Source organism: Erinaceus europaeus, chromosome 3, assembly GCF_950295315.1.
Source record: "Erinaceus europaeus chromosome 3, mEriEur2.1, whole genome shotgun sequence".
In the NCBI taxonomy this organism is placed as follows: Eukaryota; Metazoa; Chordata; class Mammalia; order Eulipotyphla; family Erinaceidae; genus Erinaceus; species Erinaceus europaeus.
The window spans coordinates 160,199,135-160,343,313 of NC_080164.1; positions in this window are offsets into that span (position 1 = coordinate 160,199,135).

The window sequence follows — 144,179 nt, forward strand, 5'->3', positions numbered from 1 at the left end:
ATCGCCCCATCCCTCCTAGACACCTATCAAGAGGAGATGAGAACATGTGCCTATATGTCAGTCTGTTGCAAACCATTAACCCCCCAATTAAAAAAAAAACAGTAATGACAAAGCAAATGTGATCATACCTATCTTTGTGAAAATAAAATGTACTATCACCCTCCCCTGTCCTAAATAGTATTTTATCATTGCATTCAAATTAGGAGTATGGGTGGCCAGTGCAATAGTTAACCTTCACAGACACCAACTTTGCCATGCAGACTTGTGGTCCTGGTAAACCAGGTGAGATGTGGTCTGGCAATAGAGGAGCTTTGCTGAAAGATCATCTTTCCTGGGGTGATAGGTGGGTGGGTGGGGAGAATACAGGTTCATGAAAAATGATGAATGAAATAGTGGGGGTTGTATTGTTAAATGGGAATCTGGGGAATGTTATGCATGTAAAAAAAAAAGTAGAAACGCAAAGCAGAAATTGACTGAGTTTGGAGTATGGCACCAAAGTAAGAAAGCAGAAGTATACTAGAGTTTGCAGTGAGTACCCTACCTAACACTTCCTCTCCACTATTCCAAACTTTGGGTCCATGTTTGCTCAACAATTTGTTTGGCTTTGTATGTTAACTCTATTTTCAGTCACCAGGTTCCAGATGCCATCAGGATGCTATCCAGGCTTCCCTGGATTGAAGACCCCACCAATGTGTCCTGGAGCTCAGCTTCCCCAGAGACCCACCCTATTAGGGAAAGAGAGAGGCAGACTGGGAGTATGGACCGACCAGTCAACGCCCATGTTCAGCGGGGAAGCAATTACAGAAGCAACCCTACCTTCTGCAACCCTCAATGACCCTGGGTCCATGCTCCCAGAGGGATAGAGAATGGGAAAGCTACTGGGGAGGGGGTGGGATATAGAGATTGGGCAGTGGGAATTGTGTGGAGTTGTACCCCTCCTACCCTATGGTTTTGTTAATTAATCCTTTCTTAAATAAAAAAAAATAAAAAAAATAAAGATCATCTTTCCTCTTTCTGTTGGAATGAAAAAGTGACCAGAGGTCTCACATTTCTAAGGCCCCAGATCCAAATAAGTTATCAGTAAATAACTGTATATATACATTCAATAAAGGTAACAATATATAGTCTACTGAAGTTTTTGCTAGTGTTGACAGGCTAGCATAGTAATTAAACAGTTGCTTACTGAGACAATGCAGGACAACTGTAAAGTGAGAAAGAAATTAGGGAAAGAAAATATAAAGGCTGTGATTCTAAGAGGAGAAGAATCTCTGCCTCAATTAAAATATCTGATTGAGAAAAAACAACTTAAATTCTTTTTACCAGTGTTGCAAAGTCAGAACTATATGCAAGATTCTATAAGCCTAAATAACTGGTAACTTTCAAGATTCTAAAATATTATAAATTTTTATAAGCATAAAGCTTATTTTAGTTTCAACTATGCTCAAGCTTTTCAACTTAATTTCATCTAAGTACTAAATAAACCAAAATTATAAAACACAGTTTTGAAATTCAGTTTGTGCAAGCTTGCTTTAAATAATGCAAACACAAGAATTTCCTGAAAAGTTTTTATGTTCCCATCTGTCCTCATTTAATTCTATTTATGTTGTAGGATTCAGTGATGCCTTTACCATGAAGGCAAAGCTCTAATCCATCTGCATGAAGCAGATGACTATTTGTATTGAAGAGTCAACAACTATTTTAGTGTAATTCTCTAAGAAAATAATATCTGAATATTTAGAATTTTTGAATTTGCACTCACACTCAATAAATTTTATTAAGAAAACTAATGGGAGATAAAATTTTCATATCTATTTTTATCATATTAATATTATTTAATTAATACGCTTTGTGGAAATTTATTTTTAATAACTACTATTTTGCATGAATTTTCTTTAAGATGTTTGGACTGCAAATTAAAAATGTCCAAATATACTTAGTGAACATTAAATATCAATAAAGATTATTTTTTAATATTTCTTTTTATATTTATTTATATATTTACTTATTCCCTTTTGTTGCCCTTGTTGTTTTGTTGTAGTAGTCATTATTAAAGACTCGTCACCCGACCTGTGCTGGATTAGCACAGTCAACGGCCAAGCCTTTCCCGCTACAAGACAAGTTCTCAAGATCTTCCCGCTCAGTCATCACCGCCCAGCTATCATCCACATTGGTCTCCAGTTCCCACTGATCCTGTGCTCGGAGAAACTAAGATGGAACTTTCAGAAAGCAAACTGGCGTCTGTTCAGTGATCTTACCAACAAATCTATTCCTGCAATTCCAATTAACTCTATCCCCTCTGAAGATTCCTACAGGCGCTTCCGCAAAGCCATCTTCAAAGCAGCTTCCCAAGCCATTCCTCGTGGGAGACGTGCTAACTATACTTGTCTTGATGCTGAATGCAAGCAACTACTAAAGCAGTATGATGAGTCAGGCGACCCAGATGTGGCTGACCATCTCATTGCCTCCCTGGATGCAGCACACCAAGCCTGCTGGCAACAACTCACAGAAAGTCTGAACTTCACCCACTCAAGTAGGAAGGCCTGGAAGTTTCTTCACAGACTGGGTGCCAGTAGCCAACCCCCTCCCGTCTCCCATCCTCCCGTATCTCCAAACTCAGTGGCCTGTTCCGGAGGTCTCGAAACTTTACATCAGGCTCAACCTGATGCTGTTGACTGGCTACGGAAGAAAGGCAAATGCTAGAAGAAGAAGAAGTCATTATTGTTGTTGTTGGATAAGACAGAGAGAAATGGAGAGAGGAGGGGCAGACAGAAAAGAGGAGAGAAAGACACCTGAAAACCTACTTCACCTCTTGTGAAGTGACTCCCCTGTAGGTGAGGAGCCAGAGGCTCAAAATGGAAACCTTATGCCTGTCCTTGTGCTTTGCACCATATGTGCTTAACCTGCTGTGCTACCACCGGACTCCCTAATAAGGATTAATTTAAAGTAAAAATAGTCCACCAGCAAGTCAGTCAACCTAAACAATTTAGATTAAAAAAATTTATATGATTGTTTATTCACTACCAATTCTCTTAAGTTTACCAAATTATATCTGATTTTATCTGGAAGGATAAAAATGAAACAGAACACTTAGTAACTTTTCTGATTATTTTAAATTTAATAATTATTGGCAAGACCATAGGATACATTTCTGATTTTTTTATCCTTAACTGAGGATAATGTTGAAGAATGATCTACACTGATTTGCATTTATTGAAACAGACTTTTTTCTACACAACATGCATTTATAATACATTTCCAACTATTATTATCTTTCCACATAGTGACGAATACCATCTCTTGGGTTTAAGTGTATTAACTAGATTGTTTCCTCTCTGTTTCCACCACAGAATGTCATTCTGGTTGTCAGTTTCAGTATGTTTCATGCTCATATGTACTTAAGATGTTACCTGAATTGTATAAGGTCTTCATAAAAATCAATGTTTATTGATTTAACATAGTAATCTTAAAGAATATATTTTTTAAAAAAATCTACTGATCTTTACCATTGACTTGATGAGTGTAAATAAGATGTCACATTTTTTCTCCAATTGGAGAGTACAGAATACAAATCAAAATAGAAATAAGCAAACATGCACTTTTGAGAAATATTAGTATTAGAATTATCTTACTTTCCTTACATCCTCTTTCTTATGTTTCATTTTGTTTTGTTTTATTATTTTTCCATTAGGTACTACCTCTAAACTAAGGTAGTGGGACTCATGTTGCTATTACTAAGCATTTAAAACTATGCATGAAATATGGTCTGGAGGCAGTGAGTGCTACAGTAAACTGCAGGACTAATCAATGTGAGGTCTCAGGTATTATCATCAACACCAATATACCAGACTGATGATATAGTTCTCTCTTACTCTTTCATAAGTAAATGAATAACTAAATCTTAAAAAAAAAGCCTAGGTGAAAATTACAGCAAGAAAATACCTTAAACTACCATATATTTGCTTTCTTATACAATGGGTCTTATTAATCCTTATTTATTATTATTTATACTGTCCATAATGGGAAGATATATTGATAGATGTTATGAAGTAAGCCAGGGAGGAAGAGAAGAAGAAGAGAAAGAGAGAATAAGAAAAGAAAGGGCAGGGAGTCGGGCTGTAGCGCAGCGGGTTAAGCGCAGGTGGCGCAAAGCACAAGGACCTGCGTAAGGATCCTGGTTTGAACCCCAGCTCCCCACCTGCAGGGGAGTCGCTTCACAGGCGGTGAAGCAGGTCTGCAGGTGTCTATCTTTCTCTCCTCCTCTCTGTCTTCCCCTCCTCTCTCCATTTCTCTCTGTCCTATCCAACAACTACAACAACAATAATAACTATAACAATAAAACAACAAGGGCAACAAAAGGGAATAAATAAATAAAATAAATATTAAAAAAAATTAAAAAAAAAAAAAGAAAGGGCTAAAAAAAGCAGGGCTAATGAAATACTTTATTGGATACTTTTTTCCATAGTGTTCTGCTTTTTCTTGGAAATGACCCAAGTTTGGGCTTGGCTTCCACCTTATTGAAATAAGTTTTGATTTGATGTTTCTTTTCCTTTTCTTTCTCTCTATGCTTATCTAGTTCACTCATTATTAACTAATCAATTGATTGTATAGAGACAGAAATAAATTGAGAGGGGAAGAGGAGATAGAGGAGAATGACAGAGACACAGCACTGCTTTACCTCTTGCAAAGCTTTCCCTCTACATTCAGGGACCAGGGCTTGAACCTGGGACCTTGTACATTGCTAAATGTGCACTCAATTAGTTGTTTATCTCTCCACCCCTCTGTCGCACTCTTTCTAGATGAAAAAAGTAAGAAAAAAAGTGATAAGAGGAATTTGAAAAAGTGCAGGAAGAGAAAAAAGAGGTGAAGGAAAAAGGGGAAAAGTAAACCAAAGATAGGAGGAACGAAAATATCCTCAAGGTAGACATGCAGCTTCCTGGGAAAGTGGGGGGTGGGAGTGGGTGGGAGGGATGGGTCACAGTCTTTTGGTGGTGGGAATAGTGTTTATATACACTCCTAGTAAAATGTAGTCATATACATCACTAGTTAATTAATACGAGAGGGGGAAAATTAATTGTATGTCTCGAAGTTTTTCAAAACACAAACTGAATCTTTTCTCAATATATGCAGTGTAATTGATATGCAGACTCTCTCAAAAGCCTAGACCAAGTAGATCAGAAGCAACCAATAGCACAGCTATATACAAGATACTGGGTACTGTACAGCAAACCCTAACAAAAGGACTTTTCAAAGTTAACCCAATAACCAAATAATGTGATGATAACATTAACTATCGATTGTCTTTTTGAACCCTAAGACAGCAGGAACCTCACATCTCCACTATAGAGCCTCTACTTCCCCCAGTCCTGGAACCATTGGATAGGGCCCACTTTCCCATATGCCTCTCCCAATCCATATCAAATAATATTGCATCTGCGGATCACAACCTAACCAACACGATTGCCACCTCAACATGCTTCACTTCAGACTGTGTCCAGAGACTACACATGTGGAATGACAACCCTTCAGCTCCATTACTCAGTCACCAGGTTCCAGATGTCATCAGGATGCCGGCCAGGCTTCCCTGGACTGAAGACCCCACCAATGTGTCCTGGAGCTCCGCTTCCCCAAAGACCCACCCTACTAGGGAAAGAGAGAGGCAGACTGGGAGTATGGACTGACCAGTCAACGCCCATGTTCAGCGGGGGGAAAGCAATTACAGAAGCCAGACCTTATACCTTCTGCAACCCACAATGACCCTGGGTCCATGCTCCCAGAGGGATAGAGAATGGGAAAGCTATCAGGGGAGGGGGTGGGATATGGAGAATGGGTGGTGGGAATTGTGTGGAATTTTACCCCTCCTACCCTATGGCTTTGTTAATTAATACTTTCTTAAATAAAAAACAATAAAAAAAATAAAAAATAAAATATCCTCAAATAATCCCCTGAGAAAATGCAGATCTTTACCACTTCTTTTTTTAATATTTATTTATTTTCCTTTTTGTTGCCCTTGCTTTATTGTTGTAGTTATTATTATTGGTCTTGATGCCATCCTTGTTGGATAGGATAGAGAGAAATGGAGAAAGGAGGGGAAGACAGAGATCGGGAAAGATAGACACCTGCAGACCTGCTTCACCGCCTGTGAAGCGACTCCCCTGCAAGTGGGGAGCTGGGGACTCTAACCAGGATATCTAGAGGTCCTTGGGCTTTGCACCCGCTGTGCTATTGCCGGACTCCCCCTCTTTATCACTTCTTGAGGTCAAAATGTATTATTATTAGTACTTTAATGATAGATACTATTTGAAATGTAGCAGAGAAATCAACATTTGGCACATGTCAAATTAACAGAGTATCAGTGAAGATGAAATCAAAACACACCATTATCCAAGGAAAACTATTGTAGATTAGCATCTTTCATAGCTGTTGGGTAACTGTCAACACTACAAAGATTGTGTTAATAATTAATTTATTGTTAGAGGCTGCATTATATTAAGCATGCTAACTGTCCCATGACTAAGTAATAAATCTGTGAAATACATATCTATAAAGAGTGAATTAAGAATGGGAGTCAGGTGGTAGCACAGCGAGTTAAGTGCAAGGACTGGTGTAAGGATCCCTGTTCGAGCCCCTGGCTCCCCATCTGCTGGGGAGTCGCTTCACAAGTGGTGAAACAGGTCTGCAGGTGTCTATTTTTCTCTCCCCCTCTCTGTCTTCCCCTCCTCTCTCCATTTCTCTTTATCCAACAACAATGACATCTATCATAACTTACAACAATAAAACAAGGGCAACAAAAGGGAATAAATAAATAAATAAATATTTTTTAAAAAGAGTGAATTAAGTAAGAGCTTATTTTAAAAAGATGAGTAAAAAGAAAAAAATATGTTCATGTTTTATTTTGCATATATGCTATCATACAAACACTGCTAATATCTTGAATTTTATTTTATCAAATGAATGAGACCATAGCACTTCTCATGTCTGGCTTATGGAGGTGCCAGGGACTCAGCGTGGTACCTCCAGGTCTCATCTATGTAAAACTTATACATTATTGCTATGCTCTCTCCTCATTTATATATCTCTCTCTATATGTATATATATATATATATATATATATATATATATATATATATATATATTTTTTTTTTTTAATGAAGCGAAGATCTGATTTGGCATTATAAAACAGTTTTCTTTAGTCATCACCTATAGAGTGTCTTTATGAACAATTTTATATTTTATAACATTAATTTAATACTATATCATCTATCCCAATTATGTGTCAATAATCCAGTTTTTCTTTTGTGCAATGGAACCATGATATCTAAAGAAAGGAGAATAAATAACATTCTTAAATATCTAAATCAGAAAATCAATACCTAAGCTAATTTTTTCTAATCCTTTCATTCTCAAAAATATAATAAATCTTTGAAATTGAGTCTGTAGTGTGAAATTTTTGGTTTGAGGACATTTTGCTTTACATTATTATTGTATGTGTGTGTGAGAGTGTTTTACAAAAGATGTAATTTCTATCAGTTTAAGCTTCTTATGTCAGTATGCCATCTTACACTTTTTTTAATTTAATTTAATTTTTTATTAAAAATTTTTTTTTATTTAAGAAAGGATTAACAAAACCATAGGGTAGGAGGGGTACAACTCCACACAATTCCCACCACCCAATCTCCATATCCCACCCCCTCCCCTGATAGCTTTCCCATTCTCTATCCCTCTGGGAGCATGGACCCAGGGTCATTGAGGGTTGCAGAAGGTAGAAGGTCTGGCTTCTGTAATTGCTTCCCCGCTGAACATGGGCGTTGACTGGTCAGTCCATACTCCCAGTCTGCCTCTCTCTTTCCCTAGTAGGGTTTGTCTCTGGGGACATCTTACACTTTTTTAAAAGTATTTTTTTAGTTTTATTTATTTATTTTCCCTTTTGTTCTCCTTGGTTTTTTATTGTAATTATTATTGTTGTTGTTGTTGTTGATGATGTCATAATTGTTAGGTAGGACAGAGAGAAATGGGGAGATGAGGGGAAGATAGGGTGAGAGAAAGATAGACACTTGCAGACCTACTTCACAGCCTGTGAAGTGACCCCCCCTGCAGGTGGGGAACCAAGGGCTTGAACCAGGATCTTTTGGCCAGTCCTTACACTTTGTACCACATGTGTTTAAGCCACTGCGCTACCGCCTGACTCCCCACCTTACATGTTTATTGTGATCTGATTTGTATTATTTTTATTATCATTATTTATTTATTGGATAGAAATAGCCAGAGACCAAGAGGAATGGGGAGAGAGAGAGAGAGAAAGAGAGAAAGAGAGAGAGAGACCTGCAGACCTGCTTCATCAATCATGATGCTTTCCCCCTGCAGGTGGGGACCAGGGGCTTGAACCCAGGTCCTCAAGCACTGTAACATGCGTGCTCAACCAGTTTCACCACCACCTGGCCCCTGATTTGTAATTTTTACTCATATATTCTAAATAGATTGCTTTGTATTACTTGCCTGTATCTTTTAATACAACACATTTAATAAATAAATTTCTAGAATAAATAATAATTAACTAAATTTTCTCTTTTGAATAAAAAGTTTATTATTATTATTATTTTACCTCCAGGGTTATTAGTGGGGCTGGGTGCCTGCACTAGGAATCCACTGCTCCTGGAGGCTATTTTTTTCCTTTTGTTTTGTCCTTGTTGTTTATTTTTGTTGTTATTGTTGTTATTGGTGTCATTGTTGTTGGATCCGACAGAGAGAAATCATGAGAGGATGGGAAGACAGACAGGGGAGAGAAAGATAGACACCTGCAGATTTGCTTCACTGCCAGTGAAGTGACCCCCCCCCCCCCCCCGCAGGTGGGGAGCTGGGGGCTCAAACCCGGATTGTTACTCTGGTCTGTGAGCTTTCTGCCATGTGTGCTTAACCCGCTGAGGTACCACCTGGATCCCTTTATTATTATTTTTTAATTATCTGTATTTATTTATTGGATATAGGTAGCCTGAAATAAAGAGAAGGGGTTGATAGGGAGAGAGACAGAGAGACACCTGCAACACTGCTTCACTGCTGGCAAAGCTTTCTCCCTGCAGATGGGAATCAGAAGCTTGTGAACCTAGGTCCTTGAGCATTGTAACATGTGTACTCGACTAGGTGCACCATCACCTGGCCCCTTAAGTAAAATTTTTATATTGCAGTTTTCACTCTTCGCAGGAACAACTTCATAGTAAGAGATTTTATATTTGGCTTTGTTTTATTTAATTCATTGCTAAACCAATCAATACATTTTAAAACAAAAAAATATTCCTATTTGAGAATTACAAACTTGATCTCTACTATTAATTTATAGATTAATTGATTAAAATATAGTAAAAATACAGCTTACTATTTTAGATTTACTAAAATTTTCTATATATTCTGTTATAATGTCACTATTTTTAAAGTGACTGTTATTTGCAAAACTTTCCTATAGCATTTGAAAGAAGATTCAACCTCTATTTGTAGAGGTTGTAAACTGTGTTTGTATTTTTAGTTTCTTGAAACAGTTAATAAGAGAGTATGCAAGTATATAATTAATCTGTATTGTGTAAATTTGACAATAGGAAAAAAAGCAATAGCATTGAGAACATTTTAGTAGAATGACTAGAAATTTGAACTAACAATTAATTCAAGGCAATGTTGAGGTTCAATTATTGGATTTTTGTTGTAAATGTGTCATTTACTTATGCTCATTTGTAAGAAAATGATGCCACTAAGTAAGCATAAGAAAGCTCTTTCCTAAGTAGGAGGACATTGTAGTGGGAACTCAGTTTTAGGGTCTAAATAGCTCACTCTTCCATTTTCCAATATCTTAATCATAAATTGTATATTGTGGTGTATGGATAAGTACTTTGAAAGAAATTTAAAATACAGAATTAGGCATGGATTTTATTTTATTTTTATTTATAAAATGGAAATATTCACATGATCATAGGGTAACAGGGATACATTTCCACAAAATTCCCACCTGCAGAACTCCGTATCTCAACCCCTCCCTTAATACCTTCCCTATTCTTTATCCCTTTGGTAGTATGGATCCAAGATCATTATGGGGAGCAGAAGGTGGAAGGTTTGTCTTCTGTAATTGCTTTTCCAATGAACATGGGCATTGACAGGTCGATCCATATTCCTAGCCTGTCTCTCTCTTTCCCTAGTGGGGCATGGAACATGGATTTTATTAATCATAAGTGATATTGACAGATGCAGAATTGTATTTCAGTGCTACAGCTGTACTCAACTTAAAGACTTTAAATTTTTCTGGTGTTATTTTATTATCCATAAGTAGATTTGACTTTTACTAACTCAAAAAATAACAATTGATTAAACTACTTTAAAAGAAATTATCAATATATACATCATTTCTTAAAGAATTTAGCATTATACAAAAACCAAAATTTCACATATACCTGTTTTTTCTTCACAAAATTATATTGTGAACTGTATTCCAAAGTGAAATACGTTGTGAGCAGGGAGATTGGCAAGTGACATTTTCCTCTATTAATTCTGCATTCTTTATTTCTTTCTGTGTTACCCCCTCGGGCTGGAGTCCCAATATGAGACTTGTCACTATCTGTATCTGTTACCTCTAGTGAATGAAAAACTTTTCAATATGTTACTGACAGCAAGATTTCTACCATGTGGGAGGATTTAGAAATTGTCCCTTGACTGACAATGTAAATATCCCTAATAAGTTCCATGGTGGTTTCAATTTTGTTGAAGGTATTACAATATGAATGAAATTATCTATTTTAAGGTGACATTTCTTAATCATTACAAATATTTGAGAAAGACACTATTTTTCACACCATATAATGCAACCTTAAAATGGATGAAAATTGAAATTTCATTTTAATTTGGTAGTATAATATGTTGCTTTAATGAGAAATAACACAAACTTGATGACTCAAACATATTTGTAATTAGACTTTTAGTTTATAAAATTATAAATGTGTATTTAGAGCAGAAAAGATAAGGAGTTTATTTTATAAAATGTACATATACTTTCTTACTTTATTGTTCTAGATATTAATAACCCTATCTGTGAAACAATTTTAAAATAACTAAACAATAAGTATTGTCCTTAAGGTGAAAAATTTTATTTACCTTTGAATCATTTCATTGATTTATGCTATTTCAATATTTCCCTTATAAGTAAGGAAGGGATTGCAAATTAATAGCATACTGACAGACCCCTAAGGCCAGTATAAATGATCTTGATAATATAAATGTATAAAATGTAAAATGTATAAAAGTATAAATGATCTTGAAAATCATTTATACCATTTTGACTTGCTTAGCAGTGTGGATTTATTTAAGAGTAATTCACACCTGTAGAATACAGGTTTTGCGGTGGGCGCTGACTGGCACACCTGATTAATCTCACATATCACAAAGCGCAAGGACAGGTTTGAACCCCTGCTCTCCACCTGTAGGGGGACCCTTCACAAGTGCTTAAACAAATCTGAACATGACTATCTTTCTCTCTCCCTCTCTATCTTCCCTGGCCTTTCAATTTCTTTCTGTCCTGTCAAATAAAATAGAAAGAAAAGGAAATAAATATAAAAGAAAAAAAAAGATAGAAAAAAATGAACCCTGAAATCTGTGGATTCATAATGCCACCAGTGAACTTTAGCAATAAACTTGACGGCAATACATATATTACAAGTTCTATGTTTTTTTTTTTTTTATAGTAGTGTTTACTTTTTTTTTCCCCTCCAGGGTTATTTCTGGGGCTCAGTGCCTGCACCAGGAATCCTCTGCTCCTGGAGGCCATTTTTACCCCTTTTGTTGCCTTTGTTGTTTATCTTTGTGGTGGTTATTATTGTTGTTATTGATGTCATTGATGTTGGATAAAACAGAGAGGAATGGATAGAAGAGGGGCAGACAGAAAGAGGGAGAGAAAGATAGACACCTGCAGACCTGCTTCATCGCTCGTGAAGCGACTCCCTGCAAGTGGGAAGCTGGAGGCTGGAATGCTTGTACTTGGTTTTGCCGCATGTGCGCTTAACCCGCTGTACTACTGCCCGGGCCCTCAGGTACTATGCTTTTCAAATAATTAATTCATTTGATAGAGATATTGAGAGGGAAGTGGGGAAGTGGGAGATTGAAAGGGGGAGAGGGAAAGAGGAATACCTACAGCACTTCTTCACTGAGCTTGAAGCTTCCACCCTGCAGGTGGGGACTAAGGGCTTGAACTGCTTTTCTTGTACACTGTAATGTGTGGGCTCCACCAGGTGTGCCACAGCCCAGCTCCAAGTTGTATGATTTTTGTAAAGCCATCCCAAAGCATTTGGTCACTATGGAAAGCCACCAATATTGTAATAGTGGAGCATTGCTGCATGTGTCTCTCCTCTTTATTCCTTCCCCTCCCTCTCTATATCTCTCTGTCTCACCTTCTATCAAAAGTATAGTTTTCTTTTTCTTTTTTATTTTATTTAAGGAGACATTGACAAAACCGTAGGATAGGAGGGGTACAGTTCCACACAATTCCCACCACCTGATCTTCATAGCCCATCCCCTCCCCTGATAGCTTTCCCATTCTCTATCTCTCTGGGAGCATGGACCCAAGGTCATTGTGGGTTACAGAAGGTCTGGCTTCTGTAATTGCTTCCCCATTGAACATGGGCATTGACTGGTCAATACATACTCCCAGTCTGCTTCTCTCTTTCCCTAGTAGGTTGGGTCTCTGGGGAAGCTGAGCTCCAGGACACATTGGTGAGGTAGTCTGTCCAGGAAATTCAGGCATGCTGGAACCTGGTGGCTGAAAAGAGAGTTAACATACAAAGCCAAACCAATAAACAACCATAGACCTAAAGACTGGAATAGTGCAGATGAGGTGTTGGGGGGTATTCCCTTCAGGATCTTGTGTACTTCTGCTTTCAGGTATATATTTTTCCCTAGCTTATGTGCATGTGTGAACACATGCTCTATCTCAGGGGACCTGGACTATATCTAGGTTTGGGGACTTTATTGGGGAGTGGAACACCTGGAATGGAATTAGAGAATACTATGAAAGGAATAGTCTAACCCAAGTGATGAAGCTGAAGGGTTGTCATTCCACACCTGAAGTCTCTGGACACAGTCTGAGGTGAAACATGTTGGGGTGGCACTCATTGAGTTGATTGGGTTGTGATCTGCGGATGCAATATTATTTGATTTGAATTGAGAGAAACATGCAGGAAAGTGAGCCCCACCCTAAGGTTCCAGGACTGGGGGAAATATAGGCTCTATACTGGAAATGTGAGGTTCCTGCTGTCTTAGGGTTCAAGAAGACAATGGATAGTTATTGTTATCATTACATATTTGGTGACTGTGTTAACTTTGAAAAGTCCCTTTGTTAAAGTTTGGGGTATAATACCCAGCATCCTGTACATGGCTGTGCTTCCTGTTGTTTCTGTTCTCCCTGGTCTAGGCTTTTGAGGGAGTCAAAATATGATATGTTGACTTTCTCAAAAGTATAGTTTTCTAATCTATATTACTATTCATTTATAATAAGACCACTAAATGTAGTTACATACCAAGCATTAAAACACATATTATATTCAAAATAGCAACTATTGATATGGTTAATATATGCCAACTGATAAGATATATTCAATAGTATGCAAGGTAATATGTTTCCTTGGTTACTTGTAGCACAGTAAAACATTGAAGAAAGTCTGTCCCTGATGTATCTATTTTTTTTAAATAATTTATTATATTTTTAAATTTCTTTTACCTTTTGTTGCCCTTGTTTTTTTATTGTTGTTGTAGTTATTATTGTTGTTGTTGTTAGATAGGACAGATAGAAATGGAAAGAGGAGGGGAAGACAGAGAGGGGGAGAGAAAGATAGACACCTGCAGACCTGCTTCACTGCTTGTGAAGCAACTCCCCTGCAGGTGAGGATCCCAGGCTCAAAACCGGGTCCTTAAGCAGGTCCTTGAGCTTTGCGCCACATGTGTTTAACCTGCTGCGCTACTGCCTGACTCCCTCCTGATGTATCTCTTAAGATAAATCACATAGGTAAGACTGAAATATTTATTTAAAAGCAAAATAATGATGCTACATAAAGGTTACTAAACATATAGTTCAATAACAATGAATTTATTACATTGAAAGTTTCATGTATGTGCTATATATATTGACATTTTAATAAACTCATTGAGTATTTTGCTAACATTTGAGGAAGTGACGAAGGAGAAGCAAAAAAGGAATTATGATTTCCTCTATAAAATTAAAGGTGACTTAGAAAAGATAGGATAGTATACACAGAATTTTCAATATCAGTGAAAGTATAATTTGACATGAACACCACTTTTTTCACCTGTATTCCTATGACCTTCGAGAAATTGAAAGCAGGAACCAAGAGACTTCTCAAGATTCCTTCCATACAGTTGGTCAGATAATGTACTAATGAACATATATTAATTATTGTAATATATTACTATTGAAATTTATGTAAGAAAATAGTCCTCCTCTTCTTTGATATGTCGTCTTCTTGTAACAGTAAGAATGGATCCTCTATAGTTTTGTCTTTTATAGTATGAACTAACTTGGACTAAAGTACAGTTTTCAAAATTTTAACAGGATGTTCTCTTTTGTTGCACATTTGTGTTGTGCTTACAGTTTTATCTCCTTAGATTTATAAAGACTTATCTATTGTTTAAAATCAATTTAGAGTGGATAAGGCAATGGTGGTCCTGGTAGAGTCCACTTGTTAGTATGCATAAGAGCCTTAGTTCAAGTCTCTGGTCCCCACCTTCAGAGAGGAACTTCACAAGTAATGAAGCAATGCTTCAGGTGTGTGACCCCCCAATTTCTCTCTGTCTTTATCCAATAAATAAGTCAATAAATGAATAAATAAATATAAAAATACATTCACTAGAAATAATTTGTCCCATCAATGTGTATATAAACATAATTCTGATAAATAACATAAGTTATTTAATAGTATAACAGTTAAATGATGTGTGTAACACAAAGGACACACAAATTTATACTATGTCAGTATTATAAATTAGCATTTTCCACCTCTGACACCATCTCCCCAGCCAATATATCTGGGCCACCTACATGCTAGTTGTCAGGCTCAGGAAACATTAGTAAAGTCATGGGCCCCTTGGAATATACCTAAAATAGACCTACTAAGTTTTTTTCAAAATGGAGATCTCAAAACTCATCTGCTATATTCTTACCTTTAGGTTCCTGATTATTTAACAAGTTGTTCTGCTTTATATCTTAAGGCTTTTTCAGCCACCAAGCTGCAGATGCTACCATGAAGCCAGTAAGACTTTCCTGGGCAGATGATCTCACCAATGTGTCCTGGAGCCCCACTTCCCCAGAGCCCTGCCCCACTAGGGAAAGAGAGATATAGTCTGGGAGTATGGATCAACTTTCCAATGCCCATGTTCAGCAGAGAAGCAATTACAGAAGCCAGACCTTCCACTTTCTACACCCCATAAGGATCCTGGGTCCTTGCTCCCAGAGGAATAAAGAATAGGAAAGCTAGGGGGTGGGGGTTGGGTAGCTCAGTGGCTTAAGTACACATGGTGCTAAATGCAAGGACTAGAGTAAGGATCTGGGTTTGAGCCCCAGCTCCCCACCTGCAGGGGGGGTTGCTTCACAAGTGGTGAAGCAGGTCGGCAGATGTCTTTCTCTCCCCTTCTATCTTTCCCTCCTCTCTTGATTTCTCTCTATCCTAACAACAATAATAACAACAATGATGAACAACAAGGGCAACAAAAAAGTTGGGCGCCAGGAAAAATGGATTCATGGTGCAGGCACCAAACTCCCGCAGCAATAACCCTGGAGACATAAAAAGAAAAAAAAAAAAAAAAAGGAAAAACTTTGATGGGATGGAATAAGGAGTTATGGTGTATGACAGTGGAAATTTTGTGGGACTGTACCCCTCTTATCCTATGGTCTTGTTAATATTTCCATTTTATAAATGAATTTTTAAAAAGAGGAAAGGTAACAAAATGAAAAAAAAAAGGAAAGGAAAAATAAGAACAGAAGGTCAAAACACAAAGCAGAACTTGGACTGGAGTTGGTGTATTGTACCAAGTAAAAGACTCTGGGGTGAGTGGGAGGCTTCAGGTCCTGGAACATGATAGAAGAGAAGGACCTAGTAGGGTTTGAATGGAAATGTGGAAAACTGAAATGTTATACATGTACAAACCATTATATTTTAAAGGTGTCTGTAAACCATTTGTCCCCCAATAAAGAAATTAAGAAGAATGGATGATTGCTAAACCTTCTCTAATAAAACAAGGTTGTTTATTTTTAATAGGTCAGCATAAACTAAACTCTAAATAATTCAGAAGTAAATACTTGCTGAGAGACTTCACATATTTAATCATATAACTGTTATTTTGATGGACTGCAGAGCAAGAAAAAAATACAGTACTTAACTACTTTTATGCTATTATTTTTAAAACTTTTATTTTATATTTATATTTATATTTATTATTTATTGGATAGAGATAGACAGAAATCAAGGGAAAAGGGAGGGAGATAGATAGATAGATGATAGATAGATAGATAGATAGATAGATAGATAGATAGATAGATAGATATAGATGATAGATAGATAGATAGATAGATAGATATCTGTTTCATCACTCACAAAGCTTTCCCTATGCAGGTGAAGACTGGGGGCTTCAACTCCAGTCCTTGTGCACTGTACTGTGTTAACTCAAACAAGTGCACCACCACCTGACCCCTCTTTTGTGCTATTCTCATTTAATAAATGAAAAATATGATCACTTTAGTATGCTTTACAAATATAATAAAGCATATTCAGTTTTGAATCTTTTGATGGCAACCCCCCCCCCCCCCACACACACACACTTTTGGCATTACTTCACTAGGCAACCTAGAATGTTGGTTTAAATGGATTAAAACTCTGTTAGACCTGGTATATTTTGGATTAGGCTTCCTTAGAGCACAGATCAGCATCTTAATGAACTATGGTAGCTTCATGAAAGTCTTCGAAGCTCTGGGGAAGCAGCTTCTTTTGTGACTAATTATAACAGTACCACCTTCATTTAATTAATCGGACATCTATGGAGTCTTGACAATAATTTATGGAATGAATCAAGGCTACATGTGTTGATCTCTGGCTACCAGAAGTAATAAGGAATTGAGGAAGTGCTATACGGTGGCAACTGGAAAGAAATAAAAGATCTGGCTGTTTCCAACACAACAGATCTTTTTAGTGATAAACAAAAATAGAAAAAGGATCCAGTGCTGTAGCATAAAGGATACCCAAAGAGACTACACATATCAACAGAAAGCATAGTGCAGTATTCTCATCCCTTTAAGCTAGTGAAAAAAAATAAATAAAAGTAAGTGAACTGGATGTTTCAGTCTTTCAGACTTCTACTGTATTTTCATTTCATAAGACTTCAAATTATATCATAAAAGTAGGGACAAAGAGTAAAAATGGAAGGTACTAAAGTAATTTATTGACCATATTCACTGCATTTTGATATGGGTCCTAGGTTCTGTTCTTTGTATCTGTTTGGAGCCAGGACTTATTTAAACAGCTTGTAAAGTTGATATCTCAGCTGCTGAATGATTTTGGTAGACAGTACCTTTCTTTTTATTGAGTGCTCAGTAAAGAAAAAAATGAGAAGATTTGGCTCACATTTTTAAAGTGGGAGAAAAAGGTAAGAAAGAAAAGAATAAGGGAAGAAAGAAAGAAAGATAAATGAGCTCTTCTATGTAAAAGAAACAAGCCTCCCATATTTTTGGTACATAGTGAAATGTATACATTCAAACAGAAATACAAAATTATATCATTAGCTATACCAGAAAAAGTAAACATTCTAACCAATATTCTATTGGTTTTCCTAAAATACTTGTATATTTTTCTTAATTGTGTAGTTGCATATGTTATGTGTATGCTGATAATATAAGGATAAGATAACATCATACTGAAAGAAGCTTTAGTTCTATTCTCATTCTCACTGTTTCTTTTCCTCCCTGTCACTATTTGAGAAGGAGAAAGAAAGATAGAAAGAAAGAAAGAAAGGAAGGAAGAAAGAAAAGGAAAATCAAGAAATGAAGACAAAATTGCCTTAACCTAAATTTTTGTAAGAGGAATTCCAGATAGTTTACCTATGTATTAACTGGAATTAGAAAATTCATTCTAGTATTAAAAGTTTACAGTTTTATGGAATGTATATGCCTAAAAATAATCCTCATTTTTTTTTCTGTGGTGTGGTGATGCAGTATACTGGCAACCATGAATGGAAGTCCGACACAGTGCTGATGTCAGTCTTGACAAGCGTATGCAGTGGTCTGCACAGGTGCATGGTGGATGGTGGGCAGATCCAGTCTGCGCTGGTGTACAAAGCATTGTGGGTGGGATGGATATTTAAAGGTACAGCCAGCTGGACGTCAGTCTCTGGCTACTGCTGCTTCTCCTGGTCAGACGCATCTCCAAGGAGGTGCTTCAGGTATCCACCAGGGCTACTTCTCCTGGGAACGGAATATGTGCGACTCTGCTAGCCTGCAAACTTTTAGACCCCTCTATATCCATGAGCAACCTTTACCAGAACTGATAATTGTTTATCTTATGGGACTAAACTTTTGATAACTAAATTCAGACTTTATGGATCTAGCATACTCTTAACCTTTGATAATAAATGCTTCTTTTGCCTTTTACCTGTTTCACCCTAATGAACCTTGTATTGTTTAAACCAGTTCCCAGCTCCCTGCTGTGAATCCTTTTAAGTACTGCAGCAGTCCCCACCACCCAACCTCTTTTTAAGTTAAATTACAACACTCTGGGTATTTTTTTTTTAATTTTTTATTTAAGAAAGGATTAGTGAACAAAAACATAAGGTAGGAGGGGTACAACTCCACACAATTCCCACCACCCAATCCCCATAACCCACCCCCTCCCATGGTAGCTTTCCCATTCTCTAGCCCTCTGGGAGCATGGACCCAGGGTCATTGAGGGTTGCAGAAGGTAGAAGGTCTGGCTTCTGTAATTGCTTCCCCGCTGAACATGGGCGTTGACTGGTCGGTCCATACTCCCAGTCTGCCTCTCTCTTTCCCTAGTAAGGTGTGTCTCTGGGGAAGCTGAGCTCCAGGACACATTGGTGGGGTCTTCAATCCAGGGAAGCCTAGCCAGCATCCTGGTGGCATCTGGAACCTGGTGATTGAAAAGAGAGCTAACATATGAAGCCAAACAATTTGTTGAGCAATCATGGATCCCAAGTTTGGAATAGTGGAGAGGAAGTGTTAGGGAGGTACTCACTGCAAACTCTAGTGTACTTCTCCTTTCAGGTATATATTTTGCAGTAGTTTATGGATACGTGTGCACATAAGCTCTCTCTCACAGAAACTGGTGTATATCTAGGTTATGGGACTTTGTTAGAAAGTGAACTACCTGAGATGAAATTAGAGTGTACTATAAAAGGAAAGGTCTCACCCGAGTAATGAAGCTGAAGGGTTGTCATTCCACACGTGAAATCTCTGGATACAGTCTGAGGTGAAGCATGTTGAGGTGGCAATCGTTGCTTTGGTTAGGTTGTGATCGGCGGATGCAATATTATTTGGTTTGGATTGGGAGATGCATACGGGAAAGTGGGCCCTATCCAAGGGTTCCAGGACTGGGGGAAGTAGGGGCTCTATAGTGCAGATGTGAGGTTCCTGCTGTCTTAGGGTTCAAAAAGACAATTGATAGTTAATATTATCATCACATTATTTGTTAATTGGGTTAACTTTGAAAAGTCCCTTTGTTATGGTTTGCTGTACAGTACCCAGTATCTTGTATATAGCTGTGCTATTGGATGCTTCTACACTCTGGGTATTTTTATACATTTTTCTGTACTTTATTTTATATAAGATGATCTGGAAACATTTGATTGCAAGTAGTGACTAGGTATAGCATTTAAAGCAAACTACACAGTCAAAACTTTCTTAAATAATTAAAGAATATATTATCTTAATGTATTTGAGCAACAAATTGAGATTAAGTGATATATATATATATATATAGAGAGAGAGAGAGAGAGAGAGAGAGACCTGAAGTGATGCTTCACTACTTGTGAAGCTTTCCCCCTGCAGAAGAGGTCCTGGGGCTTGAACCTGATGCTTGAACATTGTACCATATGCACTCAATCGGGTGAACCACCACTTGGTCCCTCAGTCTTACGCTTATGATGATGGGTTCTCTGTGAATCTCTGTCTCAGTCATAATTTTATTTCTTTCCTTCTAGTAATTGACTTCTTAGCTTACATCAACAAACAGCATCATCTCACTATTAATTTCATTCCATTACACTGATTGAGCTAATTTTACTAAGTTTCATCCTGGAATTTAGACATATTTGTAATCATCTCATGTTCTTTGGATTGGTGTGAATAGCATTCTGGAGTAAGTGGAATATTTGAAGACTCTCTTCATTCCCTATCGTACTTTATATGATATAGGATTCATATAGTAGGCCTCAGTAACTCTCCGTTGACAAAACTGAAACAATATTTTAAGTAAAGACCTCACTTGGATAAGGAGACTAAGTTTCATATTTTGATCAGTGTATGGCTATCTCTTGCACAGGCAATTGTTATTTTGACGACTCCAGATATTTACAACTTGGCTGATTAGAAAAGTTGACTCTATGCTGTCAGAAAACTACGTCAAAAAGCAATTGATGGTTGTATTTAGAGTTAACAAGAGATTGTTTGGAATCCTTTACAAAGAATGAATTAACTCTGGCACATGGCCTGGGTTAGAGACTCTACACCACATGAGAGTATCACAGCATGGTAAGGAGGGAGAGGTTCTCTCATATTCCTCTCTCTGTTTCCTTCTCTCTTTGTGTTTCCCTATCCTATCTCTTTCTTTCTCAATCTAAATGAAAATTTCAACCCAAGAGCAGTGAGATTATGTGTGTTTGAATTCCTGGTTCTGCAACAGAAAGAAAGGGAGGGAGAGAGATAGAAAGAATGGACAATTTACCTCAGTCTATGTAAATTATGTCTTGAGTATTGGTTTTTAATATTATCTCAGAGATGAAACTTTTTATTATACAAAGGAGAATAAAATATGGTAATTACATTGAAATAAATAAATGCCATGGTACCAGGTAGTGTACACATGCTACAGTGTGCAAGGACTAGTATTCAAGCCTCTAAAACCTCATTCAGGGAGTAAGTTTCACAAGAATTAAAGCAGACCTGCAGATGTATCTATTTTTATCTCACTTTCTTTTTTTAAAATTTATTTTCCCTTTTGTTGCCCTTGTTGTTGCAGTTACTATTGTTGTTATTGATGTCTTCGTTGTTGGATAGGACAGAGAAAAATGGAGAGAGGAGGGAAAGATGGAGAGAGGGAGAGAAAGATAGACACCTGCAGACCTGTTTCACTGCTTGTGAAGTGGCTCCCCTGCTGGTGGGGAGCCTGGGGCTAAAATGGTATTTTTTTAAAATATTTATTTAATTTATTTATTCCCTTTTTGTTGCCCTTGTTGTTTTATTGTTGTAGTTATTATTGTTGTTGTCGTTGTTGGATAGGACAGAGAGAAATGGAGAGAGGAGGGGAAGACAGAGAGGAGGAGAGAAAGATAGACACCTGCAGACCTGCTTCACCTGCCTGTGAAGCGACTCCCCTGCAGGTGAGGAGCCAGGGTTCGAACCGGGATCCTTATGCCGGTCCTTGTGCTTTGCGCCACCTGCGCTTAACCCGCTGCGCTACAGCCCGACTCCCTAAAATGGTATTTTTACAAGGATCCTTGCTCTTTGTGCCACATGCACTTAACATGCTGTGCTACCGCTGGACTCCCATTCTCTCTCTTTCTATGCCCTCTTCCCTCTCAATTTCTCTCTGTCTCTATCCAAAATAAGATAAGAATATTTTAAAAATTGGGGCCAGGCAATTTTATACCTGATTGAATGTGCATGTTACTACAGGTAAGGACACAATTTCAAGGCCCCACTTTCCCACCTTGAAGGGAAATGCTTCATGAGCTATTTACTAGGTCTGAAGGTGTTAGGGTATGAAAAAAATTAACATCAATTCAAGAGCTTAAGATACTCCTAGGCAAACCCACAAGGGGTTGTGGGTATATAGCAAGTTATTTAAACAAGTCTCTCCAACAACAGCAACAGCAATCATAACAACAATAATAATAAAAACGATAAACAACAAGGGCAACAAAAAGGGAAAAATAGCCTCCAGGCACAGTTGATTTATGGCGCAGGCACCGAGCCCCAGCAATAACCCTGGCAGCAAAAAATAAAAGTGTCTAGCAGAAATTGTCCTCTTTTTCCTGCTTGTCCCTTTTGGTTCTTCTGTTTGTCTCTGTTCCTGCTGCTCTTCACTGGCTTGCCTTCTCCTGGAACTAGACCATGCCACTTCTCCTAGCATCTGAAGACATATCTAAACATTGGTAACTAAGCTTAAGGACTCCTGGTTCCAGCCACATGCTAATGGGTCTTTCCACCTTTGCTTATTCTGCTACCAGGGTTTTATTTACCTAAGTGACTCGTGTTGTAATAAAGCTACTGTTTGTTGAATACCAGCCAAAACTGTCAAAAGTTTTTTTCTTATTATTTCTAACTACTATGTGAAGGTATCTACCTTTTTCTTTCCCTATTTCCTCACCCCCTAGCATTACAAAATTTTGATTTTTATTACAGAGATAGTGTTTTGTTAGTAAGGTAGGTCTGCAGGTGTTATTTTTTATTTTTTATCTTCCTCATTATATCTCCTTATCCCTCTTAATTTTCTCCCTCTCTGTCTCCTCATCCCTGTTAATTTCCTTCTATCCAAAACAGAAGAGAGAGAATCTAAAAATTGGCAATATATAACTAGAAAAGATAAACTTTTATGTCTTTTAAAATCCACGTAAATTATGTTTTCTGGCTAATATAACTGAATACCTCGTCTTGAAATCAATTAGTAGCTTGAGGCTGAATCTGAAGTAGAGTTTTCAATGTAAGCAAATGGTTATTAAAACTCTAAATATACATAAAATAACATTACATTTTACATCAGTTAAATTTTACTGTGTTTATCAGAATAAATTATCATCTCAACTTGAAATTATGTAGACACTTCTATTTTACTCAATCTTTAAAACAATTTTATTTTTATTTTTAGTGAGAGGGATACAGAGAGAAAGAAAGAGAGAACAGAATACACTTTGCTCTGGTTTATGGTGGACTGGAAACTGAACCTAAGACCTCAGAACCTCAAGCATGAAAGTTTTTTGCACAACTATTTTGCTATCTCTCCAGCCCAGCACTTTTATTCTATAGTTCTGGTTGGTTAGCTCAAAAGTTAGAACATCACTAGACTACACAACAGTTAAAATTTATAATAATCATATAGACTATACACAGCTCCTAAGGTTCTTGTAACAAACTGCTAAGATAATGTGCAGTGTCTTAAAGCAACATAATTTACTATTTGCAATTAGAAAAGTCAGAAATCCAAGCTGGGTCTCACTAGCTAACTTTAAGGTATTGATGGGGTTGTATTCTTTTTTTGAGGGCTCTCAGGAGAATCTATTTCCTTGCATAGTCCATTTTTCAGAAACTGGAAGAAGTTAAAGGTTGCTTTCAGACTCCATATACTGTGATGGAGGAAGATTACAGGTTGGTGGAGGGTGTGATATGATAACACCGATTATAGGAAGGTGTGAAACTACACATATGACAACAGTTTTGTAATACATCAGATTCCTCAGTAAAGTAATGAAGAAAGAAAAAAAAGAAAATAGAAATAGATTTAGAGCCAAAAGAAAAGAAGAAAAGAAAAATAGTAACAATATTAATATCCTTAACATGAGTTAAGTAACATCCAGTAACAATATTAATATCCAGTAACATGAGTTTCACTCCTTTTTCAGATACATGGATGTGATCTTTAAATGGTAAAAATTCTTGCATTTAGAAACCGTAAATGCATGTACAGTTCTATATTTCTTAGTAGCAGTCCACACTGCTGACCCCCCTACACACACACACACACACACACACACACACACACACACACAAACCTTTTTTCAATTTGTTTTACTGTCCTTTTCATTTGAATTGTAAAGGCATTTAGGTCTTAGTTATTAGGTTATTAGGATACACTGAATGTACTTCTATTCACATTAATTTTCCTTGGAACAGTGTGACGCTCAAGATGGTACTCTTTCTTACTACTCTCTGTTATGATGATCAATCTCTTTTTTTTCTCTGCTGCCATTCTTGCCTGTATTGTTGTTTCTCAGTGTGATTTTTATTTCTGCTGACCATCAATTCTAATACTGATGTTACAACCTAGACTTGCTTTCAGTCTCTCTGCCCATTTGCTGTAATTTCTCCCTTAATTTTCGTTCTGTACTGCTTCTATTTTGTGTGTATGTGTGTGTGTGTGTGTGTTCTACATTTATGCTTTCACACCCAGTTAGGACTGGCTAATATGATCATAACTCCATTTAGTGACTAAATATTCTATCTGCAATATTAACATTTTCTGCTCATAAATGCTATTCATTCACTAAATATTGATGAAATGCTTACAGTTTAATATGAAGAGCAGTTTTATTATTAATTTAGGGGGAATAAAAATAAACAAGACATAATTGCTATCCCCAAGGACTTTATAATTTATTTGTAGAGATGAAATGAGAAACACATAAGAATAACACACAAATGCACAAAATAACCACAATTAAAATATGAAAATAATGGTTTTGTAAAATGACAAAACAACTAATTATGATGATTATTTTTATGTTATGTTATTAAAGATAGGTTTTGGAAGGTCATTGTTAATTGGGCCTGGTTATAAATATTTAAAGTTTTTAGGTCTTAGTCAGAGAACACAAAGTAAGTACTAGAACTTATTGTTACATGACAAGTTGCTAAAATAAATTAAATCTAGACTAAAAAGCACATCAGTCTGATTATTTTTTTGTCATTTTTCAAAATTGTCAGGCTTATTTTCATTCTGATCCAGCTATACTGAAATGTGTTCACAACTACATTATAAGGAACATGTCTAAATGAGAAACAAGTTAGCTCATCAAGTTTCCTTACATACCATAAAGCAAGTCTGTTGGGTGAATGAAATGATTTTTTTTCAAATTATTTATTTATTTCCATTTACTACTGGATAGAGACAGAGAGAAATTGAGAAGGGAGGGGGAAGTAGAGAGGGAGAGAGACAGAGAGACACCTGCAGCCCTGTTTCACCACTCATGAAGCTTTCCCCTGCAGATGGGGACCAGGGGCTTGAACCTGGGTCCTTGCACAATGCAATGTGAGTGCTTAACCAGGTTCACCATTGCCTGGCTCTGAGATGAATTGTTTTCCAATTGCCATTTTAGGAAATTACCTGGAGATATCAGTTCAGTGCTTAAATATAAGAAAACACTATTAAATCTGCAACTTATAACTTTTAATCAGTGCGTACTTTCAAAATTTTTGTCATCACTGGTGTTTCACTGCTTGGAGTAGACATTTTCAGATGCATACAGACAAAGATAAGAGAAGACCCCACAACCCCAAAGCTTCCACCAATGAGGTGGTAGTCTGAACTAGAACCTGTGTCATGCACATGACTAAGTGCCGGGCTAGCTTCGCAGGCGGGAGACAGATGACCAGGGACTCATGGCTGAGCTGGGAAAGCAGTTCAATCTTTATTGATGAGCGGGAATGCAGTGCAATCAATCTAATCTCTATTCATTAGAAAATCCTGTCCTTTATATCTCCGAGGCAGAAGTGTCAGGTCAGAAGAGGAAGTACATAGGGTAGGGGGTGGGGAGAAGGAAAAAACACTCACTCTTAGAAGTATCAAGCACTCTGAGGTATCAAGCTTGCATCTAACCAGTGGGGATTAAACCAATGCCCTGTAGGCAGGGCGGGTCTCAGGTAAAGCAGTGATTATGTAAATAGACCACAGCATTAAGCAATGCAAGAGAACCTAACGTGATGATCAAAACAGAAGGGGTCTTAAAAGTAGAATTAGAAGCAGACCAACAACTAAGCAGGAGTGCTGTCATGGTGGGACATTTTGCCACTCCTTATTAAGCATTCTTAAATGCAAAAAAACTTAGATGTTTGTAATAGAAGATGTTGATTACATGGGTCCCTTGGAATAGACCTAAAATAGACCTATTAACTTTTTCCAAAATGGAGATCCCAAATCTTCATCTGTAATATTTTTGGCTTAGGTTCATTATTAATCACCAATTTGTTCTACTTTATATATTAACTCTTTTTCAGCCACCAGGTTCCAGATGATACCATGATGGCAACCTAAATTCCCTGGGCAGATGACCCTACCATGAGTCCTGGAGCCTCACCTCCCCAGATCGCTGCCCTACTAGGGAAGGAGAGAGACAGGCTGGGAGTATGGATTGACCTGTCAACACCCATGTTCAGTGGGGAAACAATTACAGAAGCCAGACCTTCCACCTCTGTACCCCATAATGATCCTAGGTCCATACTCACAGAGAGATAAAAAAAAATAGGGAAGCTATCAAGGGGAGGGATGGGATACGTAGTTCTGGGGGGTGGAAATTGTGTGGAAATATACCCTTCTTATCATATAGTCTAGTTAATATTTCCATTTTATAAATAAAAAAATATATAATGCCTATATATAAGCAAACTCATAGTATGACATCATCATATATGTCAGGTGCATGCACTTTCTGAGGTAATAAACTGACTAAACAGTCTGACTCAGTGAGTTAAAGGAGCAATCTACTTCCTCTATCCAAAATAATTGAATTTTATCTTTCTAAGACAAGGAGGATTTTTATGTACAGTTCATCTTCTCCTGTCTCCATCTGTAACCTCACTCTAAATATCAGATCCAACATGAATGACGTTAAACATGATATTAGGAATAAAATAGTTATTTTCAGGACCTCACCTGTGTTTCTTTTTTTTTTAACTTTTTAAAATATATTTATTTATTTTCCCTTTTGTTGCCCATGTTGTTTAACATTTTTGTGGTTATTGATGCTGTTGTTGCCGGATAGGACAGAGAGAAATGGAGAGAGGAAGGGAAGAAAGAGAGGGGGAGAGAAAGACAGATACCTGCAGACCTGCTTCACCACCTGTGAAGTGACTCCCCTGCAGGTGGGGAGCCAATCGCTAGAACCTTAGAACCAGGATCCTTATGTTGGTCCTTGCGTTTTGCGCCACCTGCGCTTAACTTGCTGCGCTACCGTCCAACTCCCCTCACCTGTGTTTCTATCTGCTTCTATTTGTTGAAATGTAATGGAAAGCATTTTCAGAGAGAAATTATTTTGTGAAGGCATCTCTCTGCCTTTGCATTTACATGAGGAAGGTGAATGGGCAGTAAAAGATGCCCTTGCATCCTACTTATTGCAAGAGTGCCACATTAAAAGGAGGAGGAGGAGGAGAAGGAGGAGGAGGAGGAGGAGGAGGAGGAGGAGGAGAAGTTTTTCCCTAAAATTGACAGTCATAGCAGACTATTACTTTGCTTCAGCTTGACCACCATTACACTCAAAATAAATATTCTTGAGTGACCTTCAACTTTTGGGCCATAACTAGGATAAAAACTGTGTGTGAGATAGGAAATAACTATGCTTGGACTTAGAAAGAAATAAAAAATAAACCTCACTTATTATTCATTATATAATCTGTGTTTACAGTCAAACATTGACATGCATTTCTTACAGGAAAATAATTGAAATACAAGAATTTATTACAAACTGACTTGATTATTTTAATGTTTTTTAAATAACGTACAGAGGTCAGTAATTGCCATGCACTTCCCCTTTTACTAAAGTAAGTATTTAGCAGAAAAAAAAATTGGAAAAGCATTTACTCGTTAATATAGAAAAATAACTGAAAATAAAAATCTGTGATTCCTTTAATGAATTCAGCTTCACACTCCCTGTGTACACAAAATCATCACATTGCTCCCTTATATTGTCAACAAGCTTATCAGCTTGACAATACATCAGAATAGAAATTATGTTTTTTTTGTTTTTTTTTAACAAGAACATGTGAGGCATTGTTGTGTCTCTTATGGAAATAATACAACTAGGTATTTTACTTACAAATAAAATTTTAATGGTACAAATGAAAGCTCTGTCAACATGAGTCTAAACAGACATAACATATTTGAATTTTATGGTTAAATAAATTTCTTGGCCAGGCACATTCATGGTCTGCCTGCCAGGATCACTTTACATAGTGATTGGTATAACATTGGGTATGGGTACTTATTTTTATAATTATTTTAATTATGAATTGTTTTATTGGATAGAGACAGAAAGAGAACAAAAGAGAAGGGGGTGATGAGAGAGAGATACCTGCAACACTGCTTAGTCCTTGCAATGTGAGTGTGTGCTCAACTGAGTGCACTACCAACCAGGACCTGGTAAGAACACATCTATTATCTGTCATTTCATTTTTATCTAGTTGTTAAAATAGGTGTTCTTATTCATAATGGTATGTATATTGCTAACGAAATGAGGCAGGTAGAGAGATTTATAGATGTAATTATGAGTTGACCAGGTATCAGTAAACTGAAAGGCAAATGGATAGATACCCTATTCAATCTTACAATATTGGTCTCTTCATTTGGCTTTTAATCAACGTTTAAAATATGTTCATATATAATACTATGCTGTGAGAAATGATTTGGCATATGTTTAAAATAAATGAGATGATGCTATTGAGAGCTGACTAGTGAAAGTAGTAATTTTGCTATAATCTCAGAAGATTAAATTTCAGCAATATTTAATGGAGGTAGGCTGGTGGTGCATGCAGTAAAGTACATACCTTACCTTTGATGGTTCAAGACCCCAGTCCCTTGCAGGGGAATGGTTTCAAGAGCAGTAGAGGAGTATTGCAAGTGTCTGTCTTTTCCTCTCTCTGTTTTCCACTTTATCTCTCTCTGTCTCACTCTCAATCAAAAGAAAAATGAGAAAAACTACTGCTGAGGAAGGTAGAGTCATCGTGCAGTTACCAAATTCCAAAGACAACCCTGGTGGCAAGATAGAAAACATTGTAAAAAGTCATATTTAAGCACTTGGCTGTGTTTGGTGTGTTCCTCTAAAGCAAAGGATTCTTGGAAAAGAGGGCGATAGAATGGGCTACAGAGCTGGGCGGTGGAAAAGGAATTAAGTTGGGGGTGAGATTTCTCTGCAGATACCTCTCATTAGGAGATGAGGGATGAAATCCATATCTGAACAACAGTACTCAAAAAATGTAAAAGTAAATAAATAAACTGAATATAACAAATTAAAAATGTCTGATTTAATGTTTATAATTCTCATAAGGGTAGTTAGATACATTTTTGTCCAGAACTTATAATGTGATTTCTAAAATATTGATTCTGTTTTTTTTTTTTAATTTCTATTTTGAAGATATTGGGGATATTATGTATTAGACTATATCTTCCCTTAAGTTTTTATGTTGAATTTATAATACCCACTACCTCAGATTGACATTATATTTTCAGTTAGGGTCTTAAGTAAAAATAGTAAAAATAAGGTCCTTGGAATGAATTCTAAGCCATTCTGACAGGTTGTTTCACTGAGAGGCAATCAGGAGACAAAGAGAGATAGCCAGGGCAAGTGTACAAAGGAAAGACTACGGGGGAACACAGTGAGAAAGTTGCCATGGAGAGAGTTCTCAAAAGATTAAGCCTCAATGTCATCTTGACTTTGATTTTCAGCCTCCAGAATTCTGAGAATATTAATTTCTTTTGATTAAGCATTCTAAACTGTGGTGTTGAGTTAATTCAGCTCTCGCTGCATTTGTATCTACTCTGTGCTGAATCAGAAAAGTGAAATAGCTTGCATAAATACATATTACTAGAAAGAAAGAAGTTGGGAGTCAGGCGGTAGTGCAGTAGGTTATGCACAGGTGGCACAAAGCACAAGGACCTCTAAAGGATCCCGGTTTGAGCCCCAGGCTCCCCACCTGCAGGGGAGTCTCTTCACAGACAGGTGATGCAGGTCTACAGGTGTCTATCTTTCTCTCCCCTCTCTGTCTTCCCCTCCTCTCTCCATTTCTCTCTGTCCTATCCAACAACAATGACAACAGCAATAGAAGTAATTACAACAATTAAAAAAATAGAAAAATAAAGAGAGATAATTCTTGGATGCTGAGAAAGATATGTCATACTCTAATACTTCACTGAACCACACCATCTGATTGACTAAAATTCATTTCATATCACAATGTTAGTTTGTCTTCCTTGTGTTTAAAATACACTCATTTTTTTTTCATTCAGTAAACTGATTCACAATAGAGTATCTACAAATGCAAACTTTTTTACTATTAGAATTTGAGTTTTAACACTTGAAAAACTGGAGATTTTTTTAAATTGCTGTTCTTTATTTTAACATATTTATAGCCCTAAGGAGATTCTTACTTTTAGCTGAAAATGTAACATTTATCTCAGAAATGTTGACCTTTTTAAACCTAAACAAGTTTTTCTCAGTAACAAAACAAATTTTTCCCTGGGGAAAAAAAAAAAACATGTTTCTTTGAGCTCATGAAATATTCAAAGCGATAATGAAGCATGTTTTGCTTTCTTGTAAACCTGTTAAAATATTATTTTTCTCTTAGGTTGACAGTGGTGAAAATTTTATCACACAGCATGAAATGTGTTATTTTGATACATCGACACCATATCAAAACTTATCTTTGCACATTCAACATTGCGACAAAGAACATGTTCCTATGAATTTCACAGGCAATTTCTGTGGGATTAAAGACAAGTATTAGTTTCAGTTGCTTTTACACTTTTTAACTGATAATGAAAAGTTATGAATATATCAATGATGGATTGACATCAAATTACAACTTTAAAAACAGATCTATAGTATACTTTCCCAATATTCATGAAGAATACAGGTTATTTTCTGTTTATTATAAACAGGAAAAAAATCTTTGCTCATTATTTTCCACCTCTTCCTGTAGAATTCTCAGTAGTGCTTGTACATTTTGATATTTTGTTTTGTTTTCTGTCATCAGGGTTATTTCTTGGGTTCAGTGCCTATACAATGAATTCACTGATCCTGGTGGCTATTTTTTTTCCACTTTTATTATTTCAAAAATAGTGTAATTTTTAAATTCATCATTATGTAAACAAACAGCTTTTAAAAATATTTCTTTTATAATTTTTTAACATTTTATTTACTTAATTTGTTTGTTTATTATTACATAGAGACAGAGAGAAATTGAGAGGGGCAGGGTACTTCTGAAGCTTGCCCCCTTCAAATGGGGACTAGGGGCTTGAAGAGGATTATTGAACACTATAATGTGTGAGCTTAACCAGGTGCACCACCATCTGGTCCCTTTTATTTATTTATTTGTTGGATAGTGATGGAGAGAAACTGAGAGGGAAAGGGAAGATAGGAAGGCAGAGAGACAGAGAGACATCTGCAGTACAGCTTCACCACTCATGAAGCTTCCCCCCTTCAGATGGGAACAGAAGATTTGAACCAAAAAAAAAAAAAAAAAGAAGATTTGAACTTGGATCTTTGTTTACTATAACATATGGGCTCACCAGATGCACCACTGCCCAGCCACATTTTTTTTTTATTATGATAGAGACAGAAATAGAGTAAGAGATGAGAGAGAGAGAGAGAGAGAGAGAGAGAGAACTGTAGCCTGCTCCACCACTCTGTGAAGTTTCCTCCTTGCAGACTGGGACCAGAGAATTAAGCCTAGGTCTTCTTTCATTGTAGTTTCTCCACTTTACTTTTGGTCTTCTGTCTGGTCCCCACACTAGTGTCAATTAGGGCAGATTATTTTTATGGTATAAGAACAGAGATTAAAACATCTATTTCTACACTCTAAGTTCCAAGAAAATCCTCTTACTGTATTTTTTATCTCCCTTAGTTTCTGATTTTTTTTTCATCAGAGCACTGCTTACCTCTGGTTTATGGTGGTGCTGGGGATTGAACCTGGGACCTTTAGTACCTCAGACATGAAAGGCTTTTTGCCTAACCACTATGCTATATTCCCAGCCCTCCAATTTGTTTTTATGCTTAAGAAAATTTCCATTTCATAAACATAAAACTAGTGATGTTTCAGAAGGCACAAAGAACTCCATGCAAGACATAAAAAAAACTATAACAAATAACAGCATATTAAGTCAGAATTGTATTGTAGGTTGCCTATAACTCAAAGCCCTACCTTTCTAATTTTCTTCTGATTTTTCAGTACTTATTTGACAATCAATTCCTATTGGTATTATTTATATCAAGTTACCTTAATTTTAATATATATATATATATATATATATATATATATATATATATATGGCACTAAAATTCAAGTTCATCTTCAGTATTTGCTTTCATCTTTCTCTCATATATCCTATAAACTGCAGTCACTAAAATGGGATCATGCCACTATAAAATCCATCTCTTTCAAAGGGTTTGATTCTCTTTTCTCAATAAATCCAGAGTAGGTAGGCCTATTTCATAGAGTACTGTCTTTATATGGGGAACTAAAATAAATAGAGGCCCTGTGTGTCTTGGGAGATCAGTTATCATTACTTGAAGAGTAATGGAAATTCCAAAGACTGGATAAGGAAGTTATGGACTATATACTCAAAGGAAAATTATTCTGTAATTTAAAAAGAATGATATGTTCTTCAGGACAAAATGGGTATGAATGGAGGTAATTAAATCTAAATGAAATAAGTATGGAGGTGAAAGACAGCAACCAGATGGTTTCACTCACCTGTGGAATATAGATAACTGAAACATAGGAGGCAGCAAGTAGAAGAAGGAGGAGTCAAAGTGCCTCAAAGATTCTAATAGAGCTCTGGTGTTTATGGGGTGGAGAGTAGAGGAACAAGTTGACACTGAACTTTGATGGTTGGTGTAGAAGTATATCCCCATAATCTTGTATTCTTATAAATTATTGTTATATTTTATATTTTTATTTTAATCCCCATCCCATCCTTTTTAAACCAGAGCTCTACACAGCTCTTGTGTATGGAGAAACTGTTGATTGAACCTAGGACCTTTCATGCCTAAGGCATGAAAGTTTCTTGCATAACCATTATGTAATCTCCTCAGACCAAGAATCATATTAAATTTAAAAACAATGAATGGTTATTTTGAATTAAGAACAAGGAAGGTCCCAGATGGTGAAGAAAATATCTTGTTCTTATCTCAATGACTTGATCTTACAAAATCTGGCAAGAGATCTTGATTCCTTAAGCATGTTTTCTATTTTAATTTATTTTATTTTAGAAATAAAGAGAGGAGAGGAGAGGAGAGAGAGAGACAGAGAGAGAGAGAAACAGAGAGAGAGAGGGAGAGAGAGAGAGAGAGAGAGAGGACATTGCTTTAGTTTAGGGTGGTGTAATAAACCAGGGACTTCATAACCTCAGGCATGAAAGACTTTTGCATAACAACTTTATCTCCCCAGCCCTTTCCTTAAACTTTTGACCTTTCCCTAATTGAAGAAGCAACCATACCCCTTGCATTTATAATCTACAAAAATGCATTTATAGGATAGCACTCATATGAAAAGTATATCATTGAAAAAGTTATCTTTATTTGGAAACCACCTCCCTTTTTTTTCTGACTTCCAAAGTATAATCTGGAATCATCTCCTGTTTGACAAAAGATAATCTCATATCTCATGACCTGCATTTCTTTTCATTTCATTTCATTTCATTTTTTTTTTGCCTCCAGGGTTATTGCTGGGCTCCAGTGCCTGCACCAAGAATCCACTGCTCCTGGAGGCTATTTACCCCCTTTTGTTGCCTTTTTATCATTGTTGCTGTTTTTAATGTCTTTGTTGCATACGACAGAGAGAAGTGGAGAGAGGAGGGGATGACAGCGAGGGGGAGAGAACGATAGACACCTGCAGACCTGTTTTACTGCTTGTGAAGTGACCTCCCTGCAGGTGGGATGCCAGGATAGCTTTGCGGGCTGGAGAGAGGATCCAGGGACTCGTGGCAGCATGGTAATACAATTCTTTATTCATATGGGAACACCCCAGAGTCAGGCATGAGCATAGCAGGTTAAGCCACATGGTCCACAGTGGCTGCATCCTGCTTTGCACACCAGCCCTTCTCCAGGTCAGGACACAGGAAAAAAAAAAAAAAAAAAGAGGAAGAAAGAGAGCGAAACCAGGAACAGAAGTGGGTTTTATAGGGTAAAAACTGGAAGTGGTAAGTTGGAAATAGAAATGGCTAGGAAAGGGGGTGAAGAGAGGCAAAAGGCATGCTGGGAAGGTAGAAGCATCCTTAGCAACTGTTGGGATGGTTTAACTGGTGGGAATTAGCAATACCCTGAGGGGATAACAACATGGTGGGGATCTTTCAGACAAAACAATGATTATGTAAATAGACCATAATGTCAGCAATGAAGCATGGAGCAGACTGGGGGTGGGGGGCTGGCTGTAAGGCCTGACAGTGGGGAGCTGGGGGACTGGAACAAGGATACTCATGCTGGTCCTTGCACTTAGCACCACCTGCACTTAACCTACTGTGCTACCACCCCACCCCCACCCCACATTTCTTTTTTTTATATTTATTCCTTTTTGTTGCCCTTGTTTTAGTTATTATTATTTTTGTTATTGATGTTATCATTGTTGGAATGGACTGAGAGAAATGGAGAGAGGAAGGGAAGACAGATGGAGAGAGAAAGATATATACCTGGAGACCTGCTTCACAACTTGTGAAGCACCTGCCCTCCAGGATCCTTACACTGGTTCTTGCGCCACCTATACTTATCCCACTGCACTACTGCCTGACTTGTTTGCAGGTAGATCTTCCTGGGCGGAAACCAGCTTGGGCGGGTGATAGGAATTTCCCTGTAAGATGAGAAATACATGACAGAAGCAGCCTCTCAAGGAGTTTGTAACACACAGAAAGGAGAGAAATTGGTCTATAGCTGGCGCTATCACCCGCCCAAGCTGGTTTCTGCCCAGGAAGATCTACCTGCAAACAAGCCCTGGCCCTCTCAACTTACATTGAAAATGGATTCCAGAAGAATTTAAAGATGGGTGCTGTCTTTGTTGATCTCACAGCAGCCTATGACACGGTCTGGCACCGTGGTCTCCTAGTCAAGATCTCAAGATGCCTGCCTCCATGGGTGGCCAACACTATATCGTTTCTTCTCCAAAACAGAAGATTACAGGTGCATCTGGGTGACAAGTCTAGCAGATGGAGACTTGTCTCAAGTGGCCTCCCCCAGGGCTCTGTTCTGGCTCCTACGCTATTTAATATTTACATCAATGACCTCCCAGAAACTTCTTCAAGGAAGTTCATCTACGCCGATGACATCTGCTGTGCAACTCAGGCATCCAAGTTCGACATCCTCGAGGAAACACTCACGAAAGACATGTCTCTGATATCTGATTACTGTAAAAAATGGCGACTAATCCCTAGCACTGCAAAAACGGTAACATCTGTTTTCCATCTACACCATGCCTCGGCCTCGCGTGAGCTTAATGTGCAGCTTGGCGGTATGAGAATCCGGCATGAAGCCCAGCCAGTCTATCTTGGCGTTACTCTCGATCTCACCCTGTCATTTCACGAACATCTCATAAAAACTGCAGCAAAGGTGGGCGCGAGGAATAACATCATTGCAAGACTGGCCAGCTCCTCATGGGGCGCAAGCGCTTCCACACTATGATCATCATCTCTGGCATTATGCTATTCCACTGCAGAATACTGTGCCCCAGTATGGTTCCGTAGCCCCCATGTCCACTTGGTCGATTCCAAATTGTATTCCTCCATGAGGATAATTTCTGGAACCATCCGTTCCACCCCAGTTCCATGGCTGTCAGTTCTTAGCAACATCGCCCCGCCAGATATTCGTCGGGATAAGGCATCATCTAAGTTCATTTCCCACGTCTATGCTCGACCGGACCTGCCAATATACGCGGATATCTTCGCCCACCCTGTCCAACGCTTGACGTCTCCTCACTCAATCTGGTCTCCTACGCCTACACTGAACTCTGTTCCAGACTCTTGGAAACAGAGTTGGCAGTCAGCTGAGGTAAAGAACAAACACCTCATCACAGACCCCTGAAAGCGTCAACCCGGCTTTGACCTAGCACGTTATGATTGGGCCCTCCTCAATCGCTATCGAACAGGCCATGGCCAGTGCGCCGCTATGTTCCATCGCTGGGGAGCCAGAGACGACCCGAACTGCCCCTGCGGCTACAGACAGACTATGATCCACATAGTCAACGACTGCCACCTCTTCAGATTCAAAGGAGGTCTCGAAACTTTACATCAGGCTCAACCTGATGCTGTTGACTGGCTACAGAAGAAGGGCAAACGCTAGAAGAAGAACTGCCTGACTCCTTTGCCCAATATTTCTTAACATAGGATACTATCCATAGTCTGTCCCAAATTACTTTGAAACTTAAGTTGATGTGAAATCTCTACCTTTAGGTTATCAGATTTACTTTCCTTTTGCTAAACAATCTGTTGGCGTTTTGATAATAGATTCAGTTAGAAAAGGTCCCAATAGAGTAAGGCAATTTCTCCTGTATTCTGGTGTCACTCAAAGCTTAAAATAGCTTAAGATTTCCTAATAACAACAGCAACAAAATATTATATATGAGTTATTAAAATTTTGTTGTCTTCTTGTTGAAATGCTATCTCCGTTCCACCTTACACTAGGTTTTACTTTTCCCTGTTTCTAAAATACAGTGATTCAGCAATGTGCTGGTGATTTACAAAGGACTTCCACACACATTTAGTTAAATAAATCTGCTGTCAAATGTAGTTTTATAGAAAGGCTATTTTATGAGTAATACAAAAACCGTTTCTTCTAAATTTCATTGAACTCTTGACTCCAACATTCCTGGCTACTTAACAAGATCCAGTTTTGTTTATAGCCAAATGCACCTCTCCAGTCTTTCTGTTTACCTGTATGAGTATTCTCTAAAACAAAGAAGTAGGCAAATTGATTTGAGCAATGCTTGATCCCATCTGCCATTGCAGCTTTAAGAGTCAATTAAGCATACTCTGCCTGCTTTATGTAAAAGTCATGATGACAGTCTGGCTTTGTGTGATACAGATCTGTGGGACCCATGCTTAACTTCTCCAATAGTAATTTTTTGCTAATTTTATGAGTTCAATTTAGATACTGTCCTCTTTATAAATGGTGACCTCAACATCTATGCCTCCTAAACAAAAAATTAGCTATTAATCTGACTGTAGCTCTCCAAAAAAAAATTATCACCAAAATAAGGCATCGTACTCCATTTAACTTTATTTAACATATATGAATGAGTGAGTTGGGCGGTAGCTCAGTGGGTTAAGTGCAGGTGGCGCAAAGGGCAAGGCCAGCATGAGGATCCTGGTTCAAGCCCCCAGCTCCCCACCTGTAGGAGGGTTGCTTCACAGGCGGTGAAGCAGGTCTGCAGGTATCTATCTTTCTCTCCCCCTCTCTGTCTTCCCCTCCTCTCTCCATTTCTCTCTATTCTACCCAACAACAACGACATCAATAACAACAACAATAAGAACTACAACAATAAAACAACAAGGGCAACAGAAGGGAATAAATAAATATTTAAAATATATATATATATGAATGAGTGCTGAATAAACAACTACCTTTAATATCTATTTTTAATATATATGTTTGTGGATGCTTCGGGCTTCAGTCTAATGGTTTTCATACAACAAAAATAAAGCCATTTATTTAACTTGGATGAATTGTATCACTGAAAAGTATAAGAACTGAGGGATACTGACAAAAATAGTTTGAGTTAGGAAGCATGATTAACAAGCATAGGGATAGATCAAACTTCAAAATGAGTAAGTGGGTGTCAGATGGTTTTGAGGAGTGGAGTTAAGATGATATAATTGAACAGTCTATACATACTAAGGAGTTTCTCCAGGCATGTATATTTGGAGAAAAGGTAGCATTAGCTAAGCAAGGTACCTGGCAGGGGCCCATATTAGAGCTTTCTAAGATGATTTGTTAGTAATAAATTAATACTTGGGGGTTCCTCTAGGTATATTTAAGTTGGTGAAAATGTATCATAACCCATGTTTACCTCTAAGGAAAAATTTAACTACAAGGATTGCTTTACGGAATAAAATAGTTTGCATCAAAGGACACTAGGGCAGGAACTAGTAAAATGTAAAAACTGTAACCATCAACTTCAGATTCTTTATTCCTCTGAAGGTCTTGACAAAAGTAACCTTATTGGACAAGATAAGACCCAGTAGCCAGAAAGCTATACAATCCCCACTTCAGTACTGACTGAAGTCCTGACTGCTCTATTCTAGCATCTTCCCTCCTGGCTTGGAGAAATCCACCTTATCATAATGGCTACTCCCAAGGAAGTGTTCACACACCATCCAAACAAGACTCAGGTCAGTTTTTTCTTTTTCTTTTTTTAACTTTCATTAGAATCTATGTCCATTTGTGGATTTTTAGAGAGAGGGTGGAACAGGTTCTTCTTCTAGCGTTTGCCCTTCTTCCGTAGCCAGTCAACAGCATCAGGTTGAGCCTGATGTAAAGTTTCGAGACCTCCGGAACAGGTAAACTACTGCAAAATATATACCTGAAAGCAGGATTACACTAGAGTTTGCAGTGAGTACCTCCCTAACACTTCCTCTCCTCTATTCCAAACTTGGGATCCATGATTGCTCAACAAATTGTTTGGCTTTGTATGTTAACTCTCTTTTCAATCACCAGGTTCCAGATGCCACCAGGATGCTGGCTAGGCTTCCCTGGATTGAAGACCCCACCAATGTGTCCTGGAGCTCAGCTTCCCCAGAGACACACCTTACTAGGGAAAGAGAGAGGCAGACTGGGAGTATGGACCGACCAGTCAACGCCCATGTTCAGCGGGGAAGCAATTACAGAAGCCAGACCCTCTACCTTCTGCAACCCTCAACGACCCTGGGTCCATGCTCCCAGAGGGCTAGAGAATGGGAAGGCTATCATGGGAGAGGGTGGGTTATGGGGATTGGGTGGTGGGAATTGTGTGGAGTTGTACCCCTCCTACCTTATGCTTTTGTTCACTAATCCTTTCTTAAATAAAAAATTTAAAAATAAAAAAAATAAAAAAAAAGTTCAGACAATAACACCTGCATATCAGATTTCAGGCTCACAGAAAAAATAAATAAATAACTAGTACAGTCACAGGACCTTTGGAATATAACTAAAATAGGCCTACTAGCTATCTACAAAACGGAGACTCCCTCCCCAACTCTTTATCTGCACTATTCCAGCCGTTAGGTTCATGATTAGTCAACAACTTGTTTGGCTTTATATGTTAACTCTCTTTCTAGCCACCAGGTTGCAGATGCTACCATGATGCCAACCAGACTTCCCTGGGCAGACAACCTCACCAATGTGTCCTTGAGCCTTGCTTCCCCAGAGCCCTACCTCACTAGGGAAAGAGAGAGGCAGGCTGGGAGTATGGATCGACTTGTCAGTGCCCATGTTCAGCAGGGAGGCAATTACAGAAGCCAGACCTCCACCTTCTGCACCCCATAATGACCCTGGGTTCATAAGCCCAGAGGGATAAAGAATAGGAAAATATCAGGGGAGGGGATGGGTTAGGGAGTTCTGATGGTGGAAACTGTGTGGAGTTGTAACCCTCCTATCCTATGGTTTTGACAATGTTTCCTTTTTATAAATAATTTTTTTTAAAGTTTTCTTTTATCACTGCTGAATTTTTACTTATCCATAGTGAGTAAACTTACATATATGTATATTTTCCTTAACTATTATCTCCTTTTGATAAATGTTAAATGTGGATCTATTAACTTGCTTCGGATTTAAGATTCTTAAAGTTTTACAGTTGCTTGTTTCATAATATTTAGAATGTCTATAAGTGACATAAATTAACTAATTCACTGTGAAGTGGCTGATGTGTACATTTACAAAAATAACAAAATCTATTTTGAAATATAGGTTTTCTGCTACATCATGCAATATGATTTTTTTTACTGGTTGCAATTAGACATTAGACCTTTCAAACATTATACAAAGAATTTAAAACTATATTCAAAGACATGAAATATCATTGCTAAAATCATCTTACAATAGGTTGTGCTTTAATTTATTTTCAATAATTGAAACCATCAAAGTCTAATGCTTAAAAGTTAAATCTAATAGTGAGTTTGACTTTCCCTCCAACATTCCCAGTGCCTTCTGGGTTTTGGACTCAAAAAGATAGATGACATCAGGCCACTTTTTCAATCAGGTATATTTCTAGCTTCTCCGATTTTTCATTCTGATAATCTACCTCGGTAATTTTATTTAAACTTGATTAAGCAGTGCTTTCCATCAATTTAACATGGTGACTGCTAATGAAAGTTGGGGACAATTATGGAGTCATGATTAATATCCTTTGACCTTTAGCTAAGAATTATAGGTGCTTAAATCCAAGGAGCATATAGGTCTTTGGTAAATGAAAATGGCCCTGAGGAATGTAGTTTGGTGACAAGACAGAAAAATCTAAGCAGAATGGCACTTTCTTGTTTCTGTTTCTTGTGAAACAGATGAATCAAAGAATATAAAGCTGTACTTGAACAACTGTCAGGGGAATTTCCTGAGTTAAGAGTCTTTAAGGACCTAAATGATTCACTTGAGTTTTATTCAAGCATAACCCCCAAACCTAAACAAAATCCTTATATGAATGTAACCAAATCCTTATACTTTTAATGTAACCAAATCAAGTGGAATTTTAGTAGACTGAATTTAATAAGAATATACATCTATTTTTAATGCAGAGTGTTAAAGAAACTGCTTCATAGCAATCATGCACTTGATATGAATCATGGAAATTATTTCTGGGAATTTGAGTGGTAAATTCTTATCTTCTTGGCTTCAAAACAGAGAGTTGTAAGTACCTATCAATAGCTTCCAGATCTTTTATGTACTCATTCGAAAAGTTAGTCACATTTCTGTTGTAGAGTTGTATTTTTAAATAAGCAAAAATGATATCTCTAATCTAAATAATTTTCATTTTTATTGTAATAGTAAATATTATTGATGTTAAAAATCAGTTAATAAGTGGTCCAGGAGGTGGCGCAGTGATAAAGCTTTGAACTCTCAAGCATGAGGTCCCGAGTTCAATCCCCAGCAGCATATGTGCCAGAGTGATGTCTGGTTCTTTCTCTTTCCTCCTGTCTTTCTCATAAATAAACAAAAAATCTTCCAAAAAAATCAGTTAACTCCTCAAGAAAATTGTGATATATTATACTTATTTTTTATAATATGAAGCATGCACACAAGGCTTTATTTTTAATTTACTATAATAATATTAATTATTATTTATTAATACTAATAAATAATATTATTATTATTATTATTATTAATCACTAGGACTTGGTGCCTGCACCACCAATCCACTTCTTTTGGAGACCATTTTCCCCATTTTGTTGTCCTTGTTGTTACCCTTGTTATTGTTGCTATTATTGTTGTTGTCATTACTGTTGTTGTTGGATAGGACAGGGTTGAAAGTTACTTATACATTTTCTTATAAGGGACTTAGAGCCAGTTATCTCTCAAAAGCTTGTTATGGATGGAAAAATAAAACACCCAATCACAGCTTTCTTTTATCTAACAGGCATCATTAACAGAAGAGAATTAACACCAGTAGAACTGAGGCAATAGCTCAGAGGTTGAGTTGGTAAGCCTGAGGCTCTAGGGTTGAATCCCCTCTTCCCTAGCATGATGTGGTTTGAGCTTGGGTCCAGGATTTTGAGAGTGAAGAGATTCTAACTATCTGGTATATTTCCTAGCTTTTCACATGAAAATCCCTTAGTTGTTTGCTATATTTCTACCTTTGGGTTCCTGTTTATGGAATCATTCGCTTTATATCTTACCACCTTTAAGCCATCTAGACCTCCCTGGTCAGATGACCTTACCAATGTGTCCTGTAACTATACCTCTCCAAAGCCCTAACCCCACTAAGGAGCAAGATCAACCTGCCAATGTCCATGTTAAGCTCACATGGCGTGAAGAGCAGGACTGGCTCAAGGATCCTGGTTCGAGCCCCCAGCTTTCCACCTGCAGGGTAGTCGTTTCACAGGTGGTGAAGCAGGTCTGTAGGTGTCTATTTTTCTCCCCTATCTCCCCTCTATCTTTCCCTTTTCTCTCCATTTCTGTTTATCCTATCCAACAACAATGACATCAATAACAACAATAAAACAATAAGGGCAACAAAAGATAAAAACAAAATGAAACAAAAAAAGTCTAGTATTTTATTAATTTATTTATTAGGTAGAGACAGAGGTAAACTGAGATTGAAGGGGGAGATAGACAGAGAGACACCTATAGCACTACTTCACTACTTATGAAGCTTCCTGGTTTTGAACTCAGTTCCTTGTGCATGGTAAAGTGTGTGCTCAGCTGAGTGTACCACCATCTAGCTGCTTAATTATTTAATCTTTTAAAAATGTAACTTGGCTCACAATATATTGGAATTTTGTTACATTTTTATTATTTTGTGTACTGTGTATGATTTTTAATTCTTTCAAAACATTTTAAGTCACAATATCAATGCATATATTTTACAAAAAGTGACAAAACCAAAGCAATATAAACACCTAAAAAGTCACTTATAGTATATTTTTTCCAACTTTTTAAGATAAAGACTACTTTGTTCGTGGCCTTATGAATTGATGAAAATTTCTCTCTAATTTTAGGCAACTAGTATTTATATACATTACCAATCTGATCATTAAATACCAATGCATCATATGTCAGTTTTTTTCTTTTTATTAAGTGAAATTGAATTTATTTTCATGTATAGAGTTTATATATTTTTTTCTATTGTCCTATTTCTATCTTTCTAAGAAATTCCCTTTTAAATTTTTAGACACCATTTTAAAATATTTTATGTATTTTATAGAAAAGAGAGAACTGGAGCATTGGGGTAGTTAGAGAAGTACAGAGACAGCGAGGGACATCTGTAGTACTTCACTGCTCACGAATATGAATTCTCATACACTGTAATGCATGCACTCAACCAGGTGCACCACCACACAGCCTGCTTAAGGAATCTTTTTATCAAAGCATCATATATACTTATTGGACTTTGTTTTTTTTTTTTTTTTTTACAAAATTTAAGGTACAAAATCTGGATCACCATATTTAGATAGTATTAAAGTTCATAGAAACAAATGAACAATAGCTGAACTATGTCCCAATCTGTGAAGACAGATTACAAAAACATATACTGACCAGTAGACCTCCTAACACTAGAGGTCTTTTATTATCAGAAATAGATCTGAGACTAATCACAGTTGTGACAAAGACAGTAATACATGCTAGTATTAGATTTGAATGTGAATATGTTTCTCCCCCTTTGGACACACATGAAGGTGTTAATAATGTAAGGCTTTTACAAGTAAAATTCTACTTTGAACACAAACACATGCACATATGGTCCAGTGCACACAAGATTATCCTTGTGTTTTATTTGTTGTGAAAGGAAGAAGACAATTTTGGGACCTGGGGAAATTTAAATTCACAAGAAATGGAGTAAGAATGGCAGGTGCCTTCAACCCTGAGTTCATAACCTTAGGAAAGACAGCTGTTTGGGAGTTTTGATTGGGACTCCTGCCCTCAGCAAACGCATTTGATGTTCATTCATGGTCTCTTGGCAGAAAATATCCCCAGCCATCTGTTCAGATGGCATGTTGCCTGCTGGGGAGCCTGTTCCACTAGGAAATGGGTGCCAAGTAAATAAGTGTTCAGTTGGGTAGCCATGTAGACTTGCATTGAAATTTCTATATCTAGATCATTCTCTTTGACAAGTATATCTAATTTGTGTAAAATTTTCATTTTTACTGTTATTGTTTTTTGGTTCTCACTATGGATTCATCAGTTCAAGACAATTTTATCAGATAAAGACAGAGATAGTGAGAAAGAGGGAAAGACACCACAGCACCAAATCTTTTATGTAGAGTTATTTACTTATTTATTATTTGTTTATTTTGGAAGCCTATTTTGCAGGCTGTCAACTTTTCTTTTATAGAAAGAAAATATATTCAGCTTAGTTGCTTTTTTACAGATGCTATTAATTTTTTGACATTGCATATTAATAGTAGACTGGTACTATCTATAAAATAATTATGATGTGTGCATTGAGTAATTTTCCCAGTACCAGTATGCATTAATATATTATTGTAGCTTTGCACTATTATTCATTGCAGAGTCCTATCTAATATCTTAGAAATGCATTTACTCTCAAGCTACCTTTAAGAATAATCCTTCAATAAGGACACACCCTTAGGAGTTGGTTTTATATTTTAACACTTGAGACTGTGTAGAGATAGAGTGCTATAAGAATGAGAAATCTCAGTGAGCTCTAGACTGTCCTAGTGATGTAATCACTATACAGGTAAGACACAATGTAATAATTTTCTCCTATTTACTAGAGTGCTATCATTCTCTTTCATTTAACTTTGGAAATAGTTTTTCTATTAGAAATTAAATTCTCAGTTGTGTAATCTTATAACTGTGAAGAGGAATTTCTTAAATTCAGCTCCATTGCTTTTGTATGCACTAAAATTATGTTTAGCAAAAAAAAAAACATATCTAAAGAGATCCAACCTCCCGAGTTTATGTTCTTCTATGATCATAAATGCATTTATCAATTTAGAAACCCAAGATAAAAATGGAAGGAAATCAATACCACCACTTCTTGCCACATATTTCATCATTGAGAAATTACTAAGTGAACTAAGCAGGACACTGGAGAAATTCAGTGAACCCATACTAAAGTTTTATATCTCAATACCATCTGTTAACAATGTCCCTATGATGAGAAATAAATGAAAATGACCATGATCCCAACAGCACATATCCGCTATCAGTTTTCTACAGTTGTTAAAGATTCCAATTGCATGTCTGCCAGATTTCTAGGCAAACATACTAGTTATGATCAGCAAGAGATCTGGCTTCAAATCCTTATGCATTGTCTTGCTGTGTGAAACAGGATTTGTAAGAAATGAACATCCCATTGCCCTGGTCAGGAGATAGTCTCAAACGATCAGCTTGTTTGATGATTTACCTTAATGCTACCTATTTATTTTTTACTACTCTCTGATGACTGAGATGATTATCCTGCAAATGATTTCCCACATGTTCCTACCAAGAGACAAAGTCTAAAATGCTATCTAATGTGGCTTCAGAAAAAATCCAGCACAAAATAGCTTCATTTTTTTTTCCTTTCTACTTACAAACTCCTCAAACCTGTGGTATAATTATATTTCTGAATGTCATTGTGCTCTTTACTCTTTTAAAACATTTTTACACCTCCTTTGAAAGATAGAGGAAAATCAGAACAAAGTATTCAGTCCTTCCTAAAATTAGAAATATAAAGAAAAATATTCAGAAGGCATTATTCCGAAGCTCAAGTCTCTTGGAAAATGAAAATTCATATTCACTGAAGTGGGACAATAAAAAGGTTTAATCAATGAGAAGATACAGAAGTGTCAGGGCATTTGTCACAGAAGTTTACACAGAAAATCAGATATAGGGAATTGTATTGAAGGTAATATCTCAGGGAGGAATTATTTTAAAACATGATTTCCATGCAAAAAAATTTTTTTAAAAAAGTTCAGTTGAAGCTAATGTGAAAAGGAGAATAGATTCATGTCTATAAAACCAAAATAGAAACAAAATTTCGTTTGTAGGTTTGAAAGAGCTAGGGCATTTTAAGGTACCTACTTAAATATTGATTTATTTATTTTTCTATGTCTCAAGTTATTAGTACTCTACTTTTGTCTAATCATTTCTAATTCATTCCCCGGCCCCTTGTAACAATTCTCTGATTAACTTCAGCTGAGGAAATTCCTCTGCTTTTCTCTTTTCCTTTTGTTGAAATCTGTTTGACACCCAATATTGCCTTAGTTTAAGAGGTACAGGTTGAGTGATACACTAATATACAGTTACATTATTACTTTTATAACATCTATATAGAGATATCAATATACCTATAACTTACAATTAGTATTTTTTGTAGTAGAGACAATTAAAGTTTAATCTATTAGCAAATTTAGTGAATGAGCACAACGTTGTTTCCTAAATTTCTTTTTTATTTCTCCTCCTCATGCTCCTCCTCTTCCTTCCTCTCCTCCTTCTCCTCCTCTTCCTCCTCCTTTTTTTTTTTTTTTATCAATATCCGAACTTCATTGCAACAGCCGTACTTTTTCAGCCACAAATAGAAAGAGAAGAGAGTGAGTGAAGAAATGCCACAGTACCAGTGCTCTCCCCAGTGCTATAGTATTCCTATGGGCTAAAGGGTGGATGGCCATAGCTAGGGCAACATGGCAAAGCACATGCCCTCCTATGGGAGCTTTCGTACTATCACCAGTTTTGTGAATTTCTATGCCTTTAGGCATCCCCAAAAGATCATAGTAGACCCATCTAGATCATTTTAGATAATCTACCTAGAATATTCATTGCCCTAATTCCATTTGAATGTCTCTCTCGTCTCATAATTTAACATTTGTACAGACATTGCAACAGAGGCAAAATTGTGAAGACCAAAATTCTGACAAATAAAATATTTCAATCTAACCTTGTGAATTTATTGTTTTTCTAAACTAAGTTAATGGTAATCTACAGTAAATAAAACTCAATACTCCTGATCAAATTTATGTAATGTTAAGTATGTTTAATGGACATTAAATATAAAAAGAAAATAATGGCATGCATATTTTTATTATTTTATTTAATAGTGTTTGCCTTAACTAGAGTTTTGGCAGATTAAATATTTAGTGGACAATTGACACCACACTATGTTGTTTCACAAGCTATTTTTCTTTTTTGAAATATCTCCAAACACTTCTAAAAGTTATCCCATCAACTCAAACCACAATAAATAATTGGTGGCTTTTGTTGTTGTTCTTGGCATCCTTAACTTATTTATTCTATTATTTATTTGTTCATTTCATTGGTACTATGTCTGATTTGGGGACCTGGTTAGAGTTAGAGGATGGAGTTATACAAAGATCAGGGAGAAGGGGGTTGGACAATGGCACACATAGTACTAAGTGCCAAGGACCCCAGCAAGGATCTGGGTTCAAACTCTCATCTCCCAACCTGCAGGGTCTACACTTCACAAGAAGTAAAGTAGGTCTGCCTGTGTCTATCATTCTCTATGTCCTAGACAATAACATGCAAAAAAAAAGGCCATTAAGAGCATTGGATTTGCAGTGCTGGCACTAAGTCTCAGTGATAACCTAGGAGGCAAAAATAAAATAAAAAATAAATAAATAAATATCAGTGAGATGAAAAAGAACTTCTAATATGTAAAAGAGAACAGAAATATCAGTTTACTATAGCTGTTTGAACTGAGTATCAAACTTTCAAATTTAACAGTATACATATATTATCTCCCAGTCTGAAGATTGGGAGCCCATAATCAGGATAGGGAAGGTCTGGCTCTTATTGTTGCTTATGAGTAAAAAAATTAAAAAAAAAAAAAACAACTATGTCATGTCTCTTTTAAACTGGTCTGCTATGCATCTTTGAGACATTTTGACAGCTTGTTGTATCACTTAATTCCTGCATACATAAGAATATGATGTTCTTTTTGTGCATGCGCCTTTTCAGATTTCTTCTTTTTATAAGGATATCAACAACTGAAAGATGTTCATCTTTTTTTTATTTTTTGAATCAATCTCTCTCTCTCTCTCTCTCTCTCTCACCAGAGCAGTACAGGGGATTGGACCTGGGACTTCATAGCCTCAGGCATAATGTTTTAAATTTTAAAAAATGTTTTATTTATTTTATTTTTGACAGAGATACAGAGAGAGAAAGACATAGAGAGAAACACCAGAAAACTGCACATCTCTGGCTTATTGTGGTGCGGGGGAATTGAACCTTGGGATTTAGGAGCCTCAAGCATGCGAGAGTCTCTTTGCATAACCGTTATGCTATCTACCCCTGCCCAAGATGTTCATCTTATGGTCATATGACCTACTCTTAACTGAATTCAAATAAAGCCATATTAAAAGGTATTAAGGCCCAGAAATTTAAGCCTATAGATTTGAGGGGTATAATTTAGCCCATATTAAAATGAACCATTATATCGCATAATTATCTTGATAGCAAATTGTCAATTCTATAGTAGACTGACAAAGAAACTAAACAAGGTCATTTAAGAACTGTATAGCTGAGAAAGTACTGAATCATAAATAGGCAATCAACACTTAGTTAAGAAGAATTACATGGATTCCAGTTAGTAGGATTAGAATTTGAAAATATACAACAATGACAAAAGAATGATTTCCAAAAGGAAACAAGGACACATTCAGAGTCCTTGGATAAGAGGTGGGTGTACATAGAATACTAAAAGGGAAATTAACAAATCATGATGGACATAATTAAGAATTATATCAGAAATTGCCCTTTAAGCACATACTGTAGATTGCACCTGTCAGGGAAGTCTTGCCTTCATTTATACTTTAATTTTAAAATCTCTGGACATTGCATCATATTAAATTTACAGACTAACATAGAAAAAGTTGTCATCTCTACTATGCTATATCTTTCAATCCAAAGTGTAATAGGTGATCCCATCTATTTCAAGTTCACATAGATATCCATATGTAAATGTGTATAAATAATTTGCAACTTTGAAATAATGCAATGAGGCAATTAGGTAAAACTTAACTAAATAAATAGGTTAGATAATTATACTATATTATTTCAAAATTAAATAAAATTAAAATTTCAATAATTAAAATTATGTGGGAAATATAGACATATAGTTGATAATTTCACATATGAAAAAGAGAATTTCCTTTTATATATTTCTTGCCTAAGCAATTAAGACAAAGTAGTTATTATTTGAGGTATTTTTAGTGGTACTTATATAAATTTGAAAACTTAAGCCCAGGGGGGTGGTAGCATATGGGGGTTAAGGGCACGTGGTGCTAAGTGAAGGGGTTGGAGCCCCCCAGGCTCCCCACCTGCAGGGGAATAGCTTCACAGTGAAGCAGGTCTGTTGGTGTCTTTCTCTGTGCCCCTCTGTCTCCCTTTGTCTCTCCATTTCTCTCTGTCCAGTTCAACAACAACAACATCAATAACAACAACAATAATAACCACAACAACAATCAAACAGCAAGGGCAGCAAAAGGGAAAAACAAAGAAAACACCTCAAGCCCAAACTTACATTTTACCAGTTATGAGGAATAATCATATGGTAAAACACGTTGAAGTCATCCTCTGAAAGTTTTGGGTAAAATTCTAAATATTGCATAAAAATGCAAAACTAATACAATGTTCTAGAGGCATGAAAACAGCTTTGTTCTATAAACTGGAACAAGTCTTCAAGGCTCAGAGACCAGGCATCTTTAGTATGATTTAGAATATGAACTAATTCATAAAACGCAACAAACTATAAAGTCATAAACATTAATCTTCAGAATGAAAGCTTAGAGCACACCAAACCAAGGATAAATATCTAGTCGCAAAATATAAAAGTTTAGAATTGTAAAGTTTAAAGAGAGCTTATATACTGCATTATATAATATTTAAGGGAAAGACCTGTATTCCTTTAATTTTAACATTAAATAAGAAATGCAATGCACTCCTTATAGTTTAAATTCCAAATATAAACTGCCACAAACTGTATTATATATTAAGGGTCTCAGTACAGTCTTTTATTTAATCATTCATGTTTGTTATTCCAGGTATTCAGCATTTTACACATTTACAAGGGAAATATTGACAAAATGATTGTCTTCCACTATAAAACATGTAGATTTTTAGGCTTCATTTCTCTTCATAAACACACCACTTTTTTTTTTTTTTACTATGCCCATATTTTTACACCTGTAAGTCTCAGTGGGGATGCATTGGATCGACCTTCTCGTGGTGCATCCCGTGAGTACCCATTCATTGGGGAAACTGACGATCCTTCCTAGCCGACTGAATCCACATGGATCCCAGTCACTTTCAAAGCCAGCAACAAGCAGCTCCTGACAGCTTTCAACCTGACGCTGTTGAGTGGCTACGGAAGAAGGGCAAACGCTAGAAGAAGAAGTCTCAGTGGATGATAAATATTGTTATGATTGAGGTATTCAGTTGTTACTGAAAAGACTGTGATCAAAAATTCTCACTGTGAGATTTATTGGAAATGAGATTTTGTTTTGAAATAGCAGCTATTTCTTTCAAGATCCGTTAGGTTCTGTAATGCTGATAAGTTTTATTGCTTGACCTTTCAATAAGAAAATCAATTTTTCTTTCCTTAACAATAGCCACTTAGTCTACAATTGCTATTCAAAACAATCTTATTTATGCTCCGACATAGTGATCAGTCAATAAGGAAATTTAATATATACAGGGTACCAAATATCACCTCTGACACACTTTGTATCTCTCTTTCTCTCTCTCCATTCACATAAATCTCACTTCCCTCTCCCTTTCTGTACACATAATGATTGAAATGTCCAGTTACTTGCATCTTTACACTAAGGCATTTGTTTAAAAGCAAATATTACTAGAAAATACATTTTACATATTTCCTTTCAGTCACGCTACTCCAGTACTATGGCTGAGCCTAAAGCAGTTATCAAATGATTTGTATTTGTATTTCTCTTTCTGTGAAGGGTAACTACATTTATGTGAAGATATTCTTTTTCAAGGGAGGGCAGGAGAAAAGAAAAAAATAAAATTAGACATCTTTATTGTGTTAATTTTCTTATGACATGATTTTCAACAATAGGGTATTAATATGCCTATGCACCAAAACTTCAAAAACCATTATTTTTATTTCTACTTTATCTTGTAAATTACTTGATTTTTCTGATTTCAAATTCACATTCACTATACAATTTTAAGGCTCCCAGTAAACAACCTATTTTTTTTATTTATCTTTGTTTATTTATTGGATAGACACAACCAGAAATTGAGAGGGAAGGGGGTGATATAAAGGGAGAGAGACAGAGAGAAACCTGCAGCACTGCTTCACTACTTGTGAATTTTTCCCCCTGTAGATGGGGACAAGGACTTGAACATGGGCCCTTGCAAACTGTAACATGTACATTCAACCAGGTGCACCACCACCCGGCCTCTAAACAACCAATTTTTGTTCACTACTTTGTCATCTACAAAACATGATTTACACATATAGATTATATTAAATTTCCTTGCTTATTTCTTTAAGCTATGTTGAGAAAAGAAATAATATTTGTTTGAATTAAGAGTCAATTCCCTGCTGATGGTAGATAGTATGTCTTAACTGGAGAAATGAGTTAGCCACTTGGGTCAAAAAGCAGTTAAGAAGAGTAAATTAGATGGAAATTGGAATCTAGATTAGGGGAGATCTTGTATAAAATGTAAGGAAACTGTGACAGTGAGAAATAAAATTAAGAAACATAAAATAAATCACAAAGAGCTGGGTTGTGGCTCACCAAGTTGAGCACACATGTTAGTATGTTCAAAGGCCAGGGTGACGAGCTTTGGGGGAGGCTTCATCAGTGGTGCAGCTGTACTTCAGGTGTTTTTCTCTCTCAATCTCTCTCTCTCTCTCTATTGCTCTATCTCTCTCTGTCTGTCTTTCTTGCCCTTCTATTTTGATTTCTGTCTCCATCAACAAATAAGCTAAAATGAACAAACAATGTAAATAAAAAAGAAGTCAGGACACATTTTAAAACTGCTTTTAAGATAACACAAAACAGAATAGGGACTAACATACAAATGTTAACTTCTTTGCAAGGAAATATAAGATCAATTCTGCTTAGATGGATTTGCCATCAAAAACATCTGAGAGCAATAACTTCACCATTGAAGACTATATTCTTTATCAAATTTCCAAGTACACTCATATTCTTACTTCAAAAATGTATCTAAACTTATTGCCAGAGATTAAAAGGGAAGACAAGTCAATGATATCCTTGCCCGTGTTCCCAAAGCAAATAAAGATTCATTTTCACATGAATTAAATATTAATAAGGTGGGAATTGTATTTTTGAAAAGGGCATTGTGTAATAACGGGTTTCAAAATCAGTGATGGTGAAGTTTCTTCTTTCTAACACTCAATTTAATTTAGTAATTTCATAGGAAACTTGTGCCTTCTACCTGAATTACATACAGTAGGATAAACTCACCTGTAACTTATGAAGAGTTTGCTTCCAATAGACAAGATTAATATTCCAGACTGATGGATGTTTGTTTCCTTTAGTTGTAAAGAAATAGCTTCCTCCAAAAATTTCTTGATCTTTTCCTACTTTTATTATTACTTATTTGTTTTTATTTTTATTCTATTTTATATTATTTATTTATGATTAATATTATTTTACATCTTGCCTCTGAGAGATAGGAAACCAATACCTTTTCTGCTTGACTTCTAGATTACTTACTAAGGAACATATCAAAAGTCAAAATTAGTGCAGGAAAACATAGAATTTTGTCAATCTGAACCTTCATTCATATATAAAAGCTAAAGTATTGTACAAACTCCAACTGCTTCTAGTACTTTATGATACAAGAGCAAAAGTGGTACATTGACTGACATTCAGAATGAATTAATTTGTATCAGATTTCTTATGTTTATTATCATACCTTTGTACAAAAGAAATTTTATTCTTTTGTGCTTTAGAATGATTTTATTTATTATAGGTAGATACAGAGAGAAATTGAGAGGGGGAGAGAGATAGAAACCTGCAGACCTGCTTTACCTCTTGTGAAGCTTCCCTGCAGGTGGGGACCTGGGGCTCGAACCTGGGTCCTTAAGTGTTATAACATGAGCACTAAACTAGGTGTGCCACCACCTGGCCTCCTCTTTTGTGCTTCGCAGTTAAAATTAATAATAAACAAGAGAGCATGGACATACAAAAACAAACAAAAGCAACAAAAAGAAAAACAGACAAAATCAGCAAATACCACTCTTCTTTAGATTGAAAAAAAAATTATTGTGAATTGAATTCATAGAAGGCAGTGACTATTTTAACTTTTAACTTTCAAACCTCTAGTCACTTGCATGACTTGAAATGATGACTGATATTCATGAAGAATAACCTCAATTAGTTGGGTTTAGAGAACTGCTTCATTTTCACAATAACATATTAGAAAGAATCTTGTCTGTAATTGTGAATGTCAGAATGTAGAAACATTCATCTATATTTAATCTATCTTACTCAGAAAATGTGTCCCATTTCAGTGAAGATTTTTTTAAACTATTCTACTCATTGCTGAATAACCAATAATAATTAAAATTTTAAGGAAAACCATTCAGTGCTAAATAGTAGAGAGTTATTGATTAAGGACAACAAGTCACCAATGATTAGATCTTATCAAAATAATGGACAATAATTATCATAAACACACTTAGAATATCAATTTCTTTTGGAAGATTTTTTTTTGCATTGAACATAGCTTTCCAGTTCTCTGAGACATCTAGTTAGCTATGTTTATTTATAATCAATCTCTAATTTTCCCCATGGTGTTTTTAAATAGTCTATTAAATGTAAATATTGGGATGCCCTTTGCTCCTCAATGATTTCCAGGTGACCAAGATTAAGTTTTCCCTTGAATTCCAGAGCAATATAGTCAATAGATAAGGTAGATTGCCAAGAAGTCTAACAAGCACCTCAAGATTGCATTCGTTAATTGCTTCACTTCCCATTCAACTCAAACTTTACCCTCAAAAGGTCACTTTGTTTTGCTTATTTTATTTTGCATTCCTCATCCAACATATAAGACCTATTTATGAAATACTTTTTGTTTGTGTCCTATCTTTATTTATTGGATAGTCACAGCTTGAAATTCAGAGATTAGGTAGAGAGAGAGAGAAAGAGAGAGAGAGAGAGAGAGAGAGAGAGAGAGAGAGAGAGGTACCTGCAGCACTGTTTCACCACTTGCAAAACTTTCACTTTGCAGGTGGGAACAGGGGCTCAAACCCTAGTCCTTGTGTACTATAACATGTGCACTCAGCCAGGTGCCCCACCACCTCCCCCACCTTAAATTATTTTTTTCTAAATGTCTAAATTCCATTCTGAATTAGACTCCTTGACTTCTTAAATGTTACCATATCAGCTCTTAACTATGCTGCAAATTTCTGTATATAACTCTCTTAATGTCACATTTGCCATCATATATTCCATTAACTAGTATAAATCACTATGATATTTAGTGATGTTCACATTTGTAAAAATCCAGTGGTTCTTTTATAAGCTCAATTAAGTTGAAATTATCTGACATATTTAAGAAGATCTTCACTACTCTGTTGCTCTCTGACCAAGAATATTTTCATATTATAGTTTTGGTTTATATAGAAAGTTCTGGGGCTGGGCAGTAAAGCACCTGGTTAAGCGCACATACTGCAGTGTGCAAGAACCCAGGTTCAAGTTCCCAGCCTTCACCTGCAGGGAGAAAGCTCCACAAGTAGTGAAGCAGTGCTGCAGGTATCTCCCTGTCTCCCCCACCCCCAATTTTTCCTTCCTTCTCAATTTATATCTCTATCCAATAACTAAATTAAAGAAGACGAAGAAGAAAAAGAAGGAGAAGGAGAAGGAGAAGGAGAAGGAGAAGGAGAAGGAGAAGGAGAAGAAGAAGAAAGAGTTGTTACACTCGTCCCCAGGTCATTGGTCTCAAGCCAATATCAAGAAATATTTCCTTGACAATCCAGTCAAAGTCAACCTCAGATATCCTCTATTTTACATGTTTCACACTATTACTACTTATTATTTTTTGCCTCTATGCTTTTGAGGATTTCCTCTTATGAACATGGTATGTTTTATCACTGTATTTCTTTCTTAAATGAATGCCAGTAATTATATATTTACTGGATTCATAGAGAAAAGAATAGAAATAAATATTAAAAACTGTATTTCAAGGATGCCCCCATAGTTCTCAGTTATTTGGGAAATCTTAAATTCTATATTGCTTATCACTCTAAAATAAGTAAAGTAATTCTAAGCATCTGCTCCATAATTTATGCTGTTCTCAGGTTAGCAATTGACCAATAAAAAAGAACAGCTGGAGGTGACACTTTAAGCATTCCTGAGGCAGATTCATTCCCACTACATTAACCTCAGGAGGGCTAAGTAAGTCCAAGGACATCTATGCGGAAGTTAGTTTCAAACAATTCCTGCTCTAAGGTGACAATTTCTAAAAGAATAACTATAGTCAACATTGTGGCATTAGAGTATAATCTAGCTTTGTATTGATTATTTTCATTAAAACACTTTAATTCATACATTCCAAAACATAAAGACTCAGAGGTTATTAAATCAGACTGTGTTTTAGTGAAACTTTGAATAGCCCCTGGATACAGTATTGTTTTGTTTACCTAGGATTCAGTATCCACCTTTGTTTTTTCCTAAGCACTGTCTAATGGAACAATTGTATAAATATTCATAAATAACCTAGTCTTACAATTATCTCAAATTTAGTTGGCCAAGTTTTAACCCAGTTTCAGATAATATGATGCTCTCTTTCTTGTTCAGACTTGTGTAGGTTTTTAGACTATTTTTCTTTTTTAGTTATTTTTTTATATAGAAGCAAAGACAGAGTTAAAAAGAGACCACTGCACTGAAGTTTCCTTCACTGCGGTGGAGGCCAGACTTGAACCTGGGTCCCACATATAGTAAAACACTACCCAAGTAACTTATTTTGTAGGCCTCACTTTTTTTTTTTCTTTTCATAGCAATGAAGGAGGAAAAGAAATCAGAGAATGAGAGAGAATAGCTTTAAGCATGACTAAACTCTATCATATGTGGAGGCAGGCAGGGATTGAACCTGGGGCCTTATGCATGCAACTCCTATACTCTACTGCTGACCTATTTATTCAAGTTTGTGTGGATTTTAGAAAGGCTGTTCACCTCATCCACCTCTTTTTCTTCTTAATAGGGTGAAAGTAGCAGAGGATACTTATGTTCTATAATTTAATGGATCTTTTAGTTCCTTCATATTATCAGACATCAAATCTACAATAGTTAAGGCTGAATTCTGTAGTATACATAGATTACAAGATTTTAACATTATAAATACTATTAAATGTATACATGTTTATATATTTATCTCCACACACACAGAAACACATAGCTTTCCATAAAAATTACTTTATACTACGTGTGTCTTTAATATTTAGACATAAGTAAGAAAACTTAAATCTAAAAAGAATTTATCAGAACTGTGTTTGTGAGCATAAGTGACTTTTTAATAACATATTTCCTGCTTTCTTTCTCCCCCCCCTCTCTCTCCCTTTCTCTCGCTCTTTCTTTATTATTGGATAGAGACAGAGAGAACTTAAGAGGAGAGGGGAGATAGAGAGGGAGAGAGACAGAAAGACACCTGCTCTCCTGCTTTACCACTTGTGAAGCTTTCTCCCTGCAGGTGGGGACCAGGGACTCGAACCTGGGTCCTTGCGCATTATAACATGTGCATTCAACAGGGTACACTACCACCCGGCCCTGGCATTTCATCTCTTTTTACAGTTATTTTCCCACTGTAAAGCAGAGTTAAAATTCAGGATTCAGTAGTGATAAAGAATAAACAATATGGGACTGGGTGGTGGCATACTTGGTTGATTACACATTACAGTGTATAAGGACTGGATTTAAGTGCCTGGTCCCCACCTGCGAGGGGCGAGCTTCATAAGTGGTAAAGTCAAGTCGTGCTGCAGGTGTTTCTCTTTTTCTCTCCCTATCTCACCCTTCCATCTCTGTTTCTTTCTGTCTCTCTCCAATAAATGAATAAATAAATATTATATTAAAATGAATAACTAATAAAACAAGTAACTTCTCAATTATGAAAATTGATAACAAAATAATTTGTAACATTTTAAAAAGAAAGAGAAATGAAACAAAATAAAAGAATGTTACTTTTCCTTCTTTATAAAATTACCAGGAGTTTTTGCATTTTGTCTGAACTAAGTTCTCCTATTTCTTTTTTTTTAATTTTTTATTATCTTTTTTTTAAAAAATAATTTTGTTATCTTTATTTATTTGATAGAGAGCCAGAAATTGAGAGGGATAGGGGTGATAAGAGAGGGAGAAATATAGAGAGATATCTGCAGCACTGCTTCACCACTCATGAAGCTTCCCCCTGCAGGTGAGGACCGGAGGCTTGAACCTGGGTTCTTGAGCACTGTAACATGTGAGCTCAACCAGGTGTGCTACCACCTGGCCCTCTTTTTGTTGTCTTTATTTATATTTTTTATAGAGACAGCCAGATATCAAGAGGGAAGGGGGAGATAGAGTGGGATAGAGACAAAGACACCTGCAACACTGCTTCACAATTTGCAAAGCTTTCCCTTGTAGGTGGGGATGGAGGGCTTGAACCTGGGCCCTTCTGCATTGTAACATGTGTGCCTAACCAGGTGCGCCACCACCTGGCCCCAAGTTCACCTATTTCTGCACAGTAAATTTCAGATAAAATTTTTAGCAGAAGGGAGTCAGGCGGTAGGGAAGCTCAGGGACCTGCATAAGGATCCTGGTTCGAGCTCCTGGCTCCCCACCTGCAGGGGAGTCGCTTCACAGACTCTCTTTCTTTCCCCCTCTCTGTCTTCTCCTCCTCTCTCTATTTCTCTCTGTCCTATTCAACAATGACAACAACAATGATAACTACAGCAACAATAAAAACAACAAGGGAAACAAAAAGGAAAATAAAATAAAATGTTTAGCAGAATCTGATCATAGCTCTCTTTCTTCCTCTCTCTCTCTCTCTGTGTGTGTGTGTGTGTGTGTGTGTGTGTGTGTGTGTGTTAAGTATATTCATGTGCTCAAGCAAAAGGGGATTGGCAATAGAAACAGACGCTCAAAGTATGGTAGAAATGTGGATTTACTCAATCGGCTTTCTTCACTACATCAACTATTATTGCATACAACTGGCTTAAATCTTAGTGCCAGAGACGACCTGAACTGCCCCTGTGGCTACAGACAGACTATGACCCACATAGTCAACGACTGCCACCTCTCCAGATTCAAAGGAGGTCTCGAAACTTTACATCAGGCTCAACCTGACGCTGTTGACTGGCTACGGAAGAAGGGCAAACGCTAGAAGAAGAGGTAACTTGTAACATTGTAACAAAGACATAACCATATAATTCTCTACATAAAATGTTAATAAATAATAAAATGTACTGTAATCTGCTGATGAAGTTGTAACTTTAAACAACACTAAGGGTGCTATATCTTTTAATATTTTATTTATATTTTATTCATTTATTTATTAAAAACTATTTTATTTTAATGAGAGAGAGATACAGAAAGAAAAACACAGAAGGACAGAGGGACAGAGGGAAAGACCAGAGAACTGCTCAGCTCTGGTTTATGGTGGGGCAGGGGATTAAACCTGGGAGCTCAGAGCTCAGAGCCTCAGGCATGAAAGTCTTTTTTTTGCATAGCCATTATAATGTTACCCCAGCCTAATGCATACCCTTCAATCCAATCAGTCTTCTTTTGGAGGACTGAACAAGCCTTGTGATTTAAAAAGTGGAAATTATGAAAATGCAGTAATTTTTATGTGCAAGTGATTCATAATTAACAAAATTTAAAAATGTTTCTATATTATTCAAAATCACACTTTTGTCATATATGTGGTTGTTTATGATCTATAAATAAACCTTGCATCATTTGTTAAGTGAAAAACACCAGGTTACAAAATGTCCTAATGTGAACACTGCATACTTACTAATAGAAAAATATATTTATAGATTACTATGTTAATCTTCTCTCCTAAAGATTGGACCCATGATCTATTTTTTTTTTACAGTTCTTTTAGGTACCTTTTTCTTCTGTTATAGAAAATGAGAGACAATTGGGTAAACAAAATAGTGCACATGGGTACTGTGCTTGCTTTGCCATGCTGATGTTCCAAGTTAGACCCTAGCTTTTACTTCACTGAAGAAAATTTTCCTGTTGGGTATATTTCTCTCTCTTCTTGTCTCCCTGTCTCTGTCTCTGCCTACTGAAAAAAATCAGCCTAGAGTGGTGAACCCTAGTGACAACAATTATCTTCTGATAGTCTAAATTAAATAATTAATTCCACAAAAGTCATCATTTATTTTTTTACTGATTTTGATAACTTATTAATACAGATTTGACCTTATAAAAGCTAAATGTTCAGTCACATTAATTTATTTAAGTAGTGCTGAATGTCTGAATGTTTCAGGAACAATGAATTGAAAAAGAGAAAGTTTATATTTTTATTTTTATTGATGTTACTTATCTCCAGGGTTGTTGCTGGGGCTCAGCCAGCACTATGAGTGCACTGCTCCTGGTGGTCATATTTTTCCATTTTATTCAACATTTTATTCAGCAGAGAGAAACTGAGAGGTGAGGATATATAGAGAGGGAAAGAGAAAGATGGCTACATGCAGATATGCTGTGTTGCTGTAAAGCATCCCTTACAGGTGGGGAACAAGGGCTCGAATCCAGATCCTTGAGCTTATTAGTACTATGTATGCTTAACTGGGTGCACCACCACCCAGTCCCCGAAAATTTATTTTCTCTATATAAAATTTAGTCTTTTTAATGGCTATAAATAATTATATATTTTAAGGCCAGCAAGATAGCTCACTGGGATAGTGCAATTATTTTATCATGGGCCTGACCCGTATTCAAACCTGGTTCCCATTGCACTTAAGGAAGCTTGGTGTTACTGTCTCTCATAAAATGTTGACCAAGAATAGTAGTTAATCTCCTCTGTGATGACAAGGTTAAGTAATATAATTAGATAATATAATTAAATAATACAGTAATAAATATCCATCTCTTTAATTATTTTCAGGAGTTTATAAATGGTTTTATAAATTTATTAAATTTAATGTTCTCCCAAATATAGTATCAGAAAATTAATATTTATTTCCCCAAACTTGCATACTTTTATATAGGTCTTGGTTTATAGCATGCTCTACAAAATATTTTAGGGACAAACAATCTCTATTTACAGATTAGTTTAGGTCAGAAGTTTATATTTAGCATTTTTCTTAATAGTATTATCTCTGCTCAGGTACAAGGCAGGGCTGCCCATTGTTACCATTACTACTCAACATAGTGTGGGAAGACCTAGCCATAGCAATTAGGCAAGAGGATAGAGTAAAAGCATTCAGATAAAAAAGGGGAAAAAAGAAGCAGTTAAACTATGATTATTAGAAATATATATATATATATGTATATACATACATATATATATATATATATATATATATATTCCTAAAGATTCCAGTAAACACTCCTAGAAACTATTCAATAATACAATAAAGTGGCAGGATAAAAAAATAAATACACCAAAATCAGTGAAATTCCTCTATGTGAACACTAAATTAGAAGAAGAAATTAATATTCTTTGGTATAAGCCAGTACAAAAAATATTTAGAAACCATGTTAAAAAATGATATAAAGGATTTGTATGCTGAAATCATGAATCATTCTCTAAGAAAATAGAATAAAATACTAGGAAGTGGAAAGATATCCATGCTCATTTATAGGAAGAATTAATATAATGAAAATTACTATCTTACCAAGAGCCATATACAGATTTAACACCATGCCCATCAAGATATCACTGAATTTCTAAAAAAAAAAAAAAAAAAAGTCCCTAGTATTGCTAAATAAATCTTGAGAAATAAGGACAAGACCAGAACTTCCTGACTATAAACTATACTATAGAGCTACTATAATATAAATGGCCAGCTATTGGAGCCAAAACAGAAATACAAGTAAGTGGAATATAATTGAAGGTCCAAAATTAAGTCCCCATATCTACTGGAAACTCATTTTTGATAAAGGGGGCCAGAATATTAAGTGGAGGAAAGAATGTCTCTTCAAGTGATAGTGGGGAAATATTGCTTAGAAATAAGAGCATATTTCTGATATAAAATTTTAAAGCATTTTGATGCTTATTGAAGAATCTAAAGTCATTTACCATTCTTCCTTTTTTAAGGATATTTATGACTGGCCTTTTAAGGAAATGTCTGCATTCCTCAGCAAAACCTCAAAGTGTGTTAATTTTACCTAAAGCAAATGGTTGAATGTGTTCATACAGGGGAGGTGAAGGGTGCGTCCCATCTGATTTCATTTTCAAATGTTCAAAACATATTAATAGAAGGAAAAATGTTCATAAAAAGGAAAAAAATAGCACAAAAGGAGACCTCTAGGAACCTTCTACTGTGGAACTGACTTCTTATTTCTATATAACTTATCTTTCCACTGGTTCTTAATAAGATTAGCTGCAAGATTTACCAGTAAAGGGCAGAGCATGTTCAATAATATCCAACTGTTCACAGCTAATGTGAAATGGGCCCAGATTGAACAATCTATGCTCACTTTTTACAGACACTTCTTCAGTGCAACAATGTTTATTTTTTAAGCTTTTTAAAAGATGATGCCGAGTTATAATAGTAGATGTTCTTTGGGTAGTCCCTATGGTAGCAATCGTTCATATTGGTTTCTTATAGAAAATTCCATGGTATTGAAAGGGACAAAATTTTTTTTTAAATGATCTTGCTTTATTTTGCATGTTTTTCTAACACAATTTTTCATATTCTTTAAGGTTTTCCTAGTAAACTGAGATACACAAAGAGGTAATTTAATGAGAAACTAAAACTGAAAATGTTTTTCAGAATTTTGTAAGTGTTCAACATTAAGAGTTTCACTTTTAAAATCATAATATCAGTATTTTTATCATTAATAGTGACTACTTAAATACTTTAGATAAAAAATATCTCTATGGTGGAAATATAAATAAAGATACATGTAAATCTGTGCCTCACTCTATTCATTCACTCAAAAGAAACAAGTGGTGAAGTTGAAATAACTACTTGTCTCCTCTCTCTCTTTCTAACTTATTTAGTATTAGCTTTATTAATTCTATGAGCAGACATATCTAAACAGTATAGAAGGATGTAAAAGATAGCTGGGACTATTGACCCAGTTGCTTTCTAGGTCATTTTTCTGAAACATGTAAGCTTAGGACCCAGAGATGGTTCACGTTACCATATGGGAGAATGTAATTGATGCCCATGGCCATTACACAGGAGTACTCACAGGGAGGAAGCTTCATAAGCAGTAGGGTTACTTTTCTTAAGATCAAAGAAAACTAATTCTTTAAGTCTTTAGTCAACAAAAAAAAATATGCTTAGTATGTGTCAGGGCTATCATTAGCTATAAAAATGCAGTATTGAAAATTGAAAAAGTACTGCTCCTTCAGAATTTTCTATCAGTATAGACTAGAAGTCAGCAAGTTTTTCTTAGAAACACACTTTCTGCCAGTAGAATTATTTTTAGGCATTGAAGCACTGTGTCCTTTGTGACAGCTACTCATTTCTATCATTAGACTAAAAAGGAGCCAGAAAGAAAACACATTAATTATGACCTGTTGCAATAATATTTTATCAGTAAAAACAGATGGAAGACTACATTGGGTCAATGGATCATGGTTATTGCACCCTTAAAATAAACAGAAAAATAAACCAGATATGTAAATAATAAACTTTTAATCATATTAGATAATAAATGGTTAAAAAATGAAAGCAAAGAGAGTGAATTAGGAGTAAAAGGAATCAAGTCATATCTGTTTCTGCTGTAGGCAGAAGCAGGAATTTTTGCAAAATCCCTGATGCAGTAGCATCTTGACTCTGACGTTACTGCCAAGAGCATGAGTGATTCAGTGATGGATGTAAGGAGAGAAGAAGTCACAGAGGTCATTGAAAACCATAAAGTATATGATCATATACTTCATAGGACCTGAGGGTTTCTGATTCACACTAAGATTTGGGAAATTATTGTGAAGCAGTACGTGCTGAACTTACTTAACAAAGTGACCTAAATACCACAAACATGCAGAAGCAGAACACCTCATCTACACAGACTTAACCACCATCTCTCTGTCAAAAATTGTACACCTGTTTAGAGTCAGACAGGAGAAAGTGGAAACTAGAAAAAGAAACATCATACTAAAAATATTTCAAAATGTGTGTCTTGTTTCAAAAAGTAAAGTTAAGAATTTAAATACTGTATTAACTACAAAATATCAATATGATTTCTTAGGGTATATAACAAATTATATATAGTAAGTGGATGGGGACTGAAGCAAACCACAAGGACTGATGTCATAGTCCTACAAAAATCTCAACATACCCTTGTCATTTCCAAGTTTTGCACAACCCCCTCTCAATTTATAAGGGAAATAGCCCTAGTTTTCCATAGAGAGTGATATTAGGAATATGTCTAGGTAAATAGATTAAAGCTTGTGTCTCTGCCATAAGTGTTTCTTTCTTTGGCAATATGAAACCATGCCCTCTTTATCAGTTATAATGCCAGTCAATGATATAGATTATCTATATGAGTTTCATCCAAAAGCTGATCTCACTAACCAGTCCTGGCTAGCTAGCAAATGAGAGAGAGAGAAAAAAAATCTTTCCTACTTATGCTAACAACAAAAGCTGATGCTGTTTTGAGAGAGGGCCATACACATGAGATGAAATCATAAAACCCATCCACATGAAGGAACTTCTCAAATTAGCCAAGTCGAATCCTAAAAGTCTTTATCATCTCAACATTAAAATGCCAGTTTCTAGTCTCTTTTGATCATGACCAGTTTATATTATGTAACTTCTATACAGGGTATGCCATATTTAGTCTGAGAGTTATATAAATCCTCACACTTTAACAGTTTAGATTAATAAATGCCCCTGCCTTAGGGAAATTTGTTTTTATAAGATGGTATATAATAATAACATGGCTGTGAATAAATGATTTTAAAGGTACAGTTTTGAAGATTAAGATAGTTTCTGTCTACTTTTTTCTTACATCTAACTGATAAATTTTTATTATGTCTTAATAGAGTTATTGCAAAGGATATTAACACATACTTAAAGCAGACAAAACAGAGCAAGAAGAATAAAAAAGAATAGTGAAAAATGTCAGAAAAATAAATGATACCTAAGTAAATGGTGAAAAGAATTGTTTGGAAATGATTATAACTTCCATTTATTGAACCAATCAGATTACCAAAATACTAACTTTATACTTTATATATCTACATATGGGCATCAATATTTAACAAACGTACATAATTTATTTACAAGAATATTTACATTAAAGATCTATATAAATATATATATATATATATTTTGTAGATGCTAGAAAAATTACCATAAATCAAGTGGTTTAATACAACAAAAATAATTACTTCACATTTTAAAGGCCTTAAGTAGGCTCACATGCTTTCTGGAATCTCTAGAGGATCTAGGGGCTATGTTCTTTGTTTCTTCCAATTCTGGTGGCTGCCAGTAGTCTTTGATGTTGGGTCTCCTTACTCAGTCTCTGGTTGGTGATCACATTCTCTTTTCTCTTCTCTGTGTATTGGTCCCTCTTTGAGGCTGTCTTATAAGGTTACATGTGATTGCATTTGGTACCCATCTTAAAATCCAAAATAACTTCATCTCACAACTTTATTTTATTCTTTTAGAAATTCTTCCAGGAATTTGTATTGAATATATAATACACATGACTTATTTTAGCAATCCTTCAAAGTTATTTGAATCCTCTAATTTATTTTCTCTTTTCTTTCTTTCTTCCTTTTTTTGATTTTTTTTTTTTTGTGTGTGTGTAGCTTAGGGACTAAAAATTAAATAAATTCCACTGGGTGACATAAGTAGTGAAGAAAACATATAGGACTTTGATGCATGCTGTTCTTACATCAAAAAGTTACACAGGCAGAAAATAGTTCAGGAAATATGAATATTGATGACTATTTTATATAAACAAAACTGACAATTCAAAAGCTATCTGGGTTTCAGAAACTAATATTTTTATTTTAATTGAATATTTACATATGATTGTACAGAAAGCCATTTTAATTTTCACTTTCACAAAGGTTTGATTTTTCTTATATTTAAAGATTCTTAAAAACAATAAAAAGTATACACACGTGTACATGTGAACATGCACATACATTTCAGAATTTGTTCACCAGAGCATGACTCAGCTATAGCTATTGTGCTGTGGGAGTCTGAACTTAGACCCCTGGAACCTCAGGTATGAAAGTCTTTTTTTCATAAACATGTTGCTGTCTTTCTTACCCTCATTTCAGGGATTTTGTGGATTGCATGTGACAAAAAAAAAAAATACACCTACTCCTTCCCTTCAGGTATTTAATACTCAGTGACATGCAATCAGTCTTTGAAATTTTAACTGTCACAATGATTCCTCTGTAAAGGCTATCTTTTTTTAAATTTTTTTATTAAGAAAGGATTAATGAACAAAAACATAAGGTAGGAGGGGTACAACTCCACACAATTCCCACCACCCAATCTCCATAACCCACCCCCTCCCCTGATAGCTTTCCCATTCTCTAGCCCTCTGGGAGCATGGACCCAGGGTCATTGAAGGTTGCAGAAGGTAGAAGGTCTGGCTTCTGTAATTGCTTCCCCGCTGAACATGGGCGTTGACTGGTCGGTCCATACTCCCAGTCTGCCTCTCTCTTTCCCTAGTAAGGTGTGTCTCTGGGGAAGCTGAGCTCCAGGACACATTGGTGGGGTCTTCAATCCAGGGAAGCCTGGCCAGCATCCTGGTGGCATCTGGAACCTGGTGATTGAAAAGAGAGTTAACATATGAAGCCAAACAATTTGTTGAGCAATCATGGATCCCAAGCTTGGAATAGTGGAGAGGAAGTGTTAGAGAGGTACTCACTGCGAACTCTAGTGTACTTCTGCTTTCAGGTATATATTTTGCAGTAGTTTATGGATACGTGTGCACATAAGCTCTCTCTCACAGAAACTGGTGTATATCTAGGTTATGGGACTTATCTTCCTTGGCAAATCAAAGTGCAATGTTAAATAAATGTATCTTGTTTTAGGAAATGGTGCTTTGTTAGTCACTCCTAGAATATGATCTATATATACATCCTATGGGAATATAACATACTTGAAAGATTGGAAACTTTTCAACTTTTATCCTCAAGCTAGTTCAGGAGGAAAAATAAATTTTTAAAGTTGTTTGCATCACAATTACAGCTTCCCAACAGCAATCTCATATTCTCTTATTGCTCTCTAATTACTACTCGGAAAGCAGATTATGTTCTATTGTGTTCTAAAGTAGCTTTAACTTGCTGGATTGCTTATCAATATAACCAGCTGTTCAATGGTAGATCCAGTGATGACGGTGTATTTTAATTGCTTTTTCGTTTGGCTAAGTAAGTTCAGATGGTCACTAATTAGTTCTGTCATGAAGAGATAGTTTTGTTATGAACAATGCAATCAGTGTTTCATTGAAAAGACAACTGTCCTAAGATCAACACTGCTTAATTATCCCTATGAATTCATCCTCAGTTTCTTTATTTGTTATAACTGTCATGCGTAAGGTGACAGGAATTTAACATAACTGCTTAAAATGTGCTTCCATCAGTACACATAATGATGCCTCATTTTTGCCTGCTTAGAAGCACCCAATTGAAACAAGTCATAAAGGCTTATTCTTTTGTGAGGTTTATGCGATGCTTCCAGGCACCACAAATTATACTAAATTATACAGTGTTGAAGTTAAAACATTTGGATTTTACACCACGTGGTCAGTTTGCATATATCCATGTGCAATTTTTTTAAGGTAGTCTACTTTGTAGAGAGATTCTTCACAAATTTATAGGATTTAAGAAAATTAAAGATTTCTAAGACAGAGATAATGGCACAAAATTTAACTAAAGTGGATACTTATTGCAGTACCTTATGTAATTTTTTAGTTATCAACTCACCATTTTAGTAGAATGTGTGGATTTGCTGCTTAAGCATAAAATAATTTAAAAATACTCTAGTAAAATTCCAGTGTTCTGTAGTCCTTAAGACAATCTACCCTAGTCTCTTTTCAATAAAAGTAAACAGTGCCATTGTTTTAGAAATAATCTGTTCAACTAAATTTTACATTGTATATTTTAAAATATAGAAAGAATTGTTTATGCCTTTCTAAGCATGAGGTAGGATTCAAGTTTCCATCTAGTGTCTGATTCCATTTTATTTAAGAATTTACCCCAGCTTCATCAGAGTTTTTGTTTTAAATCTCCCACACCAGTGACTTAGTTTTTATTATTTCATAAGGGAGAAATGTTTGCTACTAAATAGGCACTAGTATGAAGATATATAAGTTCCCTGAGAACATATTGATGCAGTTTTATAAGTTATTGTTTGTGTGGTTTAAATAAAATAATGCATTTCTTCCAATACTGGTAATACAATTTTGCATAAAACTGTGTTACTGAAATAAAGTGATACGATGCAAAACTCTAGTCTTTTTTGTATAGTAATTACTACTTCATTATGCTCTATCAGTTTATACCCCTTTTGATATCTAGTATGTCTTCAAAAATTTTCTATTGTATGTAATTCAATTTTTAGACAATTGCTTAAATATTTTAGACATGATATTTCTCTTTTGATACAAAAGTTGTCTGCGTATATTATAAAAATGACTATAATTTAAGTCTATCCCTCCAGCAAAAGTAAAATCTACTTAAACTAAAAATACTCAAGGACTAGGGAAACTTATATTTATATGTTTTTGAAGTTACTGGCCAGCTTTTAAGTTTAGCACAAGCAAGGCAAGAATCCAGGGAATACCAGGGAGAACAGCTGCTTGAAGCTTGTCAGATGAACAAATTTCATTGATGACACAATGCTGAGAATTTGAATCTTAGCCAGAAAGAAAGGCCAATTTTATTAAAAATGCTATTTTTTTAGTTGACCACTCATAAAGGTCTTGTGCCAGAGTTATGACCTATGCATAAAATTAAGATCTATTGTAGGAATAATGACAAATCTGATATTGATGCACCTCAACGATACCAAAATTAAATTTAAATAAGATTGAAAGACTTTTACTCCTGAAAAAAACATATTTGATAGAGAAGTAGGGTCTCCTTGAAATCTACTGCTACTCTAAGTGTCCTTATGGAAGCTCACCAGTTACCATAATTTATTAAACATGTGAAGAGGCACCAACTGCTATCCATAATTAAGAACCGAAAGTAACTGCTTGTAGCAGATGAAAATAGCACAGAAATCAAAACCAGTAGACATATGATTTATTTTTATTTTATTCATTTTATCATTTCTACCACTAAGGTAATCAATCAGTCTCTGTGTCTATGTGATTACTCTTCTTTGGGAGGACACTTTATCTTTATCTTTGTATTTTATATTTTATATTTATTTTATATTTATATTTTTTATATTTATATTTATATATTTATATTTATATTTATATTTATATTTATATTTTTTATATTTATATTTATATTTATTTTATATTTATATTTTATATTTATCTTTGTAGATAGAGTGTGGAAAAGAAAAAGGAAGAGCTCTAGAAGAATATATATATATGAGAGAGGAGGAGGAGGAGAAGAATGGATATTAAAGCACTGTTTTACTGTTCATGAAACTTTCCCTGTGTAAGTGCTTACACTTGGTGATAGGGGATTCAAACCTAGATCCCTGTGCATGGTAAAACATGTCCTCTATCATGTGAGCCATCTCCTGGCAAATAATAGACTTAAGCTTTAAAGTAATTATTTTATATTTAGTAATGATGTTAAAAGAAAATTGAAAAGTTAAGTGTAGTAATAAATGACAATGAAAACAAAGTTATAGAATTTTTTTCACTTTATAAAAGAGAGAGCTAGAGAGAGAGAGAGAGAGAGAGAGAGAGAATGCTTGGTACTGCAGATTGAACTCAGGATTTCACATATGCAAAAGATGCACATTAGCAATGAATTACACTTGCAGTGGTGGCTTTTTTTGTAATTTTAACAAGTAAAAATTTATAGAAGAAATGTGTATATATGATTCTAGCATAGTAGAAATCGTTAAAAATTTAGCCACACAGGAAAAGTGAGTAAATAAATCAGTAAAGGAAGTCATGTTATCTTTCAATTTCTCTCTCTCTTTCTCTCTCTCTCTCTTCCTCTCTCTCTCTTTCCTTTTCTCACTTTCTCTATCACACATTGTTCAGTGCCTCTCTGTTTTTATCCATATCTTATAAATCCCTACAGAATTCATAAAAACAGGCTTCTTTAGTTATAATAATTTTTGCTAGTATTTATTTACTTTATTGAGGGGGGTAATGTTTTACAATGCATTCACTGTACATTAGTATAATTTCATTACCCACCAGGCCCCTGAAAACTCTCTTCCATCCCTTCCCCACCACACCTTCGCCAGAGTTCTTTCTTGTTTTGATGTAATATACCACACCCAGTTCACATTTCACTATGTTTTCTCCCTCCCTGTCTCTATGTATTATATCCCAGTTATAAATAAGATTATTCAGTATTTATTTATCTCTTTTAAAGACCCCAGTTATGTTGGGGCAGACCAGCAGTTGAACTGGTTGAGTGCACATTTTACCCTGAACAAGGACCTAGGTTCAAGCCCTTAGTCCCCTCCTGCAGGGGGAGAACCTTCAAGACTGGTAGAGCAGTCCATCTCTTCCTCTATATCAAACCCTCCTTCTCAATTGTCTCTGTGTCTATCTAAAATAAAATAAGAAGAAGACATGGGTTAAATAAGAAGAGGTTAAGGGGAGGGGAAGCAGGATAAAAATTCCTTTAAATTTTAAATTATAATAAAAAAGACACCATAGAAATTTGTTTGTTACAACAGAAGCAGTGCTCAAAGGAAGGAATATATTAGAAGCAGAAAAGGGTAGATAATTTAATATTCAGGTTTTAACTCCAAGAAGATGAGAAAGGAAAGTAAATTAATTCAAAGAAAATAGGAAAATGGAAATGAATCCTATATATGTAGAACCCAGTGAAATATAAAACAAAAATAATGAAAACGAAAATCATTGCAAAGATTTATAAAATTGATATAGTCATATCAGGGAAAGAGAGGAGAAAAAGAAAAACACTAATAACAGAGGTTCTTTAAAAGAAAGTTACTACAGAGACTGAAAGTACTAAACAGGTAATATGAAGGCAACAATAGGACTACAAAGATAGAGAGATTGCAATGTGATGATCACACTCCTAAAATGTGAGCAATCTCCCAAAGCTGGAAGGTACAAAGAACCCAACTCCATTAGAGCCTGCAGAACTCTGAGACATTACATTTCTCTTACTTTAGCTCACTTACTTTGCAGTTATTTACTTTGGAAGTGCTAAAAATCTTAGTCACTGTGGTGAAGCAACATTTCTTAAACAATTAAGAAAATAACATACATCATGATAATTTAATTTCATAAAATTGTAAGGTTGTTTTCACAAAAATATACAATAAAGGGTCAAGCATAATGGTTATGCAAAATGACTAAGGCACTGAGTTTTAACCCCTTCTTCCTAAAACTCAAGCCATACACTGGAGAAAATACTTGTACCATATGTATCTTACCAAAAATTAATATTCAGAAGTCCTGAATAACTTCTATAGTTCAGTAAATTAAATCAAATAACATATTTAAAATACAGGGAAGTAGTGACCATGTACGTGGTGGTGCTACTGTTTGAGCACAAGTTACAATGTGCATAGAACTAAAGTCAAAGCCCTGGTCCCCCACCTGCAGGGGGGAAGCTTCATGACTGATGAAGCAGTGATGCAGGAGTCTCTCTTTTCCCCTAACCTCTCAATTTTGTTCTATCTCTACCAACTAACTACATAAATTATATATATATATATATATACATATATATATATACATACATATATATATGTTTTTTAAAATGGGAAGTCACAAATATATCCTGAGTGGTACTACTGTATGATGTAGGAGGGGTAGCAATCTATATATATATGTGTACATATATATATATATAGCAATCTACATCTATATACATACACACACAAATATGCATATATATGCATATCTGTTTTTTAAGATGGGAAGTCACAAATATATCCTGAGTGGTACTACTATATGATGTGGGAGGGGTAGAAAAGCTACTGGGTTTGAGTTGTTGGATTTGTTGAATAATAATCGTTATGTACATTGGACTTTGTAAAAATATTAATAACAAGCACAAATAATCATTTGAATAGCACTTTAAGTGCCTATAAAATAAGGTATATAATACTATAGTATGCCTTCTTGTGTGATACAGACAAGAAAAGGAAAGCATTCAGAGAAAGCTATTATAATAAAGATGAAGAAGGCTGGGATAAAACTGAAAGGTATGTGGAAAATTTCTAAATTATATATAAGCATTGAAGTGATATAGGTAGATTTTAGTAGACTCGGAAGTGTACTAAATTATTACTAATTGGATTGGGGGGGGATGAATGGCCAGCAAGTGGAAATATGCTCAACTTAACTAATAACTAAAGGCAATGACAATTTAAAATATGATGCAGTTTTTCACCTAGCAAATGTAGATACCATAAAAATGTTAATTAGGAACTAGGGAATCAGGAACACTCAACATCCATTAGTGAAAACATAATACCTAGTTCATACAGAAAAATTTGGAAACATTTAGCCAGATTCTGCTTACTTCTTGCCTGTCATCCACTTTCTGAAGTTTGAAAGTAGGAAAATATAGAAATGCACAGATATTCTGCCAGGCACTTTTTGTTCAACAATGTTATTTCTAAATACACTAACATTTAGATAAGAAATTAAATATTATTCAAATGACATTTAATTAAATGATTGGTCACCCACAGGAAAAAAAATACGCGCACACACACACACACACACACACACACTACTCAGCTCTGGTTTATAGTGTTATAGGAGGATTGAAACTAGGAGTTTGGAGCCTCAGGCATAAGAGTCTTTGCATAGCCATTATGCTATCTACCTCTGCCTATATTTTATACTCTTTCAACACAGGAACACAAAGTGGTAAGTAGCATCCAGAAATTTGTATTAAAATCACATTAGATTGAATAAAGAAAGGCAATACAATGAAGTTATTACAGTGACAACTATAATAAAAGTTTACATTTTTGGAGCTTACTATAAACTAACATCTGCCCAATACATTTTGAATGGATTATTTTATTTAACACAGATAATTTATTAGGGAGATATTATATGTAATTATTCTTATTTATGTATACTTTATTTGTAATTAAAATTGAATAATATGGTGGCTATGGCTACTTTCCAAAGTTGCACTATTAGGTGTCAGCAAAGAGGTAATTAAACCTAGAATCTTGGCCCTGGTGGTGATGCACCTGGTTGAGAGCACATGTCACAGTGCTCAAGGACCCAGGTTCGAGCCACTAGTCCCCACCTGCAGGGGGACAGCTTTGTGAGTGGTAAAGCAGGGTTGTAGGTGTCTTTCTGTCTCTTTCCCTGTCTCTCTTTTCTGCTCGATTTCTGACTGTCTCTATCCAATAAATAAATAAATATTAAAAAAATAAAATAAACCTGGTTTATATCTAGGTTTTGGGACTTTGTTAAGAAGTGAACCACCTGGGATGGAATTAGAGAATACTATGAAAGGAATGGTCTCACCCAAGTAATGCAGCTGGAGGGTTGTCCTGGAGCTCTTCTTCCCCAGAGATCCACCCTACTAGGGAAAGAGAGAGGCAGACTGGGAGTATGGATAGACCAGTCAATGCCCATGTTCAACAGAGAAGCAGTTACAGAAACCAGACCTTCCACCTTCTGCAACCCACAAGGACACTGGGTCCATACCCCCCAGAGGGATAGAGAATGGGAAAGCTATCAGGGGAGGGGATGGGATATGGAGATTGGGTGGAGTTGTACCCCTTCTATCCTACAGTTTTGTTAATGTCTCCTTTCTTAAATAAAATAAATAAATAAACCTAGAATCTGCAAGCATGTTGAGCAAAATTTTGTTACCAAATATCTTTAGCAATTTACTCCACATAGAGGAACTGCAGATGATACAAACTGTATACTTCTTATAAGAAGTGGCTTTTCAAAACACTAAAAATATAAATATTTATACGAAAGGATTCAAAAACAGAGAATGATCCTAGAAAAGTTGTATTAATTTGTGTGTGATGATCAATAATTTTTTTTTGAAAATATATAACTACCCTGTACATAATAAGCATATTGGAATGTGATTAAATCTCTATACACAGGAGAAATATATCTCATTCTCTTATATTTCTGTTAGCTTACACATCTGTGGAAAATTTGATAGGTTATTTTTAAAAATATTTTATTTATTTGTTAATGAGAAACACAGAAGGAGAGAAAAAGGACCAGGCATCACCCTGATGTGCTGTGAGGGACTGAACTCAAGACCTCATGCTTGAGAGTCCGACGCTTTAGAAGAAAGGAAAGGTCTCACCACCTCCTGGACCACGAAAGGTGATTTTTCTAATATCTTATAGAACTTCAGTTGAATCCATTTATTTATTTATTAAATCCTTTTTTTAAAAGAAGAAGCAACTATCATTCAAGTAGCTTTTGAATTTTTCTCACAGCTTCAAATAATTCACACCAAGCCACCAGAATTAGTTTATTTGTCATAAAAAATTGTCTAGTATACCAACTTAATGTTACTATATACATTTTCTTACAGATAATTATATTGAAGGTAGTGTAGAGAAGAGCTAAGTCTTACAACAATGCAAGCCTACTATTTACTTGATCCAAGCCTAGTATTTATTTGTTATTTTCAACTATCTGGCAAAGCTTATTCAACGTGAAATAATGATGTCTTTACAAATTTGTTTCAGCTAGGATACTACAGTGATAATTATTTCTTGAATTGTTATTTGTAGTTTATTTTTACACACAAAACATTAAAATATTATTGTGCATTAGAAAATTCTCCTTCACCTTGTTTTTCAAATAGTCTTGTATATTTAAGAACAATGACCACAAGTGACAGAGATGGAATGAAATCATTGTACTGTAATCTTGACTACATCAAATAAAATTTTAAAAAAATAATTTTTCTATTTTTTCAAAAATATACTATGATTTTTATTTTATTTTATTTTATTTTGCCTCCAGGGTTATTGCTGGGGCTCCATGCCTGCACTACGAATCCACTGCTCCTGGAGGCCTCTTTTCTTTTCTTTTCTTTTCTTTTCTTTTCTTTTCTTTTCTTTTCTTTTCTTTCCCTTACCCCTTTCCTTTCCTTTCCTTTCCTTTCCTTTCCTTTCCTTTCCTTTCCTTTCCTTTCCTTTCCTTTCCTTTCCTTTCCTTTCCTTTCCTTTCCTTTCCTTTTCTTTCCTTCCCTTCCCTTCCCTTCCCTTCCCTTCCCTTCCCTTCCCTTCCCTTCCCTTCCCTTCCCTTCCCTTCCCTTCCCTTCCCTCCCCTCCCCTCCCCTCCCCTCCCCTCCCCTCCCCTCCCCTCTCCTCTCCTCTCCTTTCCTTTCCTTTCCTTTCTTTTCCTTTCTGGCTGTTGTTGCCCTTGTTGTTATTGTTATTGTTACACTTGTTGTTGTTGTTGCTGGATAGGACAGAGAGAAATTGAGAGAGAGAGAGAGAGAGAGAGGAGACAGAGAAGAAGACAGAGAAGACAGAGAGAAGTGGAGAAAAATAGACACTTGCAGACTTGCTTCACAACTGCTCATGAAGCAACCCTCCTGCAGGTGTGAAACCCAGGGCTCAAATCAGATCCTTTTGCAGGTCCTTGAGTTTCACACCATGTGTGCTTAACACACTGCCCTACTACCTAGCCCCCACACTATGATTTTTATAGGGATCAAGCCCCACTCACATAAGTCTATTCTTTTTTTTTTAAATTTTTTATTTAAGAAAGGATTAATGAACAAAAACATAAGGCAGGAGGGGTAGAACTCCACACAATTCCCACCACCCAATCTCCATAACCCACCCCCTCCCCTGATAGCTTTCCCATTCTCTAGCCCTCTGGGAGCATGGACCCAGGGTCATTGAAGGTTGCAGAAGGTAGAAGGTCTGGCTTCTGTAATTGCTTCCCCGCTGAACACGGGCGTTGACTGGTCGGTCCATACTCCCAGTCTGCCTCTCTCTTTCCCTAGTAAGGTGTGTCTCTGGGGAAGCTGAGCTCCAGGACACATTGGTGGGGTCTTCAATCCAGGGAAGCCTGGCCAGCATCCTGGTGGCATCTGGAACCTGGTGATTGAAAAGAGAGTTAACATACAAAGCCAAACAATTTGTTGAGCAATCATGGATCCCAAGCTTGGAATAGTGGAGAGGAAGTGTTAGGGAGGTACTCACTGCAAACTCTAGTGTACTACTGCTTTTAGGTATATATTTTGCAGTAGTTTATGGATACGTGTGCACATAAGGTCTCTCTCACAGAAACTGGTGTATATCTAGGTTATGGGACTTTGTTAGAAAGTGAACTACCTAAGATGAAATTAGAGTGTACTATAAAAGGAAAGGTCTCACCCGAGTAATGATGCTGAAGGGTTGTCATTCCACACGTGAAGTCTCTGGACACAGTCTGAGGTGAAGCATGTTGAGGTGGCAATCGTTGCGTTGGTTAGGTTGTGATCGGTGGATGCAATATTATTTGGTTTGGATTGGGAGATGCATACGGGAAAGTGGGCCCTATCCAAGGGTTCCAGGACTGGGGGAGGAGGGGCTCTATAGTGGAGATGTGAGGTTCCTGCTGTCTTAGGGTTCAAAAAGACAATAGATAGTTAATGTTATCATCACATTATTTGTTAATTGAGTTAACTTTGAAAAGTCCTTTTGTTATGGTTTGCTGTACAGTATCCAGTATCTTGTATATAGCTGTGCTATTGGATGCTTCTAATCTATATAAGTCTATTCTATAGCAGTCCTCTAGCCACTTCTGTTTTTCAAAATTCTGTATGAACTGAGGTTACTGTAATAAGTTATTTTATATGTAACTGTATTCTTCTCTGTCTCCACTTATTTTATTGGTTACCAGATTGTGTCGGTTTTGCTTTTAATACTTTCTGAATTGATATTCGATAGATTTTTGAATGTGTCCTATTGAAAATGGAACAGATATCGCTAATTTCTATATTTAATATATGAAACGATAATATAAAGCAATATTAAGTACACTAAAATAAAACATTCAGTACTATGTATGCTTCATATGTAAACCATAATTTAAAATTGTTTATCTGGATATATATCAGAAAAGGATATATATATGTGTATATATATATATATATATATATATATATGGACATGTGTAAATTTCATATGTAGGGTACCATTGTCAATATATTTTATTGTAATTTTGCTCAACAATTTCACCTATGTATCTTCACTTATCTGCCATAATGTTTCCAATAATTTAACCCTTAGTTGGAATATAATAAATATATATTCACCAAATCCATTATTAGTAATGATTATCAATATTTAATTATAAAAACTGTAATTGATCATTGGAAAAACTTAGATCACCTCATCACTTTCTCTTCACTATCTAGCATTCACTATCTAGCATTCTTTTTTACAATTTCATGTTCACATGAGTGGAACACAGAAAAAAGTCTAATACAAAATACTGTGTGAACACAATGAGTACCTGAAGGATGAGAATCAATTATCATTTACTGGAAAAAAAATTCCTTTAACTTTGTCATAAGCCTGTATGAGTTATCAGGGTTTTACCTGTCAAAGGGTAAGATACATTGGAATCCAATGTCGGTATGGACTAGATGCAGAAATATCAAAATACTTTTTTTAGATATGGAAATCACTTCAGCCAATTGTTTATCATCATCTGAATGAAGTACTAAATCTGATTACCTGAATTAGAATTGTATGTGTATTACTGATTAGCAGTATTATCTTGTGCAAGTCAACAAATTCTCAGTGCTCAAAAGTGAAAAAAAAAAAAAAGTGACAGTAGCCCTTCAAGGATATAATGCAAAAATACTATGAAAAGCTTAATGTTTAAACTCAGTCTACAACATAATATTTAATAAATGTTATTCTTGTTTCAATTAATCTAACTTAATTTTCTAGTTTCTTCATTCTGTGCTACCAAAGAATAATTATTGAGCTTGGAGTACAAGAATTTGTTCGCAATAATAGATTCACTTTATTAAATATATACCATCCATATTAATCTTCATAATGACTTAAAAAGGTAAAAAAACAAATAAATATGGATTCAATGTCAAGAGCATAATACAACCATGCTAAATTGTGGGATTAAAAAAAAAACAATAGCTATTGTTAGTGTACAAGGGTTTATTGTGGCAAAGCTATTGGGGATTTGTAATAATATAAAAAATTTCCTTCAGCTTTTTGCTGATCTATTGGAATGGAAAGATATATGTCTCTGTGATTTATAACACTGGGCAAAGAAATTGAATAACATTTCAAGACTGGAGATGAATAAAACCTCCAGGCTTCATTTGGTGACCTTTTTTCTCCTTGAGAATAGGAAAACTTACATATTTTTTAAACTTTAAACTCTCAGTTTCTTGCTCAAAATAATAGAAATTATGAACTTTTGGGTGGGTTTACTGTGAGGTATTTTTCAGAGGTTAAGGATGACATAGAGACAAGCCAATTTCCTTATCTCTTGAGTGAAAATGATGCCAAAATACCTATATAGTGGAGGAAAGATGCCAAAGTATGGAAACAAAGAGCTATGATTCAAGCAATTTGGACTATGAGGCTAGGTCTTATAATGCAACTAGCAGAAATAAACTACCAGTGGGAGGAATAATCTATCAAGAGAGCAAGGGAGATTGTTACTGTTGTCATCTTTTAAAGATGCTCTGAGTAACAACAACAGTGCTCCAAATGCTTTGTAGAACAATTAGATCCATTTCATGCCAATTTGGCACTCAATTAGACACAACAGAGAGGTCTCCTCAGAGTACTCTGTGCAAAGTCCATATTTAGAGCAATTTTTGAAGAGGCCTGACTGTTAAACCCTTATGAAATGCAAAATGTTAAGTGTAAATGAGCAATCAAGTCGTTTAGTGTGAATTAATTTTTATCATGCATGTAATTACACGTTTTAATATGCAGTGCATACATATATAACATGACAATACAGTAATAAGTATGTTTTATATATAATGTCAGAAAAAATAACAAAGATATTTTAAAGAATACAGCATTGAATATGGAAGAATGTAGAACTTATGAAAATTATGTAATTTCTGAAATCCTACAAAGAAATTCTAAATTCCTGGAAATTTTGGAGTAGGTAGTGCTTATAATTTTTTGGTTTCATACTTAAAAACTTAGATTAATTCACATACGCCAATCATATGAATTCATAGATGTCACTAAGGAGACTTATACTAAAACAATGAATCATTAATTCTGTTTTATTTTGTTTGTTTTTTGTTTTGTATTGTTTTTACCAGAGCTCTGCTCAACTCTGGTTTATGGTGGTGCTGAGGATTGAACTTGGGGCCTTTGATATGTCAGGCATAAAAGTCATTTTGCATAAATATTATGCTGTCGCCCCAGGCATCAAAAGTGAATCATTAATACATGCATAAATAAATGAATGTTCAGTATATGTGGGGCTGTGCACAAAGTGAAATCAACATCCATCAGACATTTTTTAAAAAATATTTATTTACTCCCTTTTGTTGCCCTTTTTTATTACTGTTGTTGCTGTTATTGAAGTCATTGTTGTTGGATAGGACAGAGAGAAATCGAGAGAGAAGGGGAAGACAGAGAGGGGGAGAGAAAGTCACCTGCAGACCTGCTTCACTGCTTGTGAAGCAACTCCCCTGCAGGTGGGGAGCCCCAGCTCAAACCAGGATCCTTCGTGCCACATGAATTTAACGCGCTGTGCTACTGCCCAACTCCCTCATCAGACATTTTTAATAAAATAATAAGAAAAATGCTTTGCATCAATACATAGAGCGTTATATTACCATTAAAAAGCAAAAATGTGCAGAGCTTTTTACTGTTTTGTCTCAAGGTGGTACTTTCTATTCAGTAAATTACTGCTGAGATTAAAATCGCTTTGATTGCAGAGTTAGAAACAGTTTTATAAACACTTTGGTACTAGAATATTTCAGTATCCCTGTGACGATTAACTCAGTATCTATAGAGTCAGAGATATTGAGAAGATAGAGAAAGAGATATCTAACCTAGGCCACCAGGACAACATATCATCATTAAAATTTGAATATGTTCTACCCCTAAGAAACTTGAAGGAATAATTTAAAATAAAATATTCAAAAGAGAAGGATGATTACCAGATTATCTCATTCATAGATGGAATTTAAGATACAAGGACAGAATGAGAAAACAACGTACAATTTAGAGTGGGTGTGGTGTATTGCACCAAAGCAAAAGGTTCTGGGGAGGCAGGGGGAGGGAAAAAATGGCAAGGACATTGTGATCCTAGTTCATGATGGTGGAAAAGAACCCAAGTTGGTTATGAGTGTGTTGTGCATACACTTACCAAAGGGGGATGAAAGCTGTACCCATGTGCTAACAACTATACCATGAACCAGTAACCCCTCAAGCTGGCTGTATGACTTTGTAACCTTCCACGACAATTTAATAGCTTGTCCATAATCTTCATTTAAATAAAAATGCTTTTTCTTTTTGCCTCCAGGATTATTGCTGGGGCTATCTGCTTGCACCACGAATCCATTGTTCCTGGAGGCTATTTTTTTTTCCTTTTGTTGACCTGGTTGTTTCTTGATTGCTGTTGTGGTTATTATTATTGTTGTTATTTATGCCATTGTTTTGGATAGGACAGAGAGAAATTGAGAAAGGAGGGGAACACAGAGAGGGTGAGAGAAAGATAGACACCTGCAGACCTTCTTCACCGCCTGTGAAAAGACCCCCTGCAGGTGGGGATCCGGAGCCTCTAACAGGGATCCTTACACTGGTCCTTGAGATTTGCACCATGTGTGTTTAACTGACTGCGGTACCGCCGGACCCCATAAAAATACTTTTTACTTCACAAAATTCATTAATTATTACTCTTTAGTGAGAAAGATTTGCCTTTTTACTTTTAATATATATTAACTTGGAGGATTTTTTCAAGAATATACAATTTTTTTTTATTTTGAATCTAATGTTGCTTTTGGGTTATGAGAAAATCTTTTTCACATAATACATCAAGAATTTTGATCCGCTTGAGAATAATACTCCTTCATCTGACTACCTGAAACATACAAGTCTAAATGCTTTTATCTTTAGAAAATATATGATTTAATTTCTTCACATAATTTGCAGAAAACCTTTATTGGTTTATTAATCTTGTCGATGCTTTATGACTGTTATAGGATGATTAGTACTTTTCTCCATATTGCTTTGTTTGGAGAGTAAAGACAACACTGTTTTGAAGAACGTATTAGTTTTAAGTACAGATTTATATTTACTAAGTTGTCAAGTTTTCATTTGAGACAAATAATGATTGAAATGCAGCATTAAAAAAAAAGAAATGTAGTAGTTTTGAAACCAGTGTCAAGTAGGAATTATTTGTTCCAAATTTCTACAATAGAGGAAGTCCAGTGATCATAGTGTTAACTGATATGCTTGATTTAGACAGCATTTTTTTTCAAAAAAACATTGCAGATGAAAAGTAGAAAAGAAAAGTCAATGAAATCAAATCATGTAGAAGGCAAGAAGATTTCTTTTTTTATTTTTTAATATTTATTTATTTACTCCCTTTTGTTGCCTTTGTTGTTTTATTGTTGTAGTTATTACTGTTGTTGTTATTGATGTCGTCGTTGTTAGATAGGACAGAGAGAAATGGAAAGAGGAGGGGAAGACAGAGAGAGGAATAGAAAGGTAGACACCTGCAGACCTGCTTCACCTCCTGTGAAGGGATTCCCCTGCAGGTGGGGAGCCGGGGGCTAAAACCAGGATCCTTAAGCCGGTCCCTGCTCTTTGCACCACCTGTGCTTAACCTGCTGCCCTACCGCCGGACTCCCAGCAAGAAGTTTTCTATAAGGTTTCTTGTTATGAGAAAAAAATACATTTATTGTGAAGGCAAATAATAGTAATTATGTTGATTTGATAGTTGGGTAATTTTACTTGTGTTTAATATTAGTTTACTAAAATTGGCATTTTAGAAGAAACAAAAGACAAATATTAAATAGCTTCTGTGTGAAATATAGATGAATAAAGCAAGGATCTTGCAAAATGATGATAAACTGTTAACAATGTGTGAGGGCTATGGTGGCTGGAAAGGTACACAACAGAGTTTAGAGGAGGATACAGTGATAACACATTCCATATTCAGCCTTGAAACTAGAATTCTGAAACCATAGACTTTTATGAACTACTGTTGAATCACTAATATATAAAAAACTAAATAAATAATTAGTTTTTTAAAATTCAGTAAAGCTAGAAAGTGATTAGAAGATTAGAAGCTATCAAAACTGTTTAACAACTATCAAAAAATAAATAAATCAGGGAGGTTATTGTTGGTGCACCTAGTTAAGTGCACAGATTACAGTTCGCAAGGACACAGGTTCAAGACCTCTCATCCCACCATAGGGGGAAAGCTTCACTGGTGTTGGCGCAGGTCTACAGGTGTCTCTCTGTCACGCCTTTTCTATCCCCCTTCCCTCTAAATTTCTTTCTGTCCAGTCAAATTAAGTAAAGTTCTGGAAAGAAAGAATTTTCTCTTTCTTAAAATAAATAAATAAATAAATAAATAAATGGTGTTTCCAGTAGTCAAGATAATCATTGCTGCTTCTGAAATTTTACTTAAGAAGCTTTCTCTCTTTACTACCTTCTATTTCTCATCCTCTATGAGTCAGTACAAATTTGTTCTCTGTTTTATTTGGGAAGTCAAAACAAGTGCTGCTTTCACATGAGAGCAATTTCTCATGATGGTGTCTGCCAGCAATGCCTCTGCCAGCTTATTTCCTTTTCCACCATTGTCCATTGGGTCCTTGATGTTTCCTCAATCCTCCCACCCTTTTAAAAAAATCTATTTATTTTATTATTGGATAGAAGCAGAGAGAAATTGAGAATGGAGTGGGAGGTAGAGAGAAAAAGATGAAAAGAGACACCTGTGGCCCTGCTTCACACTTGTGAAACTTTCCCCCCAAATGTGTATATCAGGGTCTTGAACCCTTGTCCTTGTGCACTGTAATGTGAGTGCTTAACCAGGTGTGCCACAACCTGGCCCCTCAATTCCCTTTCTTTGCAGCCTCTGTGCTTTTAATCTTGCTGCAACAAATCACATCTAGTTCATGTGTCATTCTCTGTACTTAAGGTGCCAAATCATCTCATTTTCACTAAGAATCCATTTATCACTAACAATATTTTCTGAATTATATATTATCATCTAAAGGCATAATGAATTAGTTTTTGTATTTCTGTAATATATATATATATATAATGTCTAAATTGTAAGAAAATTATAGTATAATGATCAAATAATCCTATCACACACATTGAAATAAATAAATAAATCCCACCACCAAAACTCTGTATCCATCCCCTCCCCTGATAGCTTTCTTATTCGTTAACCCTCTGGGAGTATGGACCCAAGGTCATTGTGGGATGCAGAAGGTGGAAGGTCTGGCTTCTGTAATTGCTTCCCCACTGAACATGAGCGTTGACAGGTTGATCCATACTCCCAGCCTGCCTCTGTCTAAATTTACCTAATGGAACAGGGCTCTTGGGAATCAGAGGTCAGGACACAAAAGTTCCAGGACAAAAAACCAAAAACTTGATGGCTCTGGTAACCGTATGGGAAAACAAATATTAAATCAAATCACCATAATGTCCATGTTAGATATTTTGTAATTATATCAAATTTACTTCTATAAAGATTATGAAAAAAAAACTCATCATACTGAATATTTTGAAAAGAAATAGTGTCTATTTTATTAGTAATTTAATACTGATTAAAAATTATAAGAAAATACAACAGGGTATAATTCACACCTTTTCTTTACCAGAGTTCTGTGTCCCCATTCCTCCCACCGAAAACTGAATTACTTTTCCCAAAATAAAAATATAGGTTGTCAATTCTATATCTATCTATCTATCTATCTATCTATCTATCTATCTATCTATCTATCTATCTATGTGTCCTGGGGCCCTGCCTCTCCAGATTCCCACCTGACTACCACCTTTGACACCATCTTCATATACAGTATTTCTAGTCCACCTTCATGTTAAATATCAAGCTCAAGTAAAGATTATTAAGACAGACTCCTAAGAACATTCTTAAAATAGACTTCCCATCTTCCTTCTATCCTGTTCCTGCTTTCATCTGCTCTATTTCTACTTACTGATTCTGTTTATTAAACATCTTGTCCTGCTTACCAGCTTACTGCACTTCAGCCAACAAGTTTCAGAAGCCACTGTGATTCCATCCTGACTTTCTTGGGCAGATGAACTCACCAGTCCTTCCTGAAACTTCACCTCTCCAGAGCTCTATCACACTAAGGAAAAACAGAAACAGGATGGAGGTATGGATCAACCTGCTAAAGTCCATGTCCAGTGGAGAAGCAATTATGGAAGCCTCAAAAAGAATTTTGGTCTATTCATCCAGAGGGATAAACAATAGGGAAGTTTCCAGTGGAGGAGATGGAGCACAGAACTTTGGTGGTGGGAACTGTATGGTATTATACTCCTATTATCTTAAAGTCTTGCAAATTAATATTTAACTAAGGAAAAAGAAAAACAAATTCATTTATACTTGGAATGCCCCCTGGGTTTGGAAATAATTCCTTTGTTTCTAGCAATCCCATATAACCACATGCCAGTATAGTCTTAAATCTGCTATATAAGGTTGAAATAAAATTTTAATATTATAAGTTATTCAATAGAAAATACTTTAGTAAGACTAGATTTATTGCTGGCACTGTTATTCATATCTGTGTGGCTCCACTGTTCACAACAGATTTTTTTTTTCACAATATATTTTTTTATCTGAGAAAATATTATAGACAGAGAGGAAGAATAAACAGAAAGGAGAGGCACCTACAACACTGCTCCACCATTTGTGAACCTTCCTTCTGCAGAGGGAAGTCAGAGGATATACCCCTTGGCCATGCTGTGTGTGTTTCACATTTCAGGGTGAGCCCCTAAAGTTTACTTTTATTTTGCTATTATGAAACTACTTGGGTAAATATGACTTCTACTTTTGATACACAGTTTTTAGTTCTATATTTCAGCTTCAAGAAAGCACATATAACAACCAGCTTCATGACAAAATATCACATATAATAGGCAAAGGAAAAGAATCATTCTTGAGCTTTTTTGTAGTTCAACAAAGAGAAAAATATGCTTTGGAAAAATGTTTGTTGCCAGTGGAATGTTGACTTACCACAACCATGGTAATTCTACATTTTTATTGTATTTTCAACTCAATGTTTTGAGCTTATATATGAGCTTAATGAGACCAACATGGACCCATGGCTTATGTATGTGTGTTGTAATAACAATATGAATCCCCCATTCAGTGAATAAAACACATTTACTTCTAGAAGCTCCAAAAGTAATTTTGACTTTTTTTTTTTTTTTGCCTCCAGGGTTATTGCTAGGGTTCCATGCCTGCACCAAGAATGCACTGCTCCTGGAGGCCTTTTTTTAAAAAAACCTTTTGCTACCCCTGTAGCCTTGTTGTGGTTATTATTGTTGTTGTTGATGTTAAGTTGTTGGATAGGACAGAGAGAAATGGAGAGAGGAGGGGAAGACAGAGAGTGGGAGAGAAAGATAGACACCTGCAGACCTGCTTAACCGCCTGTGAAGTGACTCCCCTGCAGGTGGGGAGCCGGGGGCTCAAACCAGGTCCTTAGGCTGGTCCTTGTGCTTTGCGCCACATGCCACATGCGCTTAACCCTCTGTGCTATTGCCCAACCCCCTTTTTTTTCACTTTTTATTAGAGTTTCCAAGTACATAGGATTTTCCATTTCTAATATTTCCTGTTAGTGTGTTACATATTTACATAAGATATTATCAGAAAAGATATTCTGTATTCTAATATTCACCTCTAAACGTCACTATGACATTTAGGGTCTAATACAAATAAAGCTACTTCCAAAAATCCTGGTTCTCATGACACAAGTGATGGCTTTAGTCTTCTGCCACAATAATTCTCCTATCACAGAGCCTGAAGAGGAGAAATACAGATATGCTGTTCTCCATGCCACTTTCTTAACATTTTTTATTTGTCATTTCTGACATTCCTGTTTGGCTATAAAATATATAATTAATACACCATATTAATATGTGATTCCCCAATGCTATGATCTACAGTTCCTCTTGTGTTTGTCATTATTTTATATCTTTGACTCCTTTTATTTATTATTTTTTTTTTGCTTTCAGGATTATCCCTAGGGCTTGGTACCTGCACTACTTATCCACTGATCCTGGAAGCCATTTTTTCCATTTTTTAAAAATATTTATTTTATTTATTTATTCCCTTTGTTGCCTTTGTTATTTTATTGTAGTTATTATTGTTGTTGTCATTGTTGGATAGGACAGAGAGAAATGGAGAGAGGAGGGGAAGACAGAGAGGAGGAGAGAAAGATAGACACTTGCAGACCTGCTTCACTCACTGCCTGTGAAGCAACTCCCCTCCAGGTGGGGAGCCGTGGCTCGAACCGGGATTCTTATGCTGGTCCTTGTGCTTTGCACCACCTGCGCTTAACCCGCTGTGCTACAGCCCAACTCCCCATTTTTTTTCTGTAGGTAGAACACAGAGAACTTAAGTGGGGTAGGAAAGATATAGAGGGAAAGGAACAGGCTCCTGCAGACCTGCTTCATTGCTTATAAAGCGACCCCCTGCAGGTGGGGTCAGTGGCTGGAACCTGATCCTTCTGTAGGTCCTTGTACTTGCTACTATGTGTGGTTAACCTGGTGAGCTACCGCCTAGCCCCCTTGACCCCCTTTTTGTTGTTGTTGGTATCTCTGAATTATCAACTCTCTACTACTCCCATATCAGGTTTTATTATGTCATTTTGCTAGGTCTCCTCTGTCTTTATTTTCATTTTTATTTTATCATTTATTTCAGATGATACATAAAGAGGGGAGAGATAAAAACAGGGAGTGGAGAAGAGGACTCAGGCCACTGATGTTGTATATGTGTCACTGAGCACAGAACTAGAAGCATCAGGCACTCAAATCGTGTACTCTTCCAGCTTAGTTGTTTCCCTACTTGCTTTTTTTTATAATTACTTTCTTCTCTTTTTGCAGCATGATGTTAACTTATTTTTCCCTCATCCCCAAATCACATATACAACTTTCATGCTTTCTAATATATGATGATATTTGACAACCATTCAAAATATGAGATTATATAAGAATCAAGTTTCAATAGTCAAATATGAGATTATATAAGAATCAAGTTTCAATAGTCAAATATGAGATTATATAAGAATCAAGTTTCAATAGTCAAAACGAAGAGAACATAGAACCTGGGGAAAAATGCAAAGACGAAAAAGCAGGAGCACTTAACCTGAGGAAAGTAACAATACTTATCCTGAACTGACACAGAAAACAGTAAAATAACCTGTGTAAAATTCACTAACTTCACCTTACCTGCAACTCTGAGGACAGAGAAGTGATGATAAGTGATTTAACAACTCTGTTAAGCATGATAAAAGAAATTGAATTGTCCCTTACAATGGGAATTATTTCTATAGGCCACAAATTTCCATGAGTGACACTCTCAAGGGTCAGATATTTACTGAAGAAACATAAGGCCTTTGCATTACTTTTTTTTTTTTTTTGTAAAGTTGCTGCATCTTCTCTGCTTTCTTATGTACTTTCAATGACTATTTGTCAGAACAAGACAAACTTTCCAGAGGAAATGCAAGCCTTCCTTATGAAAATAAAAATGTGAAACCACACAAACAAAGCTCATTTTAATCCTAGACAGTCAAATGGTTCAGTCATCTTCAAATCACTCACCAAGGACTGAGGTGTCCTATTTTCCTGCTCAGCATTATTCCTCTGTGTCAGTGTTTTAGTGCAAGCACACTACACAGTATGCTCTGAAGAATCTATTAAAAGCTACTGTGGCACCCGGAGGTATGTGGAAAATGAATTATCAATGGAGTTCTACTGGAGATATACTGTATGCAACATTTATTCCTATTTGGGTTACATATTTTTTTTAATGTGTGACAATCATTCGTCCTTATTCATTGGAATAGAAAAAGAAGAATCTTTAGATTAATATAAATTTTCTCAGTGGGAATTGTTTTTTATTAGAAGAGCAAACATAACCATTAAAAATCCTTCAGGCCCTATGATATTAGCTCAAATACCAACATACATCAATGATGGAAGAATGGGTAACAATTTTCAAGTGATTCTTATTTGTGGAATTACTTTATAAAGTGTGCTTTTTCTGAGTCTGGCGAAATAACTAACTTGGATAGTGAACCTGTTTTGTGATATGCATGACCCAGTTTTCAGTCCGATCCCATGTACATTGAAGGAAACTTTATTGTTGTGGTTTCTATCCCTCTCTGTCTCTGTCTCTCTGGATCTAAAATGGTCAACCTGGGGTCATATATCATTGGCAACATAAATTATCTCCAGTTGCTCCTTTTAATTTTTATTTATTTATTTTTTAAATATTTATTTATTTACTTATTCCCTTTTGTTGCCCTTATTTTTTTATTGTTGTAGTCATTGTTGATGCTGTCGTTGTTGCATAGGGCAGAGAGAAATGGAGAGAGGAAAGGGAGACAGAGAGGGAGAGAAAGATAGACACCTGCAGACCTGCTTCAAGGCCTGTGAAGATATTTCCCTGCAGGTGGAGAGCCAGGGGGCTGGAATCCTTAAGGCGGTCTTTGCGCTTTGTGCTACGTGCGCTTAACCCTCTGCACTACTGCCCGACTCCCTCCTTTTTTATTTTTTAACTATCATATACAAATAGTATTTTTCTATTAATATGCATGTGATTTTTCTTTTCTTTTTAATCCTTTCTTATTTCAATTTCATATTTAGTTCCTCTTCACTGACTGATGAAATCCCTTTCAATGGTGCCATCACCATTTATAACTATTTACTTGATGTTTTCATTTAAACACACAGAAACCATCTGGTCTTCATTATTAATCAATAATCACTTAAATAAATAGATCTTTTTCTTAAAGGTTTGTTGTATTCTGCTTATCATTTAATTTTAACTTTACCATATTGAGACTATCGTATATGATATGACATTATCATCAATATTTATTTATGGTGAGACAGAGAAGTATAGAAACAGAGAGTGAAACAGACCATAGTACCAAATCTTTCTTCTTTGCACTGGAATCTGACTTTTACCCATGGCTAAATAGACCACCAAGCAAGTGAATTATTTTGTCAGTTCACAACACTCTTTTAATGTTTCATTTTATATACTACCATTGACATGCATTTGTCAATAATTGGATCAGTGTATAATCAAAGTGTAAACAATGTAAAAACTTATAATACAGAAGCAAATACAAACCATTTATTGCCCTTACAGATGAACTTATATTCCTGGTGGGAATGAGAGATCAGTGGTGAATGTAATAATAACCACAAATCATAAGTATTCATTTTCTGTTATATTTTATGTAGAAGTTGGGATGTAGAGTACAGGACTTGTATAGTTGAGGCCACAGGTTCAGTAATCAGCAGTACATATGTTGGATCTGTTTTCTGGTTTCCCTTTCATTAAAATATGATAATTTATCTTTAAAGAGAGAAGCCAGAATATTTCAGCAATATGTAACTGAGTATAGAAAAAAACAAACTTTCCAGATAACAGGTGATAGGAGCATGAGCACACTTTGTAAAGTTAGTTCAGTTTTTGTTTGCTCTTTTTTTTTTTTTAGTTTTGTCTTTTTTTTTCACCAGATTTATTGGGACTAGATGTCTATCTGACTCCAAATTTCCTGATCACAGTGGCCACGTTTGTTTACTTTTCTTGATCAAGGCTAACAGAGAGATGTAAAGAAAAAGAATGAGACAGAGAGAGAGAGAGAGAGAGAGAGAGAGACTTGCAACAGTGCCTTACCACTTGAGAAGTTTTCATCCTGTAGGTGGGGACTAAGAATTTGAGCATGATCCTTTTTGCATAGTAATGTACAGTCTCTCATATCTGTCAACACTTAGTCCTAGTCAGTGAAGCTTTGAGGTGGGTAGGGATTTAAACTATCCCTAAGTAAATGGTATATGTGGGTGGTTGGTAAAGGAAATTCTAATAATTATTTTACTCTTCAAAAACAGTACCAACTGCGTTGGAACGAAGTAGAACCTTCATCCTGGTGTAGGTGACAGGTACAGGAAAGCATATCTTTGTAAAACCAGAACTTTCTTGGCATGTTCAAAGATTAGTAAAGAGACCAAATGTGTGGATTGCAGTAAGCAAGTGTCAGTAGTATTGCCTAAGGAAAAAAAAAAGTAAGTACCGTAAGATTCTGGGCAAAGAGAAGAAGGGACCGCGTAAAGAGGGCATTGTGGTCCTGGTGCATGATTGAATTGTTCTTTCAGAAATAACTATTTCACACAATTCCTTTCTTCTGACTTACATTCTTTAGACACAATATACACATTATTCCTTGGCTTAAAATTTCTGGCAACTGTAATTATACGCACTTCATCTTGATTATCTGTTTTAGTAACAAAATGCATAGCATCATGCATAAAGCAATCTCCCTCTCTCTCTCCCTCTCTCTCTCTCTCTCTCTCTCTCTCTCTCTCTCTCTCTCTCTCTCTCTCTCTGCCTCCAGGGTTATTCTGGGCCGTGGTGCCTGCACCATGAATCCACTGATCCTTGAGGTCATTTTCCCCCCAGCTGTTGTTGCTGGACAGGACAGAGAAAAGTCGAGAGAGCAGAGGAAGGCATAGAGGGGGTAGAGAAAGACACCTACAGGCCTGCTTCATCTCTTGTGGAGCGGCCCGCCTTTAGATAAGGAGCAGGGGTATAAAACTGGGATCCAAACTCCAGTCCCTGAATTGCGCCACATGCACTTAACCCGCTGAGCTACTCCCTGCCCCCAAGGAACCTTTTTATTTTTTCAGTATCATCTTATAAAATGGGAACAAAGTTACCAAAAAAAATCTGTTATTTTACATCTAATTCAAGCATCAGTCAAATTATACATATAGGTCATTTTATCTTACATAAATATGACATGAAAGGTTTTACTTTACAAAGCTGTTAAGGTTATACCACATAAATAGCATCAGTCTAATACACAGTAGTCATTCAATATTCTGAATATTGTTTATATTTCTAACACAAAGAATGTTATCAACTTTGTGATCTATATGAAACATTCAATGGCAATATGAGTACTTGTTGAATTAAAGATGATAAACATGTTAGAAATTTTTTAAAAACTTGTAAATGACATTTTTGTATGATTCTCAATGCAAGACATCCAAAGACATCCAAGACAAATGAAATAAAATTTACTTGAGAAAACTTGTTCAATAAGTTTCACAGTTGTATGATATTCCCCTAGAAAATATTGAAACTTTAAAAATTCTTATAGACAGCTTTAAATTGATAGAGGCATATGACTCCAGGTATTAATAAAAATAAGTCTTAATAATAATCAGGGATAGATGTGGTATACAATCTTTTTAATTTATTGCAGTATCAGATGAATTAAAAGTTTTATTTATTAGAATCTATGTTCATTAGAGGTAATGGTCTGTTTATATTTGTGTTTATATTGTGCCTGTGTTTTTGATATCAGGGTATTTTGATTGCATAGAAGATGGTAAGGGACTATTTCTGAACCCTCAATATTTTGGAAGTGTTTTAAAAGTGTGGATATTAACACTTCTTAAAAAAATACTTTCTTTTATTCATTTTATTATTGGATAAGGATAGAGATCAATTGAGAGGGGGGAGGGATACAGAGAGACATCTGAAGTCCTGCTTCACCTCTAGTGAAGCTTCCCCTGTCCATGGGGACAAGGGGCTTTCACCTGGTCCTTGCTCACTGTAATGTGAACCTTTAACCAGGAGTATGATCGCCTGGCCTGATATTAACTCTTCATAAAGGTCTTGTAGAGCCCCACCTACAGGTGAAAGCCTTATAGGTGTTGAAGTAGTGCTACAGAAGCTCTCTTTAACTCCCTCTTTGTTTTCCATTTTACTCTAAATTTCTTTCTGTCTCTGTAAAATAAATAATAAATAGCAAATAAATTATATATATGGTTTTGAAGAATTCATATATGAAACCATCCAGGCCTGGAATTTTTAGTTTTGGAAAGGTATCTTATTGACTGTTTTGTTTCTTTGTGATTGGTTTATTAATATTTTTAGTTCCTGCGGGCTCAGTCTGGCTTTTCCATCTCTTCCAGTTTCTCTGTTTCGTGGCATATAGTTATTCATAGAGTTCTCACATGATATTTTTGGATTTCTGAATTGTCTGTTGTGATCCCATCCAAACATTGGGAGCAGATATAAAGAGAATATTCACTAAAGAAGAGATCCAAAAGACTAATAGGGATACAAAAAAAATGCTCAAAATCATTAATTATCAAAGAAATGCAGATAAAGACTATGGTGAGCTATCACTCCACACCTGTAAGAATACCATGCATCTAAAATGATAGTGACTAAAGAGTCATCATAAAAGTATGCCAGTCTCTTGCACTTATTCAACTTTTGCAGTCCTTGCTTTGCTAAGGTTAGCTTTGGAGTGAGTGAGAGAACTGTAATAGAAGTAGGTGAGGAGGGTATCTAAGTCTAAGTAGACATTATTTCATTATGAACTTTATGCTGACTCACTGCAGACTATTGTGTACTTTTGCTTTCAGGTATATATTTTGCCCTTTTTATGGATACATGTGAACATATGCTCTATCTCATGGGACCTGTTCTATATCTAGGTTTGGGGGCTTTGTTAGGAAGTGAACCATCTGGAATGGAATCAGAGGACACTATGAAAGAAATGGTCTCACCTGAGTAATGAGGCTGAAGGGTTGACATTCCATGCCTGACATCTCTGTACGCAGTCTGAATGAATCATGCTGAGGTCGTACTCGTTGTGTTGATTACATTGGGATTGGCAATGCAATATCATTTGGTATGAACTGAGAGAAGCATGCAAGAAAGTGAGCCCCACCCTAGAGGTTCCAGGTCTGGGGGAAATATAGGCTCTATAAATGAAGCTGGAGGTTCCTGCTGTCTTTGGGTTTAACATGGCGATAGAGAGTTATTGTTATAATCATATTATTTGGCTATTGGGTTAACTTTGAAAATCTCTATTAGGATTTACTGTATCATACTCCATATCACAATAATTTATGTCCTTTGACATTATTTGTATATAGCTGTACTACCAGCTTCTTCTGTTCTCACTGGTCTAAGCTTTTAAGAGAGTCAGTATATCAAAGACTCAGCCTATGATATGTGCATTAAAAAGTTTTAAATAGGGCAGGGGTAGATATAGCATAATGGTTATGCAAACAGACTGTTATGCCAGAGGCTTCAATGTCTCAGGTTCAGTCCCCCACACCACCATAAACCAGAGCTGATCAGTGCTCTGGTGAGAAAAAAAAAGTTTTAGATATTCAATAATTTTCCTTCAAATGTTAATTAAATAGTGATTTATATGACTACAAATTAATAGGAGTGTACATAAACAGCATTCCCACACCAAAAGTCTATGTCCCATCCCACTCCTACCCCCCACCCCCAGTGAAGTCAAACTTCTACCCTTGCCCTCAACCCAGAGATATTTACTTTGGTGCCCTACTCCAAATTCAATCAAAACCTGCTTAGAGTTTACATTTATGTCTTTCCTACTCAACTTCTGTTTATGAGCAGGATAATCCCATACTCATCTTTGTCTTTCTGACTTAGCTCACTTAACATAATTCCTTCTAGCTCCATCCAAGATGGGACACAGAAGGTGGGTTCATTGTTCTTCATAGCTGCATAGTATTCCGTTCTGTATATACACCATTGCTTTCTTCACCATTCATCTGCTGTTGGGCACCTGGATTGCTTCTCGGTTTTAGCTATTATGACTTGTGCTGCTATGAGCATAAGTAGGCCTACATAGCCTTTTAAATCTCTTCTGTTGTGAATATTTTGTTCATATAATCTGCCCATTATTGGTTGGGGTCATTTGCTTTTTTGTTGCTAAGTTTGCTGAACTTTTTGTATATTTTGGTGATTAGTCTCTTGTCTGATGTATAGCATTTGAAGATCTTCTCCCATTCTGTGAGGGGTCTCCTTGTTTGTGTGATAATTTCTTTGGCTGTGCAGAAGCTTTTCAATTCGATGTAGTCCCATTGGTTTGTTTCTGCTTTAGTCTTCCTTGCAATTGGGTTTGTATCATCAAAAATGTCCTTGAGGTTTAGGTGGGAAAGTGTTCCACTACTGTTTTCCTCTAAGTATTTGATAGTTTCTGGTCTAACTTCCAGGTCCTTGATCCATTTGGAGTTGACTTTTGTTTCTCATGAGATAAAGTGTTTCAGTTTCATTCTTCTGCATGTTTCAACCCAGTTTTCCCAGCACCATTTATTGAAGAGAGCCTTCTTCCTCCATTTAATACTTTGGGCCTCCTTATCAAATATTAGATGCTCATGTATGTACGGGTTTAGTTCTGGGCTTTCAATTCTGTTCCACTGGTTTCAGTGCCTATTTTTGCTCCAGTAACATGCTGTTTTGATGATTATGGCCTTATAATATAGTTTGATATCTGGGAGTGTGATGCCTCTGTTTCTGTTTCTTTTCCTCAAGAATAGTTTTGCCAATTCTAGATGTTTTTTGGTTCCAGATAAATGATTGTAATTTTTGTTATACTATCCTAAGTGTGGTGAACTTTGAGGGTATTGCATTATATTTATTTATGCCTCTGGGAATAATATTCATTTTGATAATATTAATTCTTCCAATCCATGAGCATGGAATGTCGTTCCATTTCTTGGTATCGTTTTCTATTTCGTGACTTATAGTTTTCAGTATATAAGTCTTTCCTTCCTTAGTCATGTTTATTCCTAGGTATTTTGTTGATTTTTCTGTAACAGTGAATGAGAGTGAATTCTGGATATCCTCTTCTTTGGATTTAGTGTTTGCATAAAGAAATGCCACTGATTTTTGTACATTAATTCTGTAGTCTGACACCTTACTATATTGCCTAACAACTTCCAGTAGTTTTCTGCTAGATTCTTTGTTTTTTCTATGTATACTATCATATCATCTACAATTAGTGGGAGCTTAACTCCTTCCCTTCCAACCTTTATTCCTTTGATTTCTTAATCTTGCCTGATTGCTATGGCAAGAATTTCCAATACTATGTTGCAGAGTAATGATGATAGTGGACATCCCTGGCTAGTCCCCTATCTGAGGCAGAATGCTTTCAGCTTCTGTTCTTTGAGTATGATGTTGGCTGTAGGTTTGCTGTATAGGGACGCCACTGTCTTAGGAATTTCCCATCCATTCCCATTTTTTGTACTGTTTTGAGCATGAATGGGTGTTGGATTTTGTCTAAGGCTTTCTCTGCATCTATTGAGATAATCATGTGGTTTTTGATTTTGTTTTTATTGATATGATGAATGACATTGTTTGATTTACCTATGTTGAACCAGCCTTGCATTCCTGGGATAAATCCCACTTGGTTGTGATGAACAATCTTTTTGATATACTGCTGTATCTGGTTGGCCAAGATCTTGTTTAATATTTTGGCAACTATGTTCATCAGAGATTTTGGTCTGTAGTTCCTTTTTTGTTGTGTCCTTATCTGCTTTTGATATCGGGTGATGTTGGCTTCATAGAAGTTGGAAGGGAGTGTTCCTGTTTATTTGATCTTATGGGAAAGCTTTAGAAGTATAGGTATTAAATGTTTCCTAAAGGTTTTGTAGAATTCATTTCTAAAGCCACCTGGTCCAGGACTTTTGTTGTTTGGAAGATTCTTAATAACTGTTTCAATTTCTTTGTCTGTGATTGGTGCACTTAGGTTTTGTAGTTCTTCTTGATTCAGTTTTGGAAGGGCATATGCTTCTAGGATTACTTCCATTTCGTCCAGATTCTCTAGCTTGGTGGCGTATAGTTCTTCATAGAAGTTTCACATGATTTTCTGGATTTCTGTGGTGTCAGTTATGATATCTCCTCTATCATGTACAAGTCTATGAATTTGAGTCTTCTCCCTTTTTGTTTAGAGAGTCTGGCTAGGGGTTTGTCAATATTGTTTCATTTTTGAAAGAATCAACATTTGGCTTCATTGATCTTTTGTATGGTTATCTTATTTTAGATGTTGTTTATTTCTGCTCTAATTATGTTAATTCTGTCTTTCTGTTTGCTTTAGGGTACCTTTGTTCCTCTTCCTCTTAGTCCTTAAAGAGTGAAGTAAGGTCGTTTATATGCACTTTTTCTTGTTCTCTAGTATGTGATTGGATGACTATGAGTTTCCCTCTCAGCACTGTGGTAGCTGTGTCCCAAATATTTTGGTAGCTTGTATCTTCATTTTCATTTGTTTCCAGGAACATTTGAACTTCTTCTTTGACTGCCTCTCTGACCCAGCGGTTATTAAGCAGCATGTTGTTGAGTTTCCAAATTTTGTGACTTTTAGTAATTTTCTGTTTGTTGTTGAATGTTAGCTTTACTCCACTATCGTCTGAGAAGATACTTAGGATGATTTCAGTGCTCTTGAATTTGTTGATACTGTCTTCATGCTAATACATGGTCTATCCTTGAGTATGTGTTGTGTGGATTTGAAAATAATGTGTATTCAAGTTTTTGGGTTGAAGAACTCCAAAAATGTCCAGAAGGTCTAGTCTGTCCATCTCTTCATTTAATTCTCTCTCTCTCTCTGTCTCTCTCTCTCTTTTTTTTTTTGATTCTCTGCTTCATTGATCTAAGTGTGAGAGTAAGGTGTTGAAGTCTCCCACTATTATTGTATTACTATTGATAGATTTTTGTAGTTCTTTCAATAGGGGTTTTATGTATTTAAATGGTCCCTCATTGGGTGCAAAGATGTTAATAACTGTTCAGTCTTGTTGGTTGATTGATCCTATAATCATTATTTAATGGCCTTGCCTCTTTTTAATTACTTTATTTAATTTAAAGTCTGTGGTGTCAGAGATGAGAATTTTTTTTTCCCATTAGCCTGTGTGATAGTGTTTCATCCTTTCACTTTAAGTCCTTGTTTGTCTTGTTGGGTCAGGTGGGATTCTTACAAGAAGCATATAGGTGGGTTCTGTTTTCTGATCCATCCTCCCACTTCATGCCTTTTAATGGGTGAGTATAAGCCATTGACATATATTCAGTTCAGTTATAGTATTAGCTTGTCCTGTTAATTGGCCTTTTAGCTCAGCTGTTTCAGCTTTCAGTTCTCTAATTACCTTGAGGTTTCTAGTATTTTCCTTGAGGGTCTCAACTGTTTCCCTACTTCTGATAGTCCTTTCATCCATAGTTGTCTTCATTTCTGTGATTATTGGCTTACTATTGCTTGTATAACTTTCTTATCTATGGTTATTTCTGAATGATAAGGAGTTTCTTCTGGGCTCCTGTCCTGATTCACTGTGGTAGCAGTTTTATTTGTTCTTGATGTAACCTTTTTTTTTATTGATGTAAATTGTATTCTTCTCTTCTTTCATTCTTCCAACGTTGTGTTTTGAGTACTTGCCATGCTATACTAAAGAGTTTTCACAAATGTAGTCATAAACCTCAGGAATTACAATAACAACTGAAGCAAGAACTGATGCAGTTCAACTAATACCAGTGCCCAAACAATACTAGAGGCTCTAGTCCAATAAAAATAGCAAGAAAAACAATGAAAAAAAAGAGAAACAAAAAAAGGGAAAGCAAGAGTAGACAAGTATGCAGATCTACTGTCCAATATAAGTTCTAGAGATAGCAAAAGGAGAAAATAAAGTAGAGCTTTTGAAGTTCCTCCCCACAGATGGGTGGTCAAACCAGGATCCCTGAGCATGGTGATATGTATGCTTAACTGGGTGCACCACTGCCTGGTTTCCATATTTAGATTTCTACAAATGATAACAAAACTGTGGGTGGGGAAACATCTCAGTGGTTTTGAGGCATTAAGGTTATAGGGTGATGAAACAACAGGTGAGAGAGCTTAGGGATGGATATGCTTTGTATCTTGACACTCTATTGTGATAGTGCTCCAGAGTTGGGCAAGGTGCTGTCACTGGTAATAAGCTATATAAATATTACTTGAAAAAAATAATAAAGTAGAAAACACACACACAGAGTTCAAGTCAGATTTCTTCTAGAAATTAATTCACAAACAAGTGTCAGTAAATTCAGAAAGCAAAAGAAGGAAGAAAAGAAGAAAGAGAAACAAGTTCCTCTCACAATGGATAGGACACCGAGTCACCTATCAGTGTAAAAGGCAGGCAAAAGGAGTTAACTTTAGTCAACCTGAAGAGGAGGGAAAGGGACACGTGTATATAATAATAGTAATAATAAGATAGAATAAAAAGCCCTAACAGTCAGTCTGAAGCTTGGGCCACTCCAGATTGGCTGCATGCAGCCTGAGCAAAGACAACCAATTATAAGAAGTCTCAAAAAAAAAAAAAAAAAAAAAAAAAAAAAAAAACCTCCAGGTAGTTTTTCCCAGCCAGGGATGAGGCTATGATTGGCCAGGTATTTTATGGAAAAGAAAAATGAAAAGGTTTGAAATGACACCTCTGAAGTGCCAGGAATCTTGGTAAAGAAAATATCTCTGCAGGAAGCCTGCTAGGAACAGCTGGACAGCCCTCTGGGGTGGGAGGGAATGATGAATTCAGAAATAATGAAGCCAAAGATATTCCTTTCTTTGTCCATTTGGCTTCTGTTTGCCAGCCCAAGAGTGAATTATAGTACTCATTTTTGGTGTCACCCTGACCACCTCCTATTCACCCTTTCAAGGATGAGCCAATTATCCTACCCTCTCCAGAGAATCCCAGGTTGTAAGCTGCTTTTTTTTGGAGCTCATGCCAGATTTTGTTTGCATGTCACCATCTTGGCTCTGCCCCTCATGGCTATATTTCTTTAACACAATTTAAAATTTTTAAATCTGTGTCATCTTTTCCTCCAGTTATATTTTTTATGTTCCTCTAGTAGTCTCAGTTACTTTTTTAAAAAAGATAAACCTTTATAATTTTGGGCAAGTTTGCAAAAAAAAATATATTGACTGTTGATTCTGTTGATTATGTGTATTAAAACATATTTGTGGAAAGACATATTTGCATCTTTTAGCTTTCCAGGAATGTACACTTTATTTAGGTAAATCCAAATAGGCTATTATTCAAAATACATTTTTATAAGAGAGGAATTGTAACTTTTATTATAGTGAACATTTTTTTTATATTTGGGAGAATTTCATGTTAACATTTTATATTCTATTAAAGTATGATATTTGTGATATGACCTTAAGTATGTTTTTATTTTCTAGATACGTGAAAATCTTCTGAGTATTTATCACTTTTAACAGACTCCTCAGACATCACATTCTAGAGAGATGTATTGCAGATAAAAATATCCTGACACTTCCTGTGATGTTAGAAGTAAAGTGTGGGAGAAAGCGTGGGGAAAGCACAGGAAAATCAAACATTAAGGAAAAAGCACAGTGGGCCCAATAAGTAACATTTTTGAGAAAGAGGTGTTAGAGTGAATAATAAAAACAAGTTTAAGACTTTGTGAAAGGGAGCCAATATAATGGAATAATGAGCAACATTTGGTTATTCATTGGTGAAGGAAGTTAGACAAGGTAAGAAATGAGAGGGTACAATCCTCTCAAAGAGATAGAGAGGAACAGAAGGCATAAAAAGATAACAGTGTTCCCAGATAATTATAGGTGTTGTAGAAATTTGAGGAAGCTCTTGAAGGATGACATTTTTGTTTGTTTGTTTGTTTTGTTTTACCCTTAATGCAAGAATAGATGTAGCTGTTATTTTCCTTGTTAAGTCAACAACTCTCATCTCTTTTAGAATAGTGATTTTTATAAGATTGGATTTATATTAGAGGCTGCCTTGGTAACTTTATATAACAGTGCAATACTGTGTTTTTAGTTTCTTTTTTTTTTAACAAGGTTTTAAAAAAAACTGCACAAGAACTGGCAGTAAAATTATTCGAGAACTTTGATTTTTAAAGTACCTAAACATCGATAGAATTGGAAAGTTTGTCAGTCCCATTTATATTCCATCAGTTCTTGGACAATTTGTCAATGTCAGAATTTGTGCACTGTATTCACAGTTGTCTCTGTGCCATTATGCTTTTAAAGATTACATTATGTTGCAGTGTATTCAATTCCCTCAAGCAAGAAATAGGATGGCTTCCTATAGGATATATATTCACATTCAAACTGATTATTTCTGCTTTCTATTCTGGCCTTTTGATAGCTTTTTTTAATTGCATATGTTGTGTTAAGGAATGAATCACAATTTTACACATGCATATTAAACAAAATATGAACTCAAATAAAGTTTGATTGAGTCCTAACATTTGATAGAATTTTACTATTTTACACTTATTTCTAATGACCATGACAATAACTATCTTAGAAAAAAAGTTAATAGAGCAACTCTCAAAAAATAGAGAGGAAAATATTTTTTCTTCTTTTGAGAATATTACCACAAAATCAGCCCCATAATGCAGAGAAGGAGAGAAATAAGAAAATTCACATTCTATAAGAAATCATCAAGACAGGAAAACCTGATTCAAGGCTTTCAAGCAATACGTATGCAAACACATATAAAATTTTTTACTTTCCAGTACTTCATGTCATTATGCCATTTGATAAGAGTTTAACCACCATACCCAGAAAATTATATACTTTGGATGTCATGAGATCATAGATTCAAACTCCCAGGTTCTAACTACAGGGAGAAGCCTCAGAAGCAGTAGAACAGTGCTGAAATGTCTCTCATTTATCGCCTTTGCTCTCTCCCACCCTCTCTTCCTCCCTCTCTCTGCCTTTCATTCTCTGTAAAATAAACAAATAGATAATTTTAAAAAATTGCCACTAGGAACAGTGAAGTTGTATAAAGGTACTGTTAAGCTTTGTTTCTGACTGTACCCATTACAAAGTAAGACAAACTGAGGCCAACACAGGACATAGAGGACTATGAAGTATTTATTTACACAAGCACATAGAATAGCCATTATAACAACTTACACATGCAAAGACACAGGTACTGACACACAAGGACTTCAGGAGATCTTAGGGGTCCCCCCACCAAGCTGGGTGTTATGGAGTTCTCGGGGCCAGGAGAGGAATTACTGGATCATATGGAAGGTCCATGTCTAGCCTTCTGAGAGTTTTCCAGTCTGCTCTCCACAGAGGCTGTACCAATTTACATTCCCACCAGCAATGTAAAAGGGCCATGCTTCACTTCAGACTGTGTCCAGAGACTACACGTGTGGAATGACAACCCTTCAGCTTCCTTACTTGGGTGAGACCTTTCTTTTCATAGTATACTCTAATTCCATCTCAGGTGGTTCACTTTCTAACAAAATCCCAAAACCTAGATATACACCAGTTTCTGTGAGAGAGAGCATATGTTCACACGTATCCGTAAACTACTGCAAAATATATACCTGAAAGCAGAAGTACACTAGAGTTTGCAGTGAGTATCCCCCTAACACTTCCTCTCCACTATTCCAAGCTTTGGGTCCATGATTGCTAAATAACTTGTTTGACTTCGTATGTTAACTCTCTTTTCAGTCACCAGGTTCCAGATGTCATCAGGATGCCGGCCAAGCTTCCGTGGACTGAAGACCCCACCAATGTGTCCTGGAGCTCTGCTTCCCTAAGACCCACCCTACTAGGGAAAGAGAGAGACAGACTGGGAGTATGGACCGACCAGTCAACGCCCATGTTCAGCGGGGGGGAAGCAATTACAGAAGCCAGACCTTCTACCTTCTGCAACCCACAATGACCCTGGGTCCATGCTCCCAGAGGGCTAGAGAATGGGAAAGCTATCAGGGGAAGGGGTGGGATATGGAGAATGGGTGGTGGGAATTGTGTGGAATTGTACCCCTCCTACCCTATGGTTTTGTTAATACTTTCTTAAATAAAAAAATTAAAATAAATAAATAAATAAATGCACAGTTTCATGTTGTGCTCTACAAAGTAAAAGGAGCTTTGGTCATTATGAAATTATTATTATTATTTTCATTTTCAAAAGGTATAACAAAAGACCAAAACAGCGAACATCTGGCAATGACCACATAAAAGGAAAAAGGGGAAAATTCATGAGAGGTGGAGTAGTGATGTGTTATTTCTCCTTCTCTTTCTCTCCTCTCTCTCTCTCTCTCTCTCTCTGTCTCTCCCTTTCTCCTTCTCTATATTAAAACAGGAAAGAAAAAGAAAAAGCTGCTAATTTGTTTGATGGAATGGGACCCCAAAAAATATTTCAATTAAAAAAGAACGAAGTATCTCAATAAATATTTTTCTAAAGAGGACATATGTAGGGCCATCAAACATATGAGAAAATGTTTATCGCTTAACTAAGAAAATTTAAGACAAAAGAACTATAGCCCTTTGTTTCACACCTCCAATAATAATTGCCAAAATATAACAAGCAGAGAGTGTTGTCGAAAATGTAGAAAGGATAAAACCTTCATACCATGTTAGTGAGAATGAGAATAAAATCAGTGATTAATGAAAACCAGTATGAAAATTTGTCACATTAAAAACGTAAGTTCCACATGATCTATTATACCACGTCCTAGAGTTTGCTAAAACAATGCAAAGCCATTAATATAAATAGGTATATATTACTCTCCAGGTCCATTGTGGCAGTGAAAACTACCTAACTGCTAATTGACAAGTGAGTGGATAGAGAAATCATGCTAGATATATACTCATGGGGTGCTATTCACTTATTAAAAATGTAATATTCTGCCCTTCACAACAAGACAGGTGAAACTACTGGACATTACACTTGGTGAATTTAATTGGAGAAAGACTATTTGTGTTATTTTATTCACATATACGTTACAAAGAAACCAAACAAATAAACTAAGTAAAACTAAAAGTAACCTTGAGGGTCGGGCAGTAGCGCAGCAGGTTAAGTGCACATGAAGCAAAGAACAGGGACAGGCTTAAGGAACCTGATTCCACACCTTCCACACACCTCCCACACACACACCTGTAGCGAGGTCGCTTCACATGTGGTGAAGCAGCTCTGCAGGTGTCTTTCTCTCCCTGTCTCTGTCTTCCCTTCCTTTCTCAGTATCTGTCTGTCCTACCCAACAAGAACAGTAATGGCAATAATAACAACAAGGGCAACAAAATGGGAAAAGTGGCCTCCAGGAGCAGTGGATTCGTAGTGCAGGCACTGAGCCCCAATGATAACCCTGTGGCAAAATAATAATAATACAAAAACAAAAGTAACCTTTATACTATATTACTATAAATAAGTGGTTCTCATGAGGGATAGATGACAGGAATGGGTAACCTCGGTAAATGGGATTCAATTGTTTGATCAAGGATGAAATTGTTTAGTGATGAACTTAATGCAGTATTTACAAAAGTCTATTTTTAGTGATGCACATATGACATCTGTGCTATAATTCACTTTTCCTTCAGCTTACAAAAGACTAGTATTTTTTCTAATTAACAAAGTATAGTGGAAACATCCAATATCCATTACCAAATTTCAGGAAAAATGGGATGGAAATTGGCCCAATATATACACATTTTGTATTAGAACTATAATTCAATTCTAGTGAGAGTCACAAGAAGACTACAAATGTGAACTCATTCAGAGATAAAGAAAGACAGAAATTAAGTAAGTGGAATAGACTTTTACTTCAAAAATTCCATTTGTCCATATAACAATGGTAGTGCATTGCTATAGTGTTATTGTCAAAACATGTGTAGCTGAGTTAACAGTTAGCATTAAAGAAATAAAATACAAAATACAAGAACCCTACAATCATATATTTGAAATGGGTATAGTTTGAACTAGGCATCATTTATTTTTCATATAAATCTTTTTTTTTCAAGCTCTATCCATTATAAAATTCTAATAGCAAAATCAATCTTATATCAATGAATACCTTTATAATCATCACTGACACACCTACTGCTAAAATTTTATACCAATAACATTAGGTTAAAACACAGAAACTGTCAAAATATATCAAGATAATATGTATTTTATAGTCAAAATAAACCGTTATTATAGACCTGGCAAGACAAGAGTTACTGAATCACCAGTAATAAAGTTGGATATTATGAAATGTCCTATATGATTCTAGGAATTTGATGGAAACTTACCTAATAAATTAAATTTAGCAATTCTACTTTGCCTTTTTCTATTCCTCAGGTGCAAGAAATGAACATGTAGACACATTTATATTACAGTCTATTATTTTTGCCTAAAAGATCTGTACCCATGGTCTTTAATAAGGGTTGAGAAATTCTTCTCTTGTTTTCTTTAATGTTTTGCTGCCCTGATGAATTATTATTGAATAGTTCTTCCCAGAACCAGGTTGTTAGTAGTTAGGGTTATCCTCAGTTCTTTTGTTCATTCATGTTCCCCTGTATTCTTCAAATGCTCATTTTATTATTCCCATATAGTGTCTACAGACTACATCTTTAAAGAATATGAAACCTCTGACATTTCATATGGAGACAGTACTTTGTGATTGCAAGGGATAATACACTCAATCTGTTCTCTGTATTCTCTTGCCCCTCCCCCCCTTTTTCTTGGACCTAATCTTTCTTTCCATTTTCTTTCTCTTTTTTTTTTTTTTTTTTTTTAGACACCTACAGACCTGCTTCACTGCTTGTGAAGCAACTCCCCTGGAGGTGGGGAGCCTGGGGCTCAAACCAGGATCCTTACGACAGTCTTTGAGCTTTGCACACCTAAGCTTAACCCATTGTGCAACTTATTGTCTCCCTTTCTTTCCCTTTTTGGGCTCATTTCTTCCTTGCCATCTTTTCTGCAATGTCTTCTTAACAAAATAATATTCTAATAAGGAATCAATCCAAGATTGTGTGTGTGTGTGTGTGTGTGTGTGTGTGTGTGTGTGTGTGTGATACCAGTAGCAAAGAATGTTCATTTTTTAATCTCAGAGACAGAGAGATGGAGAGAACACAGAAAGAAGAGACACATAGAGGAGAGACACCATAACAGTGCTCCATTATCCATGGAGCTCTCCCTCGATTTCTCTCTGTCCTACACAACAACAACAACAAGGGCAACAAAATGGGGAGAATGGCCTGCAGGAGCAGTGGATCCATAGTGAAGTCACTGAGTGGATTCGTAGTGCAGACACTTATTGCTCCTATGTGGCATCAAGTGTCAAATCTGTTGAGGAATTGTGCAGATGTGGTCAAACATTGGCAGGGCCCACAAACCCCTATATTTCCATGCAAGCATTATTTACAGATAAACACCACATTATCCCCTCAGGGTATTGTTAATTCAGTTAAAATCATTGCAACAGTTGCTAAGGACACTTCCACCTTCCCAACATGCCCTTTGCCTCTCTCCACCTACTTTTCCTGCCCAATCCCTTCCCGACTTGCCACTTCCGGAATCCTCCCATAAAAGCCGCTCCTATTTCTGCTTTCACTCTCTTTACTCTTCTCTCTTCTGCAACCAGACCTGGAGAAGGGCTGTCGGACATAGTGGGAGGTGGCAATTTTGCTAGCTCCACGTGGCCTGAACCGCTGTGCTCTCAACCTGGGGCTCCCCTGTGAATAAAGATTTGGGTTTATCATTAACAATATTTATATATCTTTCCCATATTTGGGAGCTACTCTCTTCCCTGATCCAGCTTTATAGCCCCTTTTCCAGCCATAACATCATCTCCCAGACAATAACTTTGGTCCTCCTACATATCAGATGCCAGGCTCAGGAAAATATAGTATAGTCATGGATGCTTTGGCCTACTAGCTATCTCCAAAATGGAGACCAAAAATCTTCATCTGCACTATTCCAGCTTTTAGGTTCATGATTGGTCAACAATTTATTCTGATTTATATGTTAACTCTTTTTTCAGCCACCAGATTTCAGATACTACCATGATGCCAACCGGGCTTTCCTGGGCAGACAACGCCACCAGTGTGTCTGAAGCCCCACTTCCCCAAAGCCCTGCCTGACTAAGGAAAGAGAGAGACAGTCTGGGAGTATGGATCAACCTGTGTTCACCACCTATGTTCAGTGGGGAAGCAATTACAGAAAAATGACCTTCTGCACCCCATAGTGACTATGGGTCCATACTCCCAGATGGTTAAAGAATAGGAAAGCTATCAGGGTAGATGATGGGGCAAGGAGTTCTGGTGGTGGGATTTGGGTAGAGTTGTACCCCTTTTATCCTATGGTTTTTTCAGTGTTTCCTTTTTTAAAAAATCTTTTTATTTTATTTATTTATTTATGGATAGAGACAGAGAGAAATTAAGAGAGGAGGGGAGGTAGAGAGTAGGTGAAACTGAGAGACACCTATAGCCTTACTTCACCACTTGTGAAGCTTTCCCCTGCAAGTGGGGATCAGGAATTTAAACCTGGGTCCTTGTACACAGTAACGTGTGTGGCTAAAAAGGTATGCCACCACCTGACCCCAGTGTTTCCTTTTTATAAATAAAAATAAAAAAATATATATTGCCTTGCAAAAAAAAAGAAGAAAGAAAGAAAAGAAAAGAAAAGAAACAAGAAGCAACACTTTCTAAAATTTGTGTCAAATGAAAAAATACTAACAAAGTGAGAGATGAAACTGTTCTCTATCAGTAAGGCCATGCTGGTCTTGGCATGAAAATGCATTATGCATTCATCAATTATGATGAATACAAAGTGTGTAGCAGTTTAATTACTCAGGGAAATATCTGAGAAAGATTATGTACAATATATGTGTATTTAAGACTATTTATATCGTTACTAGACATGCATGATTTATATTGCTTTTTCTTTACAATCTGATGTCCAAGAACAAGTGAAATTATTCAAGCATTTGTAACACATCTAAACCATCACCACTGCCCTGGTTTTATTTTATAGTTAGAAAGAGAAAAACTCCAAAGCACCACTCCACCAGAGTCTCCTTGGGGAAATTCATGATACTCTCATGTGGTATTAGGAATTGACCCCAGGTTTTCATGTATAGTAAGATTTTACCCACTGAGTCATTTCCCATATCCAATTTCTGTTTTTTAAATATATCTTATCCAATGTTCTTTGTTTGTATATTTCCTTTTATTTTTTAGTTTGTGAACTTCCATTGAAACAATTTAATGATGTCAGTTTGCCAATAGATTTGTTCAATGCAGTCTATTTTGTACTAAAATAAATATAATACTACCACTCAAGTATTTTCTGTGAAAATTCTTTATTTGTAATTCTGTATGGAAAATATTTCCCTTTCCTGAGATCAGACAAAATATTCAACATTATTTTCTGGTTAGTTTTGTCAATGTATCTCTTTCATTTAAATTATTAATCAATATGAGATAAAGTTTAGAATATGTCATGTAATTAGATACTTTTTTACATATCAAAGATATAATTAGATGTTCTAAAGACATTTATTGAATCAATGTCTTCTGACCTAGTCAAAAATAAAAGTGGCTTATAAATAAGATTTTTAAAATTTCTTTATTGGGGATTAGTGTTTTACATTTTACAGTAAATACAATTGTTTTTACATGCATAATATTTCCTAGCTTTCCATATAACAATACAACACCCACTAGGTAATCTGTCATCCTTTTTGGAACTGTACTCCCCCATCTACTCCAGAATCTTTTACTTTAGTTCAATACATCAACTCCAGTTCATTTTCTACTTGTTTTTCTCTTCTGATCTTGTTTTTCAACTTCTGCCTGAGAATGAGATCATTCCATATTCATCCTTCTGTTTCTGACTTATTTCATTTAATATAATTTCTTTAAACTTCATCAAAGATGGGCTGAATATGGAGAAATCATTGTTTTTAAGCTGAGTAGTATACCATTGTGTATATATACCACAGCTTGCTCAGCCACTCAACTGTTGTTGGACACCTGGGTTGCTTCCAGGTTTTGGCTATTACAAATTGTTCTGCTATGAACATAGTTATACTCAAATCTTTTTGGATGGGTATGTTGGGTTCCATTGGATATATACCCAAGAGAGGAATTGCAGGATCATAGGGTGATCCGTTTCGAGCCTTGTGAGAGATATCCAGAGTGCTCTCCACAGAGTTTTGACCAATTTACATTCCCAACAGCAGTGCAGGGGGGTTCCTTTGACCCCACAACCTCTCTAGAATTTGATGCCACTACCTTTTCTGAGGTATCACATTCTCACAGTAGTGAAGTGATGTCTCATTGTTGTCTTTATTTGTATTTAATCTGACAATCAAAGACTTAGAGCATTTTTTCATGTTAATCAGCTCTCTATTAACCTTGAGATAATTAGTGTCTTCTTCCAGTCTCATTTGTTTTTTTCTACATTTCTGATGACAATTCTTTCAAACTCTTTTCTCACTCCTGTGATTATTTCCTTAACTAGTATTTGGATGTTGACATCATTATTTTGGCTACAACCTTTAGGAGGCTTTCAGCTGGACTCTTGTCCTGGTTCATTTATCCAATATTTCTTCCTGTTGGTTTAACCATTCTATATAGTATTATATGAGGTGCCTCTCTCAGTAGTTTTCAAATAACTTATCACTCTTCTTGGATTGACTTGTCTAAGTAAGGTACTTAAGTCGTTCACAGTTGTGGAAATTGACAGTTGTTTCAATATTATTTCAATCCCTGAGTTGGAGCACAGTGACTGTTAAAGTCTCTTTTGTCCTTTTCTTCTTTGTAGGCTATGGGAGCCTAAGGGCTTTTAAATTGTAAGTATGCTTCTTAGTATAATAACTCCTGACTAAGGATAAAGCAGGGTGGGGAAGAGTTATCACAGTGGTTATGCAAAGAGACTCTCATATCCCAAGGACCTAAAGCCACAGGCTTAATTCAGCTTCTCTGCCAAGACTGGCAGCAATGCTGGGCCCTGTGAGTTTTCTAAACAATTTCTGTTTATAGTCTGTATGTTATGATGCAATTATTTACCATGTTCTTATCAGGAGAACAATGTGGAAAGGTTCCCACTATATAGCCCCACTGCTAGGCAACCCACTGAGGTGTAGCTCTTCTGAGTTTGCTGGTCAGTTCTCTCTTCTCAGATGTCAGCACAGGGTCTCCCCCTGCTGCTCCTGCCTCTGAGGGCAGTAGCAATGGAGACTCACAATTTCATTTGGTGAGTCTTAGGGGAGTCCTCTCCTCCCTTCAGCAGTTTTTTTGTTGGTAAAACATACTGGAGGTGTTGCCTCAACTGGTAAAATGCTGGACTGTTAACAGCCACTCAATCTCTCCTTAGGCTCCTCTCTAATCCATGAGCCACATATGTTTGCACTCACTGGTGATTTGGTGGGTTCCTGAAGTCATTCTAGTCCTACCTTGTTGAGGTCCCTGGTTGAGGCCTTTGGTATTCCTAGTTGACCTAGGAGAGGAAGGAAACAACAGCTGCTGCTGATCCATAGTCTTGCCTCCAGAAGTCCTCAATATTTTTATATAAAGACTGTTATTTCTTTGATATTTTATCAGAGCCTATTGACCTATCAATTGTATCTTGTGCAAAAAAAACCCTACTTTTATTATTGAAAATTTGTCTTGCTTTACCATTATAAAGTTAAATCTATATTTTTCTAAACAAAATTATTTTAAAGGCATAAAAAATAAATGTTATTAACACTGGACATGTGTTAGCTCTCCATAGCTTTTGTCACAACCATAAATATTTTAGTAAACAACATAAATGCATTTTTCACAGGTTTTGAAATCACAAGTTAAAGATAAATGTGTTGGTACCACCACATTGGCTCTGGATACTATCAGAATTTCCATTCTTTACCAGTGATAGCTTGTATTAACTATGGTCTTCCTTGGTCCTATCATTCTTACTTCTACTTTTGATTTCACACTGCTATTCTGTATATATATATCTTTTGGTTTTTTTGTCTCATTTGTTTATTGTCAGTAGGATTGTGTCTGACACTCAGTTCCTACACTATAAATCCACTCCTCCCAGTGTCCAACTTTTCCTTTTTTTGTTCTTCATTCTATAATAGGACAGAGAGAATTTGAGAGCAGAAAGGGAACAAAGAGAGAGAAAAAAAGATACACAGCTGTAGATTTGCTTCACCACTAGAGAACCTTCCCCACTGCAGGTGGGTGAGAAGAGGTAGAACCTAGATCTTCTGCATGGTAATATTTGCATAACTGGATGTACCACTTCTCATGCCGCCAAAGCTCTCCCCTATTTATATCCTCTTTTAGTTTGACTATGTAAAACCTCCCTTTACCTTTCTGTGAATAAATATCAATGTAATACATTTAGAAAACAACTAAAATTACCAGAATAATCTACCATTTCATATTTAATCACATCTGTAATTATGTTTTATGATAGTATCTACTCATTTCAAGAATTTAAAACTAATATTTTGAAGTGGTCATAATTCAGTAAATGGCAAGTCAAAAATCTACAGATGAAGATGAAATAAAAATCCAATTTACCTTAGCTCATGGTTGCAAACAATTTTTCTGAGTAAATCTTTAGTATTAGTTAACTGTGCTTGTTAAATACATCAGTTTGCCTTGACTTGGATCAGAATTCTGACTATAGTCAAACTAAAGTAAAATAAAAGAATAATTCCCCTATAAGTGTGGGTTTTAGGTGAGTAATGGAATTGTACTCACATGTCACTGATTGTGTGTGTGTGTGTGTGTGTGTGTGTGTGTGTGTGTGATATCTATATATGAAACTGTCTTGCAGGACCACAGAGAAAGAAAACATAAAGTACAAACTTGAAATTGTCAAGAAGACAAAAGTGATAACTTCTACCACAAATACAGTGAATCAATAAGTAGATAGAGAGAAAGAATGAAATAGAGAAAGAAAGATAGTAGAACGATAAATGAAACAAAACATCTCTTCCTTCCATCCACCCAGACCTGAGAATGAAGTTTCAGTTGTTCAATTTTTCTATTCTATAAATGAAAATGTTCAGAAACTCTGAGAACGATAAAGTTTAAATTAAATTCCAGTATGGAAACATCAGGCACAGATGAGGTTAAAGGCTATAGAGACAGAACAGATTTAAGTGTAAATTGACAATAATGGGGAGTCGGGCTGTAGCGCAGCGGGTTAAGCGCAGGTGGTGCAAATCACAAGGACCGGCATAAGGATCCCGGTTCGAACACCGGCTCCCCACCTGCAGGGGAGTCGCTTCACAGGCGGTGAAGCAGGTCTGCAGGTGTCTAGCTTTCTCTCCTCCTCTCTGTCTTCCCCTCCTCTCTCCATTTCTCTCTGTCCTATCCAACAACAACAATAACTACAACAATAAAAAAAAAAACAAGGGCAACAAAAGGGAATAAATAAATAAAATAAATTTTTAAAAAATTGACAATAATGGCATAGTTAAGAAGAGCAGCCAAGCTTATGAAACTATACATAGGATTAGAACATTTATTTTTGGAGAAAACTTCTATGTAGTAATAAAAGGATATTAAATACAAAGATTCATGGTTATCAAAGGATCACTAGAACAAGTCAATAACCCATAAGATTAAGATAGTAAAAAAGAAACAAGAGATTAATAAAGAGTGGGATAAAGAAAATGGAATAACTAAAGTTGAGAAAAATTAAGAATTAATGAACATCTAATACACAAAAAGATAATATAGTTATGAAATGAAAGTAGAATATTACAAAATAATCACTCCACCATAAGAACCCTTAAAATAAATAACTTATAATTTGCGAGGCCAGTTTAAGTAGACATCCAAATAATATTAAAAATGAGAGATTAATGATGAAAAAGAAAGACTGAAGACACTTACTTTATACTAGGCAAGTTTGACTCATTTTATATAATTTTAGAAGTGTTCCTGATATTTTATTCACATTCATTGATGAGTAGAGGAATACTTTGTCATTTTCTCAAAAATTTAATACCTCAAATATCAAAGTCCCAATAGCTATTTTCATGCATGTGAATGACTTCAAAGTGTATAGGAAGTCTAACTTTTCTTTTAATATACTCTTTTAATGCTATTTCACATGGTGTTTATAAAATTATGACATGGAAACACACTGCCAAAAGCAGATAATGTGGATGTTACAGGGAAAGCATCATTTTTTTAAAGTTCTATTTAATGAATTTGTTTATAACCAGGCTGATTTCACCATGTCATATACATGCAATATACATGCAAATGTATACACATGCATCTATGGCATCAGGGAATTATAGATATTACCTCTTCCAAATGTTTATTTCAATATGAAGAACATGTCTCACTAGTCTCACATAAAAAGAGGAGAGTCTTTAATATTTTAAAAACATGAACAAGCGGATCACTGGCCACTTTTAAGGAAATAATAAGGATTGATGAGTGTATTGGAATTCGTGAAGGCAAGGTAGTCCTTTGCTGACAGATCTTTACTGTAAGATAAAGATACTGAAGGGAAAAAATATTTTTCCTGGAGCATAGGACACTCAAGTAAAGTTCAACATTTTATATAGGCACATATATATTATGTTGAACCTATTAAACATCTTAACAAAGATTAATTTTCTCTGTTCTTTAGAACCCTATTGGTTTGTTTATTTAATGTGATAAATTTTATAAGTATTTATTTCATGAGAGCTCTAGAGAAGAGTGAGGAAGTAGAAATGTGGAAATGGCAGCTGTATTGATAATATGCTGTGAATTCTGTAAATTAACGTATATTTTCAAGAGATCTATTTGGATAAAATGCAAGTGATTTTAGGAGAGCATAAATGCTGGGAATCTCTATTATGTTGTTGTTTTCCATGCCAAGTATTTTGTGCTTCTCATCTCCATTGTTTTCCTATTTTTCTGATTAAATCAACTTTTCATTAGACATAGGAAGTGATTTCTCATTAGAGTTTTCCATGTTAACTACATACACAGTCACTGTGATTTATGACATGTCACATTAACTCTGTTCTTTATGGCAACCATACATAGATTTTGTAATACAAGGATTTTTTTTTAAATTTCCAAATAACTTGGTCATTTTTTTTTACTTTAAACATTAATGTTCAGAAACAGAACCAACTAGAGATATGCACATCTATACACAGAGAAATCAAAACAGTATTCTTTCTGAAATAATGCAGATTACTATTTCTCTGTCCTCAGTCACATGATTTAGATTTTTGAGGCACTATTATTGTAAAAATTATTTGGTTGTTCAATATAGAAATCAGATGAACTATCCATCATTTCTTCATTTGAAAATATGATTAAGTTGATAATACCCAAAGCTTTTTTTTTTTTGATAGTTAAAGTGGGTATACAAAAACTAACACAATTAACTTTCCCCAGTGGCAAGAGGCATTGAATGAACATGAACAAGCAGAATTTCTTCACATGTCTATAGACAATAAGTATCATGTATATAACTCATCTACAAAGTAGTGGTTGTAAAACAGTCAAGTCAATGAAATAGCATCATGAATTACATAGGAACTAGCTCTAGACAATACAGAGATTTCTGTTGAAGGATTGTTTCTATAGACCCTACCCCTTAATATAAAAATAATCTAAAAATGTTATAGATCAAAAAATAATCCTGGTCTCATTATATTTGTTCTAATTTCATAACTTCAAGAAGAGTCTCTTTCTGGCATAAGGCCAGATTTTAAAAGGATTTTGACATTGAAGCTTCAAGAAACTTTTAAAGAACTTTTAAGTAATTATTTGCTATGTTAGTGAAGAAAGCAATAACCAGAACTTTTCTACAAAAAATTTAATATGTGGTGCTAATTGTTTCAGAAGAAACAAGAAAAAGGACTGAGGCCCCTTTAAACTCCACTGGTAGGGTTTTAGAGGAACATCCACATGGTAGATGCTTAGAGACTTTATCACCTTCAGAAAGACTGATATTTATTAAAGCAAAGCAGGGGTAGAAAAGAGAGAAAGACACGTACATAGACATATGCAAGCTCTCAAGAGTGAGAGATAGGAACTTCCAGTGTTCTGGTCCTTCTAACTTTATAGTAAGTCCACTGTGCAGGGAATGGAGGGGAGGAGGAGTGTCTTAGGGCCTGAATGTACTGAGACAGACCCTAAGGAGGAAGCTTGATTCCCCCCCCCCCAACTCCCTTCAGTGAGGATTAACTTTAGTCATTGTATTATGGTATGCACATCTGTACTGTATGGTCTTAGCCATACAAGAGGGAGTTATCAATGCACTCTATGAAGGTCTCTAAAATATTAGAAATTGCCTTAGTTACCTGAGGTAATCTCCTGCAACACATATAAGAATAGAAGTCCTAAATCAGGTGCCAGATTATTTTTTCTTATGGGTTGTGTACATATAACCCATGAAATACAATTCAGGGGGTCCAGCAGTAGTGCAGCGGGTTAAGCGCATGTGGCACAAAATGCAAGGACTAGTGTAAGCATCCCAGTTGGAGCCCCTGGCTCCCCAACTGCAGGGGAGTCGCTTCACAGGCAGTGATACAGGTCTGCAGGTGTCTTTTTTTTTCTCCCCCTCTCTATCTTCCCATCCTCTCTCCATTCCTCTTTGTCCTATCCAACAACAAACGTCAGCAACAATAACAGTAATAACCACAACAAGGCTATAACAACATGGGCAACAAAAGGGGAAAAAATGGCCTCCAGGAGTAGTGGATTCATGGTGCAGGCACTGAGCTCCAGCAATAACCCTGGAGGCAAAAAAAAAAAAAAAAGAAATACAATTTAGACCCTTTAATGATCCTAGTTGGAACTGACTAAACACATACCATTCTCAAATACCACATTCCTAGTAAGGTCTGATCACATAAACTATGATAAACAATGATGAAAGTGTGTGACAAGTCTATAGGGCACTACCCTAAAGGATGATTGACCTAAAATTGCTAAATTGTGTTAGACAATGACATAATACTGAATCCTTAGCAAAGAGCAGTTAATGTTAAATTTGCAAAACAAAAGGAGAAAGATATGAGATCCACACTCCTATACTTGGTTGCCTTGATTTATCAGAAGATTGAAAAATGTTAGAATTGCATTAAGATTTCATTTAGTAGAGAATTCATGGATTCATGATCAGAAAGCAATGATCCAGTAGGCTGGTTGACCTGCTGATAACCCTGTGAAAAAACCCTGCCCCATCCTCCTCCTCCCCACAATACCTGCTATTTTCCCAACCTTTTCTAAATACTCTCTAATATTATCTGAATCAAAGGGACTCCGAATGAGAGTTAAACAAGGATTCCTAGCTTCATTGACTTCGAATAACAGACAGGTGTCTATGTTTCTCTCCCCTTCTCTGTCTTCCCCTCCTCTCTCCATTTCTCACTGTCCTATCCAACAACAATGACATCAATAACAACAATAATAACTACAACAATAAAACAAAAGGGAATAAGTAAATAAATATAAAAATATTTTTAAAAAGAAAGAATTATAAAAGATGAAAAACTCATCAGTTTTCTGAATTCTTGAGAGGAAAAGGATAAAGGTGAGCGAGTTTTTTAAAGACCATTCACAAATGCTACTTACAAAAGTAGAGTACTCTAAGATGTAGTGGGTATAGTGGAAGAAATATGAATTTTCCTCCACTTCTGAATATTTTGTTGAGAAACTATTAATAAAGATATTGTCTTGGAATACTTCTCAGTATATAGACAATATAACTTGCATGCTTCCCATTCCAGGTCAGCTCCAGTACTACATATAACATAAAAAGCTCTGATATCTGTCTTTCTCTATATTTCTAATTAAATAAATTTCCTCATAAAATAAAACATAAACTCACACATTACCAGGGCCAAAGAAAAAAAATTCTCAACATATATACTTCACGTATATTTGGGAGGGATCAAAAACAAACAAGCAAACAAAAAAAGAGTGTCTCTCAATCAAATCAGTCAAATTCAGATTTAAATGTTATCTTGATAAGAAAATAAAATGGGTCATTTAAACCATGTAAAGGAAATAATGATAATTATTATTTTTTGAAAATTAATGAGCCATAGACACATAGTTTTGAAGTATAATAGTTTAAATGAAATCAAAGGGTTCCAAGTGGTGACATATCTGGTTGAGAAGAAATGCCACAATGCACAAGGACCAAGGTTCAAGTTCTTGGCCCTCAACTATAGGAGGAAAACTTCAGAAGTGGTGAAGCAGTGCCACAGGTGTTTGTCTCTTTCCTTCTCTATCTCTCCTTTCCCCTCTCAATTTATCTCTGTCTCTAAGCAAATACATTTTATAAAATACAAAGACCTAAAAAAGAGACTGTAAAGTCCTTAATCAAGTATTTTCTGTTTAGGTACTCTCCTCATCTACCTCCTACTTCACTTCCCTCAATCACTCTAATCCTAGCCCTTTCAGATGAAATAAGTGTTACAGAAGCTGGATAAAGGTAAGAGACAGGAGCTTTTTAATGATGGCCTTTTGGTCACTATCATGCCACCTCAGAATCCAGAGCCCTAGTCAGTGAATCCTGGGACTGGCCTAGACCTTTAACAGATCCTTCTCTCCACCATCAGTGGTCATCTCCATCAAGAACAACATCATAAACTCTCTTGTGGGCCTCTATAGGACCTTTTTCTAAGTGTAGAACAACAATAGCAAAACCTGTCCCACTCCCTGAAGGGAGTCTGGGTCAATATACTTTGCCACTAGAGGAAGACTGGTCCTGAAATGAGTGCAGCCTAAAATGTTCCCAGCTATGACAGTGGAAAGCAAGTTCAGACTGACAGGGATGCAGAGGTTGCATAAGCTCCTGTGCTAAGTATGGACAGACATGGGTCCTAAGTCACATCAATGGGTCTACAGTTAATGGTATTTATATATTTTCCCCATATGTGGGAGGTACTCTCTGCTCAGACTCAGCATTTTAGTCCTATTTCCAACTATGACACCATCTCCCAGATAATACTTTCAACCCAGCTGTAAGTTAGCTATTGGGCTCAGGCAAATGTTAGGAAAGCCATGGGATCTTTGGAATATAACTAAAATAGACTTCCTAGCTCCTTCCAACATAAAGATCCCAAATTTCATCTGCTATAGTCTTACTTTAAGCTTCCTGCTTACTAAACAGTTTTTTCTGATTTAATATTTTAATGTTTTTTAGCCACTAATTTGGAGATGCTACCAAGACACCAACCTGACTTACCTGGACAGATAATCTCACCAATGAGTCCTGGAACCCTACCTCCCCAGAGCCCTACCCCACTAGGGAAAGACAGAAACAGGCTGGAGATATGGATTGACCTGTCATTTCCCATGTCCAGCAGAGAAGCAATTATTGAAGCCAGACCTCCCACTTTCTGCACCCCATAAAGATCTTTGGCTCATATACCAGAGGGATAAAGTATAGGGAGGCTTCAAATGGAAGAGAGAACTCTGGTGGTGGGAATTGTGTGGAATTGTTCCTTTCTTACCCCACAAGCTTGTCAATCATTATTAAATCACTAATAAAAAATTAAAAATAAATAATTGTAGTCAAATAGAGATGTCATTAGACTGAAGTGGCTTTAAAGCTCTGGCACTTTATATAAGGAAAGCTTGTATTTATTATACAGTATATATTTATATATTTTATAATAATGAGTGATAATCAGAAAAAAACAGAATAGAGCATTAATATATATGCTTTTACAATCAAAATTATCCTGTTTATTAAAAGGTGCTCAGAAACTTGCTGATAACTGAATTCACAAATGCCTATATATATCACAAGGTTTCAAATTCAGCACTTCTGCACAACTTTTGAAACAGACCTTGTTTACCAATCTGACCAGGCTTCCAGGACCTGATCTATGTGACAAGGCAGTCACAACATTCATAGGTATGTCTGGATAAGGATCTCTGGCATTAGGCATAGGTAGGCATATTTCATCTTAGGAGTATACCTTCTGTAGAACATCCATGATTCCCTGATACATAGTTCTCTCTTAGAAAAGGTCTTCATGCAGTAATATTTCATACTTGCTTCTGTCATTATCTGAATCATTCCAGCTTTCAGGGAGGTTCAAGCCTTCCTTTCCTTGACATTTCTTCTGAATCTGTACGTTTTTTCACATACATCTAGTATGACAAAACCCCCCACCATGGATTCTAACTCTGCCCATTATGCCTTCCAAAGTAGACTGTCTACCCTATCAACTCAGCAAATCCTGGGAAAAGTGAGATTCCTATGGTGCACAAAAAATGTTGTGTGTGTGTGTGTGTGTGTGTGTGTGTGTGTGTGAGAGAGAGAGAGAGAGAGAGAGAGAGAGAGACAGAGAAGAGAGAGAGATTAGATACATTGGGATTACATTGAATATTCTGATAGCTTTGCTACTATGTTAGGATGATAACTTTGTCATCGCTAACATGTTGGATTGTAATCAGTCAACTCTTATTGAGTAAGTACAGAAACCACTCTCTAAACTAATTTCCAAGAAATAATACGGAAAATATTTATTTGGGCTCAGTTGGCCAGATTAGTATTACAGCTTTGAAAGAACCAATCAAATTCAATTACCTTTCTGCTCTTAGTTTTTGTATGAATTGTAGCTACTAATTTGTCTAATAAATGGATTCAAGAAAAGAAAATTTGTATAAGTGTAATAATATTTGTCTTTGAAATATTTTCACCAATTTCTAGAAGACTGAAAAATCCAAAGACTATACTTCTGATACTTCATACATCATACAAAAATATTTGACAACAACCTATAATAGGACCCATATACTCATGTTTATTAACAAAATCCATGAATGTCTCTGCGATAAACTTTCTTGATTGAGAAAGTTAAATTCAGTGTGTTTATATCATTAGCTTTTCTTCATTTGAGGCAAGTATTTTCTTTTGAATCCAGTCTTGCATAAATATAAGTTGAGTAAATTTACAGCATTTTGAAAGGAAATCTTTCATACAAATTTTAATTTTTTTCTTTCTGTATAAAATTTCAGTGCATTGAAACTATAAATAGAATAGGATAACATGAAATTTTTAACAAGACTATGTTTTTCAATCTATGAGTACTGAACATCTTTCTCTTTAAATTTATTCAATTTTTTCATCAGTATCTTTTATTTTATTATTGCCACTAGTTTATCACTGTAGCTCAGTGCCTGGACATGAATCCACAACTCTTGTTCTTGTTTTGTCTTTTCTTTTTTTTACTTTTATTTTCCTTCCTTCCTTCTTTACCTCTTTTTTATTTATTATTATTTTTTATTAGTGATTTAGTAATTATTAACAAGATTTTAAGATAACAAGGATATAATTTATACAATGCCCACCACCAGAGTTCCACATCCCATCCCCTCTTGGAAGTTTCTCTATTCCTTATTCCTCTAGGAATATGGACCAACATTCTTTATGGGGTGCAGAAGGTGGGTGGTCTGGGTTCTATAATTGTTTTTCCACTGAACATGAATGTTGGCATGTTGGTCTATACACCTAGACTGTTTCTGTCTTTCCCTAATGAGATAGGGCTCTGGAAAGGTGAGGTTGCAGGACATACTGGAGAGCTTGTCTGCCCAGGGAAGTCACAATGCTAACAGGGTGTCCTGTTAGCATCAGCAACTTAGTAGATGAAAGGCTGTAAGACATAAAGCAAGTGACTTTGTTTAATAATCAAGAAACTAAAGGTATAAATAGAGAAGATGAAACTAAGGGTCTTCATGTAGAAAAAATCTAGGAAGTCTACTTTAGGTATGTTCCAAGGGGCCTATACTTTAATAATTTTTGCCTGAGCCCAATAGCTAACATATAGGTGGGCTGAAAGTATTGTCTGAGAAGATGGTATCAGAGTTGAGAAAAGAATTAGAAAGTTAGGCTAGGGCAGAAAGTAACTCCCATATATGAAGCTGTTGGGGAATTGTGCAGACTTGGTCAAACATTGGCAGGGTCCACAAACCACTATATTTCCATGCAAGCATTAATTACAGATATCCACCACGTTATCCCCTCAGGGTATTGCTAATTCATTTAAAACCATTGCAACAGTTGCTAAGGATGCTTCCACCTTCCCAACATGCCCTTTGCCTCTCTCCACCCTTTTTCCTAGCCAATCTCATCCCTACTTGCCACTTCAGGAATCCTCCCATAAAAGCTGCTCCTATTTCTGCTTTCACTCCTTTTGCTCTTCTCTCTTCTGTGACCAGACATGGAGAAGGGCTGGTGGGCATAGTGGGAGGTGGCAATTTTGCTAGCTCCATGTGGCCTGAACTGCTGTGCTCTAGCCCAACTCTGGGGCATCCACTTGAATAAAGATTTGTGTTCCCAAACTGCCACAAATTCCTGGTCTCTTCTCTCTCCTTCACTACATTACCTGACAGAAGCAATAATATAAACATTAACTATAGACTCCATTGATCTGACCTGGGGCCCATATCTATTCATATTTGGCACAGGCGCCTGTGTAGCCTCTGCATCCCTGTCCATCTGAGCTCCCAGTCCATAGTACCAGCTAGTAACATTCTGTGCTGTACTCATTTCAGGACCAGTCTTCCTTAAGTGGCAGAATAGGCTAACCCAATCTTCCTTTAGAGAGTGGGACAGATCCTACAATTGCCTTTCTATGTTCAGGGAAAAGCCCTGTAGAGGCTCATAAGGGGGCTTGTGGTTATGTTTCTGATGGAAGTGACCAGTGATAATGGAGAGAGGGATCTATTAAAGGTCTAGGCCCATCACATCTACATGGGAATCCAAGGATTCTCTAACTAGAGCCCCAGATTATGGGGTCACCTGGTAGTGACTAAGAAGGCCATTATTAAAGTGTGTCCATTTCTTACCCTTATCTAGCTTTTTTAGTCCTTTATCTGACAAGGTTAGACTTAAAGTGATTGAGAGAATTGAAGTAGGGGTAGGAGAGGAGGGTACATAGACCTCGATAATAAATATTTGATTAAGTACTTTATGGTGTCTTTTTTAGGTCTTTCTACTTGCTTGTTGTACTTAATGAGTCTAAGTCTACTTATTATAGACTATTAAGCATTCTAACCCAAGGTATTTATTTTCCCCATAACTTATGGATGCATGTGCACATGAATCCTATCCCTGAGTGTTACAGAAGGTTAATGTGAAAGACGAGACCTGTAGCACTACTTCCCACTTGTTAAGTTTTGTTTCTGATAGTTTTTCCAGGTGTGCCACATCACCCAGCTTTCTTTTCATCAATATCTTGTGCTTTTCAGTATGAAGGTTATGTATATCTTTAGTTCAATTTATTTCTAAGTATTTTATGTTTTTAATGTTATTATAAACAGGAAGATTTTGGTAAATTGTTTCAGGTAGTATATTGTTAATGTACAGAAGTATAGCTGATTTTGAAACCTGCAAAAGTACTTAATTTGCTTACAGATAATAATTTCTAAAGATCTAATCTATAGCATAGATCAATAGTTAATAATGCTATGTTAAACAATTCAAATTTTTTATGAAGATCATAAGAATTTTCATCAAACACACATTTAACCTTGTAAAGTTCTAGAGATGTTAATTAACTTGATTGTGGCAATCATTTCACAATGCCTCCATATTTCAAATCATTGAATACATTTTAAAATGTGTACTATTTTAGTTTTCAATTCTTCATCAGTAAATGAGAGAAAAATTATATCCTTCTCTTAAACTTCAAATTTTATCTGCACTATAAAGTAATATGGGGAGAGAAGATGGCATAATAGTTATGCAAACAGACTCTCATGATTGAGACTTCCAGGTCTCCAGTTCAATCCCCACCTCATACCCTTAGCCTCACCACAAGCCAGATCCGGACAGTGCTCTGGGAAAAATTAATAAATGAACAAACAATAGTAGGCTAGCAATATTTTACACTACTATTATATATGGGGACATTGTTCATTTAATAGGATCATAATATAGCATTAAAAAAAGAAAGCAAAGGATAACACATAGTTTCTAATTGATTTCTTTTTTGCTAGATATTTTCCAGTATGTATCCATCAGAAAATTCTAGTAATAGAAATTTCTGAATCAGATTTCTGAAGACTATAATAGATTAATTCTGTCAGAATAAGTTCACACAGATATACTTATCGTTTTAAATGATTTTGCTACAGGGACATTATTCAGTTAAAAATGGAATGCTCAAATTTATAATTTGGCCACCTACTACAAGATAAATCACAAAAATGTGTCTAATTGTTTTACCAGTAGAAAAAAATTCACTTCTCCATATTCTAAGCATGCATTGTATGTGGTTATGCTTCCTCCTGTTAGTGCTTGGAGCTGTTTACACACAGTAATAGCCTATTAGTAATTGTTATTGCACTCAGTGGTTTAATTTGATTAGCTGGTGATGAAATAATGAGGGTTAATGAGCTTTTCAAAGAACTTTTTATGTTGGACATTTGGTAGTAAAAATAACAATCTTAATGAAAATTGTTTATACGTTCATTTTTATGTCAAAGGAAGACACTGATGAAAATATATTGAGTTTGTTTTTATTATTTATTTTTTATTTTTATTTTTAATTTTTTATTTAAGAAAGGATTAGTGAACAAAAACATAAGGTAGAAGGGGTACAACTCCACACAATTCCCACCACCCAATCCCCATAATCCCCCCCCCCCTCCCATGGTAGCTTTCCCATTCTCTAGCCCTCTGGGAGCATGGACCCAGGGTCATTGAGGGTTGCAGAAGGTAGAAGGTCTGGCTTCTGTAATTGCTTCCCCGCTGAACATGGGCGTTGACTGGTCGGTCCATATTCCCAGTCTGCCTCTCTCTTTCCCTAGTAAGGTGTGTCTCTGGGGAAGCTGAGCTCCAGGACACATTGGTGGGGTCTTCAATCCAGGGAAGCCTAGCCAGCATCCAGGTGGCATCTGGAACCTGGTGATTGAAAAGAGAGTTAACATATGAGGCCAAACAGTTTGTTGAGCAATCATGGATCCCAAGCTTGGAATAGTGGAGAGGAAGTGTTAGGGAGGTACTCACTGCAAACTCTAGTGTACTTCTGCTTTCAGGTATATATTTTGCAGTAGTTTATGGATACGTGTGCACATAAGCTCTCTCTCACAGAAAGTGGTGTATATCTAGATTATGGGACTTTGTTAGAAAGTGAACTACCTGAGATGAAATTAGAGTGTACTATAAAAGGAAAGGTCTCACCTGAGTAATGAAGTTGAAGGGTTGTCATTCCACATGTGAAGTCTCTGGATACAGTCTGAGGTGAAGCATATTGAGGTGGCAATCGTTGCTTTGGTTAGGTTGTGATCGGCGGATGCAATATTATTTGGTTCGGATTGGGAGATGCATACAGGAAAGTGGGCCCTATCCAAGGGTTCCAGGACTGGGGGAAGTAGGGGCTCTATAGTAAAGATGTGAGGTTCCTGCTGTCTTAGGGTTCAAAAAGACAATCGATAGTTAATATTATCATCACATTATTTGTTAATTGGGTTAACTTTGAAAAGTCCCTTTATATGGTTTGCTGTACAGTACCCAGTATCTTGTATATAGCTGTGCTATTGGATGCTTCTAATCTACTTGGTCTAGGTTTTTGAGAGAGTCCGCATACTCATCAACAGAAGCTGACTAAGAAGATCTGAAAGGGAAACTAAAAGCAGAACCTGATCAAATTGTAAGTAGGGCACCAAAGTAAAAACCCAGTGGTGAGGGGTAGACATGTAGCTTCCTGGGCCAGTGGGGGGTGGGAGGGATCGGTCACAGCCCTTTGGTGGTGGGAATGGTGTTTATGTACACTCCTAGCAAAATGTAGACATATAAATCAGTAGTTAATTAATATGAGAGGGGGAAATCAATTGTGTGTCTCAAAGTTTCTCAAAAGACAAACTGAATCTTTTTAATATATAGGCTGTGTATTTGATATGAGTTTGTTTTTAGAAGGATGTGCACTACTGACTAATTGTGAGTTATCTGGAGTGATCTTTAGTAAAAGGTTTTGTATCTTTTCATTTTATTTTATTTATTTTATTTTAATCATGACCAGGGTTATTGCCTGTACATTGAAATCACTACTTCTTTTTTTTAGTTTTTTTTATACTTATTTATATTCCCTTTTTGTTGCCCTTGTTTTATTGTTGTAGTTATTATTGTTGTTGTTATTGATGTCCTCGTTGTTGGATGAGACAGAGAGAAATGGAGACAGGAGGGGAAGACAAAGAGGGGGAGGAAAGATAGTCACCTGCAGACCTTCTTCACCGCCTGTGAAGTGACTCTCCTGCAGGTGGGGAGCTGGGAGCTCGAACCCGGATCCTTACGCTGGTCCTTGAGCTTTGTGCCACGTGTGCTTAACCTACTGGGCTACTGCCTAACTACCTGAATTTACCACTTCTTGAAGTTATTTGTTCTCTTCTCTTCTTTGTTCTTTTCTTCTTTTTTCCCTTTTCTTTCCTTTTTATTTCTCTTGATAGAGATAGAGAAAGTGAAAGGGCAGGGGAGATAGAAAAAAAAGAGAGAAAGAGATACCTGCAGCATTGCTTTACTGCTCATGAAGCTTCCTTTCTGCCCATGGGCAGTTGAGACTTAAACCTAGGTACTTGTGCATGCTAATAATATGCCTTTACTAGGTGTACTAAGATCATGACATTAAGGTTGTTACTGTTTACAGAATCTTGCCCCAATTCATAGTCATTTTATTTAAAAAAGTTAATATTTTTGATGAAATGTAATAGTTGCTTTCTTAAAAAATATATCATTTTTCTTCCTCATTCATGCTAGACTCTTCATGTTAATATCTAGTTTTATCTCATAAGTAGACACTGGATTTGGAAAATTAAACAAAACATGTCTAGTAAAATTATAGCTGTTTTAAATTAATGAATTAATTAATTATAGAACATGATATAGCACATAGAATTAAGAACTTTATTTTTGTGTTATTTTGAGTATTTATGAGTTTTGCTCTCTTTCCAGAACCTAAGGAGACCAGCTTACTAAAAATTAGAATGCTTATTGGATACTGAAAATAATAAGGATCTACCTCTTACCAAAATATCTCCACTTCATACTGTTCACATTATTTATTTATTTATTTATTTATTTATAGAGCAATATAAGGGAGAGATGGAGGGAGTGAAAAAGAAACAGCTCTGAAGCTTCCTTCACTGCAGCAGGGTCTGAACTTGAACCTGGGTTACAAACATGGGAAAGCAGTATACTATTGAAGTGAGTTCTTTTGCCATTTCTACAATTTTTTGGTAATCATGCATTTTTTAATGTGGGTTAAACTTGGTGTATCACTCCTAATGAATAGTTCATATAATGGCTTCTCTTTCAGGGTTATATAATAATAGAAATGTAGCTTCCAGTTGTTTAAGTTCATCCATCCATCCATCCATCCATCCATCCATCCATCCATCCATCCATCCAGTCAATCAACCAATCAATCAATCAATCCATCTATCATCTATCTCAATCTCCCAGTCATTAGCCATATGAAAATTAATTTATGGAAAGAGAAGCATAGTAAGGAACTAGAGGCGGGGTTAATAATACACAGCTCTTAAGGAACTGGCGTCAACAATATACAAGGAACTGAAATCCTGCCAACAGCCACATGAGTGACTTTTCAGGCAAATCCTTTCCCAGAGGACTCATTCTGCACATCTTAGCTATCACCCTCTTATCATATAAGCCAATTGGTTCCTTGTGTCCCAATGTTTCCAAAAAATTAACCTTAAGATTTAATTTAGACATGTCTCAAGAAGTCTTTGTTTGTATACAGACAACAAAAAAATCTTATATTAGTTTGGCTACTATAATGTAATACTGTGGACTGGGCAATATTGTTAGGAACAAGTAATGAAAGAACTCTAGAAATAACTATATACACAGAAAGCCTATGAGCATATTCAACTGCATACTTGAAATGTACATTCTGCTCTAGTTCTTGCGGCCTGAAGCAAGACATGTGCATGTTGTTAGTCATGAAAAGGAGGTCTAACTTATATCTCCTGTGATAATCATGCCTTTCTGAGAATAGGGACATGATATCTTGGTGAACAATAAGTATATAGGGTTGATGGCATTATGGCTTTATGGCTTTGTACATACAGGTTTAGTACAGGTTTTTTTTTTTCTTATCTCTTTTTATATAGGAACAAATCCCACTCATGGGAGGGCTTGGTCATTATGATCAAATTCATTTCTAAATACCCATCTTTTAATGACAGCACTCCAGGAAAAGGTAGGATTTCAACATAAATACTTAAAAGGGAAATAAACATTCATTTCACAATCATTTTCATAGCTTGGCAGCTAGCTGTTCTTCTACCAGACCAATTATTCTCATTAGACTTTCAATGTCTCGTAAGCCTACTCTTCCTGCTATCAAGAGGGAGTATGGACATTTTCAGATATAAACATCTTCCACAGCAAGATGATTAGTACACAATTTGACAAATAAGACGTACACCTTTGAGTGTCACCATTGGCTTATTCCAATTTTTCACAGAAAGACTATCTTTTCAGATCATGTCTGCTTTGTAAAATTCTGCTAACACCTGAAACAGTCTACACGAAATATGTTTATATTATGCTTTTTCCATTATGCACATTACATTATAATTCTTATGAAGGTGAACTTTTTCTCTGTCTTTAACTTCAAAAGTTTTGAGTCTTCCATTTCTTGTTTTTTCCTTATGTTCTAGGGCATAGATTAAACTGTGCTTGTGATCAAAGTCAATGTGAAAACTTCTGTAGCCACTTGGTTAATATGATGTCCTTTCCCAACCAAATTTAAGTCTCTAAGTTAATGGAAATTCACAAAGAAGTCATTTGCCAAACTTTTGAAAATGTAACTGAAAAAACAAATTTAATTAATTAGTTATAGCTTTCTTGTAAATGACAAAAGAATGTTTTCTATTTGAAATATTCCAAATGTATACTATGCTTAATAAGTGGAAATTAAAATAGAAAAAAATGAAAAATATCCAAGACTGACAAAATATATAAAGACAATGTCATTTATAAAATATTTGAAATAAATACTGAAATTAGAGGCCTGGGTAGAATGACATGTAAATTAAATAAACTGGCTCCTCCTAACTTATCATAACATTTTTTCAGCATATTGGTTAGTATATTATTCCTCCCTCCAAGATGATAGCTGGTTTTAATACCAACATCTTGCCTTACTACTGTGTATTTCCCTCGTATTTCCAGAAAGTAGAATACCTGGGAGAGCTTGGATGAGTTTTAAGAAGGAATGGACCAATGTAGACTAAGTATAGTTAAATTAGTGATGGGAAAATTGATACAAAATGGTGAGATTATTTTTCATGGGTAGTAACCCTTTTTGCTTTTTTCTCTCTTTCAGATATTAAGCTCAAAAGTCATTTCTATGTATTATCAAAATATTGTTTATAGAAAAGCAGAAATTATTAGTAAAATTACTTTTTAATAAATTTAAAATAGAATTACACTTTGTAGCTTTAGAATGTATGTATCTTTTCAAAACTTTCTTTGCCACCTGCCTCTGGTGTTAATGAAAACAATGTGATTTTCCTATTGATAAATACATTTTCCCTTTAACTAATTAACTTTCCAGGTAATGGAAACATTGATATTGTTAGTTATAGGGAAAACATGAAGTAAATGAATATTCATCATAAATTAAGTAAAATCAAGAAACTATATTTTTATTGTTGTACCACATATTTAACTTAAAACCTTACCCATTTGTTAATTCATAGATCTTAATTTATAATTTGTTAAAGCACAATAGGTATTTAAAAGATGTATAAATAATAACTTGATGAGAATAGATATCATCCTAATCTTTGGGAGCCAAGTAGCAGTAACAAATCCTTTATAACATGACTGTTTTATACTGGTGCTATCACCAGGCTGAAATTATGTCATAAATCAAAAGAAGGTTTTGACTACAGGTATGTGGAACATTTCAAATTCACCATAATTTTTGTTGGTATAATGCAGTTTTTTGCTGTTTTTTATATATATATATTTTTTTGCATTCAGATGACTATATTATGCCTATTTTCTTGCTAGTGTCAGTCAGATACTGGATACTCCCTACATTCTGTCATATGGAACTTCAAACTATAAGGTTACACCAAGAAGTAGTATAAGAAGTCTCTCAATTCCTCCATCTCAGATCTTTTGTCCTAGCTTGAAATGACTAATGTCTATAGGTCAGGGCCACCCAGTCACCTCCTTCTCTTATGGTCAATTAATTTGAGATATTACTTATTCCTACAAAACCATCTTTGTCACAGAAGGTAACAATTTTAGTCGTGATCTCTTATTCAGTAGTCCCATCCACAGTGAGATAAGTATCAAAGTGTCAGAAATAATTTTTTGGCATTGTCTTGACATTCAGTCCCCAGAAAAACTGTTCTTGAAAATATTGAAGAATCATTGTAATCATCATAAAATAAACAGAGGGAGTTGGGTGGTAGCACAGAGGGTTAAGCACAGGTGGCGCAAAGCTCAAGGACAAGTGTAAGGATCCTGGTTCGAGCCCCTGGCTCCCCACCTGCAAGGGAGTCACTTCACAGGCAGTGAAGCAGGTCTGCAGGTGTCTGTATTTCTCTCCCCCTCTCTGTCTTCCCCTCCTCTCTCCATTTGTCTCTGTCCTATCCAACAACAACAACAGCAATAACTACAACACTAAAGCAAAAAGGGTAACAACAGGGAATAAATAAATATAAAAAATAAAAAATAAAGAGAAAAATATAAATAAAATGATTGTAATCAAGTGAATAACTTTCAGGTAGAAATATCTTTGAGAAAACAAATAATGAAATCATCATAAGTCTAAACAAAAACACAAAACAAACAAACAAAAAACAGGAACCATTAAGAAAAAGAATACATAAATTTAAATGACTTCTCTGTCTAAAAGTATGACCACTGAGATTGGCATATTTATGAGGAAAGCCACTCAAATTAAAGTTGGAAGTCTATGCATTGATTGTCAAAATGAATGCAAAAAAGTGATTGGAGTCCATTGGCTCATTAATTAATCAAAGTCCATTATACATCAAAAGATTCAAACTGAACTATGTTGTAATAATAACTTTAAGCGTTCTATCCTAATGACAAGATGTGAAGACAAAGACTTGTTCTAAAGAAAGAGATTTAAAATCCTGATTAGATCAAGAGGGGGCCACCCAGAATAGCTTCAGGGTAAATTGAATATTCCAACCTGTCTTTCTCTCCCTATGACTACTTGGTGCTTGACAATAATAGGGTGAGCCTAGGACAGAACAGAAGGAAATTAAGGATATCACTGTCACAGACTTGTGGTTTCAAGAGGCCAATCTAAGCCTTTATAAATCATCAGTGCAAGATTGAGCTGTTGTTCTGGGAAATATCTGAGGTTAAAATTGCATAGTGCAGCTCCTATAAATGCCCTCAGAATATTTATTTCTTTGTTGCTCATATGCTCATTTCTTAGCCACAGAAGGAGAAACAACATACCCTTACAGTGAACACCTTCCTGAGTGGCCGGAAACTTCAGCTCTGTAAACAGTAACCACAAGAGCCAAGCATGCCCACTAACCACTCAATCTGATCATTAACCTCTAAAAATAACACAGGTTGGAAAGATTGTTGTCCTCTAAGAAAAAGTGGAATAGATCAGTAATGACTTAGATTCTATTAGCCAACTAAAATGGTCAAGCCTTTGAGTAAACAGTGTCACAAACTATGTGACTGTATAAACAACACTTTTGAAAATGCTTTTAAAAATGAATTATTGGGGGGGGCTGGGGGGGTTGGGCAGTGGCTAACAGGGTTAAGCACACATAGTAAGCACAAAGACTGAGGAAGGATCCTGGTTCTAGGCCCCAGCTCCCAACCTGCAAGGGGGTCACTTCACAAGCGGTGAAGCAGGTCTGAAGGTATCTCTAGCCCTGTCTTCCCCTCCTCTCTAGACTTCTCTCTGTCCTGTCTAACGATAACTGCAGCAGCAACAACAGCAATGAGAAAAAAAAAATGCTTCCAGGAGCAGTGGATTCGGAGTGCACGCTAGACCCAACAATAACCCTGGAGGCCAGAAAAAAGAGTTAATTTGGGGGGATGGTAGTAATGCACCTGGTTGAGTGCACATGTTACAATATACAAGGACCCAGGTTCTCTTTTTTTAAAAAAAATATTTATTTATTTTCCTTTTTGTTGCCCTTGTTTTTTTATTGTTATAGTTATTGATGTTGTCGTTGTTAGATAGGACAGAGAGAAATGGAGAGAAGACAGAGAGGGGGAGAGAAAGATAGGCACCTGCAGACCTGCTTCATCGCCTGTGAAGCAACTTCCCTGCAGGTGGGGAGCCGGACCTGACCGGTCCTTGTGCTTTGTGCCACATGCACTTAACCCACTGCACTACAGCCGGACTCCCAAGGACCCATCTTCTAACCCCTGGTCGTCACCTGCAGGGAGTGGATAGGTGGGAGAGCTTTGTGGGTGGTGAAGCAGTGCTGCAGGTGTCTTTCTTTCCCTATCTCCCCTTTTGCTCTCAATTTCTGGCTGCCTCTATCTAGTTAAAAACAGTAAAAAAAGGAGTTGCTTTTGATGGAGTTTGATATTTCTTTGATGATAGTAAGTGGCCACAAGAACCTGAGACAAAGAATAAAAGAAAAAAAAGATGGAAATGCTTGCTAAGCAACTCCCACTCACTTAGATGCTTTTCATGGTCCATCAAATGATAGAAACTGGAGATTTAATGCTTACTGATATGGGTTGTGGGGTCAATATTATTGAAACTTTTCTCTTCATGTGGCAATTAGGAATATAAGATAATCTCTTTTAAAAAAAAGCATTATTTATGTAGGAGATACATAGACCTGTCAGCTCAAGTAACTGTCATGGGTTGAACCTGTGACCTTGGGGATTTAGGCATGCAAGTCTTGTACTCTAAAACTGACATACTTTCCTGGACATAAATATTCTCTACATGCATCCATTAATTTTTCTGGAAAATGGAATAGTGTCTGTATTATAGAATTATCATGACAATTATTGAGCTGAGGCACTTAAAACAGCAAATAACTTGTAAATATAGACGTCTTATTTTATAAATAATAATCTACAGGCACATGCAACAGTCTGAAATCCTAGGATCTATAGGAATTGGAGTTATCTACATCTTTGATTTCCAAATATCCCTTCAAGCATTCACATAAAGATTTATAATAGGGGCTCATTGGCGATGCACCTGGCTGAGCGCACATGTTACAATATATAAGGACCCAAGTTTGAGCCCCTCCTCCCCACCTATAGGGGGAAAGTTTCATGAGTGATGAAGCAGTGTTGCAGGAGTATTTATCCCTCCATCCTCTCAATTTATGGATATCTCTATCCAATAAACAAAGATAATAAGAATACGAAAAATAGTTATACTATTTCTAAAAAAATCTATTTTTATGGAAATATGAAAGGGGGCATGGCACAGTGGTCACATGGGAGTGACAAAATGATTCATCTAAATCTAGTTTCTGCTATTCATTACACAAACTCAGAATCCAGAATCCTGGAGATAATACAATAAATAGAACAAAAGCCTTATTGTATGTGAGGCCCTAGGTTTGAGAAGCAGTACCACACAGAAGCACCAGGTACAACACTGGGGTAGTTCCATATAGTAAAGAGATGCTGCAATGTCTCCTTTCTTTATGTCTATCTTCCATTTCTCTCTAAGACAAAGACTATAGAATTGGTCTGGATATTGCATCAAAGCAAATGTTCTGGGGAGGAGGGATGGAAGGAGTTACAGATAAATTTGCAGTCATGGTGCATAATGAGATTCTACCCATGTGTCAATGACTACACTGTAAATTATTAACCCTCACAATAAACTTATTAAGTTAAAAATAATAAAATGAAGTTGGTCTGGGGAGGTTACTCAGTGATATCTTGCATACAAGAGACTTAGGAGATATTTATGAGATATCCCAAAATATTTCATAAAAAATACTTTTAAGTGTGTGAGACAGAAATGCAGCTTCACACCATTTTTGTGATCTAGACAGTGATGCAGAGATAGAGTAAAAAAGAAGAAAAGACCACTGCACCAAAATAGTTTTTAAGCATTTTAAACATTTATTTATTCACTTTGAGTAGATAAAGAGAGAAATTGAGAAGGAAGGGGAAGAAAGACAGGGAAAGAGAGACTTGAAATTCTGCTTCATTTTTTTTTTCACAAGGGTAATCTTTGGGGCTTACACAGGACCATGTTTTTCCTTTTTGTTTTTTCTTCTATTTCATTAAACAGAACAGAGAGAAATTGAGAGAAGAATGGGATACAGAGAGGGAGAGAGAAAGATAGACACTTACAGACCTGCTTCACAGATTGTGATGATTCTCCCCACAGGTAATGAGCAGGGGTTCAAGTCCTCCTCGTGCATGGCAATATGGGCACACAACCAGGTGCACCACCAGTCACCCCCACCCCCAACCTCCCTGCTTCAATGTTCTTAGATTATTCCCCTTGCAAGTAGCTATCTGCACCTTCAACCTTGGATCTTGCATAATGTAATGTGTGGGTTTTATCAAGTTTGCCACTACCGAGCTTCTCCCACTACCAGTTTTTTAAATAACAAACAACCTCAGACTGTAGCTGAAAAACAGTAGAACAACAACACATGAGAAAACTATACTGTGAGAGGCAGGGCTACAGAGATGCAACAGCTGTATTTCCCTCCTCTCCTCTCCTGGGTCAACTAGGAATACCAAACAAGATCACCTGGGACCTCCACAAGGCAGGACTACAGTGACTTCAGGAATCCACTGAACTAACAAGATCGAGGATGAATTATAGACAACTAAAAAAGAAGTAGGAGAGCTCATAAAGAGATTAAGAAATACTGAAAACAACAACAGAGTCTGATGGGATGACTTCAAAAGAAATAACATATACATTATTGCTTACCAGAGGAAGAAAGAGAGGGAGGGAAAGAAAGCATTCTGCAGGACATAATAGCTGAAAACATTTTTAGTCTAGACAACATCAAAGACATAAACATTCAAGATGCCCATAGGGTCCCAAATAGAAATAACCCAGACACAAAGACACCAAGACACATCATATTTAGGATGGAAGGGAATAAGGATAAGGAAAGGATCCTGAAGGCTGCAAGAAAAAAACAAAGAGTCACCTACAGAGGAAAACCCTTAAGATTAGCAGCAGACTTCTCCACACAAACACTACAGGCCTGAAGAGAATAGCAAGATATCTATGGAGTGCTCAATGAGAAAGGCTTTCAACCAAGACTACTGTATCCTGCTAGACTGTCATTTAGACTAGATGGAGGCATAAAAACCTTCTCAGACAAGCAATAGTTGAAACAATCAACTATCACCAAGCCTGCCCAGAAAGAAGTTATTAAAGTTCTCCTACAAATAGTCAGACCACCACAAATATGCCATATATCAGAACACTATAAAAATATACAAGAATGCTGTTAAAATATCTTTAATCTGTGATATTAATAAATGTCAGTGGCCTGAATTCACCTATTAAAAAGCACAGACTAGGAAGATGGATCAGAAAACTCAACCTAACAATATGCTGTCTACAGGAAACCCACCTAACTCAAAAAAATAAACACAGACTCAGTGAAAACTATCATACAAGCCAGTGGCCCACAAAACAGGGCAGGAAAAGCTATTCTCATATCTGACACAATAGATTTTAAAATAAATAAAATTTAGAAAGATAGGGGTGGACATTACTAAATGCTCAGAGGATCAGTCAGTCACAAGGATTTAACAATTATTAACATCTATGCACCCAATGAGAAGCTGTTGGTATGCATGAGACCCCTTCTGTTTCATTTGGTTTAAATCCCCCCTGCTTAACACTATTCTATTTACATAACCACTTCGTTCTATTTACATAACCACTGTTAACAAGTACCAACCTCCCTCCAGGGCATTGGTGGTTCAGTGATAGGATTCTCGCCTGCTCCACCCCCTCATTGTCACACTCTGATTTTCACCAGTCACTTTTCTCTCCACCCTCTCTATGTCACATCCTGTTTCCACCCTACTTGACAAGTATATATAAAGACAGCATTGTGAGTTTTAGGGTACTTTAACTTGAGTTTAGCTTAGCTCGGCTTAGATTGTGCTGCATCCTGCATGAATAAAGAGATACTGCATACAACCCAGCCATGAGTCCCTGGTCGTCTGTTACCTGCCCGTGAAGCCAGCCCGGCAAAAACAACCTAGCCCGGCGAAAACAACAAGAAGCCATCTAAATACATCAAACTTCTACTTAAAGAGCTACAGCAATATAGTAATAGCAACATAGTCATAGTAGGGGTCTTCAACATCCCAGTCTCTCAACTTGACAGATCATCAAGGCAGAAAATCAATAAAAGAATGAGGGAGCTAAACGAGGAGATAGATAAATTAGAATTATTGACATTTTCAGAATCATTCACTCTAAGATTGAAGAATTATTAACATGTATGCACCCTGTGAGGGCCCATCTAAATACATCAAACATCTACTGAAAGAACTACAAAAATACATCAATAGTAATACAATAATAGTGGGAAATTTTAACAACCCACTTTCACACTTAGATCAACAAAGCAGAGAATCAGCAAAGAAACAAGAAAATTAAATTAATATATGGACAGAATAGACCTTCTGGATATTTTCAGAGTCCTTAACCACAAGAAACCTTGAATACACATTCTTTTCAAATCCACACAGTACATACTCAAGAATAGACCATATTCCAGGCCACAAAGACAGTATCAACAAACTCAAGATCATTGAAATCATCCCAAGTATCTTCTCAGACAACAGTGGAATAAGGATAACATTTAACAACAAACAGAAAATTACTAAAATTCACAGAATTTGGAAACTCAACAACATGCTGCTTAAGAACTGCTGAGTCAGAGAGGCACTCAAGCAAGAAATTAAAAAGTTCCTGGAAAAAAATAAAAATGAAGACACAAGCTATCGAAATATTTGGGACACAGCTACCACAGTGCTGAGAGAGAAACTCATAGTCATGCAATCACATACTAGAGAACAAGAAAAAGCTCAAATAAATGATCTTACTGCACACCTTAAGGACTTAGAGGAAGAGGAACAAAGGAACCCTAAAGCAACCAGAAAGACTGAAATCACAAAATTAGAGTAGAAATAAACAACACTGAAAATAAGAGAATCATACAAAAGATCAATGAAGCCAAATGTTGGTTCTTTGAAAAATGAAACAATATTGACAAACCCCTAGCCAGACTCACTAAACAAAAAAAGGAGAAGACTCAAATTCATAGAATTGTACATGATAGAGGAGATATCACAACTGACACCACAGAAATCCAGAAAATCATGTGAAACTTCTATGAAGAACTATACACCACCAAGCTAGAGAATCTGGAAGAAATGAAAGTACTCCTAGAAGCATATGCCCTTCCAAAACTGAATCAAGAAGAACTACAAAACCTAAATGCACCAATCACAGACAAAAAAAATCTAAATAGTTATTAAGAATCTTCCCAACAGCAAAAGTTCTGGATCACATGGCTTCACAAATGAATTCTACAGAGCCTTAAGAAAACAGTTAATACATATACTTTTAAATTTTTTCCACAAGATCAAAGAAACAGGAACACTCCCTTCCAACTTCTATGAAGCCAACATCACCCGATATCAAAAGCAGATAGGGACACAAAAAATAAGGAAAACTACAGACCAATATCTCTGATGAATATAGTTGCCAAAATATTAAACAAGATCCTGACCAACCGAACAACAGTATATCAAAAAGATTGTTCATCATGACCAAGTGGGATTTATCCCAGAAATGCAAGACTGGTTCAACATATGTAAATCAATCAGTGTTATTCACCACATCAAGAAAAGCAAAACCAAATACCACATGATTATCTCAATAGATAAAGAGAAAGCCTTTGACAAAATCCAACACCCATTCATGCTCAAAACACTACAAAAAATGGGAATATATGGGAACTCCTCAAGATAGTGAAGGGCATATATAGCCAAACTACAGCCAACATCATACTCAATGAACAGAAGCTGAAAGCATTCCCCCTCAGATTGGGGATGAGACAGGGTTGTCCATTATCACCATTACTCTTCAACATAGCATTGGAAGTTCTTGCCATAGCAATCATGAAAGAGAAAGAAATCAAAGGAATACAGATTGGAAGGGAAGACGTCAAGCTCTCACTATTGGCAGAAGGTATGGTATTATACATAGAAAAACCTAAAGAAACCAGCAGAAAATACTGGAAGCTATTAGGCAACATAGCAAAGTGTCAGGTTACAAAATAAATGTACAATCATCAGTGGCATTTCTTTATGCAAACATTAAATCTGAAGAAGAAGACATCCAAAAATCACTCCCATTCACTGATGCAGCAAAATCAATAAAGTACCTAGGATTAAAGCTGACCGAAGACTTGTATACTGAAAACTATGAGTCACTATTCAAGGAAATAGAAAATGACACCAAGAAATGGAAAGATATCCCATATCCATGGATTGGAAGAATAAATGTCACCAAAATGAATATTTTCCCCAGGGCCATATACACATTTATCAAGATACGCATCAAAGTTCCACCAAGCTTCCTTAAGAGAATAGAACAAAAACTACAATCATTTATCTGGAACCAGAAAACACTTAGAATTTCCAAAACTATCTTGAGAAAAAGAAACAGAAATGGAGGCATCACACTCCCAGATTTCAAACCATATTATAAGGCCATCATAATCAAAACAGCATGGTACTGGAACAAAAATAGGCACACAGACCAGTGGAACAGAATTGAAAGCCCAGAAATAAATCCCCACACCTATGGACATCTAATCTTTGATTAGGGGTCCCAAAGTATTAAATAGAGGAAGGAGGCTCTCTTCAATAAATGGTGCTGGGAAAACTGGGTTGAAACATACAGAGGAATAAAACTGAACCAACTTATCTCACCAGAAACAAAAATCAACTCCAAATGGATCAAAGACCTGGATGTCAGACCGGAAACTATCAAATAATTAGAGGAAAACAGTGGTGGAACACTTTCCCACCTAAACCTCAATGACATCTTTGATGAAACAAACCCAGTTGCAAGGAAGACTAAAGCAGAAACAAACCAATGGGACTACATTAAATTGAAAAGCTTCTGCACAGCCAAAGAAAGTATCACACAAACAAAGAGACCCCTCACAGAATGGGAGAAGATCTTCACATGCCATACATCAGACAAGAGACTAATCACCAAAATATACAAAGAGCACAGCAAACTTAGCACCAAAAAAGCAAATGACCTAATCTAAAAGTGGGCAGAGGATATGAACAAGACGTTCACTTCAGAGGAGATCCAAAAAGGCTAACAAATACATGAAAAATTACTCCAGGTCACTGATTGTCAGAGAACTGCAAATAACAACACTGAGATATCACCTCACCCCTGTGAGAATGGCATACATCAAAAAGGACAGCAGTGACCAATGCTGGAGAGGCTGTGGGGACAGAGGAACCCTTCTGCACTGCTGGTGGGAATGTAAACTGGTCCAGCCTCTGTAGACAGCAGTCTGGAGAACTCTTACAAAGCTAGACATGTATCTTCCATATGACCCAGTAATTCCTCTCCTAGAGATATACCCCGAGGACTCCATAATACCCAACCTAAAGAAATGTGTACACCTATGTTCATAGCAGCACAATTCATAATAGCTAAAACCTGTACACAACCCAGGTGCCTAACAACAGATGAGTGGCTGAGAATTCTGTGTTATATATACATAGTGGAATACTATTAAGAACAATGATCTCACCTTCTCTGACCCACCTTGGATGGAGCTAGAAGGAATTATGTTACTGAGCTAAGTCAGAAAGTATGGGATGATCCCACTCATAAATAGAAGCTGAGAAAAAATAACAGAATGGAAAACTCAAAGCAAGATTTGATTGAATTTGGAGTAGGGCACCAAAGTAAAAACCCTGGGTTGAGGGTGATGGTGGATATTCAGCTTCATGGGGTAGGGGTTGACACAGTCTTTTGGTGGTGGAAATAGTGTTTATGTACACTCCTATTAATTTGTAGTCATAAAAATCACTATTTAATTAATATGAGAGGGGAAAATTGAATGTCTCAAACTTTTTAAATCACAGACTGAGTCTTTTTTAATACGTAGGCTGAGTCTTTGATATGTTGACAACTCTTAAAAGCTTAGACCAGGGAGAACAGAAGCAACTGGTGGCACAGCTATATGCAAATAATGTCAAAGGACATAAATTATGGTGAGGTTGTGTATGATACAGCAAATTCTAACAAAGGGAGATTTCAAAGTTAACCCAATCACTAAATAATGTGATTATAGTAATAACTATCTATTGTCTGCCTAAACCCTAAGATGGCAGGATCCTCCCACTTCCTCTCTAGAACCTATATTTCCCACAGTCCTGGAACTTCTAGGGTGGAACTCACTTTCCTGCATGCTTTCCTCAATTCATACCAAATTATGTTGCCTCCACTAATCACAACCTACTCAATGCATGGAGAACCACCTTAGCATGCTTTACTTCAGAGACATCGGGCATGGAAGGTCAATCCTTCATCCTCATTACTCAGGTGAGACCTTTTCTTTCATAGTATTCTCAAATTCCATTCCAGGAGCTTCACTTCCTAACATAATCTCAAACTCTAGATATAGACCAGGTCCCGTAAGACAGGGTATATGTTCACATGTATCCATAAATTAGGGTAAAATATATACCTGAAAGCAAAAATACATAATAGTCTGTAGTGAGTCAGTATCAAGTTCATAATGAAATACTGACTACTTAGACTTAGATACCCTGCTCATCTACTTCCTGTTAGAGTTCTCTCACTCACTCCAAAGCTAACTTCATCAAAGCAAGAACTGTACAAGCAGAATAAGGGCAAGAGACTGGCATACTTTAATGACGACTCTTTAGTCACTATCAGGCCACCGCATCAGCTGGGGCCCTATTCAGGGAATCCTGCAATTCCCAAACAGACATGATGGGCCTAGACCTCAAATAAATCCCTCTCTCCATTGTTATTGGTCATTCCTATAAGGAACAATAGACACAATAGATCTTTTTGTGGGCCCCCATAGGACCTTGCCCTCAACTTGGATCAACAATGTTAGAGAATGTTCCATCCTCCGAAGGGAGGTTGGACAACATACTCTATGCTACATGAGGAAGATGGAGCCTGATATTGGGGCAGCTTGGCATGTTCCTTATGATCACAGATCTACAGGGATGCAGAGGTCACATGTATATGTATAAATAGTGTTTATGTATACTCCTATTAATTTGTAGTCATAAAAATCACTATTTACTTAATATGAGAGGGGAAAATTGAATGTCTCAAACTTTTTAGATCACAGACTGAGTCTTTTTTAATACGTAGGCTGAGTCTTTGATATGTTGACAACTCCTAAGCTGAATATGGGCTCCAGATCACATCAAATCTATGGGGTTTATAGAAAACAATATTTATACACCTTTCAGATAATTTTCCAATTATGGAAAAATTATTACTCTCTTCCCTAATCCAGCTTTCTAGCCATCCATAACATCACCTCTTCAGACAATAATTAGGATCCACTTGCATATCAGATTTCAGGCTCAGGCAAAAAACAAACAAACCAACAACAACAACAAAAACAAAAACACTAGTATAGCCACAGGCCCTTAGAAATATAACTAAAATATGCCTACTGGCTAGCTACAAAATGGAGGGCCCCTCAACTCTTCATCTACACTATTACAGCCTTTAGGTCCATGATCGGTCTACAATTTGTTTGACTTTCTATGTTATCTTTCTTTTCAACCACCAGGTTCCAGATGCTAACATGATGCCAACTAGACTTCTCTGGACAGACAACCTCACTAACGTGTCCTGGAGCTCTGCTTTCCCAGATCCCTTCCCCACTAAGGAAAGAGAAAGAAATTCTGGGAGTATGGATCCACCTGTCAATGCCCATGTTCAGTGGGGAAGCAATTACAGAAACCAGACCTTCCACCTTCTGCATCCCACAATGACCCTGGGTCCATACTCCCAGAGGGTTAAAGAATAGGAAAGCTATGGGGGGGGGAAGGAGATGGGGGTGGAATACAGAGTTCTAGTGGTGGGAACTGTGTGGAGTTGTACCCCTCTTATACTATGGTTTAGTCATTGTTTCCTTTTTATAAATTAAAAAAAATTAAGTGGAACTATAAAATATGAACAGGTCCATCAGAGCCAATGAAATTGAAACAATTACCAAAGACCTTGCCAAGTATAAAAGTCTTGGGCCAGATGGTTTTACAAATGAATGCTACAAACCTTCAAAGAAGAATTAATGCCTCTACTTTTGAAAGTCTTCCAGAAGATGGAAGACACAGGAATACTCCCCTCCAGCTTCTATGAAGCCAAAATCTCTCTGATACCAAAAGCAGACCAGGGACACAAGCAATAAAGAAAACTACAGACCAATATCTCTGATGAACATAGATGATAAAATAGTGAACAAGATTCTAGCCAGCTGGGTAGAGCAGTACTTTAAAAAGATTGTTCATCATGACCAAGTGGGGTTTATCCCAGGTTTGCAAGGCTGATTTAATATATGTAAATCAATCAACGTGATCCACCACATCAATAAAAGTAAGACCAAAAACCAAAGCAAGACCAAAAACATAGTTATATCAGTAGATGCAGAGAAAGCCTTTGTCAAAATCCAACATCCCTTTATGATCAAAATGGGAATAGATGGAAAATTCCTGAAGGTAGTGGAGTCTGTATATAGCAAACCCACAGCCAACATCACAAGCAATATTGAAAAACTGGAATCATTTCCCCTCAGATCAGGTACTAGACAGGGCTGCCCACTATACCATTACTATTCAACATAGTGTTGGAAGTTCTTGCCAAAGCAATCAGGCAGGAGCAAGGAATTAAAGGGATACATATTGGAAGAGAAGTCAAACTCTCCCTATTTGCAGATGACATGATAGTATACATAGAAAAACCTAAAGAACCCAGAAAGAGGGAGTTGGGTGGTAACGCAGAGGTTAAACAAGCTTGAAAAAAAATCATTTTAAGTGAAATAAGTCAGAAACAGAAGGATGAATATGGGATTACCTCACTCTCAGGCAGTAGTTGAGAAGCAAGATCAGAAGAGAAAACACAAGTAGAACCTGAGCTGAAGTTGGTGTATTGCACTAAAGTAAAAGAATCTGGGGTGGGTGGAGGGAGAGTACAGTTCCAAAAAGGATGACAGAGGAGCTATTGGGGATTGTATTGCCATGTTGAAAACTGAGAAATGTTGTGCATGTACAAACTATTGTATTTACTGTGAAATGTAAAACATTAATCCTCCAATAAAGAAATTAAAAAAAGAAAAATACTCTGAGAGATACATAGCAAAGAGAGAGAAATCTTAATCTACAAAATTAGACGAATTCTGGAAACGACTACTCTATATACAGAAAGTATCTATAAGGTTAACAAATATTGCTCTTCCTTCCCAATTTTAACTAGATTAAGTCAAACCTACTTATTAAAAACCAAGGAGATGGGGCTGACCAATGGCTCAGCTGAAGGACTGCACATGCTCTAATGTGTAAGAACCCTCCTTGAAGTCCTGGATCTCCTTATGGGAGTGTCTGGGGTAGGGACATTCAGAGAGCAGTGGTGTGGTTGTGTTGTGACATCTTTCCTTTTTGTCTCTCACCTTCTATCTAAAGGAAAGGAAAAAATGGACAGCATAAACCCATAAGTCATAGAGCTGCACAGGCACCAAGCCCCAGTGATAAACCTGGTGGCAAAAACCAAACAAGACATAGGAGAAAAGAGGCCCAGCCAATTCTTGACATGAGTATCATTTACTACATTCTTCTTTCCTATGATAACTTGCCTTTAAAAAATGTTTTATTTGTTTGTTTGTTTACTGCTGACTCGTTTGCCTGCTTTTGAGTTTCTGCCAAGATTCAAGGTTCTGTCACTGACCCGGTACTAACGCAAACATTCTGAAGGAACAGCCCTTGCTTTTCTCAGCTGGTTAGCCTTCGCTCGCTTGGTGCCTCAGAATGAAAATTCAAAATGCCTTACATGCTTACATTTTTCTCTGGATTTGAATGTCCATTTTCATGGCTAAATATCCTGGATCTTTTTGATCCAGGTTGGGATTTCACTTGGAAATATTTTTAACGTGTTTGAAGAATCGTAAATGAGTACCTAAGTATTCATTGCTGTTCTGGCTTTGCTTGTATTGTTATGCATAGAGCCTACAATTTCCCTTATATTTTTAATTCAGTTGTATATACATATATGTCGATATATACTTAATGTTTCGAAATTAATATATATATTTCAATGGAATACAATGTGTATTAATGAACACTGGATTTTTGTCTTTTCTTTTTTCATTATGCAAGTAATACGACTAAATGTTGGTGATATATACTTTCTAAAATGTTTTTTCAACTTAATTTTCTTTAGGTAGCATAGGAATTTATAATTACTACTTTTCTAGGAGTGTATTAGCTACTTTTAGCACTAATGTTTTAATATTTTTAAAGGGATATATGCAATCTTTTTTGTTTTGTTTTTATTTTTCTGTGTTAACTTGCTGCTTTCTTGCAGCATGATAGTGCAAAATCTTATAAGACAAGCACAACTGCATTAACTTAGTATCCCCACAATGCTTTATGTGATGCATTTCTTACAGGCAATACCAGCTAAATGCAATCTATGCTTCATTCAGCTCATAATACTGATTAGGCCATTCTTCCTACATATAACTATTTTATGTCTTTTCAAAAACCCTAATCAATTTAATAAAGCTCATATTTATAACTACGAACTATAGTGAGTGCAACATAAATTATATTGAAGTATCTGACCTAATTTAGACTCATTTGGATTCTTTCTCCCCAGGAACTATGAGACAATGAATGCATATTGTTTCAAGATGCTTTAAGTATGAGAGCATTTTTTTAAGCAGCAATAATACCTAATACAAATAAGCATGTATCAAAAATAACTGTTCATTCATTAAAAAGCATATCAATTGTATAAATTCTTATGATAGACTCTCAAAATACAGGCAAAGGCTAATGCAAAGCATGATGACATAGTATGTTGGAGAATGGGAAGTCCAGGCCATCGTATCCATGAGGTTCAAGTGTGTTGACCCTCAACTCTCCCTTTCAGGCTGAGACAAAGCAGGTCCCCCTGACCTCTTGAACTAATGATGGATGGCTTCTCTGGAATGGGGGCTACCTTTCTGCACATGCCTGTCCTCTCCCCTTAAAACAAAGGCCATGAATTACTGTACATTGTGTTTGGCCTAACTTGAAAGCCACCACATACATTCTTGCTCAACTGCCCCTGCCCCCTCCCCCTTCCTCTGAAGTGCCTGTCATTTACCCCTGTGGAAATATGCATTGTGTAGCTTGAGATCAAACCTTGTATAGTAATTTTTCATTTGTGATCAAATAGTTTATAGGTCAACATGAGGCTATGCATTGTGCTGCTCTGTGCTTGGGTTAAGGATTACCTTGACCTTCTACCTGGCCAATGGGTATATTTACTTGTTTTCTCTCTCAAATAAACAAATTGCCCTCCAAAGCTTTTCCCAGAGCTGACAGTTTGTCTCCCTGTGCACATCGCCCTTGACAGGATGAGCTGCTCCAGACCACATGGGGCTGCTCTTAACCTTTGTCTCACAATGGCCAGGGAGACTGGCGGATCCAAGAGCAACCCTGCTCTAGTGCATATTTTACACTCTTATAGGCAGAGGGTACATATAAACAGATATGGAATTGTAAGCTAAAGAGTAATATTTCTTTAAGAATTTCACTAATGTTGGACTGTGCCACTCTGTTTTGTGCTCCCCTTTTCTGTGTCTACTTTTCCCTGTTGTCGTGTTCCTGGTTTAATTCTAACACTGATCATCTCATTAATAGTTGGAATTCCTTTGCAAGGCATGTTTGGTCCTAGCAAATTCCTAATACCTTAAGAAATTTAAATTGAAAGTATGAAGGAATTGATTTGGGGACTAAGTATGTACCACTCCAAAAACAAGATGAGGGGATCCGGCGATAGCACAGTGGATTAAGTGCATATGGAGCGAAGCCCAAGGACCAGAGTAAGGAACCCTGTTGAAGCCCCCAGCTCCACACCTGCAGAGTGGTCGCTTCAAAGGTGGTGAAGCAGTTCTACAGGTGTTTATCTTTTTCTCCCTATCTCTGTGTTCCCCTCTTCTCTTGATTTCTCTCTGTCCTATCCAATAATAACAGCAATGACAACAATAGTAATAATGATAACAACAAGGGCAACAAAATGGCAAAAAATGGCCTCTAGGAGCAGTGGATTAGTAGTGCAGGCAACAAAGCCCAGCAATACACCTGAAGGCACAAAGAAACAAAAAACAAGTTGAACCTTGAAATTCCCTACCTCAGAATGTGGCAATATTTGGACATAAGTTTGGTTGTAGATACTATGAGTTAAGTTGAGATAAAGTCATACTGGAAAAAAGTGGGAGCCCCTAATCTAATATGGCTGTTGCCCCAATAAAGAAGACTATGATGTGAGAATAGTTATACACTGAGATAATGCTATGTGACTATAACACTAACAACAGGCAAGTAGTATGCCTTTATAAGTCTCTTCACCATTGCAGCAGTCGTGTCCTGTCTTTAAAATGTCTGATTTCCAAACAATTCACAGGAAGAATGTAGCTGTATTGTACAATATTATCTTTTCTTAGGTCTTCACTCTGTTCTCTCATCTCTGCATGCATCTCAGTTGATAAGCCAGTGGTCCCTCTGAAGGATCTAGATAGCTCACACTAACTCTGACACTCTTCAGGGTGCCAAATAGGGCATTCCACCAACTGTGTGGCTAGGGCAAATAGAAGAAGGCCAAACAGAGAAGAGAGACAAAAAAAAAAAAGTACTATACTACCAGGGCACAATAGGTTAGAGCTTCAAAAAGGGGAGCAGAGTTGAAAAGTGTTAAGAAAACAACAGTGGCTGTCAAACTCACCTTGCCAAAGGCATTCTGAAAGCTGGAGGGTTTTTTTTTTTTTTTTTTTTTTTGATCACAGAGAGCAAGGATGAAGTGATCCTTTAAGAGAAACACAAACTGCACTAGTATAAGCAAAGACTTGCTGCCTCTGAAAGCCAAAAAAGTCTTTGTGAATGCCATGTGGACAGGATTATAGCAAAGATAACTGCCTTAAAGCCCACAGTTGTGCTGTCCATTAAGAACCACCACAGGGAATGCATCCTGAAGCAAATACTACTTGAAATCCTTACTCATGACCTGCATAAAGAATTCAGGCTCTCCCACTTTCATTTAAGTTCTTTACAAAATCAGAGTGCACTGAGCTTCGAAATTGCAAATTTTATTTATATGACAGTTACAGAAACTATCCCCTTTGCCCATTTCATCTCGGATTAGGTTTGATACTTATGTTTTCAGGAATTGAATGATTTCTTCTAAGTTGTTGAGTTTCCAGATGTAGAATTTATTTATAATATTGGCATATCTTTCTTGGGAGGTATAGCATCTGGAAAACCACCCTATGCAATTTCTGATAGTGATGCCTTTTGT